This window comes from Musca domestica, unplaced genomic scaffold, assembly GCF_030504385.1.
Source record: "Musca domestica strain aabys unplaced genomic scaffold, Musca_domestica.polishedcontigs.V.1.1 14, whole genome shotgun sequence".
NCBI lineage: Eukaryota > Metazoa > Arthropoda > Insecta > Diptera > Muscidae > Musca > Musca domestica.
In genome coordinates this window covers 12,988,674-13,131,703 of record NW_026712192.1, presented here as the reverse complement: position 1 = coordinate 13,131,703, position 143,030 = coordinate 12,988,674, and the positions used below count along the sequence as shown (strand labels likewise).

The 143,030-nt window shown below is 35.4% G+C and overlaps 9 protein-coding genes across 13 annotated transcripts; 4 read left to right on the top strand and 5 right to left on the bottom strand.

Moving 5' to 3' along the window:
* Positions 1–46,245: 46,245 nt before the first annotated feature.
* On the top strand, positions 46,246–49,540 carry LOC101896358 (rab-like protein 3). Of its 3 annotated transcripts, none has more exons than XM_020037939.2 (3): positions 46,246–46,437; positions 46,564–47,055; positions 49,201–49,540. In XM_020037939.2, the coding sequence occupies exons 1-3, from the start codon at positions 46,389–46,391 to the stop codon at positions 49,497–49,499; spliced, it is 840 nt and encodes a 279-aa protein (XP_019893498.1). In that variant the 5' UTR covers positions 46,246–46,388; the 3' UTR covers positions 49,500–49,540. The 3 variants fall into 3 exon arrangements, with proteins under 3 accessions (XP_019893498.1, XP_011293869.1, XP_005186818.1); XM_011295567.3 differs by having other exon boundaries at positions 46,258–46,437; positions 46,564–47,049; XM_005186761.4 differs by having other exon boundaries at positions 46,295–46,437; positions 46,564–47,043.
* On the bottom strand, positions 49,520–50,264 carry LOC131801111 (adenosine 5'-monophosphoramidase HINT1-like). The gene is made up of 2 exons (XM_059119214.1): positions 50,106–50,264; positions 49,520–50,031 (listed from the first exon to the last, which is right to left on the bottom strand). Exons 1-2 carry the CDS (start codon positions 50,156–50,158, stop codon positions 49,623–49,625), a joined length of 462 nt encoding a protein of 153 aa, XP_058975197.1. The 5' UTR covers positions 50,159–50,264; the 3' UTR covers positions 49,520–49,622.
* Positions 50,265–56,313: 6,049 nt separating this feature from the next.
* Positions 56,314–59,440, top strand: LOC131801107 (rab-like protein 3). 2 transcript variants are annotated; one of them, XM_059119211.1, is made up of 3 exons: positions 56,314–56,453; positions 56,580–57,059; positions 59,101–59,440. In XM_059119211.1, the coding sequence occupies exons 1-3, from the start codon at positions 56,405–56,407 to the stop codon at positions 59,397–59,399; spliced, it is 828 nt and encodes a 275-aa protein (XP_058975194.1). In that variant the 5' UTR covers positions 56,314–56,404; the 3' UTR covers positions 59,400–59,440. The 2 variants fall into 2 exon arrangements, with proteins under 2 accessions (XP_058975194.1, XP_058975193.1); XM_059119210.1 differs by having other exon boundaries at positions 56,580–57,065.
* LOC131801108 (adenosine 5'-monophosphoramidase HINT1-like) lies at positions 59,420–60,125 on the bottom strand. The gene is made up of 2 exons (XM_059119212.1): positions 59,995–60,125; positions 59,420–59,931 (listed from the first exon to the last, which is right to left on the bottom strand). The coding sequence occupies exons 1-2, from the start codon at positions 60,045–60,047 to the stop codon at positions 59,523–59,525; spliced, it is 462 nt and encodes a 153-aa protein (XP_058975195.1). The 5' UTR covers positions 60,048–60,125; the 3' UTR covers positions 59,420–59,522.
* A 5,612-nt stretch (positions 60,126–65,737) lies between these two features.
* On the top strand, positions 65,738–68,869 carry LOC131801106 (rab-like protein 3). 2 transcript variants are annotated; one of them, XM_059119209.1, is made up of 3 exons: positions 65,738–65,881; positions 66,008–66,487; positions 68,530–68,869. In XM_059119209.1, the coding sequence occupies exons 1-3, from the start codon at positions 65,833–65,835 to the stop codon at positions 68,826–68,828; spliced, it is 828 nt and encodes a 275-aa protein (XP_058975192.1). In that variant the 5' UTR covers positions 65,738–65,832; the 3' UTR covers positions 68,829–68,869. The 2 variants fall into 2 exon arrangements, with proteins under 2 accessions (XP_058975192.1, XP_058975191.1); XM_059119208.1 differs by having other exon boundaries at positions 66,008–66,493.
* Positions 68,849–69,550, bottom strand: LOC131801109 (adenosine 5'-monophosphoramidase HINT1-like). The gene is made up of 2 exons (XM_059119213.1): positions 69,435–69,550; positions 68,849–69,360 (listed from the first exon to the last, which is right to left on the bottom strand). Exons 1-2 carry the CDS (start codon positions 69,485–69,487, stop codon positions 68,952–68,954), a joined length of 462 nt encoding a protein of 153 aa, XP_058975196.1. The 5' UTR covers positions 69,488–69,550; the 3' UTR covers positions 68,849–68,951.
* A 2,089-nt stretch (positions 69,551–71,639) lies between these two features.
* On the top strand, positions 71,640–74,219 carry LOC101889489 (BTB/POZ domain protein). Its single transcript, XM_005186566.4, has 3 exons — positions 71,640–72,279; positions 72,335–73,409; positions 73,473–74,219. The coding sequence occupies exons 1-3, from the start codon at positions 71,821–71,823 to the stop codon at positions 73,865–73,867; spliced, it is 1,929 nt and encodes a 642-aa protein (XP_005186623.1). The 5' UTR covers positions 71,640–71,820; the 3' UTR covers positions 73,868–74,219.
* A 2,789-nt stretch (positions 74,220–77,008) lies between these two features.
* Positions 77,009–101,677, bottom strand: LOC101889312 (protein obstructor-E). Its single transcript, XM_005186565.4, has 4 exons — positions 101,215–101,677; positions 80,118–80,333; positions 79,867–80,061; positions 77,009–77,296 (listed from the first exon to the last, which is right to left on the bottom strand). The coding sequence occupies exons 1-4, from the start codon at positions 101,261–101,263 to the stop codon at positions 77,073–77,075; spliced, it is 684 nt and encodes a 227-aa protein (XP_005186622.1). The 5' UTR covers positions 101,264–101,677; the 3' UTR covers positions 77,009–77,072.
* A 9,677-nt stretch (positions 101,678–111,354) lies between these two features.
* On the bottom strand, positions 111,355–119,533 carry LOC101889135 (protein obstructor-E). Its single transcript, XM_005186564.4, has 4 exons — positions 119,339–119,533; positions 112,404–112,598; positions 112,130–112,333; positions 111,355–112,065 (listed from the first exon to the last, which is right to left on the bottom strand). Exons 1-4 carry the CDS (start codon positions 119,391–119,393, stop codon positions 111,809–111,811), a joined length of 711 nt encoding a protein of 236 aa, XP_005186621.1. The 5' UTR covers positions 119,394–119,533; the 3' UTR covers positions 111,355–111,808.
* Positions 119,534–143,030: the final 23,497 nt, after the last annotated feature.

The window sequence follows — 143,030 nt, the reverse complement described above, 5'->3', positions numbered from 1 at the left end:
CTAATAGCCTCATTCGTCTTCTTCAAATATTGAAATGATATAAAATGAATTCTAGTCAATAACTTCTCCATGTAACTCAGCTTTGCCGCAGAGAGCGAAAAAATCTAATCAAAATGGCACAAAATTAATTTTCATACTTAACGGTACTTATTGTTATAATAACATTTTCGTCTTGTTGTTACTGCAGTTATTTTGATGTTGTTGTTGTTGTATATTGAACTCATAATTCCATTCATGCCGGGCTGATATCAGACAACAATCTCTAGCCTTCAAAGTTACAAATTATTTTCATTGTGGTTTTTAGTATCTGCCATTGTTGTTGTTGCTGTTGTCTTCTTCTCTTCTTATTATTAACTATTTTGTTTAACCAAACAACAACATGATGAAAGAACAATTTCGCACAGTCAAATGTAAACCAAGCAGCCAACAACAACAACAAAAAATACCTAACCACGAATCTCAAAATATTGCTTTGCAATGGTAGATACTGGCGAATAATGGTGGAATGATTTTTTAATGCCATTCATTGCCGAAAACAAAACTTGGCTTGCAATGCAATTTTAGTTTTGAATTTCTACTGTAGCGTTGCCATATTGCTCTTCGAAAACACAAAAAAATTAGATTTCAATGAAACAGTCATAGGAAGTATGTAGATCGCGTAAGGTCTGTTATATGGAGACCTGCACTGAATATTTTTTGGATCGGGGAGGAAGTCTACCCTCAAAGAACTAGAAATATGGAGCTATACCATTTTAAATAGGAAATCTTCAAAATATAAAAAACTGGAAAACACAGTTATATGGAGGATATACAAAACAAGTTAAAAAACTTTAAATACCCTCCACCATTTTCAAAAAATAAAATCCTTAAAAAATTCTGTTAAAATTTAAAAAAATCGAATATAGCCGTTATATTGGGGTCTATACGACGTGGACCTACATAGGCATTGTTTGTCATAAGCCATTACCATATTCAAATTCATCAAAATATCGTATATAGGGAGGTACCGTTATATCGGAGCTGTGCGAAGACCTGGACCAGCATAGACAATTTTCTGTCACAGGCTGAAGCATGCATTACGATCTTCAAATACAACATCTCAAACAATTTCGGTTGGTATTGTACCTAAACTCGTCAAAATACCGAATATAAGGAGGTACTGATGTATGGGGCCTATACGAAGACCTTGACTTGCACAGACAATTCCGGTGAATAATGACGCTAAAATTAACAAAATACCGAATATTGGGAGCTACAGTTATATGGGAGCTATACGAAGAGGTGGACCTGCACAGACAATTTTCTTTCATAGGCTGTAGTATCCATTGCGAACTTCAAATACCAAATTTAAAACAATTCCGGTGAATAATGTCGCTAAACTCGTCAAAATACCGAATATCGGGAGGTACCGTTATATCGGGGCTGTATGAAAACGTGGACCTACATGGTCCATTTACGAAATTAACCTGCCTACTGGAAAAATAACAAGTAAAAAAGCAGTAAGTTCGGCCGGGCCGAACTTTGAATACCCTCCACCATTTGGAACGAGTTAGAAAATTTTCAAAAAAATAAAATCCAATAAAAAATCTTTTAAAATTTTTAAAATATCTAATATAGGAATGTGCCGATATATGGGGGGATATACGATATTGTGGACCTATAAAGACAAATCTATGTCTGCGTGTAAAGTACTCACAAGGAACTCCGTGTGTGGATTTTCAGACAATACGATTGGAAAATGTGGCTAAAATCATCAAAATACCGAATATCGCGGGGTACCGTTATATGGGAGCTATACGTTATCGTTAACCTATATAGAGAATTCCCTGTCGGGGGGTAAAGTGCTCACAAAGAACCCCTTGTGTACAAAGAACCCCTTGTGATCATTCCGTTGAAAAGTATGCCTTAAAACATCAAAATACCGAATATCGGGGGTACCGTTATATGAGGGCTATACAATATCGTGGATCTATATAGATAATTCTCTGCCGAGGTATAAAGTACCCTCGAGGAACTCCTTGTGTGGATTTTCAGACAATTCCGATGAAAAATGTGGGTCAAATCATAAAATACCGAATATCGGAAGGTACCGTTATATGGGGGATATACGATATCGTGGACCTGTATAGACAATTCTCTCTCAGGGGGTGAAGTACTCACAAGGAACTACTTGTGTTGATTTTAAGACAATTCCATTGAAAAGCGTGGCTAACATCATCAAAATACCGAATATCAGGGGTTACAGTTATATGGGGGATATACGATATCGTGGACCTATATAGACAATTCTTTTTGAGGAGGTAAAATGCCCACAAGGGACTCCTTTTGTGGAATTTCAGATAATTCCATTGAAAAATGTGGCTAAAATCATCAAAATACCAAATATCGGGGGTACCGTTATATGGGGGCTATACGATATTGAGGACCTATATAGATAATTCTCTGCCGAGGTATAAAGTACCCACAAGGAACTCCTTGTGTGGATTTTCAGACAATTCCGTCGGAAAATGTGGGTAAAATCATCAAAATACCGAATATAGGGGGTACCGTTATATGGGGGCTATACGACATCGTGGACCGATATAGCCCATCTTCGAACTTGACCTGCCTGCAGACAAAAGAGAGATCTGTGCAAAATTTTAGCTTCCTATCTTAATTCGTTTAGACTGTAGCGTGATTACAACAGACAGACAGACGAACATCTCTAAATCGACTTAGAATTTTACGCTGATCAAGAATATATGTACTTTGTTGGGTCTGACAGGAATATTTCGAAGAGTTACAAACGGAATGACAAAGTTAATATACCCTCCATAGTATGGTGGAGGGTATAAAAGCATATAGATACACTTTTTTGTATAGCCTCCACATAACTGTGTTTTCTAGTTTTTGATATTTTGAAGGTTTCCGACCTAAACCGGTGTAGCTCAACTACAAGGAATTAAACAGGCTAAAGCGATTTGGTTTGGCCTGTACCAAAAGTGGACCTACATTGAATTTTTTGAGGAGTAAATTTAGCCACAGACTTTAAAAAATGTCCAAAAAGAGCTGATTTGGTTTAAAATTGGAACAGATATCTCCAATATACCAAAAATCAGCAGTAATGTCACGTGGGGGCTACCCCAAGAAGTATATGGAAATATTCCAATACCAAACATCCTTGCAATAATATCCGAAGTCATATCTATAATAAGTATAAAAGAGAAGTGAAATCACTGACTGACAACGTCCAGACTAAATATCTGAAGCTACAACCTTAAAATTTTTAAAGGGTCAATCTTGGTTCAAAGTCGTGTGATAAGGATGGGTTTTTAAAAAATTCGTACTACAAGGCTTCGAAAACTACCAAAAGGGTATGGAAAGTACTAAAAGGTTACGAAAACTACCAAAACTGAATACTTTGTATTTAACAAACGAAATGAGCTAGAATTTTAAAATGAGAGCCACTGATGGAGTGCATGATAGATTTACCAAAGGATTTTTTTGAAATTTGAACTTTAAGGTTACGAAAATTTCTGAAATGGTACTAAACTTCTAAATTGGTACCATTTGGTATTATGTGAACGGATAGAGCTAGAAACTTATAAATTGGGAATGAGAATCAAGGATGGAAAATGAGTTTGATATATGAAGGTGGTGTTTGAAAATGTGTGCTAAGTGTGCGAACCGTACTAAATGGTACTAAATTTTAAACAGTTTGGTTTAGGATGAACGGATGCAGCTGGAAATTTGAAATTTTGTATTCGGATTCTTGTTGGTGGTAGATTAGAATAAATACTTGGCTTTGAAAAAATGTACTACAAGTGCATAAAAAGTACTTAATAGTACTATATTTAGTACAATTTGGTATCGGGTGAAGAAAGAGTGTTTGAAATCTAAAATTTGATGTTTTGATGTAGCCTAGACATATAAAGGCGGTTGTTAGGCAAAGCGCTCTACGTATGTACGAAAAGTACTGAATGGTACTATGTGTGGTATGGGGTGAACGGATAGAGATAAAATCCTGAAATTTGATATTTAGACTACTGATGGTAACTGTGTTTGAGATTTGGCAGCTGTTTGGAACAATGTACTATAATTGTACGAAAACTACTCAATAGTACTGAATTTCGCATTGGACGAAGGGATAGAGCTGGAATCCTCAAATTTCATATTGAAATGAAATGTGTACTTTGATTTACGAAAAGTATAAAATAGTGCGAAATTTGGTATTGGGTGAAGGAATGGAGCTGAGATCCTGAAATTTGATATTTAAGTAACTGTTCGTATCTGTGTTTGAGATTTGGAAATGGTCGTTACGAAAAGTACTAAATGATGCTAAATTTGATACAATTTGGTATTTGGGGAAAGATACTGCTTAACATCTAAAATCAGTATTAAAGTCGCTGTTCATGTGCCGCCTGGATATATTGAGGTGGTTTCGGAAATGTGTATTGTAGTTGTACGAAAAGTACTAAATAGTACTTAACCAAGGGTGAAGAGCTAGAGATAAAATTCTCTAAATTGATATTTAGTTTACTGATGGTATGTGATATGGTGATTTGGAGATGCGTTCTATGTTTGTACAAAAAGTACTAAAATTTGGTACTGGGTGAAGGGATAAAGCTGGAATCTTGAAATTTGTTGGTAACTGGGATTGAGATATGGACATGGTTACGAAAATGTGTACTATAATTGTATGAAAAGTACTGATTGGTTCTATATTTGATACTGGATAAAGGGATAGAGCTGGTATCCCGAAATTTGTTCTAAGCTCTCTTTTGGTATTTACAATTGAGATTTGGCGGTAGTACGAAAAGTATTAAACAGTACAAAAAATTGGTATCGGGTGAAGGGATAGAGCTGGAATCCAAAATTTGATATCGAGCTCTTTGTGGGAATCTGGAATAGACATATGGAGGTGGTTTTGGAAATATACACTTCAATTGTTCTTAAAGTAGTGCTAAATTTGGTATTGGGCTAAGGTATTGGGCTGGAGTACTCAAATTTGATATTAAGGTCTCTGTTGGTATATAGAATTGAAATATGGAGGTGTTTTTGGAAATATATGCTAAAATTAAACGAAAAGTACTAAATAGTACTAAATTTAGTATTGGATGAAGGGAAAGGATACAATGCTGAAATTTAATATTTAGATTTCATATGTGCTTTAGATATGGCGGTGGCTTGGGTATGCGCAGTAGTATCCATTACGAACTTCAAATACCAAATTTGAAACAATTCCTGTCAATAATGTAGCTAAAATCATCAAAATACCGAATATCGGGAGGTAAAGTTATATGGGGGTTATACGAAGGCGTGGACCGGCACTGACAATTTTCTCTCATAGGCTGTAGTATCCATTACGAACTTCAAATACCAAATTTGAAACAATTCCAGTAATAATGTCGCTAAAATCCTCAAAATACCGAAAATAGTTAGGTACAACTATAGGGGCTATACCAAAACGTGGACCTACGTGACCCATTTTCAATGCCAAAAGTCCTGCAGACATAATATATATTTGAGTACAAATTTACCAACCTACATCATTCCGTTCGGAAGCTAGAGTGATTTCCACAGACGGATAGACGGACGGACAGAATAGAATTTTATGCTGATCAAGAATATATATATATGTTGAGGGGTCTAAAATGTATATTTCGAGGTGCTAAAACGGAATGACAAACTTAATATACCCTTAATACTATGGCGAAGGTATAAAAATGTGGAAGAGGAGGAAGCGTAGCCCTTCTCTTTAGATTACTTTGCGATGTAAAATTTCAAAAAATCTAGCTCTACTTACATGAACTGCCGGATTTTCTCTGTAATTATTGAAAAAATCGAATTTTGTCGCATAGTGCAATGCGGGTTCCACATATCGTGATTTTAACAGACACAACTCTTTACGCCTATCATGAATATTTGTACACTATGAAGTCTCCGACGAATAATTCGTACAAATCTCTTTTACTCACATCTGGCATCATCTTCAGAAATAGGAGATGAGATCTTCTGAGGGTAACAAAAATTACGATTTCTTTTGGCATTTTCCCCTACCCTGCTGCTGTTGATCCTCAGCAATCAAAGTAACTTTTGTTATTGCCATTTAGTTGGTCTTTCGCTTATCTCGTTTTTGTTTCTTTTTTTTTCATTTTTTTACATTTGTTGCCGCTTTATTTTGTTTCACTATTTTGCGTTCATGACCCGACACAAGAGCTCAATAGTATTGCCATAAATTATGCTAAAGTTATGAGGGAGAATCTCCCGGTAACAAACCCACCAAGTACAGAGACGTTAAGATACCACCAACTAAAAATCTTAGAAAAACCCAAAAGACAATAAAAATAAAACTTGGAAAACGTGTATCAAAAGGAGGATACCAATGCCACAAAAAAAGAAAACAACAAAAGAAACAAATCCAATGAACATACCGGCCGGTCGGTCGATTGTCCATCCGCCCAGATGCCAAAACAACTGCCAACGAACCAACCAAAACTGCATTGGCCCAACAATAAATAAGTTTTATTTCTTTAATTTGCTAAAATCATGAAAATCCAATGAAAATCGTGATCGTTGATAATATGGAATTGTTTATGAGTTGTGGCCAACATTTCAAATGCCTCGTTGCAGTTGCTCTTTGCCGATTTTCAATTTCAGAGTTCTTCTTTCGTTGTTGTTGTTGTTGTTGTTGCTTGAGATACGGTTTTTGCAATTTCTAACAGGAAATTAGTAAATGGGGGAATTACATTTTATTTAATTAAGTAGCATTTCAATTTGAAAGGGTCTGAACATCTCCGATTGGCGGGTCAAAGGAATTCGCAATAAGCAATTTGGAATCATGAAAATTCCTAAAATGAAGTTTCATTACAAGGAATATCCCAAATCGTAATTTTTCAAACTTAATTATAATAAAATCTATAGAAGAAGTAACCCCTTAAAACCCCCTTCGATGTGAAGATATTTCTCCCATGTTACGTTATATTTCGATTTCTGGAATTTTTTCAGAGAAATCCACAATTTTTAACTGAATCAGCTGTAATTTGACGTTTTGGTTTTTTATACCCTCAACCATACTGTGGAGGGCATATTAAGCTTACCATTCCATTTATAACTCCTAGTCATATTAATTTTAAATACTAATTTGCTGTTAAATGACAGTTTGTGTTCCCAGTATGCAGGAAATATTCGTGCAGAGAACTGCTCACATGGGTCCAAGTTTTGGTATAATCCCCATATAACTGGACCTCCAGATATTCGGTTTTTTATGATTCAAATTTGGTATTTCTGTCCTTACTATGACAGAAATTTTATACAATTCCACATTTAGTTGGAATTTCCTCTCGTCAGTTATCTGAAAGGGTGAATTTTCAGGAGCAAAGTTAAAAACAATAAAATTAAACTAAATACATAAAATCTATATTTCAATTCATAGTAAGGCCCATATATTTTAACTAAGCAGCACCAGCCACTGCGTCAACAAAAAGTCCACTTTAAAACCAGTAAAGAAAGTCTTAAGGTCGGGCGGGGCCGAATTTATGATACCCTACACCACTTTGCTAATTTAGAAGAGCTCCACATAACAATTAAAAGCTTGTATGGGAGAACTAATCATACTTATAATTTAAAGTTCAAAGGACTAAATTTGCCGAAGCATTTGTATCTTTTAAATTCGGACTTCTATTACCCATTTGGTGCACAATTAATTTGAAATCGGATAAAGATATATATGGGAGCTATATCCAAATCTGAACCTATCTCGATAAAATGTGGCTAATATATTTCTGAGCTGTATCTGATATATTTTGCTGAATATCGTTGTTACGGAGTGCATATTACGGTTGTGGGTAGCAAATATAACAAATCGGACGAAAAATATATATGGAAGCTCTAGCTATATCTGAAGCCATCTTCACCAAATTTGACATACTAGCTTCTAGACTCAATTCGGTCGTAAGTGCCAAATTCCATCCCATTTGGACAAATATTAGACGTTTGGTGCACAATAAAAAGCAAATCGGACGAAGATATATATGGGAGCTATATCTAAATTTTGACCGATTATCTCCAATTTCAATAGGGTTCGTCCTTGGGCCAAACAAATGATCTGTGCAAAATTTCATCTGGATCGGGCAATAAATGCGACCTGTACTTTGTTTACAAAAATACATGGACAGACGGACGGACGAACATGCATAAATCGACTCAGAATGTGATTCTATGCAGATCATCAAAAGGAACTATGGGTCTATCTCGTTTCCTTCTGCCTGTTACAAACTAATACACAAAGGCATAATAACCTGACCACCTTGTGGTTTAGGGTATAATAAAACGAAGTTAAAAAGAAGTAAGTTCGGCCGGGCCTAGATTTGAATAACCTCCACCATTTGGAACGTAATTGAAAATTTTCAAAAAATAAAATCCTTAAAAAAATGCTGTTAAATTTTTAACAATACCAAATATAGCCGTTATATTGGGTCTATACGACGTGGACCTACATAGGCTTTGTTTGTCATAAGCCATTACCATATTCAAATTCGAAACTTTAAATAAACGGTGAATAATGAAGCTAAAATCATCAAAATATCGTATATAGGGAGGTACCGTTATATCGGAGCTGTGCGAAGACCTGAACCAGCATAGAAAATTTTCTGTCACAGGCTGTAGCATCCATTACGAACTTCAAATACGACTTCTCAAACAATTTCAGTGGGTTTTGTACCTAAACTCGTCAAAATACCGAATATAGGGAGGTACTTATATATGGGCCCATACGAAGACCTGGACCTGCAAAGACAATTTTCTGTCATAGACTGTAGTATCCATTACGAATCTCAAATACCAAAATTGAAACAAAAATCGATTAATAATGTAGCTAAAATTATAAATATCGGGGGGTACGTTATATGGGGGCTATACGAAGACGTGGACCTGCACAGACAATTTTCTATATTTCGAACTTCAAATACCAAATTTGAGACAATTCCGGTGAATAAAGTCGCTAAAATCATCAAAATACCGAATATAGGGAGGTACCGTTATATGGGGGCTATATGAAAACGTGGACCTACATGGCCCATTTACGAACTGAACCTGCCTACTGGAAAAATAAACATGTGTGCAAAATTTTAGCCATCTATCTCAATTCATTCGAAAGATAGCGTGATTACAACAGACAGACAGAGAGACAGACAGACGGACATCGCTAAATCGACTTAGAATTTTACGCTGATCAAGAATATATATACTTTGTTGGGTCTGACATGAGTATTTCGAGGAGTTACAAATGGAATGACAAAGTTAATATACCATACCATAGTATGGTGGAGGGTATAAAAAGAAACATATAGAATTCCAAAAAATGCATGATATCTTTATTTGATCAGCTACTTCGTCACCGAAAAGTCCACCTTAAAATTTAGATTCGTTCCAACAGTGCGTGTTAGGTCTTCTTATACCCTCAGCCATATGGCTAGAGAGGTTATATTTAATTTAATACGGCCAAAAGGTGTTTCATCTAAATAACGGTTTTAGACTCAAGGTCTCTCTGGGCCAAATCCGTTTCAGGACATTTGAAGTCGATCTAGGGGTGTCTGTCTGTATGACTGGCTGGTGCGCACGATAATTCTCGAAGGGAGTATCCGATTTGATCCAAACCGTAACATCCGTAACATTATTGACAAACTTCTATCGATCTTGGAGATGAACAACATCGGTCCACTCCTTCCGGTACCTCCCCCCAAAAGGTCAACATTTTCATAGAAAATAATTTACAGTAGTGAAAAAGATAGGATAATTTGATTGTGTTCAAGCTTCGTAAATCCTGATATCTGTATCAGTTCTAGGTCAGGTGGAAAAATGGACAATATCGGCCAACTCCAGCAAATATCTCCCCCACAAAGGGTCAAAATTTCGAATATTCATAACTCTTATAAAACATGAAATAAGGGCCCGATTGTCTTCAAATTTCAAACATCTCAATATTTTTACTAACACAAGAGCTACTGTGAAGATGGAATATATCATTCCCCTCATTCTGGTACCTCCCTCACAATTTTTACCAAAACGCTTATAAATATAAAGCAAGCATCCGATTTCCTACAAATTTCACAAATTCACATATTTCTATTAACACATAATCTGGGGTGAAGGTAGGATATATCGCCCCAATCCTTCCGGTATCAGCCTACAAAAGGTTAAAATTTTCATTAATTGTTATTAATATACCCTCCATCATAGGGTATATTAAGTTTGTCATTCCGTTTGTAACATATCGAAATATACATTTTAGACCCCACAAAGTACATATATTCTTGATCAGCATAAAATTCTATGTCGATTTAGCGATGTCCGTCCATCTGTGGAAATCACTCTTCCGGACAAAGTGAAGTAGATTGATAAAATTTTACTCAAATATATATTATGCCTGCAGAACTTTTGGCATTGAAAATGGGTCATGTAGGTCTATGTTTTGGTATTCGGTATTTTGATAATTTTAGCTACATTATTCACTGGAATAGTTTCAAAATTTGTATTTGAAGTTCGCAATGGATACTACAGCCTATGACAAAAAATTGTCTGTGCAGGTCCACGTCTTCGTATAGCCCCCATATAACGGTACCTCCCGATATTCAGAACTTTGTTAATTTTAGTGACATTATTCAACGAAATTGTTTCAAATTTGGTATTTAAAGTTCGTAATGGATGCTATAACCTATGACAGAAAATTGTTTGTGAAGGTCAACGTCTTCGTATATCCCCCATATAACGGCACCTCCCGATATTCGGTACTTTGTTGATTTTAGCGACATTATCCACCGAAAATGTTTCAAATTTGGTATTTGAAGTTCGAAATGGATAATACAGCCAAAGACATAAAATTGTCTGTGCAGATCAACGTCTTCGTATAGTCCCCATATAACGGTACCTCCCTATATTCGATATTCGATATATTCGATACATTATTTACAGATTTTTTTTAAGTTTCGCATTTGAATATTGTAATGGTATTAGGGTCGTATAGACCCTATAATATCGGTTACATTCGACATTTTTAAGATTTTAACAGAATTTTTAACGGATTTAATTTTTCTGAAAATTGCAAAATTCGTTTCAAATGGTAGAGGATATTCAAAGTTCGACCCGGCCGAACTTACAGATTTTTTACTTGTTAGCTCTACTTTCATAATCTCTTGGAGTTTTCCTGTCCGTCCGTCTTTTCGTGTTAATTTGTTATCACTCTACAGGTCGCAATTATGGCCCGATCCTCAATTGAAAATGTAGGTGGGGATAGGGTCAGAAAAGAAACCCATTTTTTTTTTTTTTTGGAGATGATCGCAAAATATTTGGGGTTGAAATAGACCAAAAACAGAAAAATTTCCTGCTCTACAGGTCACAATTATAAACCCATCGGTGCAGAATGTGGCATTTTGTAAGAGTTTAATGCTGAGCAGAAGTCTACCAATTTGGACGGTCATCGGACAATATTTAGCGGGTAAAATGAACCATAATTTTAAGTCAAAAATAGGAAATTTTCCACTAAACCGCGAAGATTTGTAATCGCGGCGAAATCACAAATACCTTAAAAGGTCGCTTCTGACAATTACAGTGATGCTGATATCCAAGTTATCAGATATGTAGCAAAATGTGTAATATATGTATGTGAAAGAAATAGATATTACTTTTTCCGCTTATCAGTAAAGAACCGCTGGACTGATTTTCACAATTCTCAGCAAATCAGAATAGTCTCTCGCCAGAAAGGGATAAAATCTAAGAAAATCGCGAAAAATATACCAATAAAAAATTGGTAAAAAATATACCAACACTATGTGTTGAGGTTACTTTATACAGGTCGCAAATATCGCCCGAGTCGCACGAAATTTAGCATGGGGATAGGCTTAGGGTCAGAATGTTTTTGTTGGAGATTTTTGCACAAATTCACGCAACGTTTTTACTCTTTAAATGTCCCTTTAATATACATATGTGAATTCCTGGTGTTTAGGCAGACGTTTTTAGACTTTTGTCGTCTTCTAGGACCTATAGTAGAATTTCCTGACAGATAATTTTGTGCAATATTTTGACTTGTTACGATCCTGTTTAATGCGAGTTTTTAATAAAATTTAAAAAAGAGCAAAAATATCCCTTTGATGACTCGCTAGAGGGTTAAAATTTTGGAACAAATATTCCATGTTGTTTTGACTTCAATATTTCTGAAGTCACTGACTACCTAAACTCTACGGGTTTCGAGGAAAATTCATTCGAAAATTTAAAAAAAAAAAAATGTGGAAATAGGATGGAACTTGCCCCTTCTCTGTTTATGTTACTTTAAGACACTAACATTTAAAAAACCGATTTACGTGTCTTCTATTTTTAACTCTACTACTTTATTATCTGCTGTTTTTTCCTGTTGTTATTTTTGTGCTGCACTGTGTTATATTGGCGGTCAAAAACCTTAAATCCAGGGAACACGTTTCGTATTTACCTTATCATGGCATCCTATAGAATACGTTATAAATCAATGGTTCATATTTGCTCTTAATACTCCAAAAATTTAGTGAACCATTAAAGAGCGCAAACTAATTATTTCCCTTCCGCAATTCGAATTATTTCAATACAAATTTAAGTCAATAATTTACTGTACAGCCCCTCTTAAATTATTCAATTCAATAAACTTCCGAATTGTATTCTTTCTACCAAAAGAATTTCTATTTTCAATTGTTTGGCATGGCCCCGAATGAAGAGGGAATGTTGTTCGGCCCAAAATAGCATCAGCTCATAGCGGATATTCAAACAGCTAATCCCCGAGCATTTGCATGCGTCGTACCACATTAAGTGGTGGTGCTCCATTGTTGCGCAGCAAGTGTTGTGAGTCCATAACTTACGAAGCACAGCTGTAATGGAATGGAATGGAACGTGTCATCGTCTTTGGTTGATTCGGAACACATTGAACAAACATTGAAAGACATCCACAAAAAGGCACACGAGCGTAGAACATCATTCAGAAGAGATGTATGTATGGATGACATTGTCATTGCGGATATTCATTTTTGGGGCGAGGAACATGTGTCGTTCTTAGCCGTGGCATTCATTTAAATTGTCAATAAAAATCCTATTCGAATTCTATTTGTTTGCTCTTCATATGTGGTTGCATTCCTTTGAATGGTTCATCAATGTCTTTCAAATTCCTCTAGTCAAGTACAAACAAATCCCTACAAAAAAAAATTCCATGGAGCCAAAAACGGTCTTACTCCATGTGAATCACACACGCCCATATATTTTAATGGCGGGGTGGATACACTGAGTATAAGCAACCGCTTTGCTTGATGCATGTAAACTCTGTGTGGGCTGTTGCATGTTTTACTTATTATTCGGCTTCGCCATATGGACGAGGGAATATGTGCGAGGATTATTATTTTTGAGTGTGGATGTGCAATATTGGGATTGTCATTCATGTTTGTATTTAAGGAAATTTTTTGGTTTCGCAAGGGGACTTTAAGACTTGCCTTATTTTACGTCCATCAGGCACGAGTTATGTAAACACAAAATGAGTGTTCCTCGAACATAGAAGGGAAGGGACCTTTTTCAATTTCCCTTAAATTAAGAAAGGGGATTCTGCTGGTCTAGAGGAATTTCTGCGAATGTTCTGCAGATAAACTTCTATACATCTTTTTAGAAGACCTTCTATAGTCCTTTGTCAGAAAACCTTCTTTTTAAGAAAGCGCTTAGAAAGTCTACAGTCTAGGTCATATATAGAAATATAAGCCAGGTCCTCTACAGAGATAAGATCTTCAACATAACGAGTATATTATCATTTTGATACCCTCCACCATAGTAGTATAGCAATGTCCGTTCGTCTGTGGAAATCACTCTAGCTTCCGAACGAAATAAAGTAAGTTGACAAAAATTTACTCAAGTGTGTATTATGTCTGCAGGATTTTTATACCCTCCACCATACATAGTATGGAGGGTGTATTAAGTTCATCATTCCGTTTGTAACTCATCGAAATAATCATTTTAGACCCAACAAAGTATATATATTCTTGATCAGCGTAAAATTCTAAGACGATTTAGCCCTGTCCGTCCGTCTGTCCATCTGTTGTAATCACGCTACAGTCAAAACGATTTAAGATAGAAAGCTAAAATTTTGCACAGATCCCTCTTTTGTCTGCAGGCAGGTCAAGTTCGAAGATGGGCTATATCGGTTCACGATATCAAATAGCCCCCATATAACGGAACCCCCCGATATCCGGTATTTTGATGATTTTAGCCACATTTTAAAATGGAATAGTCTGAAAAACCACACGAGGAGTTCTTTATGAACACTTTACTCCCTGAAAGAGAATTGTCTACATAGGTCCACGATATCGAATAGCCCCCATATAACGGAACCCCCCGATTTTCGGTATTTTGATGATTTTAGCCACATTTTTAATGGAATAGTCTGAAAATCCACCCGAGGAGTTCTCTGTGAGCACTTTATATAGATTATAGGTCCACAATATCGTAACTCCCGATATGCGGTATTTTGATAAACTTAGCGACATTATTCACCGGAATTGTTTCAAATTTGGTATTTGCAGTTCGTGATGGGCACTACAGCCTACGGCAGAAAATTGTCTGTGCAGGTCCATGTCTTCGTATAGCCCCATTATAACGGTACCTCTCTATATTCGGTATTTTGATGGTTTTAGCGGCATTATTTACCGGAATTGTTTCAAATTACGCATTTGAAGTTCGTAATGGATACTACAGCCTACTATAACCTATATTTATTCATTTATTTATTATTATTATATCTAATAAAAATACTCAAAGAAGAAGTATCGTCGGCATCGGAGTGTCCTTGGACAACATTCGTTAACATGTCAGAATTTTGGGAAACATGAGTGCCGCCGTCAATTAGATCTGGGATGTTGACATAGCGTTTAATACCCGTAACTGCCTTAAGCCTACCGTACATACGTTAGTTCACCTGGATTTCGCTGAGGTATCGTACCCATTGACTCGTATTCCGCAATCGCACTTTCGATTCTATCTGCGTTGCGAATTTCCGCTCTGAAAGTGGAATACCATTCAGGGTTTCCTGTACGATGTAATGTTCTCCGTATAACTTTCTTTCGCCATATTAGGTTTAATATTTCTGGCGAAAGTCTACGGGGACCTCTATTCTCAGAATAAATTCTTGGAATTGCAGACTTCATGGCGTTACGGAAAACCTCGCCCGTAGCATCGATGCAGGCATCGATTTCCAAATGAGTAACTTTCCGATCTATAGGAAGTTTGCAGATGGGAAGCACATGTCCCTTTGACGGGAGCATATATTTATGTCAAACCAAGAAGTAAACGAGATGTATTTCCAATTAAGATGTTCACCTGGATTTCGCTAAAGTATCGTACCCATTGAACTGACCCGTATTCCGCAATCACACTTTGGATTTTATCGGCGTTGTGAATTTTAGCTCTGAGAGTGGAATACCTTTCAGGGTTTCCTATACGATGTAATCTTCTCCGTGGGACTTTCTTTTACTAGATTATGTATTATACTTCTGGCGAAAGTCTACGGGGAGCTCTATTTTCAGAATAAATTCTCGGAATGGCAGACTCCAGGACGTTTCGGGAAACCTTGCTCGTGGCATCAATTTCTGAATGAGAAATTTTCCAATCTAAAGAAACTCGGCAGTTGAGAAGCTCTTTGAAGCACATGTATATTTTGTCGTGAGTATATATTTATGCCAAGCCACAAAGTGAACGAGAATTATTTCCAATAAAGTTGTGTTGTCCGTAGTTTGTAGATTAGTACATAAGTTAACAAAATTTGTAAAAGTAAAAGTTTCTTAGTGTATGGTTACCGCGAATTCAAGAGGATGAATTACAAGTCTTTTCATATCGATTGTAGTCATTAAGAGAGCTCTTTTATGGAAGTGATAATCTAAAGTAAAACAAGTAAAAAAACATTAAGTTCGGCCGGGCCAAACTTTTAATATCCTCCACCTTTGGGTAAAGTAAACATTAGAAGAAATGTGGCATTGTGTGACCATTAAAATTCCGAATATATCGCAGGTACCGTTATATTGGGGCTATACCAAATCGTGGACCTACACATAAAATGTTTCGCCAAAGGAGTTAGAACCCATTATGACCTACAAATACCAATATACCAGACAAATCCGTGAAAAAATGTGGCAAAAATCATCAAATTACCGAATATCGGGAGGTACCGTTATATGGGGGGTATACCAAATCGTGGACCTATAATTACAATGACTCGCCACACGAACTATGACCCATTATGATCTACAACTACCAATTTTCAGAGAAATTCTTGAAAAAATGTGTCAAAAGACATCAAAATACCGAATGTTGGGAGGTTCCGTTATATGGGCATACGTTATATGGCATAAATCATCAAAATACCGTTATATGTGGACTGTATCAGAACGTGGACCGATGTATCTCATTTTCAATACCAACCATCCTAGACACAATACAAATTGCTCTGCTAAATTTTGGCGCTTTACGTCAAATAATGTGGGCTGCATCGTGATTTCAACAGACAGACGGACAGACAGACAGACGGACATCGTTAAATCGACTTAGAATTTTATGCTGATTATGAATATATATACTTTATGGGGTTTACGACGAATATTTAAGGATGTTACAAACGGAATGACAAAGTTAATATTCCCTCCTTTCCAAGGTGGAGGGTATAATGACACAGGACAAATGGATCAAGGTTAGCTAGGTGTATGCAAGCATCACTTTACATGACTATTTCATTATCTGTTTCATTGCCTTCACTTTCCTTTCCAGGAGCTTCAGTTCCAAATTTGGTGGTAATGTGGGGTAGCCTTAAGGCAGATGTACCTAGGCCAGGAATATGTTACAGATCCTCGATTGAAATTGTTCATTTCCATTACCACTTTTGCTGGATGTAGAAATTAAAAGGATTCATTTCGCAAAACTGTCCTTCTTACTGCTAGCGATTAAAAATCCCAGAGTACTGCACCCAAATTCATATACGACATCCCTTCGGTAGTGTCTGATTTTTGGCTTCAACATGCCAAAGCTTATCCATTCAGATCATATGTATGGAGCAAGACACACATCTTTCTACCTACTCGATCACCACATGTACGTATGTTTGTTTGCGTGGAAATAAAAGACAAGTAGCTCTACTTGGAAAATTAGAACGACATGCAATATTTTTCGCAAAACGTATTGTATGATGTCTCCGAATGTCATGTTAAGGGAAAGGCAATAATTTCTGAATATAATTGGCACTGTCACATTATGCGATTCGTGTAAGTAACACCGGCGGGACAGGAATTGAAAACATGTAGGTTCGTTTAAAAGGGGCGACGTACATATTTCCTGTTATTTGTTTTTATTGTTGTGTAATGTAATTGGGAGGTGTGTCTGTCACTTTAGCAGACGCGTATTATTTCATGTCAATCGAATGAAATATGCAAATTAATGTTTTTTTTTCATATGATAACCAACATTTGTGTTGCTGTGATCGGTTCTTTTTATTTTATTTTCGTGGTTTAGTTCCGGCTGGAGAGGAAAAACATTTAGCTACAAGCTTTCTCCTTTATCCTGTTTCTGATACTTCACATTTGATCCGTGTTCATTGTCTAATTTATCAAACATCTACCTACATTAGATTAGACAACAAATTATCATTGCGGACTAGTTTAAATATCTGGCCTTTATATTGCATAGGAACTTTGAATTTGTTAGACATATTGACTATGTAATTAGGAAAGTCAAGGATATTTATTGGGCCAACCAGCGTGCTATTTTGATACTTATTTGTCAGACTACTTATCTACAAATAGATAGTAAGACCACTAATTACATATGCCTTTCTTGTTTGGTCTGAAATACCTTCACAACCAAGGGAGATGCTCCGCATTTGGGAAAGCATTCTTAGCTCCTGTTTGGGCTTAAGACGACCCCAGGGCGAATATGGTACCTGGCGTTTGCCTGCCATTATGATAGTGTTAAAATCCACCGACTTCAGAGGACTGGATAAATTTCTTATGGTTAAACAGATTTGCTTCTGTCGATAATAGGTTAGTAAGAGAAAGCCTTCTGCACGAGACAAATATGCAAAGGCTAAATCGGGCAATTATAATACACCGAATAGTTTGTTACATTCGAAGACGTGGACCTACATACAAAAATTTTTGTCATAGGCTGTAGTACCCATTACGAACTTCAAATATGAAATTCGAAATAATTCCGGTAAATAATGTCGCTAAAATCATGAAAATACCGAATGTCGGGATGTACCGTTACATGGGGGCTAAACGAAGACGTTGGCCTGCATACTAAAATTTTTTGCCATAGGCTGTAGTACCCATTACTATCTTCAAGTACCAAATTTGAAACAATTCTGGTGAATAATGTCCTAAAATCATCAAAATACCGAATATCGGGAGGTACTGTTATATGGACCGGCACAGACAATTTTCTGTCTTAGGCTGTAGTATCCCTTTGGAACAAAAAAATTCCAAATTTGAAACAACTCCGGTGAATTATGTCGGTAAAATCATCAAAATACCGAATTTTGAGAGGTACCGTTGTGTGGGGGCTATACTAATACGTGAACCTACATGACCCATTTACGAACTTAACCTGCCTACTGCTAAAATAAACATGTGTGCAAAATGTTAGCCTTCTATCTCAATTCGTTCGAAAGATAGCGTGATTACAACATACAGAGAGACGGACAGGGCTAAATCGTCTTAGAATTTTACGCTGATCAAGAATAGATATACTTTGTTGGGTCTGACATGAGTATTTTGAGGAGTTACAAACGGAATGACAAAATTAATATAACCTCCATAGTATGGTGGATGGTATAAAAAAATGAAAACAAAACATACAGTTATGACACAGGAATCTGATGTAAAATTTTTTGGACTATTAACACCCGAGAACAAAAACTGGAAACCAATGCCGAAGATTACTTTTTCGTTACCACTAGATATGTCAAATGCTGGCCAATAAAAATACTCTAACAATTTCTGCCTAAAGTAGCTTCCTTACACGAATTTTGAACATTTCACTTTTTGTTCCGACAAAAAAATACAACTTGGATCTAGTCCTAACTTTGAGGCAACCCTACTCTCACGAACTGGCCATTATTAATCCTCACATTTACATACGGGTGAGATAAGGAACACTGCAACAAAGTCAAACGCCATAATTTTTACATTTTTTTAAATTTTATTGAATGAAAGCAAAAAATGGCGGAAATAGCATCAGATTTTATAATAAGTTCAGATTTGTTCGAATTGGTCACCTTTGGTACGAATTATGGTCTTCAAACGGCCAATGAAATCGTCACACGCTGCCCGAATGTTGCTCTGCGGTATCTTGGCTCATTCCAGGCGAAGCGCTTGCTTGAGGTGATCGACACTTTGGTATTTTGTAATGCCAACTTGGCTTTCCAAAATACTCCAGACACAATAGTCCAACGGATTGGTATTCGGAGATTTTGGTGGCCATCAGGCGCTGGAAGTGAAGCAAGGAACCTCATTTTGTAACCATTCTTGGGTGGCGCGTGCTGAGTGCGATGGCGCTAGTCCTGTTGTAATGTCCAAGGTCTGCGGCCAAAATGTTTGCGTGCCCAAGGCTTTAAATACACCCTCCAGAATATTTTCCCGATAATATTCGGCATTTATTCTGATGCCACGGTCGATTAATACGAGCGAAAAGCGACCATCGGCTGTTATGGCGGCCCACATCATCACCAAGGCCGGCGCTTGATTTTTGGTGGCTAGCCGAAGGTGCACATTTTCATCTGACCTCTTTAGCAAGTAAACTCGATCTTTGTGTTTGTTTGCAAACGGTTGGACATCGAATGTTTTTTTTTTATCAGAGAAAACAAAATTCGGCAGTTCACCACTTTCGGCCAAGCGAAGCAACTCTTTAGCTCTTTTGGAATTTCTATGACTTTACTCCGAGCTCATTTTTCAATATTTGCCGAATGGAATATTGCAATATATTCAGGTCGTGAGCCATTTTTCGGCCACTGCGACGCGGGTTTCGATCAAGTCGCTTCTTTACTTTTCGAACCATTTCTGCTAATGTTGCTGCTTTCTTCCGTCCACTTCCGTCCACCCGCGTCGCACTGGCCGAAAATAGGCTCGTGAGCTGAACATATCGCAATATTCCATTCGGCAAATATTGAAGAATGAGCTCGTGGTAAAGCCAAATGCAAGAACTTACACCGCAACAGAAAGAAAATAGACTTAAAAAGCTAAAGAGCTACTTCCCTTGGCCGAAAGTGGTGATCTGCCGAATTTGGTTTTCTCCGATGAGAACACATTCGTTTTCCAGCAGTTTGTAAACAAACAAAATGATCGTGTTTACTTCCAAAGAGGTCAGCTGAAAATATGCACCTTCGGTTGGCCACCACAACTAAGTACCGGCGATGGTGATGGTGTGGGCCGCCATAAAAGCCAATGGTCACTCCCCGCTCGTATTAATCGACCATGACATCAGAATAAATTCCGAATATTATTGCGCACGCAAACATTTTGGCCGCAGACCATGGACATTCCAACAGGACTCAGCACCATAGCACTCAGCACGCGAGTTAAAAAGCACCTCCACCATTTGAACGAATTTGGAAATTTTCAAAAAAATAAAATCCGTTAAAAATTCTGTTTAAATCTTAAAAATACCGAATATAGCCCTTATATTAGGGTGTCTATACGACGTGGACCTACATAGGCATTTTTGTCATAATCCATTACCATACTCAATTTTCTGTTACAGCCTGTAGCATCCATTACGAACTTCAAATATGACATCTCTAATAATTTCGGTGAGTATTGCGCCTAAAATCGTCAAAATACCGAATATTCGATATATGGGAGGTTCTGATATATGGGGCCTATACGAAGACCTGGACCTGTACAGACAACTTTCTGTCATAGGCTGTAGTATTCATTACGAACTTATACAAATAACCAATGTGAAACAATTCTGGTGAATATTGTTGCTGAAATCATCAAAATACCGAATATCGGGAGATACCGTTATAAGGGGGCTATACGAAGACGTGAACCTGCACAGACAATTTTCTGTCTTAGGCTGTTGTATCCCTTTCGAACTTCACATACCACATTTCAAACAATTCCGGTGAATAATGTCGCTAAAATCATGAAAAGACGAACTTACTTAACCTGAGTTCCGTTTGTAACTCATCGAAATGATCATTTTAGACCCAACAAAGTATATATTTTCTTGATCAACGTAAAATTCTAAGACGATTTAGCCCTGTGCGTGCATCCGTATGTTGTAATCACGCTATAGTCAAAACGAATTAAGATAGGAAGCTAAAATTTTGCACAGATCAGTCTTTTGTCTGCAGGCAGGTCAAGTTCGAAGATGGGCTATATTGGTCTTCGATATCGTTTAGCCTCCAAATAACGGTTCCCCCCGATATTCGGTATTTTGATGATTTTAGCCACAATATAGGTCCCCCGATATATCGGCACCTTCCAATATTAGGTATTTTAAAGATTTTAACAGCATTTTTAATGGATTTTATTTTTTTGAAAATTTTCCAAATGGTGGAGGGTATTCAAAGTTCGGCCCTGCCGAACTTACAGTTTTTTTACTTGTTATTCCTAAGCAAAGAAGGTATAACTCGCGCCACCCAAGAATGGTTACAAAATAAGGTTCCTCGCTTCATTTCCAGCGTGCAATGCCCACCAAAATCTCCGGATTCCAATCTGGATTGTGTCTGGAGTATTTTGGAAAGCGAGGTTGGCACTAAAAATCACCAAGGGGTTGTTCATCTCAAGCAAGTTCTTCGCCTGGAATGAGCCAAAATACCGCAGCGCAAAAAGTAAATTTTTTCAAATTATATTGAAATAGCGAAGCGCACCGGTTTCAGCTAGTAGGGTACAAATAACTTGACAACTTAGGTCGCCAGGTAAAAATTGTTCTCACTTTAATCTCTCATCATCGGACGGAAAAAGTAGACAATCTAGCCAGAACTGTATTATATTCCAATGAAGTGCGTCCCATAGAACGCAGTCCCAGCTTGAGACATCTTCATTTCCTCAAAATATTCGAACTAAAAAACATATTGTGTCTTAAAATAATTTATTATTAGCATAAATTCCAAATTTCCGCATTTAATTGTTACTCATGTTTTTACAAGAGCAAGTAATTATCTACCAGGCCCACCCATCATTTGTCTTTTGTCAGTTGTTTTTTCTTTTCGTTTTTTGATGGATGAAACTTGTTGATATTCCTCGTTGTTTGGCATATCTCTTAGCGCCGAACAAGTGCGACAAGTGACGCGTGTCAATTTCAATACATGCTGTCAACAGAACAAATACAAAATACGAAAGTGAAACGCACAGCCTGGCTAAAGCGACGCATACTATTTCTCTTCGCCATGTGATTACGCTTAACAGGAATTGACATTTTGGTTTATTGTTGGTGTTGTTCGCGAACGCATACTTCCAATCAGACATGCGGCAATTGAACCGTACATATTAGGCCCTTGCTTAACATCATCCAGTGATTGAGTGTGATCTAGGAGGACACGTTGACATTGCATCATTTCGACACGTTGTCTCTTGAGACACGGCGAATGTGTGAGTGTGTGTGTGAGAAGAAGGGAAAGGAGAGAGGATGCTGCATGCACATCGGGATTGACAAATGTTAACAGCACTCCATGTTTTGTTTATGTTCAATTTTAATTTACTTCAAGGAACACCATTAGCTAGCAATGAACTGAACCGGCGACCATTCATCGCAACAACAAACAGCATTCCAATGAAGTGGAATTTAAATATAGCGAGGTATTGCTGGTATGTGGTCCTTTGTGCTGTTGTAAGGTTAATGACGATTTGTAATTTACGACATCTTTCAGCGGTTTGATGATATGAATTGATGTTTTCCGGCTGGCGGCTTGCAGTGTGTCAGTCAGTGCAACATAACAGAGATGGTTATGCTTACTTTTGTCCATGTTGCTGTTGAATGGTGTTTGATATAGCTGGGGCTCTGAGGTCCGGTTTCTTCGAGTTTTTTTTTACTGTTTCTCCAGAAACTTTTCCGAGTAATCTGCACTTGTTTCACAGTGAAATCGAAAAAAATCGGCGTCAGCAGAGAGTTAGCTCTTCTTTGACGAGGTTTTTAACATTCTTCCGAAGAATCTCAGAGTACTCTGTATATGCCTTTTTGAGAAAACTAGTACCACTTTTGTTACTGTAATTTTTCTTGTGATCAGTTTTTCTTCAACTTTTAAACGGGCGGATGTGCATTATATAAACTCCATAAAAGCGTGTATCTTTATGATTAAAACCATTTGACACTGGAACATATCTCGGGAACTATGGGAAATACCATAGAACCCCAGATCAAACATTTTTTCGATTCGGCCAAAGATCGTCTTAATAAACGGAAAGAAACTAATTAAAAATTAAACTAAATAAAAATGAAATAATAATTAATAAATACAAGTAAAAAAGGTGTAAGTTCGGTCGGACCGAACATTGAATACCCAATACCATTTTGAATGAATATGGCAATTTTCAAAAAATCTTAAAAATACCGAATTATGGTCTATACGACGACGTATACCTGCATAAGCCATTACAATATTCAAATGCGAAAATTGAAAAAAAATCGGTGAATAATGTAGATAAAATCATCAAATTACCGAATATTGGGAGGTACCATTATATGGGGGCTATACCAAAACATGGACCAGCACACATTTTCTGTCTTAGGCTGAAGTATCCATTACGAACTTGAAATACGAAATTTAAAACAATTTCGGTTAATAATGTCGCTAAAATCATCAAAATACCGAATATTGGGAGGTACCATTAGATGGGGGCTATACGAAAAAGTGGACGTGCGCAGACAATTTTCTGTCTTAGGCTGTAGTATCCATTGCGAACTTCAAATACCAAATTTGAAACAATTCCGGTGAATAATAACGCTTAAATTACCAAAATACCGAAAATAGGGAGGTACCATCATATGGGGACTTTACCAAGGCGTGGACCTACATGACGCATTTTCAATACCAAAAGTCCTGCAGACATAATACACGTTTGAGTAAAATTTTATCAACCAACTTCATTTCGTTCGAAAGCTGATTTCCACAGACGGACGGATATCACTAAATCGACATAGAATTTTATGCTGATGCAAGAATATATATACTTTGTGGGGTCTAAAATCTATATTTCGAGGTGTTGCAAACAGAATGACAAACTTAATATACCCTCCATACTATGGTGGAGGGTATAAAAATAAATTGAAATTATATCAATCTTTAGAATTTACTTAAAAGCGGCCAAATTTGTTCGATACTCGGACAAATCCTTCGAAAATATTAGACATGTATAAAAATATTTTCGAAATTCAAAACAAAAAATTTCGAATTTCAAAACAAAACAAGTTAAAAAGCTCTAAGTTCGGCCGGGCCGAACTTTTAATACCCTCCACCATTTGCAACGAATTTGGAAATTTTTAAAAAATAAAATTCTTAAAAAATTCTGTTAAAATTTTAAAAATACCGAATATAGCCGTCATATTGGGGTCTATACGACGTGGACATACATATATTCAAATTGGAAACTTGAAATAAACGGTGAATAATGTAGCTAAAATCATCAAAATATCGTATATAAGGAGGTGCCGTTAAATTGGAGCTGTGCAAAGACCTCGACCAGCATAGACAGTTTTCTGTCACAGGCTGTAGCATCCTTTACGAACTTCAAATACCACATTTCAAACAATTTCGGTGGGTATTGTACCTAAAATCGTCAAAATACCGAATATGGGGAGGTACTGATATATGGGGCCTATACGAAGACCTGGACCCGCACAGACAATTTTCTGTCACAGACTGTAGTATCTATTACGAACTTCAAATACCAATTTTCAAACAATTCCGGTGAATAATGTCGCTAAAATCATCAAAATATCGAATATAGGGAGGTACCGTTATATGGGGGCTATATGAAAACGTGGACCTACATGGCCCATTTACGAACATAACCTGCCTACTGGAAAAATAAACATGTGTGCAAAATTTTAGCCGTCTATCTCAATTCATTCGAAAAACAGCGTGATTACAACAGACAGACAGACGGACAGACGGACATCGCTAAATCGACTTAGAATTTTACGCTGATCAAGAATATATATACTTTGTTGGGTCTGACATGAGTATTTCGAGGAGTTACAAACGGAATGACAAAGTTAATATACCCACCATAGTATGGTGGAGGGTATATAAATCATCGAAAATGTTTCCGAATTTCGGATACAACATCTGATTTTTTTTTAGAATTTCGAGCCAAACATCCTACGATTTTCGTATCAAATATCCGATTGTCGAATAAATTAAACGATGTTTTCCTGATTTTCGGATAAAACTATAGAAAAAATTCAGATTTTTTTCTGCTTATTTCGGATCATGCTTTGTATCAAACATACAAATATGAATTTTCCTTTTTATACCCTACACCACAAGGTGGTCAGGGTATAATGTCTTTGTGCATTTGTTTGTAACAGGCAATAGGAAACGAGATAGACCCATAGTTCCTTTTGATCATCTGCATAGAATCACATTTTGAGTCGATTTATGAATGTCCGTCCGTCCGTCTGTCCATATATTTTTGTAAACAAAGTACAGTTCGCATTTATTGCCCCATACAGATGAAATTTTGCACAGATCATTTTTTTGGCCCAAGGACGAACCCTATTAAAATTTAGTTATAGCATCCATATATATCTTCGTCCGATTTGCCTTTTATTGTGCACCAAACGTGTAATATCAGTACCCGAATAGTATGGAATTTTGCACATACAACCAAATTAGGCCTGAAAATAAGTACACCAAATTTGATCGAAATCGGTGCAGGTATAGCTATAGCTTCCATATATTTTATTCATCCGATTTGTTATTTTTGTCCTCCGCAGCCGTAATACGCACTCTGTAACAACAACATTTTGGGAAATATAGCAAATACAGCTCAGAAATACATTTGCTAAATTTTATCGAGGTCGGTTCATATTTGCATATAGCTCCCATATATAACTTCGTCCGATTTGCCTTTTATTGTGCACACAACGTCTAATATTTGTCCAAATTGGGATGGAATTTGGTACTTACGAACCGAAGATCGGTTCAGATATAGCTATAGCTCCCATATATATGGTTCATCCGATTTGTTATATTTGTTACCCAGAACCGTAATATGCACTGCGTAACAACACTATTCAGGGAAATATATCAAATACAGCTCAGAAATATCTTTGTCAAATTTTATCGAGATCGGTTCAGATTTATATCCAAATCTTTTAAATTTAGATATAGCTCCCTTATATATCTTTATCCGACTTCAAATTAATTGTGCACCAAATGGGCAATACAAGTCCGAATTTAATATATTTAGTCCTTTGAACATTAAATTATAATTATAATCATAGCGTCTATGATTGAATTCTCGCATAAAAACTTTTAATTGTTATTTGGAGCTCTACTAAATTAGCAAAGTGGTGTAGGGTATCATAAAGTCGGTCCCGCCCGACTTTCAGACTTTCACGAATTCGTCTCGAAACTCTAAAGGACTTTTCGATTTTTTCCAAAAAAAAAAAAAATTCGGAATCAAGAGCACTTTCACACAATTTTGTTCCGAGTTTGTTTCGAATTCGACATTCTGAGTTCTTTTCCGAATTCGGAAAAAATGTTTATGTGTATTTTTGTTGATGGCTATATGGGATATGTTAAATAAGAACGTATATTTCCAAAAGTGTGTACAACAGAATGAATTCATTTATTTTCAATATTCATTGACGTTAAGTAAGAAATGGCAAAGGTAACTTTGATTATAAAATTACATTAAATGTTTTAAGACTAAAGTAGTAATTGTTGTGAGTATATGTAATGCTTATGCATTACATATACTCTTACAAATATTAATATATACATACAACATCTCCCTTTTACACATGAACAATTATTATATAACATAATATATTATATTTAATGTTAATGATAAAATTTAGTATTCTTCATTAAACCTTTTTGGCTTCTTAACCTCCCTACCTCTTTTCGTTACATATGTTTCCTCATTTTCTTTGCTATTATTATTTTCCAATAAAAGTTCATCCCTACTGATATCATCATGAACAAGATTTGTATCTACTTCGTTAGTTACTGATCTATCGTTGCATACATTTATTTGCTCTTTCGATTCCTCCAAAGCTCTCTTACTGATGTGCTCCCGACTTCTCCTATACATAGAACCATTCTCATCTAAAACTACAAAAGACCTTGGTTCTTTGCACGTTTCTATAATTTGCCCAGGTTGCCAATAGCTGGATGGGGTTTTCTTAAACATGACCTTATCGCCTTCACTAACTGGCTCTAAAAACTTTGACTTTTTATTATAGTATTCTGAAGTTTTCTTTAAGTTTGTCTCTATTTTTGTCCTATATTCATTTTTGTCAACTACTTTTGGCTCGTGATGAATTAACATTGATGGAATTTTAGTGCGTAAGGACCTAGACATAAGCAATTCAGAAGGACTAGGCATATTACCTTTTGGCGTTGTTCTGTAGTGCAATAAAGCAACATAAGGATCAGAATTACTCTCGGACGATTTTAATAACATTTTCTTGACTGTCTGCACAGACCGTTCTGCTAAACCATTAGATCTTGGTAAAAATGGACTTGATGTGACATGTTCAATTTCCCACTCGCGACAAAAAACTTTAAATTCCTTTGAACTAAAAGGCGGACCATTGTCTGACACAAAGATGTTAGGAATTCCATGTCGTGCAAATAAGGATTTTAACTTAGTAATCACGTTCTTACTATTATAGCCATTATAAAGATATTCGACTTCTATATACTTTGAATAATAATCGACAACAAGTATATACATTCTGTTTTTGTATTCAAAAAGATCGCACCCCACTTTATACCATGGGATATCTACAATTTCGTGTGGCAAAATCTCTGGTCTAGTATTCGATTTTTTGTATTTCAAACATACCTCACAATTAGATACAAGATTTTCAATTTCACTATTCATGTTTGGCCAATATACGGTCTGACGCGCTAGACTTTGACACCTTGATACCCCCATATGTCCTTCATGAACCCCCTGCAACACCTTTCGTCGCATATTCTTTGGTATCACAACCTGATTGTCTTTTAATAAAATATCGTTCAGAATTGTTAGTTCATCCCTTATCTTAAAATACGGCATAACATCTTGGTCCAAATTTTTTCTACTATTAGGCCATCCTTCCTTAACATATTTGAATACTTTGGAAAATGTTTCGTCCTTTTTACTTTCTTCCTTCACTGCTTCCATATCTGCGAATGAGCTCTCTAGAGAAGAATATATAAAATTGCAGTGAAGTGATATTTCCCCATCAATTTCTGCCATTGCCACATCTGTTAGAGGAGCCCTTGATAGTGTATCCGCTATTTGCAATTCCCTTCCTGGTTTATACCTAACTACGAGATTATAACATTGTAAACGAAGCATAAAACGTTGAAGTCTTGGCGGAATTTTAAATAGTGGTTTATCAAATAATGTCACTAATGGCTTATGATCTGTTTCTACCATTACCTTATTCCCATAAATGTACTGATGAAACTTTGTACAGCCAAATAAAATAGCGAACAACTCTTTTTCAATTTGTGCATAATTTTGTTGGCACTCAGTTAAAGATGCTGATGCATATGCAATCGGTCTTCCTTCCTGCATAATTGTGGCGCCTAATGCCGATTTCGAAGCATCCACCGATAGCACTAAATCTTTATTGGGATTGAAATAAGTAAGGACCGGCGCTTTCGTAATCTCGTTTTTTAAATCGTTAAACTCTTTTTCATGATGATCTAACCAATGCCATAAGACGTCATTTCGTAAAAGTTCCCTAAGATGCTTGTTCTTCAACGAAAGATTTTCTATAAAGGAACCTAAGTAATTAACCATACCCAAAAATCTCTGCGAATCTTTAACATTTTCTGGCCTTGGCATACTAACTATTGCTCTAATCTTTTCGTCATCGGCTCGGACACCTGAATTATCAAAACTATGACCCAAAAACTTTATTTTATGTTGCAAAAACTTGCATTTTGACTCATTAAATCTTAGTCCCACTTTTCTAGCTCTTTCTAACACCATCTCTAAAGTTCTAAAATGTTCTTCTACATTTGATGAATATATTAAAAAATCGTCAATATATATTACCAACCCAGGAATGTCACCAAATAGTCTCACCATTTCGGCATGAAATATTTCGGGGGCCGCATTAATCCCGAAAGGCAATCTTAGGAAACGATAACGTCCAAAAGGTGTATTAAATGCACAAAGCTTAGAAGATTTGTCGTCTAATGGCACCATCCAGAAACCACTTTTGGCATCTAGTGCTGTAAAAAATTTTGCTCCACTAAGTTTTGCTTTACATTCCTCTATATTGGGAAATGGATGATGTGGTCTCAATATTGCTTTATTTAAATGTCTTGGGTCCAAACAAAGTCTTATAGAGCCATTTGGTTTGCTTACTAGAACTATTGAACTCACCCATTCCGTTGGCTCACTCACTGGGGCTATTACCCGCATTTTAACCATACGATCTAATTCCTTGTAAACTTTTATACATTTTGAATGGAATTCTACGAGGTGGTTCAACCACCGGCTCAATACCATCCCTTAGTTTTAGAATGCATTCCTTTTGCAACAGACCAAGGCCTTGAAAAACATCTGAATATTTTTCAACTAATTTATTTGTGATAGAAATATTATTAACTTGTCTAATCAAGTCCATATCTGTAGCGGTCTCTAAACCAATAATACACTTGCAGGATATATTGACTACATAAAATTTAGAATAAAATACCTGTTCTTTATAATAAAACTTAACATCAACTACTCCAAGGATTGGTATTCTTTCTCCACTAAACGTACATATTCTAGTAGCACTTTTCTTCAGGTTATCTTTGATTTTCAGCATTCCAGCCATGTCTGCCGACATTATATTCGCCTGTGCACCTGTATCTATTTGACATTGTATCTTTTTATTACCTCAACGTTCCATTCAGCCGATGGTTTGCCTCTTTGGTTTAAAACTCCAACAAAAAAATCAAAATCTCGTTGATTATCTTCACCTTCGTCATCTTCTCCGTCATCTGCCTGCATGTGCTTGACAAATTTTTTCCTGTTCATGCACATTCGCGCGAAATGATTCAATTTGTTGCATTTGTAACATTTTGCCCCTTCAGCTGGGCACTTGTATTTATGATTCTGGCCGCATTTTTGACAATATCCGTTTTCACTTTTGACATTTTTCGGTTTGTAGCTGTAAATTCCTCCTGAATTCGTCTTTCTCATGACATTAACAGCACCTTCCATTAATCCATCTTCTTGCAGTGTCGTTACATTTGCTTTGGCCAACACCATATTGTTGGCTATTTCAATCGATTTTTCTAGACTAATTTTGTTCTCTGTCAGAAGCCGTTCTTTAATATTGTAGAACTTATGCGATAATCCACATATAAAGATGTCGCGAACCAAATCATTTTTTAAATTTCCAAATTCGCAGTTCAAACTCATGTTTTTCAGGATTGTTGCATATTCATCAATTGTTTGACTATCTTGTTGTTTACATGTGAAGAATCTGTGCCTCTCCATTACAATATTTGCCTTTGGAGTAAAATATGACCCCAACATTTGCACTAGATCCTCATACTTTACGGTATCAATATCCACGTCAAAAGAAGAATGATGTAACAGCAATGCCACTTTTCGTTTATCAGTCTCCGATTCAAGATTTGATGCTCTTAGAAATATTTTAAATTTTGTGAGCCATGTCTTCCACTCCTTTGCAAGATTTGAAGCTTTAAAATCCATCGTTAATAAAGCGGCAGCAAACGTTTGGTTCTTTGAATTCTTTTCCTCCATTCTTTTTTTATTTAAAAGATATATTTTTCAGAATTTACGTACACCTGACACCATGTTAAATAAGAACGTATATTTCCAATAAGTGTGTACAACAGAATGAATTCATTTATTTTCAATATTCATTGACGTTAAGTAAGAAATGGCAAAGGTAACTTTGATTATAAAATTACATTAAAAGTTTTAAGACTAAAGTAGTAATTGTTGTGAGTATATGTAATGCTTATGCATTACATATACTCTTACAAATATTAATATATACATACAACAGGATATTTGTCATTGGATAAGGTGAATAATATGTGGCCTATCGCATCTAAAGGCACACTGAGGACGTAAGTCGAATGTTCCCCCATAGCACGTAGTCTTTTCCTTGAAAGAGCCGAACATTGTGTAGAGTATAACCCCACATAATATTTTAAGGGGTCATGTTGTAACTTACCCACCAAAGTGCATCTGATTCGAAAATTGGACCATTCGAAAAAAACTAGAACGCATTTTTTGCACATTTCCCACCTACGCTCATTTTGAAATTGTGCCACATACAGTGCTGCAGTGGTCATGAGCTGCTATAAAAACACAACAATGTGATCTATGATGACAGTTGAATGAATCTCATGTTCTGAATTCACTGAAATTTCCATGACAGGTGCAGAACCATTTTAAACTGACATAATGTTTTGAATGTTTCAAGGGATCTTCTGATTCGGCCAATGAGTGATGATGTAAAAAAAAAAACAAATTTATACCAAATGTGATTTAAATATAAACATACATATATATGTGTCACCTTCCAATCAAATTGATTTTGTAATCAATTATGAATGCTTAAAATAAGCAAAATAATTGCAAGAGTATTTTTAACATTTTGATAATTGGGTGTGTGTCTAATTGACAGCTACAAGAAGAGAGCTGTTGCTGTAAAAATACTTCTTAAGATAGTGATTTCTTTCATTATACAATGTGTACAATTTAGATACAATTCAGAAGTAGAAGAGCTCATAATTTTCGATAATTTAACAAGTAAAAAAGCTGTAAGTTCGGCCGGGCCGAACTTTTAATACCCTCCACCACTTGGTACAAATTTGGCAATTTCCAAAAAATAAAATCCGTTAAAAATTCTGTTAATATCTTAAGAATTCCGAATGCTTATACGACGACGTGGGCCTGCATAGGCAACTTTTGTCATAAGTTATTACAATATTTAAATGCGAAACTTGAAGAAAAATCTGTTTATAATGTAGCTAAAATCATCAACATACCGAATATCGGGGTGTACGATATATGGGGGCTATACGAAGACGTGGACCTACATGGCCCATTTTCTGTTTTATGCTGCAGTATCTATTACGAACTTCAAATACCAAATTTGGAACGATTCCGTTAAATAATGTCGCTAAAATCATCAAAATACCAAATATCAGGGGGTACCATTATATAGGGGCTATACGAAGACGTGGACCTACATAGATTATTTTCTGTCTTTGGCTGTAGTATCCATTACGAACTTCAAATGCCAACTTTGAAACGATTCTGGTAAACAATGTCGCTAAAATCATCAAAATACCGAATATCGGGAGGTACCGTTATATTTGGGCTATATGATTTCTTGGACTTACATGGCCCATTTACGAACTTAACCTGCCTACTGGCAAAATATACATGTGTATACTTTGTTGGGTCTGACATGAGTATTTCAAGGAGTTACAAACGGAATGACAAAATTAATATACCCTCCATGGTATGGTGGAGGGTATAAAAATAAGTACATCGAGCTATGTATGAAAACAAGTTAAGATGTATCAGACGATTTTGCCGAAAACTTCAAACTCTTGACCCTTTATGGATAAGGTTCCCAAGCAGTGGGCCAATAGTAACCAATTCGTATTTGACCTAAGACTGATAGAAATGTTACAATGTGCCAAATTTGGACTATATCGACTACTTCCTATACTTTATGTAAGATATGTTTAATTTTTTGGGAAATGTGGAAATATGCGTGAGGTAACAGATATAGTGGACCGAAGTATTCCATTTTCAAACTTCATCTAGGACAGATAAAAATATTGGTATTGACAAAATTACAAGAAAATGTAACATTTATATCTAATTTTATGCGAAATCATAAATTCCGATAAATAACGTATTCATATCAGATTTCTGGAGAAGAGAAATATGACAGTTATAAGTATCGGAAATTGTGACTATTTGTGGGTGAGGTACCACAAGGAGTTGTTTGATTTATATTGTCCGCACAAGAGATCTTGAGTTAGCAAAAATATTTTGATATGTGAAATTTAAAGAGAGTTGTATGCTTATTTCACTTTCTTTGATCGTTTTGTTTTTTCAAAATCCTTAACCCTATATGGGGGAGGTACCGGAAGAAATGGTGCGATCTCTACCATATTTATAACAGATTTTATGTTGATGGAAATATTTAGATATACCAAATTTGAATGGTATCGTACGTTATTTTCGCGTTTTATGAGCTTCATGGATACTCGAAATTTTGACCCTTTGTGGAGAGGCACCACAGGGAGTGGACCGACACATTCCATCTTCACACCAGACCTTATGTTAATAAAAATATTGTGATCTGTGTAATTTGAAGAGAACCGGATGCTTCTTTCGGATTTTATGATATGGTTATGGTTATTCAAAATGTTTACGCTTTGTGGGGGAGATACCAGAAGCAATGCCATCTTCAAACCAGACTCTTGCATCACATTTTATAAGAGTTATAATTATGCAAAATTTTTGACCCTTTTTTGGGGGAGAAACTTGAGCTAGAACCCTACCTACAAAATACCAATTTTTGTACAAATTCGTGAAAAAATGTGGCGAAAATCATCAAAATACCGAATACCGGAAGGTACCGTTAAATGGCGGTTATACTAAAACGTGGACGGATATATCTCATTTTCAATACCAACCATCCTATGCACAATGTAAATTGTTCTCCCAAATTTTGAAGCTCCATGCCAAATAATGTGGGCTGTATCGCGATTTCAACAGAGAGACGGACAGACAGACGGACATCGTTAAATCGACTTAGAATTTTATGCTGACGATGTCGACGTGCATTCGATATCGACGTGAATTTCAAAGGTTCCAGATTGAGAATTGTTCAAAAAGTGCAGTGCAACTCCCCATGCCAGCCATAGTGAGGTACAATGAATGTATCGAACCCAACTATAAATTGTTTCAACGACCTTGCATCGGCATCGGGATTAAATATTTAGAAGAGACAGATCGTCTTGTCGAGGGAGGAAGGCGGCAGTTACAACTCCAGTTTTAAGAACTACTTTAAAAAAATCATGTGGAATATGATGGAAAAGGGGTACCAGGTTACAAGGCAAAGTCCAACATTCCTGGTAAGCCTATGTCGACTTATTTCGATACCACACGGTTCTATTGGAAAACAAAAAAAAAAACGTGGCTTAAAGTCCCAAATAATAGTCACCGACACGTTTGTTAAAACGAAAATAAGAAGGAAACAGTCGGCTTATATATACAGAGGTGAGATGAAAAACCAGTAAGGAAAGCTCAAAAGTCGGGCGGGGCCGACTATATGATACCCTACACCACAATGCATATTTAGTAGAGTTCTCGTAAAAAGGTTTATACAGGGCATTTCAGTGCTCTATGAGATATTTGGTTCAAAATCAAAATCTATCTAATTCTATCGTGCATTTTACGAACTATAGCTATCTTATGTACGAAAATTCAGGTGATTTGGGCTGACATTGACCATTTAGTGCACATTTAACCCGAAATCGGATGAAGATATATATGGGAGCTATATCCAAATCTGAACCGATTTCGATAAAATTAAAAACAGCTATTCCTGTACCAAATATCACGGTTGTGGAGTGAATATTACGAATGTAAGGGACTAAAACACTAAATCGGATGAAACATATATATGGTTGCTATATCTATATCTGAACCGATTTTCACTAAATTTGATATACTTGCTTCTAGGCTGAATTTGGTCCGATGTACTAAAATTCAGTCCATTTGGACTTTTATCGGTCATTTGGTCCACAATTAACCCGTAATCGGATGAAGATATATATGGGAGCTATATCCAAATCTGAACCGATTTTGATAAAATTTAAAACAGCTATTTCTGTGCTCCATCTAATACCTGGTACCAAATATCACGGTTGTGGAGTGCATAGTAGGAATGTGAGGGACTTAAAGATCAAATCGGATGAAAGATATATATGGGAGCTATAGCTATATCTGAACTGATTTTCTCCAAATTTGATATACTTGCTTCTAGGCCGAACTCGGTTGGGTGTGCCAAAATGCAGGTAATTTGGACTGATATTGGCCATTTGGTGCTCAATTAACGCGAAATCGGATAAAGATATATATGGGAGCTATATCCAAATCTGAACCGATTTCGATAAAATTTAAAACAGCTATTTCTGTGCTCCATCTAATACCTGGTACCAAATATCACGGTTGTGGAGTGCATAGTAGGAATGTGAGGGACTTAAAGATCAAATCGGATGAAAGATATATATGGGAGCTATAGCTATATCTGAACCGATTTTCTCCAAATTTGATATACTTGCTTCTAGGCCGAACTCGGTTGGGTGTGCCAAAATTCAGGTAATTTGGACTGATAGTGGACATTTGGTGCACATTTAACCCGAAATCGGAAGAAGATATATATGGGAGCTATATCCAAATCTGAACCGATTTCGATAAAATTTAAAACAGCTATTTCTGTGCTCCATCTAATACCTGGTACCAAATATCACGGTTGTGGAGTGCATAGTAGGAATGTGAGGGACTTAAAGATCAAATCGGATGAAAGATATATATGGGAGCTATAGCTATATCTGAACCGATTTTCTCCAAATTTGATATACTTGCTTCTAGGCCGAACTTGGTTGGGTGTGCCAAAATTCAGGTAATTTGGACTGATAGTGGACATTTGGTGCACATTTAACCCGAAATCGGATGAAGATATATATGGGAGCTATATCTAAATTTGATCCGATTCTCACCAATTTCAATAGGGTTCGTCCTTGGGCCAAAAAAATATTGTTTGGAAAATTTCATCTCAATCGGATAATAAATGCGACCTGCATTTTGTTCACAAGAATACATGGACAGACGGACGGACGGACGGACAGACGGACTGACATGCGTAAATCGACTCAGAAAATGATTCTATGAAGGTTCTCAAAAGTAACTATGGGTCTATCTCGTTTCCTTCTCCATGTTACAAACAAATGCACAAAGACATAATACCCTTACCACTATGTGGTGTAGGGTATAAAAACAGCAACAAAGTCAAACGCCATAATTTTACATTTTTTTTAAATTTTATTAAATGAAACCAAAAAATATCGGAAATAAGATTACAATTTAGAATAAGTTTAGATTTGTTCGAATTGGTCACCTTTGGCACGAATTATGGCCTTCAAACGGCCAATGAAACCGTCACACGCTACCCGAATGTTGCTCTGCGGTATTTTGACCCATTCCCGGCGAAGCGCTTGCTTAAGGTGATCGACACTTTGGTATTTTTTAGTGCCAACCTTGCTTTCCAAAATACTTCAGACACAATAGTCCAACGGATTGGTATCCGGAGACTTTGGTGGCAATTGTGCGCTGGAAATGAAGAGAAGAACATCATTTAGTAAACATTCTTGTATGGCGCGTGCTGAGTGCGAGTCCTCTTGGAATGTCCAAGGTCTGCGGCCAAATTGTTTGCGTGCCCAAGGCTTTAATACACCCTCCAGAATATTTTCTCGATAATATTCGGCATTTATTCTGATATCACGGTCGATTAATAAGATCGGAGAGCGACCGTCGGCTGTTATGGCGGCCCACACCATCACCATGGCCGGCGCTTGAGTTCAGGTGGCCAACCGAAGGTGCACATTTTCAGCTGACCTCTTTGGCAAGTAAACATGATTATTTTGTTTGTTTACAAACTGCTGGACAACGAATGTTTTCTCAACGGAGAAACCTAAATTCGGCAGTTCACCACTTTCGGCCAACTCTTTAGCTCTATTCTCTTTCCGTTGCGGTGTAAGTTCTGGCACTTTTTGGAATTTCAATGGCTAATTTTTCAATATTTGCCGAATAGAATAATGCGATATGTTCAGTTCACGAATAACTTTTTTTCTGGAAAATTCTCTCTAAAATGCTTTAGTACGCTTGTAAACAATATAATGAGCTGCCATTGGAATACTTTTAGCAACTGTTGCAACTGTTGGTTGCAGTTTTTTATCTCACCCTGTATATGTTCACAAATATTATTGCTGTGTTTGGTTTGCCTTAAAGAAGACGAGGCACATTCATTACAAATCGTCAAACTTCGTTTGTAACGTGCATGAAGCGATATTCGAGCAACCCTCACAGCTGAAATAGGGGCGAGAACGATTTCTTTGTGAGTTCCGGAATACCTTTATTTCCTTTACTATCATTAACTTCAATTGTTCCAGAACTCCATTCCATTTTTTTGCACAAAAAAAACATATTTGTTTTGTCTTTATTATTGCGAACAAATGAATAGTCAGACCAATAAAGCGTCGAGGGTACAATAGAACACGAATGCAGCAGGGATATCACATTACCGTGTTTCCGATTTCGAACAAAACGATTGGTCTTCCTACAACCCTTCCGTCCGTTGAAGCTCATAGGTAATTACCGTGAAATCGATATCGCTGTTTTTTTTTTATTTCGAAATAAAAAACAACTAACTCATGAACAATTGCGATTTGTGTAAAAATCCATTTGAAAAAAAAGGGGACAAAACTTATCAACAGGGGGTTAGGCCAGCTAATTCCGGGTTAATTACGTAAACATTTATTCCTGCGTTTTTGTTTTAATTCCTCCTTCAAACCTTCAATGCATTGTTCATGTCTCTTTGTTTTTTTTTTTCTTTTCGCTGGTTATATTCCTTGGTAGGTTTCATGGAAATATGATAAGTTATTTGTCAATCGGTTTGACATGACACAGCAAATCCTTAAAAATGAAGATTCGGTATCCTTTGTAGGATTATTTCTGCCTTTGTTTTACATTTAATTGGGGGAATATGGTTTTGATCAAAGAAATAGTAATGAAATCAAGTTAATATGTTGTATGAAGTAATCAGAATCACGTTGGTTGCGTCGTTAATTTTTATATAAATGTTGCATGTTCGATCAATTCATTTATGGTCAAATTAGCTAAACCCAATGCGCTTCGCTAGTCCTTTTGATTTTATATGCATTCAAAATTTTATATATGAATATTTTTTGGTAAAAAATTAAACAATGCCTTGTGGGTCAATGCCTCTTAATAAAATCATATCCCAATCTGAACCGATTTATTTTTACCCCAAATTCCGTCATATATATATATATGTATATATATATATATATATATATATATATATATATATATATATATATATATATATATATATATATATATATATATATATATATATATATATATATATATATATATATATATATATATATATATATATATATATATATATATATATATATATATATATATATATATATATATATACATATATATATATGGGAGCTATGCCTAAACCTCTACCGATTTCTATATAATTTGGCAATTGTTTTTTGGTACCAAATTTTATTATAATCGGACAAACATATCGAGTTGGGTGCATCAAATATATACAATCCGGGGGAAAATATGGATGGGAGCTATACCCAAATCTGAAACGATTTGAGTATAATTTGACAAATTTGTTATACCCTCAGGCATATGGCAAAAAAGGGTATATATCATTTGATACGGTCAAAACGTGCCTAGTCGAAATAACGGGTTTAGACTCTAGGTCTCTTTGGACAAAATCCGTTTCCGGACATTTGGAGTCAATCTAGCGATGTCCGTCTGTCTGTCTGGATGGCTGGAGCGCACTATAACTCTCGAAGGGAGTATCCGATTTGATCCAAAATTGATACATCGTAATATTGAGTTCGGAGATGGGAAATATCGGTCCACTCCTTCTGGCACCTCCCCCACAAAAGATCGAAATTTTCAAAAAATATATTTTCTGCACAGAAAGAGAACCGATTATCCTATTTTGCTCCAACTTTGCAAACCCTAATATTTGCATCAGTTCTAGGTCATGGACAATATCGGTCTACTCCATCAGGTGCCTACCCCACAAAGGGTCAAAATTTTGAATAATTACAACTCTTATAAAATGTTGTGTAAAGGTCCGATTGTCTTCAAATTTCACACATCCCAATGTTTTTATTAACCCAAGGTCTGGTATTAAGATGAAATACATCGGGTTCTTTTTATATTTCACACATCCCATTATTTCTACTAACACAAGATCTCTTGTGAAGATGGGATATATTGGTCCTCTTCTCGTGGTACAAACCCACAAAGGTTCAAAATATTGAATATTCATGAAGCTCATAAAAAGCGAAATTAAAATCCGATTACATTCCAGACTTGGTACATCTCAATATTTCCATCAACACAAATCTGTTATAAAGATGGTAGTGATCGAACCATTTCTTTTGCTACCTGCCCACATAGGGTTTAAGATTTTGAAAAACAAAATGCTCAAAGAATGCGAAATAAGCATCCAACTCTCCTCAAAGTTCACACCAACAAAAGACAGCGCTTCTTTGCAACTTGCTATATCTAAATATTTCTCTCAACCAGAAGCCTGAGATGAATATGGAATTTATGATTTCCCATACATTGGTTATAAATGTTCGATTTTCTTGTAATATTGCCCATACCGGTATTTTTATACCCTACACTATATGGTAAGCGTATTATTATGTCTTTGTGCATTTGTTTGTAACAGGCAAAAGGAAACGAGATAGACCCATAGTTCCTTTGGATGATCAGCATAGAATCACATTTTGAGTCGATTCATGCATGTCCGTCCGTCCGTTTTGTAAACAAAATGCAGGTCGCATTTATTATTCGATTGAGATGAAATTTTCTAAATAACATTTGCTTGGAACAAGGACGAACCCTATTAAAATTGGTAAAAATCGTTCTACATTTAGATATAGCTCCCATATATATATCTTCATCCGATCTTAGGTTTCTTGTGCTGCATCCGACCGAATTCAGCCTAATAACATGTGCTTTAAATTTGGTGAAAATCGGTTCAGATATAGCTATAGCTCCAATACATATGTTTCATCCGATTTTATTTGCCCTCCACAAAGCTGATATTTAGCACCAAATCTGAACCGATATCAATATAATTTGTCAATTTTATTTTCGTTTCAAATTCCGTTACGCGGAGGCTGTATGCACATATCTATTGATCGATTAGAGGATCAATAGATATGTGCATATAAAATCTATATATATATATATATATATATATATATATATATATATATATATATATATATATATATATATACCTCCGATTCTGATACTATATCTCCGGTTCTAAGCGGAATTTCAAAAATGTATATATATCCTATGTTACTTTCAGGCGAAATTGTAGTATACTTGGTGTAGGGCAAACTGCAACACAATCTAGAATCTGCCCGATATTGGTCTTGATATCTTACCATTAATTTTCAAGGGTTTCGAAACAATGCGTCTGTTATATTTTTGAAAAGGGCTTCATAAAAATAGCGGAATACACGTACTATGATTCATCATCCCGCATACAATTGTGTATGCACATTTTCATGGCTCAAAATTGATTTATCCTACTACTGTGGGATCTCCGACCCCGAACGCATTGTATCTTAAAATCATTTCTTTGTATGTGTGTGTTTCGAATCAAATCACTCTATTATGAATGTAACAAGAATACTTCCTAATAAACTGGAGTAATTGTGGAGAGATTGAAATGAATGAGCTCCAGTGTCAAATGTGCTAATCTTCAACCGCACACACTGCCATCCGTGGATATTTAAATAAGATTTATGGTTTTTAAATTAATTCACCGCAGCACACAGCAATTGCTCTTGAATTGTCCGATGCATGGCATGAGATGGAATGGGAGTAAATTGTAAATGTTTCATAATGGAGTCATTCCCTTTTGGAATGTTTTAACAATGCTGAATGAGAGAATGAATGATGAAATACCTACCGGATGCTGTAAAGAATCGGAGCTTCTGACTACACTGATTGGTGTAAATGCATTGTTTGAATGATGCCAATGGTTGGGATACAAGTTGCAATAATCTCCGATTACTTGTTTATCACATCGGATAATGTTATGATATGTTCATCGGAGTCCAAAGATCATCATAATAAGAATTAAAACATTCGAAGTCGAAGTTGTTGTGCAAGTCATGCAATCATATGTTTCCAATTTTTTTAAAAATGTTCATTTGACAACATCTCATCGGCCGGGCCGAACTTTGAATACCCTCCAACATTTGGTACAAATTTAAAAATCTTCAAAAAAATAAAATCCGTTAGAAAATTCTGTTAAAATCTTAAAAATACCGAATGTAGCCGTATATTAGGGTCTATACGACGATGTGGACCTGCATAGGCAACTTTCTGTCATAGGCTGTAGTTTTCATTACGAACTTCAAATACAAAATTTGAAATAGTTTCCGTAAATAATGTCGCTAAAATTATCAAAATACCGAATATCGGGAGGTACCGTTATATGGGGGCTATACGAAGACGTGGACCTACATGGCTCATTTTCAGTTTTAGAATGTAGTACCTATTACGAACTTTAAATACCAAATTTGAAACAATTCTGGTAAATAATGTCGCTAAAATCATCAAAATACCGAATATCGGGAGGTACCGTTATATGGGGGCTAAACGAAGATGTGGACCTACATAGCCCATTTTCAATACCAAAAGTCCTGCAGACATGATACACATTTGAGTAAATTTTTATCAATCTACTTCAATTCGTTCGGAAGCTAGAGTGATTTCCAAGACGGACAGACGGACGGACATTGATAAATCTACATAGAATTTTATGCTGATCAAGTATATATATACTTCGTGGAGTCTAAAATGTATATTTCGAGGTGGCCGATAAATGGCTAGTGGGCTGAACATATCGCAATATTCCATTCGGCAAATATTGAAAAATGAGCTCGGGGTAAGGCCATTGAAATTCCAAAAAGTTCAAGACCTTACACCGCAACAGAAAGATAATAGACTCAAAAGAGCTAAAGAGTTGCTTCGCTTGGCCGAAAGTGGTGCACTGCCGATTTTGGTTTTCTCCGATGAGAAAACATTCGTTGTCCAGCAGTTTGTAAACAAACAAAATTATAGTGTTTACTTGCCAAAGAGGTCAGCTGAAAATGTGCACCTTCGGTTGGCCACCAGAACTCAAGCACCGGCCATAGTGATGGTGTGGACCGCCATAACAGCCGATGGTCGCTTTCCGCTCGTATTAATCGCCCGTGGCATCAGAAGAAATGCTGAATATTATCGCGAAAACATTCTGGAGGGTGTATTAATGCCTTTGGCTCGCAAACATGTTGGCCGCAGACCTTGGATATTTCAACAGGACTCAGCACCTTTGCACTTAGTACGCGCCACCCAAGAATGGTTATAAAATTAGGTTTCTCGTTTCATTTCCAGCGCACAATGGCCATCAAAATCTCCGGATACCAATCCGTTGGACTACTGTATCTGGAGTATTTTGGAAAGCAAGGTTGGCACTAAAAAATACCAAAGTGTTGATCACCTCAAGCAAGCGCTTCGCCAGGAATGGACCAAAATACCGCAGAGCAACATTGGGGCAGCGTGTGACGCTTTCATTGGCCGTTTGAAGGCCATAATTCCTGCCAAAGGTGACCGATTCGAACAAATCTAAACTTATTCTAAAATTTGATGCTATTTCCGATATTAGTTTTTTCATTCAATAAAATTAAAAAAATATATAAAAAGTATGGCGTTTGACTTTGTTGCAGATTTTTTATCTCACCCTGTACTTGTTTTGAATGGCGTATTACAAGGCCATATTTATGCAAATCATACTGAAAATATTTATTTTTCAAATTTCTTAAATCCTTGTTGTTGTACGTTTCCAGATGGCTGGATTTAGTGAATCCAGAGGAACTAGAAGTCAAATAAATCATCATTGAGGAGATTATGTAAACCTCCAAAACCACTGATGTAAACATACTATTTGTGTTGATCCAGTTAATTCAAATCATAACCGATTTTAAGAATACGTACCATCATGGTAGTCGCATCGACACAGCTGCTAGGACAATGAACTGTCAAACCGATTTTGGAATTGAAAATTTTGAATGAAAAATTATTAAAATTTGTAAAAACCTCTGATTTGCGTCCTATAAAAAATTAAAAAAATCCACTTATTTTTCATAAAACATTTTAGAAATTTTGACATATCAATGTTCCCAAGCGTTGATGCATCTACCTATATTCTTCTACCATGCGTTCCATAAACCGCAATTGCGAAAATCCAAATTCATATGCATTGGTATTTTCAGTAATTTTCCTGCATAATAAAATACTCTCCATAAAAGTATAAATCAAATCTACGGTCTGAAGCTATTCAACAAGATCTGGAGCCAAAAATACTAATTGACGCCTTCGGCAGAATTGATTAAATTCGCCGTTTAACCATAGATTTGTAAGAGCCAACATGTTTATTGTTCTTCAATTCTTGCAAGTGAAGTGATAGGAGTTTCCGCTCACGGGTTAGTGATGGTGTGAAATGACACCGATTGCGCCCACATTGTCACTATCGTTAAGGTGTTGAGGCTCAGTGATAGGTTGTCATCTTCTTAAGCTGTCATTTCCTGCACTGGCAATAATTCATAAATGCATTTGCATTTGGATAAATATATGTATTTGCATACATACATATATATGTGCGTACGTATGTATGTATTAATGTTGTGTATGTTTGATTTACATTGGCAGCCATTTAATGGTGTTATGGAACTGATAGCTTTCACGCCTGTTTTGATATTTAGAAATGAATGCAGTCAACCAGCCAGCCAACCAACCAAGTGCATTTGCACAAGTTATGGTGATGAGTTTGAAAGCGAACTCCAAAACGTGGTACATTATGGATTATGTATGTTTGGAGGTGCGATTTAAAGGATTTCGAATGCATTCAATTGAACGAGTTATGTGGGTTGTAAACGACATGGCGAGGTGTGACATTTATGTCGATATTTATGACAATTTATCACACCTAATTTACACTTCAGTGGTTTTTTATTTATATATTAATATTTTATTATATCTCTGTCAAGTTAGAGCAAAATAGAAGCAGCTAAGCTGGGAGAATTATTTTCTACCTTTTTGGTGAGTAAAACTATTAATATTCGACTTTGACCGGCAAATTAATATTAAAAGTTTTGCAAAGTATATGAAAAGACATAACTTTTGCCAAGTTTTTAGTTCAAAGAAGTAAACGAATTTACAAGAATCTGCTAGATTTGCAATTTTTTCGATATCATAAAGGAACAAGTAAAAAAACTGCAAGTTCGGCCGGAACGTACTTTGAATACCCTCCACCGTTTGGTACAAATTTGGCAAATTTCAAAAAAAAAGTAAAATCCGTTAAAAGTTCTATTAAAATCTTAAAAATACCGAATATAGCCGTATATTAGGGTCTATACGACGACGTGGACCCGCATAGGCAACTTTTGTCATAAGCTATTACAATATTCAAATGCGAAACTTGAAAAAAATCTGTTTATAATGTAGCTAAAATCATCAAAATACCAAACATAGGGAGGTACCATGGAGGTTATAACACGTGGACCTGCACAGACAATTTTCTGGCATAGGCTGTAGTATCCATTTCGAACATCAAATGCAAAATTTGAAACAATTCCGGTAAATAATGTCGCTAATATCATCAAAATACCGAATATCGGGCCGTCCCATTTTATGGGGGCTATACGAAGACGTGAACCTGCACAGACAATTTTGTGTCATAGGCTGTAGTATCTATTACGAATTTCAAGCACCAAATTTGAAACGATTGCGGTACATAATGTCGCTAAAATCATCAAAATGACGAATATCAGGAGGCACCGTTATATCCGGGCTATACGAAAATATTTACCTATATGGTCCATTTTCTGTCTTATGCCGTAGTATTCATTACGAACTTCAAATACCAATTTTGAAACATTTCCGGTAAATAATGTCGCTAAAATCATCAAAATACCGCATACCGCGAGGTACCGTTATATGGGGGCTATATGAATACGTGGACTTACATGGCCCATTTTCAATACCAAAAAGTCCTGCAGACATAACACACGTTTGAGTTAATTTTTATCAACTTACTTAATTTCGTTCGGAAGCTAGAGTGATTTACACAGGCGGACGGACGGACATAGCATGCTGATCATGAAAACATATACTTTGTTGGGTTTAAAATGTATATTTCGAGGTGTTATAAACGGAAATATACCAAACTTAATATACCCTCCGTACTATGGTGGAAGGTATAAGAAAATAGTAATAGTTCCGAAAAACCATGATACACACATTTAAGGGTGGAAATACATAAAGCGCTTATCGGGCTGGCTTCTTTGGAAATGAACAAAGGAACCTAGGGCTAAAAGCGAACTAAGTTAAGCAGAAACTCCTTTGAAGAAAATCATGCAAAATTATCCATTTGAAAACATCTCAATGTCGAAATGATTTTGGCAAGCATAAATTCAAATCCAAAATAAAAATGCAGATTTTGAATTTAAAAATATGAGGACATGTTTTCTTTGGAAAACAAAAACATTTTTTTCTGAAATGGATATTTTTTGTTGTTTTCAAATCCGAAGAATACCCTAAATGATGGTCCCAAGGCTTACAATTTTTAAGAGAGGCATAGTATAATTTTCCAAAGGGAGTTGCGTCCAATCTTTTCGCCAGAATCTGTGTATGCAGACGTACTGGGATGGGATTTGCATTTTGTAAGGTTTATGAATATACAAAATTGTCACCCGTTATGGTGGACGTACCAGAAGGAGTAATCGGTTCTGTTTCGAGACCCCACGTCACAGAGGGTATATGTTTCTACCTGTATGTTGCTTTAATCAGGATAAAAATGGGCGATCCTCGGAGGTAAAGTCATGTAATCATATGTTTACATTTTTTTTAAATTTATACATTTGACAAAATTTCGCTGATTTCATTGTCTACATATACATCTGCAAGAACTACTGACTTATTGGCAATGTCATATTGTTTATATGTGAATTATAAAAACTTCTACACATGGAAAATATGACACTACATATGTAAAAAACATTCCATCTGATATATACTTTACTTCCCTTCTTTAAAAAGTAACGATTTATTGGTGTGTTTAGTTCTCACGTAACGTACGTCCACCACTACCGCATACATTTGTAAATATTGTGTTATCACACATTAGTAAATTGCTAGAACAAGAAGAAGCATTGTTTACTAGTTGTTGCTACGTTTCTTTATTTACTAATTGTTTAATTTTTAATAAATATGAGCAACACAATAGATAAAGTGCGTATTTTATTGGTAGGAGATTCAGGTATGTCCAATATTTTTTCCGTCCGATGGATATACTTTATACAAAGATAGAAAAACACCTTCTTGCATCCAAAATTCTTTATACAACAAATTATAAATTGCCATATTAACAAATATTTTCTTTTAGGTGTTGGAAAGACATGTCTCACCCATTTAATAGCCCATGGCGAAAGTCTTCACAGACCCGGCTGGACAGTGGGCTGTAACATCGAAGTCAAACTGCACGAATACAAAGAGGGTACGCCACAACAGAAGCCATACTTCATTGAACTATTCGATGTGGGTGGTTCATTGAGTCACAAAAATTCACGCAGTGTTTTCTATGCACCCACCGATGGTATAATACTGGTACATGATTTAACTAATCGTAAGAGTCATAATAATTTACGAGATTGGCTATTCGAGATACTCAGTAAAGAGGGAAAAGATACATATAAACCGGGAAGTAATGTTGGCGCTCACAAGACGGCAAATGACGAACAAAACGCCTTCGATCCAGAGGAATTTGTTGGAGCCGCACAAATACCCATACTTGTAATGGGTACAAAATTGGATTTGGTGGATGAGAGGAGACAACCAAAAACCGTGCAGAAAGCAGGCGGAATAGGTAAAAGTAAATGCAAGTTATAATTATATCCTATACTTTGCCGTAGAATCTTTTAAGGGCTTTTTATACCCTACACCACAAGGTGGTGTATTGCCCGATTGAGATGAAATTTTCCCAACAACATATGTTTGGCCCAAGGACGAACCCTATTGAAATTGGAGATAATCGGTAAAAATTTAGATATAGCTCCCATATATATCTTCATCCGATTTGCCTTTTATTGTGCACCAAACGTGTAATATCAGCCCGAATTGTATGAAATTTTGCACGTACGATCAGATTGGACCTGAAAATATGTGTGCTAAATTTGATCGAAATCGGTTCAGATATATCTCTATCTCCCATATATATTGTTCATCCGATTTGTTATTTTTGTCCACCGCCGACGTAATATGCACTCTGCAACAACAATATTTGGGGAAATATATCAAATACAGCTCAGAAATACATTTGCTAAATTTTATCGAGATCGGTTCAGATTTTGATATAGCTCCCATGTATAACTTCGTCCGATTTGCCTTTTATTGTTCACCAAACGTCTAATATTTGTCCAAATGGGTATTTACACCTGGTGACAATATCTTGACTCTGTCTTGTCCTATCTTTACACTTCTATGTCTTTGGCTGTTACTCTATGTATTGTAGACACAAACCATTTGCTCAAAATGCATTTTGTCTAGTCTTTACCATTTTAGGTCTTTGTAACAGCTCATGGCAGAGACATGTTAATATAAAAACCACTATTACAGAAACGGATATAAAATAAAAATTTGAAAAATCCAAAATTTTGGTTTCAAAATTCTATTCCATGGACCTTTCCGAAAATTTGCACATTGCTTTGGCGGTTTAAATCAGTTAACATTTGTAATTATGTTGCTATGATATCGTAACAACAGAGGTATTTTCACAGGGTTACCATATCTTGACTCTGTCTTGTCCTATCTTTACACTTCAATGTCTTTGATCGCTGTGCCGATACCAGTTTCAGTCATAATTATTTTCACTGAAGAATTGAAAACAATTGTCTACCGAAAACAATTGTCTCCGCAGCGAATGGGTAAAAAACGACTCGAAGTTTACATTATAGCTAATGATTACTCTGTTCCAGTACCTGCAAGAATCTAGTTTTGCAATTTTCTTCGATATCATAAGGGGAAAATCGGCAATTGTAGTTAGAGCTTTTACATTCTTGCAGTTCTGGAACAGACCAGATATGAATATTATATTACTAACTGTGAAGAGTAGAAGTTTAGAACATATGTCAAACAAAATGTTGTGTAAATTTACACAACATGCTGTACTTTCATAAGTTCAGATAAATCCCTGTCGTTCATTTTTTTTACATTTTCACCCAATTTGTACAGCATAAGCGATATCCCCTTACTCTAATTCGGATTGTTATAGACTAACTTAAGGATAGTGCGTCCATATGAAATTGGCGAAATTCTAACGAGGATCAAGACAAATCGAAACTCTTGGTAGGCCAAGTGTATTTCCAAGGCCCAACATAAGCTAGACTTTATCTCAACTATGTGTATATCTGAATCGATTTAGACTAAGCTAGTAGGGGTATTCCTAGGCTCCATGCAATGTGTAGTACCAAATATAAATATAGTGAGAAAATTGCAGTTGTATTGACTGATCCAAACTAATAAGTCTTGTACGGTTCGAGATCTTTTATATCTATGTCTAGTCTATGGTAGTCTATACGTCCTATTTGTCCGAATATTGTATATTCGATGCACAATAATAATTTTGTTACCAATTTGAATACGGTTCGTCCTTGGGCCTAAGTAATGAATAAATTCGAATTTATGTTTAAATTAGGCAATGGAATCCGTCATGTAGTATGCTAACAAATGTATATATCAACTAACATAGGATAGCTGGAAAGGAAAATGGTCCTATCATTTGGATTATACAAACAAGTTCATACAGAGCAGGGACCTACACAGAAATACATTTCATGCACTTTTTGGGGAGAGGTGTTTGTATTGCTTTGTCGCAAATTGTGTTATCAAAAATGCTAGACTATCGCATTTTAGAGATAAATTCAACCACTCTAAGCACATCTATTGTCAATATCTGATAATGACTTGGCATATTTACTACAATTTTTCATTAAGTTTTTATAACATTTAATTTTTCCATTCACAGCTGAACAATGCGGCGCTGAAGAAATATGGCTAAATTGTCGTGATCCAAGAAGTATAGCGGCTGGAACAACAGATGCTGTGAAATTGTCAAGATTCTTCGATCGTGTAATTGAAAAGAAACAACAGACACGTGATACAGGCTTTTATGGTAGCGGTATAACAGATAGACGTCGCTACAATACCACCTCGACAATGCCCTACAATATGACCAATATTACCACGGCAGCAAATTCTATGAAACCCAACTCCCCCACACAGACGCAAACGAGAAATGTTTTAATAGAACCAAATGTTTTATAATAATCAATAAACAAATCATATTTTATAGTTTAAAAAAGGAATTATATTCCACATCTTTATTTTATTTCAACATTTTGCAAATGCTTTGAAAACCGTGTCGTACAAAGCCTGGCACACCAACTCTTAGCCTGGTGGCCATTGCATTTGACGACCACCCAAGAAGTGTAAATGCAAATGGTAAACCGATTGAGCACCGTCTTTGCCATTGATGATGACAACACGATAACCATTTTCCAAACCCAAGTCCTTGGCGACCTTGCTGCCAACCAACATCAAATGTCCCAATAGACTCTCATCTTCTTCGCTGGCCTTTGACAACATAACAATAGGTTTACGTGGAATTACCAAAAAATGCGTTGGTGCCTGAGCATTGATATCGTGGAAGGCCACACATTTATCGTCTTCGTAAATAAACTTGCATGGTATTTCTTTGCGAAGAATCTTTCCAAAGATGGTGTCCTCTGCCGGCGCAGCCGACTGAGCTTTTTCTACTTCAGAAGACATAACCCTAAAGTTCGTAGGTGTCTTCAGGCTGCAAAAAGTTGAAATAAAATTGAATGTTTCGATAACGTTTCGAATGACCTATAAAGTATGTTTTATCCTTACCAAGTATTCCTTAAAATTAACCGGCTGCGAGATAGCAAAGTCAATAAAGTCATCTGTCAAAATGTTCTCGATTTGCAAATTTGTCAATAATAGTAGTAGCTTTTACATGGTTGGCGTAGAGAGTAGTGAGCGAATATGGTGCCAAAAAGGAATCCAAGAAACTGAAGAGTGAATTGGTGTGAAGGAAACAGTAAATAAAAAGAAATAAAAATAACGGTAAAATGTAGAATTTTTGAAATGGAGAGTAATGTCATGGTAGAAGAATATAGGTAGACGCATCGACACAGCTGCTGGGACAATGAACTGTCAAACCAATTTTGAAATTGAAAGTGTTGAATGAAAAATCATTTAAATTTGTAAAAATTGTTAAAAAAAAACTCGAATTATAATAACCTCCGATTGACGTGGTATAAGAAAACATATAAAAATCTACTTATATTTAAAAAAATAATTTTAAATTGTTGACATATCAATATTCCCAAGCGTTGATGCATCTAACTATATTCATCTACCATGGGTAAAATGTAGAATTGTTTAAATGGAGAGCAGTTTCAAATGTTTTAGCATGTTTCCATTCCAAAAACCGAACAACATTGTTCTCTCTCAGAATTACGTACAAGAACTAACCCGTTCACAAATCACAAATATAAAAATAATTTCTTCCTTTCAAACGTGTCTTTCTTAAAAAATATACAGTAGCTCTAAACGAAACTCGTACAGCTAAAGAAAATAAATTTATTGTTCTTATAACTTAAAAAAATCAAAATTTCCAAGAAAAAATGTTTTGTTTTGCATTTTATTAGTACACTATTTAAGTATTTAAAAAAAAACTTAATATTTTAATTCATTTAAAGTATTTCATATTTCAATGCGAAAGCCAAACTCGTACACTTCGTATAATTTTAAATATTTCTAGACATTAATATTTTGTATGCATTCCTTTATTTTTTTACTATTTTTAGCCTATTTGGCATACTTTTAACAATTTTTTTTTTTTGCAAAAGCTACTTTTTGCCATTCTTCCAAAAAAGCTTTCTTCAAATCTTCTTTTCAAGATATGGTATGCTGGCGGATTTTTCTATCGAGATAGCTCGATAAATTCTCTATAGAGTTTATGTCTGGACTCTGGGCTAGTTATCCATTACGTGGGCACAATAAAATACCCGATTTTCGGTATTTTGATGATTTTAGCGACATCATTTACCGGAATTGTTTTAAATTTCGCTTTGAAGTTCGAAATGGATATTACAGCCTGTGACAGAAAATTGTCCGTGCAGGTCCACGTCTTCGTATAGCCCCCATATAACGATACCCCAGATATACGGTGTTTGGATGATTTTAGGGACATTATTTACCGGAATTATTTCCAATTTTGTATTTGAGGTTCGTAATGGATATTACAGCCTATGCCAGAAAATTGTCTGTGCAGGCTTATGACAAAAGTTGCGTATGCAGGTCCACGTCGTCGTATATACCCTAATATACGGCTAAATTCGGTATTTTTAAGATTTTAACAGAATTTTTAATGGATTTTAACTTTTTGAAAATTGCCAAATTTGTACCAAATGGTGGAGGGTATCAAAGTACGTCCCGGACGAACTTACACTTTTTTAATATTTACGTCTGTAAATTACACAACACGAGGAAATTTGTGATAAATTAGCTTTTAGGGATTTCCCCAAATACATTTTCCAACAATCACGTTAAGTTGGACGCAGTTCGAAAAAGGGTTGCCGTATAAATGTAAGCTGTACGAGTTTAGCTTTTGCATAGACATTTGGTGAGTTTTAGAATAAATGCCATTATTTTGTTAAATAAATAAAAACAGTAAACTTGTGAACTACGGCTAGTTCTACACACTAATAAAAAATATAGGTTTCTTCTGGTAGTAAATTTGATAACAATCATAAATTGCATTAAAGAAAATTGTTTGCTAAGTGTACGAATTCCGCGTGGAGCTACTGTATAAAATTATGCGCATATGCGACCCTATGGACAAGATTCGTAACATGGATAAGAGTGAGAACAAAATTTTCTTTCGTCTGAATACATACACGTCATGTCATGTGTACATGTTGAACATTATACATTTTTTTCAAAAATTCTATTAATTTTCTCTATTTTGCATTTTCACATGTCATAATTAATTTTTAAGCTGCTCTCATTTATTAGGAATGGGATAGTGGCGTAATTTTTTTTCAGTGCTCTCTTTCAATTTCTGTTTATATTGCACAAATTGTTTTTTAGTCAAATACCGTTTTTATAGTTATAGCCATGGTAAAATTATTACAAGGTATTAGCTGAACTTTAATCAGACATGTCGACCTTTGGTTTGCTGGGTTACTTGTGTTTGTGTCCAGAGTACACAGCATGGTAGAAAAATACAGGTAGATGCATCAACGCTTGGGAACATTGATATTTCAAAAATTTTTAAATGTTTATTCAAATATAAGTAGATTTTTATATGTTTTCTTATACGACGTCGTTCGGAGGTTATTATAATTCGGTATTTTGAGCAATTTTTACAAATTTAAATAATTTTTCATTCAACATTTTCAATTCCAAAATTGATTTGACAGTTCATTGTCCCAACAGCTGTGTCGACGCGTCTACCTGTATTCTTCTACCATGGTACACAGAAAGCACAGTGCCTTGACGCCGATTGGTTGACACCATATAAGACGCCGTCTAAAAAAGCATTCTGCTCCGTTGTCTGCGTACAACGCAATACAGAAAAACGCGAAAGAAATAAATAAACAATTAGAACAATTGCAAATTTTGCAAATTTTATTTTTGTGCTTTTTGTGCAGGATATATGCAAAATTCCGAGACGACGATAAACATTCTGATTACATTACAACCAAGTGGCAAGAAACTTAATCACAATGGGTCAGGACTGGCAGCATGACTTCATTAAAATAAAAAATGGCAACGGGCAAATGGGCCGACTGTCGATTTTTGGTGGGAACACCCCCAAACCAAAAGATCATTGCTGGACATAAGCTAATTCTGGCAATGGCTTCGCCGGTATTTGAGACAATGTTCTATGGGCACTTGGTGGATAAAGATGACCCCATTGTAATACCTGATGTGCAGCCGGATGCATTTGAAGCAATGCTGGAGTACATGCATTTGCACAAGTTATGGTGATGAGTTTGAAAGCGAACTCCAAAACGTGGTACATTATGGATTATGTATGTTTGGAGGTGCGATTTAAAGGATTTCGAATGCATTCAATTGAACGAGTTATGTGGGTTGTAAACGACATGGCGAGGTGTGACATTTATGTCGATATTTATGACAATTTATCACACCTAATTTACACTTTAACGGATTTGTTATTTATATATTAATATTTCTTTATACATCTGTTAAGTTAGAGCGAAATAGAAGCAGCTAAGCTTGGAGAGTTATTTTCTATCTTTATGGTGAGTAAAACTATTAATATTCGACTTTGACCGGCAAGTTAATAATTAAAAATTTTGCAAAGTATATGAAAAGACATAAATTTTGCCAAGTAAAGGAAAGCCGGGATGATGTCATGTCCTGTCGGCTGTGAATAGTGTTTACAAGAATCTGCTAGATTTGCAATTTTTTCGATATCATAAAGGAACAAGTAAAGAAACTGCAAGTTCGGCCGGAACGTACTTTGAATACACTCCACCGTTTGGTACAAATTTGGCAATTTTCAAAAAAAAAAAAATAAAATCCGTTAAAAGTTCTATTAATATCTTAAAAATACCGAATATAGCCGTATATTAGGGTCTATACGACGACGTGGACCCGCATAGGCAACTTTTGTCATAAGCTATTACAATATTCAAATGCGAAACTTGAAAAAAATCTGTTTATAATGTAGCTAAAATCAACAAAATACCAAACATAGGGAGGTACCATGGAGGTTATAACACGTGGACCTGCACAGACAGTTTTCTGTCATAGGCTGTAGTATCCATTTCGAACATCAAATTCGAAATTTGAAACAATTCCGGTAAATAATGTCGCTAATATCATCAAAATACCGAATATCGGGCTGTCCCATTTTATGGGGGCTATACGAAGACGTGAACCTGCACAGACAATTTTGTGTCATAGGCTGTAGTATCTATTACGAATTTCAAGTACCAAATTTGAAACGATTGCGGTACATAATGTCGCTAAAATCATCAAAATGACGAATATCAGGAGGTACCGTTATATCCGGGCTATACGAAAATATTTACCTATATGGTCCATTTTCTGTCTTACGCCGTAGTATTCATTACGAACTTCAAATACCAATTTTGAAACAATTTCGGTAAATAATGTCGCTAAAATCATCAAAATACCGCATATCGCGAGGTACCGTTATATGGGGGCTATATGAATACGTGGACTTACATGGCCCATTTTCAATACCAAAAAGTCCTGCAGACATAACACACGTTTGAGTTAATTTTTATCAACTTACTTAATTTCGTTCGGAAGCTAGAGTGATTTACACAGACGGACGGACATAGCAAAACCGACATAGAATTTTATTCTGATCAAGAATATATATATATATACTTTGTGATGTCTAAAATGTATATTTCGAGGTGTTACAAACGGAAATATACCAAACTTAATATACCCTCCATACTATGGTGGAAGGTATAAGAAAATTGTAACAGTTCCGAAAAATCATGATACACACATTTAAGGGTGGAAATACATAAAGCGCTTATCTGGCTGGCTTCTTCGGAAATTGACAAAGGAACCTAGGGCTAAAATCGAACTAAGTAAACCTGAAACTCCTTTGTTCCTATACGAAGTTGCCTGCCGATGACTTAAGGTAGAAATACATAAAGCGCTTATTTGGCTGGCTTAAGTCATCGGCTGGCTTCTTCGGAAATGAACAAAAGAGCCTAGGGCCAAAATCGAACTAGGTCAACCTAAAACTGCTTTGTTCATCTACGAAGAAGCCAGCCGGTGACTTAAGCCAACGAAATGTGCTCTTTATGTATTTCCAGTCTTAAGGGCTAAGTACATAAGAAGCTTGAAGTCATGGCTAGGCATATTAATGTCAAATTATAATGGAAAACGACGGCTGGATTTTAGTGCGGCTCTGTAATCCCTTTGTGAAATGTCACAAAATATGCCTAGCCATGACTTCAAGCTTCTTATGTACTTAGCTATTTAAGCCAGCCAAATAAGCGCTTTATGTATTCCCACCTTAAGTTTTTTAATTCTTATAAAATATGCATGGTAGAATTAAGAAGGTAAAATCATGCAATCATATGTTTACAATTAATTATCCATTTGACAACATCTCATTGTCGAAATGATTTTGGCAAGCATAAATTCAAATCCAAAATAAAAATGCAAATTTTGAATTTAAAAATAGAGAACATGTTTTCTTTTCAAAACCAAAACATTTTTTTCCGAAATGGTATTTTTTGTTGTTTTCAAATCCGAAGAAGACCCTAAATGATGGTCCCAAGGCAGTGACTCTTACAATTTTTAGGAGAGGCATAGTATTATTTTCCAGATTCGTCAGAATCTGTGTATGCAGACGTACTGGGATGGGATTTGCATTTTGTAAGGTTTATGAATATACAAAATTTTCACCCGTTATGGTGGACGTACCAGTAGGAGTAATCGGTTCTTCATACCAGATCTCGTGTTCGTAGAAATATTGGGATGTGCGAAATTTGAAAACAACTCCCCCTCCAAATTGTATATAATATATAATAATTCAAAATGTTGAGGCTCTGTGAGGCAGGAACTAAAAGGACCAATGTATCCTGTATTGATACAAATGTTCGAATGTTGTTTAGAAATAATGAAGAAAAAAGTGCAATTTGGGAATCTTTCGGAGGGTACATGTTTCTACCTGTATGTTGCTTTAATCAGGATAAAAATGGACGATCTTCGGAAGTAAAGTCATGTAAACATATGTTTACAATTTTTTTTAAATTTATACATTTGACAAAATTTCGCTGATTTCATTGTCTACATATACGTCTGCAAGAACTACTGACTTATTATTGACAATGTCATATTGTTTATATGTGAATTATAAAAACTTCTACACATGGAAAATATGACACTACATATGTAAAAAAACATTCCATCTGATATATACTTTACTTCCCTTCTTTAAAAAGTAACGATTTATTGGTGTGTTTAGTTCTCACGTAACGTACGTCCACCACTACCGCTTACATTTGTAAATATTGTGTTATCACACATTAGTAAATTGCTAGAACAAGAAGAAGCATTGTTCACTAGTTGTTGCTACGTTTCTTTATTTACTAATTGTTTAATTTTTAATAAAAATGAGCAACACAATAGATAAAGTGCGTATTTTATTGGTAGGAGATTCAGGTATGTCCAATATTTTTTCCGTCCGATGGATATACTTTATACAAAGATAGAAAAACACCTTCTTGCATCCAAAATTCTTTATACAATAAATTATAAATTGCCATATTAACAAATATTTTCTTTTAGGTGTTGGAAAGACATGTCTCACCCATTTAATAGCCCATGGCGAAAGTCTTCACAGACCCGGCTGGACAGTGGGCTGTAACATCGAAGTCAAACTGCACGAATACAAAGAGGGTACGCCACAACAGAAGCCATACTTCATTGAACTATTCGATGTGGGTGGTTCATTGAGTCATAAAAATTCACGCAGTGTTTTCTATGCACCCACCGATGGTATAATACTGGTACATGATTTAACTAATCGTAAGAGTCATAATAATTTACGAGATTGGCTATTCGAGATACTCAGTAAAGAGGGAAAAGATACATATAAACCGGGAAGTAATGTTGGCGCTCACAAGACGGCAAATGACGAACAAAACGCCTTCGATCCAGAGGAATTTGTTGGAGCCGCACAAATACCCATACTTGTAATGGGTACAAAATTGGATTTGGTGGATGAGAGGAGACAACCAAAAACCGTGCAGAAAGCAGGCGGAATAGGTAAAAGTAAATGCAAGTTATAATTAGACCCCATACTTTGTCGTATAATCTTTTAAGGACATTATCAAATTATTGTTTGAGACACTGGACTCGAACGAAAAAGTATATCTTTTATCGACTACAAAACCCATTTCATTAGGACATAGGTTTATTAACCCAATCGCTTTAACGCTAGCATATGGTGCCACTTTCAGTCATATGTATTTTCATTGAAGAACTTATCAGGCAAGTGGCCGCGAAATATTTCCAGTGGCCAACGAACGAGTTAAAGGCGAAAGAAAGTTGACATATTGTATCTAATGATATTAACATTATATTTGCTCTGTTTTATACCATGTTTCCATTGGAAACCTAACAACGTTGTTCGCTCTCAGAATTAGGTACACGAATTAACCCGTTCATACGGCACGATTCGTTATTCATAGTAAAATAATTCCTTTCTCCAAAAATTTTGTTTGTTGATTTTAATGGGAATTTATACGAAAATACATAAAATTCTCACTAATATGAATAAAAGAAATTATTGTTTTCCTCGCAAAGATTTTTTATATCATTAATTTTACAATTTTCATTCATGTTTTCAACTTTTTGTGTAAATGTTGACATTTTGAACACATTTTTGTGTTTTTCCATTTTTAAATTCTGCTGGAGAGACACTTGTCAAACATTTTTTCTGCCGATAGAAACATTTTGAAAATATTGCCTCTTTTGTTTGCAGTTTTCTGTGGAAATTTCAACTCGTGGACAAAATGCGCACCTCGAATGAGAGAGAAAACAAAATTTACTTTCGTTTGAATGTACATACGCCATTCAACATTGTAGTTTTCATTCATAATTTTCAGTCTTCCCAAAAATTTTTAAAATTTCATTAAATTTTTCTATTTTTAATTTTTAAATGTCATAATTTATTTTTCCGATAAATACTCTCATTTTTTAGGGATGGGACATATTTTTTCGTTGTTCTGAGAGAGATTTGATTTGAACAACGTACAAATATGAGTGTTCGCTCAGGAAATTTTGTGTGAAGAATTAGGTAGTTTTTTCATAGTTAAGGGTCGAACAACGAATAGAGAGCGAATCAAGTGCAGTGGAAACGCCACATTAGTTTACTAGTTTTGCAATTTTCTTCGATATTATAAAGGGAAAATCGGTTATCGTAGTAAAAACTTTCACCTTCATGTAGTTCTGGAACAGACCAATTATGCGATTTATTGAAATGCCTGTCCAGGCAGGACGTTTAGTGCATTCTTCAAACAAAATCTTTTACGTTTCATTAATACATTGCTGCAATTTCGTTGAGATTTAAGATTTTTTATAACAAATAAGTTCAGATGAAGTTTTCTTTCCAGTTCATTCTGTTATAGATATGTATAGATCTGGATCGATTTCGACTAGGGTAGTATGTGTATACCTAAGCTGCATGTAATATATTGTACCAAATATAAATATAGTGATAAAATTGCAGTTTTGAGACATCTTAAGTATTGTATTGGCTGATCCAAACCAATGACTCTTGTAACCTTCAAGATCTTTTAAATTGGACAGGTGTGTTTTTAAGAGGTGCATATTGTGAATATTGTATATTCGATGCACAATAAAATGTTTATTGCCAATTTGAATACGGTTCGTCCTTGGGCCTAAGAAATGAATAAATTCGAATTTTTGTCTAAAATAGGCTATAAAATCCGTCATGTAGTATGCTAACAAATGCATATGGACAGACAGAGGGATTGGCACGCATATATCAACTAAGATAGGATCGCCGGAAGGAACAATGGTCCTATTATTTGCATTTTACAAACAAGTTCACACAGACCAGAGACCTACACAGAAATACATGTCATGTCTTTTTTTTTGTGGGTGGGGAGAGGTGTTTGTATTGCTTTGTCGCAAATGGTGTTAACAAAGATGCTAGACTATCGCATTTTAGAGATAACTTCAACCACTCTAAACATATCTATTGTCAATATCTGATAATGACTTGGCATATTTTTATACAATTTCCACTGAGTTATTATAATATCCATGTTTCCATTCACAGCTGAGCAATGCGGCGCTGAAGAAATATGGCTAAATTGTCGTGATCCAAGAAGTATAGCGGCTGGAACAACAGATGCTGTGAAATTGTCAAGATTCTTCGATCGTGTAATTGAAAAGAAACAACAGACACGTGATACAGGCTTTTATGGTAGCGGTATAACAGATAGACGTCGCTACAATACCACCTCGACAATGCCCTACAATATGACCAATATTACCACGGCAGCAAATTCTATGAAACCCAACTCCCCCACACAAACGCAAACGCGAAATGTTTTAATAGAACCAAATGTTTTATAATAATCAATAAACAAATCATATTTTATAGTTTAAAAAAGGAATTATATTCCACATCTTTATTTTATTTCAACATTTTGCAAATGCTTTGAAAACCGTGTCGTACAAAGCCTGGCACACCAACTCTTAGCCTGGTGGCCATTGCATTTGACGACCACCCAAGAAATGTAAATGCAAATGGTAAACCGATTGAGCACCGTCTTTGCCATTGTTGATGACAACACGATAACCATTTTCCAAACCCAAGTCCTTGGCGACCTTGCTGCCAACCAACATCAAATGTCCCAATAGACTCTCATCTTCTTCGCTGGCCTTTGACAACATAACAATAGGTTTACGTGGAATTACCAAAAAATGCGTTGGTGCCTGAGCATTGATATCGTGGAAGGCCACACATTTATCGTCTTCGTAAATAAACTTGCATGGTATTTCTTTGCGAAGAATCTTTCCAAAGATGGTGTCCTCTGCCGGCGCAGCCGACTGAGCTTTTTCTACTTCAGAAGACATAACCCTAAAGTTCGTAGGTGTCTTCAGGCTGCAAAAAGTTGAATGTTTCGATAACGTTTCGAATGACCTATAAAGTATGTTTTATCCTTACCAAGTATTCCTTAAAATTAACCGGCTGCGAAATAGCAAAGTCAATAAAGTCATCTGTCAAAATGTTCTCGATTTGCAAATTTGTCAATAATAGTAGTAGCTTTTACATGGTTGGCGTAGAGAGTAGTGAGCGAATATGGTGCCAAAAAGGAATCCAAGAAACTGAAGAGTGAATTGGTGTGAAGAAAACAGTAAATAAAAAGAAATAAAAATAACGGTAAAATGTAGATTTTTTGAAATGGAGAGTAATGTCATGGTAGAAGAATATAGGTAGACGCATCGACACAGCTGCTGGGACAATGAACTGTCAAACCAATTTTGAAATTGAAAGTGTTGAATGAAAAATCATTTAAATTTGTAAAAATTGTTAAAAAAAAACTCGAATTATAATAACCTCCGATTGACGTGGTATAAGAAAACATATAAAAATCTACTTATATTTAAAGAAATAATTTTAAATTGTTGACATATCAATATTCCCAAGCGTTGATGCATCTAACTATATTCTTCTACCATGGGTAAAATGTAGAATTGTTTAAATGGAGAGCAGTTTCAAATGTTTTAGCATGTTTCCATTGCAAAAACCGAACAACATTGTTCTCTCTCAGAATTACGTACAAGAACTAACCCGTTCACAAATCACAAATATAAAAATAATTTCTTCCTTTCAAACGTGTCTTTCTTAAAAAATATACAGTAGCTCTAAACGAAACTCGTACAGCTAAAGAAAATAAATTTATTGTTCTTATAACTTACAAAAATCAAAATTTCCAAGAAAAAATGTTTTGTTTTGCATTTTATTAGTACACTATTTAAGTATTTAAAAAAAACTTAATATTTTAATTCATTTAAAGTATTTCATATTTCAATGCGAAAGCCAAACTCGTACACTTCGTATAATTTTAAATATTTCTAGACATTAATATTTTGTATGCATTCCTTTATTTTTTTACTATTTTTAGCCTATTTGGCATACTTTTAACATTTTTTTTTTTTGCAAAAGCTACTTTTTGCCATTCTTCCAAAAAAGCTTTCTTCAAATCTTCTTTTCAAGATATGGTATGCTGGCGGATTTTTCTATCGAGATAGCTCGATAAATTCTCTATAGAGTTTATGTCTGGACTCTGGGCTAGTTATCCATTACGTGGGCACAATAAAATACCCGATTTTCGGTATTTTGATGATTTTAGCGACATCATTTACCGGAATTGTTTTAAATTTCGCATTTGAAGTTCGTAATGGATATTACAGCCTGTGACAGAAAATTGTCCGTGCAGGTCCACGTCTTCGTATAGCCCCCATATAACGATACCCCAGATATACGGTGTTTGGATGATTTTAGGGACATTATTTACCGGAATTATTTCAAATTTTGTATTTGAAGTTCGTAATGGATATTACAGCCTATGCCAGAAAATTGTCTGTGCAGGCGTATGACAAAAGTTGCGTATGCAGGTCCACGTCGTCGTATATACCCTAATATACGGCTAAATTCGGTATTTTTAAGATTTTAACAGAATTTTTAATGGATTTTAACTTTTTGAAAATTGCCAAATTTGTACCAAATGGTGGAGGGTATCAAAGTACGTCCCGGACGAACTTACACTTTTTTAATATTTACGTCTGTAAATTACACAACACGAGGAAATTTGTGATAAATTAGCTTTTAGGGATTTCCCCAAATACATTTTCCAACAATCACGTTAAGTTGGACGCAGTTCGAAAAAGGGTTGCCGTATAAATGTAAGCTGTACGAGTTTAGCTTTTGCATAGACATTTGGTGAGTTTTAGAATAAATGCCATTATTTTGTTAAATAAATAAAAACAGTAAACTTTTGAACTACGGCTAGTTCTACACACTAATAAAAAATATAGGTTTCTTCTGGTAGTAAATTTGATAACAATCATAAATTGCATTAAAGAAAATTGTTTGCTAAGTGTACGAATTCCGCGTGGAGCTACTGTATAAAATTATGCGCATATGCGACCCTATGGACAAGATTCGTAACATGGATAAGAGTGAGAACAAAATTTTCTTTCGTCTGAATACATACACGTCATGTCATGTGTACATGTTGAACATTATACATTTTTTTCAAAAATTCTATTAATTTTCTCTATTTTGCATTTTCACATGTCATAATTAATTTTTAAGCTGCTCTCATTTATTAGGAATGGGATAGTGGCGTAATTTTTTTTCAGTGCTCTCTTTCAATTTCTGTTTATATTGCACAAATTGTTTTTTAGTCAAATACCGTTTTTATAGTTATAGCCATGGTAAAATTATTACAAGGTATTAGCTGAACTTTAATCAGACATGTCGACCTTTGGTTTGCTGGGTTACTTGTGTTTGTGTCCAGAGTACACAGAAAGCACAGTACCTTGACGCCGATTGGTTGACACCATATAAGACGCCGTCTAAAAAAGCATTCTGTCTTGTCTGCGTACAACGCAATACAGAAAAACGCGAAAGAAATAAATAAACAATTAGAACGCAAATTTTATAAATTTTATTTTTGTGCATTTTGTGCAGGATATATGCAAAATTCCGAGACGACGATAAACATTCTGATTACATTACAACCAAGTGGCAAGAAACTTAATCACAATGGGTCAGGACTGGCAGCATGACTTCATTAAAATAAAAAATCGCGGAATGCACTTATTGGCAACGGGCAAATGGGCCGACTGTCGATTTTTGGTGGGAACACCCCCAAACCAAAAGATCATTGCTGGACATAAGCTAATTCTGGCAATGGCTTCGCCGGTATTTGAGACAATGTTCTATGGGCACTTGGTGGATAAAGATGACCCCATTGTAATACCTGATGTGCAGCCGGATGCATTTGAAGCAATGCTGGAGTACATGCATTTGCACAAGTTATGGTGATGAGTTTGAAAGCGAACTCCAAAACGTGGTACATTATGGATTATGTATGTTTGGAGGTGCGATTTAAAGGATTTCGAATGCATTCAATTGAACGAGTTATGTGGGTTGTAAACGACATGGCGAGGTGTGACATTTATGTCGATATTTATGACAATTTATCACACCTAATTTACACTTTAACGGATTTGTTATTTATATATTAATATTTCTTTATACATCTGTTAAGTTAGAGCGAAATAGAAGCAGCTAAGCTTGGAGAGTTATTTTCTATCTTTATGGTGAGTAAAACTATTAATATTCGACTTTGACCGGCAAGTTAATAATTAAAAGTTTTGCAAAGTATATGAAAAGACATAAATTTTGCCAAGTAAAGGAAAGCCGGGATGATGTCATGTCCTGTCGGCTGTGAATAGTGTTTACAAAAATCTGCTAGATTTGCAATTTTTTCGATATCATAAAGGAACATGTAAAAAAACTGCAAGTTCGGCCGGAACGTACTTTGAATACCCTCCACCGTTTGGTACAAATTTGGCAATTTTCAAAAAAAAAAAAATAAAATCCGTTAAAAGTTCTATTAAAATCTTAAAAATACCGAATATAAATTCGAAATTTGAAACAATTCCGGTAAATAATGTCGCTAATATCATCAAAATACCGAATATCGGGCTGTCCCATTTTATGGGGGCTATACGAAGACGTGAACCTGCACAGACAATTTTGTGTCATAGGCTGTAGTATCTATTACGAATTTCAAGTACCAAATTTGAAACGATTGCGGTACATAATGTCGCTAAAATCATCAAAATGACGAATATCAGGAGGTACCGTTATATCCGGGCTATACGAAAATATTTACCTATATGGTCCATTTTCTGTCTTACGCCGTAGTATTCATTACGAACTTCAAATACCAATTTTGAAACAATTTCGGTAAATAATGTCGCTAAAATCATCAAAATACCGCATATCGCGAGGTACCGTTTTATGGGGGCTATATGAATACGTGGACTTACATGGCCCATTTTCAATACCAAAAAGTCCTGCAGACATAACACACGTTTGAGTTAATTTTTATCAACTTACTTAATTTCGTTCGGAAGCTAGAGTGATTTACACAGACGGACGGACATAGCAAAACCGACATAGAATTTTATTCTGATCAAGAATATATATATATATATACTTTGTGGTGTCTAAAATGTATATTTCGAGGTGTTACAAACGGAAATATACCAAACTTAATATACCCTCCATACTATGGTGGAAGGTATAAGAAAATTGTAACAGTTCCGAAAAATCATGATACACACATTTAAGGGTGGAAATACATAAAGCGCTTATCTGGCTGGCTTCTTCGGAAATTGACAAAGGAACCTAGGGCTAAAATCGAACTAAGTAAACCTGAAACTCCTTTGTTCCTATACGAAGTTGCCTGCCGATGACTTAAGGTAGAAATACATAAAGCGCTTATTTGGCTGGCTTAAGTCATCGGCTGGCTTCTTCGGAAATGAACAAAGGAGCCTAGGGCCAAAATCGAACTAGGTCAACCTAAAACTGCTTTGTTCATCTACGAAGAAGCCAGCCGGTGACTTAAGCCAACGAAATATGCTCTTTATGTATTTCCAGTCTTAAGGGCTAAGTACATAAGAAGCTTGAAGTCATGGCTAGGCATATTAATGTCAAATTATAATGGAAAACGACGGCTGGATTTTAGTGCGGCTCTGTAATCCCTTTGTGAAATGTCACAAAATATGCCTAGCCATGACTTCAAGCTTCTTATGTACTTAGCTCTTTAAGCCAGCCAAATAAGCGCTTTATGTATTCCCACCTTAAGTTTTTTAATTCTTATAAAATATGCATGGTAGAATTAAGAAGGTAAAATCATGCAATCATATGTTTACAATTAATTATCCATTTGACAACATCTCATTGTCGAAATGATTTTGGCAAGCATAAATTCAAATCCAAAATAAAAATGCAAATTTTGAATTTAAAAATAGAGAACATGTTTTCTTTTCAAAACCAAAACATTTTTTTCCGAAATGGTATTTTTTGTTGTTTTCAAATCCGAAGAAGACCCTAAATGATGGTCCCAAGGCAGTGACTCTTACAATTTTTAGGAGAGGCACAGTATAATTTTCCAGATTCGTCAGAATCTGTGTATGCAGACGTACTGGGATGGGATTTGCATTTTGTAAGGTTTATGAATATACAAAATTTTCACCCGTTATGGTGGACGTACCAGTAGGAGTAATCGGTTCTTCATACCAGATCTCGTGTTCGTATAAATATTGGGATGTGCGAAATTTGAAAACAACTCCCCCTCCAAATTGTATATAATATATAATAATTCAAAATGTTGAGGCTCTGTGAGGCAGGAACTAAAAGGACCAATGTATCCTGTATTGATACAAATGTTCGAATGTTGTTTAGAAATAATGAAGAAAAAAGTGCAATTTGGGAATCTTTCGGGACCCCACGCCACAGAGGGTACATGTTTCTACCTGTATGTTGCTTTAATCAGGATGAAAATGGACGATCTTCGGAAGTAAAGTCATGTAAACATATGTTTACAATTTTTTTTAAATTTATACATTTGACAAAATTTCGCTGATTTCATTGTCTACATATACGTCTGCAAGAACTACTGACTTATTATTGACAATGTCATATTGTTTATATGTGAATTATAAAAACTTCTACACATGGAAAATATGACACTACATATGTAAAAAAACATTCCATCTGATATATACTTTACTTCCCTTCTTTAAAAAGTAACAATTTATTGGTGTGTTTAGTTCTCACGTAACGTACGTCCACCACTACCGCTTACATTTGTAAATTTTGTGTTATCACACATTAGTAAATTGCTAGAACAAGAAGAAGCATTGTTTACTAGTTGTTGCTACGTTTCTTTATTTACTAATTGTTTAATTTTTAATAAATATGAGCAACACAATAGATAAAGTGCGTATTTTATTGGTAGGAGATTCAGGTATGTCCAATATTTTTTCCGTCCGATGGATATACTTTATACAAAGATAGAAAAACACCTTCTTGCATCCAAAATTCTTTATACAATAAATTATAAATTGCCATATTAACAAATATTTTCTTTTAGGTGTTGGAAAGACATGTCTCACCCATTTAATAGCCCATGGCGAAAGTCTTCACAGACCCGGCTGGACAGTGGGCTGTAACATCGAAGTCAAACTGCACGAATACAAAGAGGGTACGCCACAACAGAAGCCATACTTCATTGAACTATTCGATGTGGGTGGTTCATTGAGTCATAAAAATTCACGCAGTGTTTTCTATGCACCCACCGATGGTATAATACTGGTACATGATTTAACTAATCGTAAGAGTCATAATAATTTACGAGATTGGCTATTCGAGATACTCAGTAAAGAGGGAAAAGATACATATAAACCGGGAAGTAATGTTGGCGCTCACAAGACGGCAAATGACGAACAAAACGCCTTCGATCCAGAGGAATTTGTTGGAGCCGCACAAATACCCATACTTGTAATGGGTACAAAATTGGATTTGGTGGATGAGAGGAGACAACCAAAAACCGTGCAGAAAGCAGGCGGAATAGGTAAAAGTAAATGCAAGTTATAATTAGACCCCATACTTTGTCGTATAATCTTTTAAGGACATTATCAAATTATTGTTTGAGACACTGGACTCGAACGAAAAAGTATATCTTTTATCGACTACAAAACCCATTTCATTAGGACATAGGTTTATTAACCCAATCGCTTTAACGCTAGCATATGGTGCCACTTTCAGTCATATGTATTTTCATTGAAGAACTTATCAGGCAAGTGGCCGCGAAATATTTCCAGTGGCCAACGAACGAGTTAAAGGCGAAAGAAAGTTGACATATTGTATCTAATGATATTAACATTATATTTGCTCTGTTTTATACCATGTTTCCATTGGAAACCTAACAACGTTGTTCGCTCTCAGAATTAGGTACACGAATTAACCCGTTCATACGGCACGATTCGTTATTCATAGTAAAATAATTCCTTTCTCCAAAAATTTTGTTTGTTGATTTTAATGGGAATTTATACGAAAATACATAAAATTCTCACTAATATGAATAAAAGAAATTATTGTTTTCCTCGCAAAGATTTTTTATATCATTAATTTTACAATTTTCATTCATGTTTTCAACTTTTTGTGTAAATGTTGACATTTTGAACACATTTTTGTGTTTTTCCATTTTTAAATTCTGCTGGAGAGACACTTGTCAAACATTTTTTCTGCCGATAGAAACATTTTGAAAATATTGCCTCTTTTGTTTGCAGTTTTCTGTGGAAATTTCAACTCGTGGACAAAATGCGCACCTCGAATGAGAGAGAAAACAAAATTTACTTTCGTTTGAATGTACATACGCCATTCAACATTGTAGTTTTCATTCATAATTTTCAGTCTTCCCAAAAATTTTTAAAATTTCATTAAATTTTTCTATTTTTAATTTTTAAATGTCATAATTTATTTTTCCGATAAATACTCTCATTTTTTAGGGATGGGACATATTTTTTCGTTGTTCTGAGAGAGATTTGATTTGAACAACGTACAAATATGAGTGTTCGCTCAGGAAATTTTGTGTGAAGAATTAGGTAGTTTTTTCATAGTTAAGGGTCGAACAACGAATAGAGAGCGAATCAAGTGCAGTGGAAACGCCACATTAGTTTACTAGTTTTGCAATTTTCTTCGATATTATAAAGGGAAAATCGGTTATCGTAGTAAAAACTTTCACCTTCATGTAGTTCTGGAACAGACCAATTATGCGATTTATTGAAATGCCTGTCCAGGCAGGACGTTTAGTGCATTCTTCAAACAAAATCTTTTACGTTTCATTAATACATTGCTGCAATTTCGTTGAGATTTAAGATTTTTTATAACAAATAAGTTCAGATGAAGTTTTCTTTCCAGTTCATTCTGTTATAGATATGTATAGATCTGGATCGATTTCGACTAGGGTAGTATGTGTATACCTAAGCTGCATGTAATATATTGTACCAAATATAAATATAGTGATAAAATTGCAGTTTTGAGACATCTTAAGTATTGTATTGGCTGATCCAAACCAATGACTCTTGTAACCTTCAAGATCTTTTAAATTGGACAGGTGTGTTTTTAAGAGGTGCATATTGTGAATATTGTATATTCGATGCACAATAAAATGTTTATTGCCAATTTGAATACGGTTCGTCCTTGGGCCTAAGAAATGAATAAATTCGAATTTTTGTCTAAAATAGGCTATAAAATCCGTCATGTAGTATGCTAACAAATGCATATGGACAGACAGAGGGATTGGCACGCATATATCAACTAAGATAGGATCGCCGGAAGGAACAATGGTCCTATTATTTGCATTTTACAAACAAGTTCACACAGACCAGAGACCTACACAGAAATACATGTCATGTCTTTTTTTTTTGTGGGTGGGGAGAGGTGTTTGTATTGCTTTGTCGCAAATGGTGTTAACAAAGATGCTAGACTATCGCATTTTAGAGATAACTTCAACCACTCTAAACATATCTATTGTCAATATCTGATAATGACTTGGCATATTTTTATACAATTTCCACTGAGTTATTATAATATCCATGTTTCCATTCACAGCTGAGCAATGCGGCGCTGAAGAAATATGGCTAAATTGTCGTGATCCAAGAAGTATAGCGGCTGGAACAACAGATGCTGTGAAATTGTCAAGATTCTTCGATCGTGTAATTGAAAAGAAACAACAGACACGTGATACAGGCTTTTATGGTAGCGGTATAACAGATAGACGTCGCTACAATACCACCTCGACAATGCCCTACAATATGACCAATATTACCACGGCAGCAAATTCTATGAAACCCAACTCCCCCACACAAACGCAAACGCGAAATGTTTTAATAGAACCAAATGTTTTATAATAATCAATAAACAAATCATATTTTATAGTTTAAAAAAGGAATTATATTCCACATCTTTATTTTATTTCAACATTTTGCAAATGCTTTGAAAACCGTGTCGTACAAAGCCTGGCACACCAACTCTTAGCCTGGTGGCCATTGCATTTGACGACCACCCAAGAAATGTAAATGCAAATGGTAAACCGATTGAGCACCGTCTTTGCCATTGTTGATGACAACACGATAACCATTTTCCAAACCCAAGTCCTTGGCGACCTTGCTGCCAACCAACATCAAATGTCCCAATAGACTCTCATCTTCTTCGCTGGCCTTTGACAACATAACAATAGGTTTACGTGGAATTACCAAAAAATGCGTTGGTGCCTGAGCATTGATATCGTGGAAGGCCACACATTTATCGTCTTCGTAAATAAACTTGCATGGTATTTCTTTGCGAAGAATCTTTCCAAAGATGGTGTCCTCTGCCGGCGCAGCCGACTGAGCTTTTTCTACTTCAGAAGACATAACCCAAAAGTTCGTAGGTGTCTTCAGGCTGCAAAAAGTTGAAATAAAATTGAATGTTTCGATAACGTTTCGAATGACCTATAAAGTATGTTTTATCCTTACCAAGTATTCCTTAAAATTAACCGGCTGCGAGATAGCAAAGTCAATAAAGTCATCTGTCAAAATGTTCTCGATTTGCAAATTTGTCAATAATAGTAGTAGCTTTTACATGGTGAGCGAATATGGTGCCTAAAAGGAATCCAAGAAACTGAAGAGTGAATTGGTGTGAAGGAAACAGTAAATAAAAAGAAATAAAAATAACGGTAAAATGTAGAATTTTTGAAATGGAGAGTAATGTCATGGTAGAAGAATATAGGTAGACGCATCGACACAGCTGCTGGGACAATGAACTGTCAAACCAATTTTGAAATTGAAAGTGTTGAATGAAAAATCATTTAAATTTGTAAAAATTGTTAAAAAAAACTCGAATTATAATAACCTCCGATTGACGTGGTATAAGAAAACATATAAAAATCTACTTATATTTAAAACAATAATTTTAAATTGTTGACATATCAATATTCCCAAGCGTTGATGCATCTAACTGTATTCTTCTACCATGGGTAAAATGTAGAATTGTTTAAATGGAGAGCAGTTTCAAATGTTTTAGCATGTTTCCATTGCAAAAACCGAACAACATTGTTCTCTCTCAGAATTACGTACAAGAACTAACCCGTTCACAAATCACAAATATAAAAATAATTTCTTCCTTTCAAACGTGTCTTTCTTAAAAAATATACAGTAGCTCTAAACGAAACTCGTACAGCTAAAGAAAATAAATTTATTGTTCTTATAACTTACAAAAATCAAAATTTCCAAGAAAAAATGTTTTGTTTTGCATTTTATTAGTACACTATTTAAGTATTTAAAAAAACTTAATATTTTAATTCATTTAAAGTATTTCATATTTCAATGCTATCGAGATAGCTCGATAAATTCTCTATAGAGTTTATGTCTGGACTCTGGGCTAGTTATCCATTACGTGGGCACAATAAAATACCCGATTTTCGGTATTTTGATGATTTTAGCGACATCATTTACCGGAATTGTTTTAAATTTCGCATTTGAAGTTCGTAATGGATATTACAGCCTGTGACAGAAAATTGTCCGTGCAGGTCCACGTCTTCGTATAGCCCCCATATAACGATACCCCAGATATACGGTGTTTGGATGATTTTAGGGACATTATTTACCGAAATTATTTCAAATTTTGTATTTGAAGTTCGTAATGGATATTACAGCCTATGCCAGAAAATTGTCTGTGCAGGCGTATGACAAAAGTTGCGTATGCAGGTCCACGTCGTCGTATATACCCTAATATACGGCTAAATTCGGTATTTTTAAGATTTTAACAGAATTTTTAATGGATTTTAACTTTTTGAAAATTGCCAAATTTGTACCAAATGGTGGAGGGTATCAAAGTACGTCCCGGACGAACTTACACTTTTTTAATATTTACGTCTGTAAATTACACAACACGAGGAAATTTGTGATAAATTAGCTTTTAGGGATTTCCCCAAATACATTTTCCAACAATCACGTTAAGTTGGACGCAGTTCGAAAAAGGGTTGCCGTATAAATGTAAGCTGTACGAGTTTAGCTTTTGCATAGACATTTGGTGAGTTTTAGAATAAATGCCATTATTTTGTTAAATAAATAAAAACAGTAAACTTTTGAACTACGGCTAGTTCTACACACTAATAAAAAATATAGGTTTCTTCTGGTAGTAAATTTGATAACAATCATAAATTGCATTAAAGAAAATTGTTTGCTAAGTGTACGAATTCCGCGTGGAGCTACTGTATAAAATTATGCGCATATGCGACCCTATGGACAAGATTCGTAACATGGATAAGAGTGAGAACAAAATTTTCTTTCGTCTGAATACATACACGTCATGTCATGTGTACATGTTGAACATTATACATTTTTTTCAAAAATTCTATTAATTTTCTCTATTTTGCATTTTCACATGTCATAATTAATTTTTAAGCTGCTCTCATTTATTAGGAATGGGATAGTGGCGTAATTTTTTTTCAGTGCTCTCTTTCAATTTCTGTTTATATTGCACAAATTGTTTTTTAGTCAAATACCGTTTTTATAGTTATAGCCATGGTAAAATTATTACAAGGTATTAGCTGAACTTTAATCAGACATGTCGACCTTTGGTTTGCTGGGTTACTTGTGTTTGTGTCCAGAGTACACAGAAAGCACAGTACCTTGACGCCGATTGGTTGACACCATATAAGACGCCGTCTAAAAAAGCATTCTGCTCCGTTGTCTGCGTACAACGCAATACAGAAAAACGCGAAAGAAATAAATAAACAATTAGAACGCAAATTTTATAAATTTTATTTTTGTGCATTTTGTGCAGGATATATGCAAAATTCCGAGACGACGATAAACATTCTGATTACATTACAACCAAGTGGCAAGAAACTTAATCACAATGGGTCAGGACTGGCAGCATGACTTCATTAAAATAAAAAATCGCGGAATGCACTTATTGGCAACGGGCAAATGGGCCGACTGTCGATTTTTGGTGGGAACACCCCCAAACCAAAAGATCATTGCTGGACATAAGCTAATTCTGGCAATGGCTTCGCCGGTATTTGAGACAATGTTCTATGGGCACTTGGTGGATAAAGATGACCCCATTGTAATACCTGATGTGCAGCCGGATGCATTTGAAGCAATGCTGGAGTACATCTATTCCGATAATATCAGCATATCGTCCTTCGACAAAGCATGTGAATTGTGTTATGTGGCAAAGAAGTATATGCTGCCACATGTGGTTGAGCATTGCACCCGTTACTTGTGGTCCGATTTGAGTCCTAAAAATGCCTGTAGAGCATATGAATTTGCCAAACTTTTCGATGAGCCACGACTTATGCAGAGCAGTATGGAGGTGAGTTTCAGGGCGAAGGCATTATAACTAAATGATAATTTGTTTGCTGTTTTAGCTAATTGCCGGGCATACCCGAGAAGTTTTGGAAGATCCAAGTTTTTTGGACATTGAAGTTTCCACATTGATGGCAATTCTGGACCAGGATAAATTAAACATTGATTCTGAAATGGATCTCTTCAATGCTTTGCTGCGTTTTGCCAATGAGAGAAGCTTGATAAGGGATGACAATGTCCAGAATCTTCATGAGCAGAACAATCAAAATAATTCGGTAAATGGTGGTATAGGATTGATACCGGTAGAGGAGATTAAGATGGAGCCTGATGTCAATGCCATGATGCAAGGTCATGAAGAGGAGTTCAGTGAGGAGAATAACGAAGTCAATTACAATCATCACCATGAATCTCCATCGCCGGATGTAGTTGTTGTGGAAAATGAACTACCCCATCCCGTCGCTCCGCCGGCTAATGATCAACCGTCGACATCAGCTTCTGCCGCCAATGCTGCTGCAGCTGTTGCTGCCGTTGACAATCTAAACTATTTTATGGATGAACAGCGTCTCATGGTAGATGAGGCCACTCTAAGGCAGGCTGTTAAGAAAATACGTTTTCTCACCATGACTCCACAGCAATTTGCCGATGGCCCGGCTCGTTCAAAGCTTCTACAGCAACATGAAGCCTTAGCCATACTTATTGAGATCTCTAGCCCATCCATCAATGATTGTCCCATGCCAGAGGGCTTTTGCAGATCTCGTTGCAGTCGCAACTACTATGAACAACGTAGCAATCAACGTGATTTGTCTTCATATCGTCATTCTATGCCACCACCTGGCAGTGGCAACATTTGTAGTTTCGCACCTATGGATTCTTCGATGGATCACATCCCCGCCCAAGTTTTGGCCTCGACACGTGCTAATCCATGCAACAATCTTCCGGCTTCTAATCCCAATCCATTGATGCCAAGAGTCAGTGCGGGAATTCCAATTATACCAGTAAGTGACAATGAAGTGGCCACTAACGACACCCGGCGTTCATACTGTGTCTGCACTGGAAGTCCTCAGTTTCATTATCGCAATACCAGTGTCAGTGATTGTGGACTGACTTTTCAAGTGGACACCAATATTTGGATAACTGGTAAAAATATTGTTTTTATTTTATTTGGCAGCAAAACATCTTAATTTTAAATATTTTTTGCAGGCGTCCAAGTACCAACTCAAGTTCTATGCGGCGAACTTATGAATTCGGCTGGATTTTCAGAACGTTACAGTGAAATTCTCTATGCCCACATTCAGGATATGCAAGGATCTCGTCTTAGCTATACACATTGTACATCTCGTGTACGTTACGATTCTCTGTTGGACATCTCATTTGATCGCCCAGTTTATATCTATCGTAATCAAATTTACAAAGTATTTGTGGTCTTCAACAAAATTGGCTGGTACCCGATGTATAATTCGGTACTCGATGTCGAATGCAATCGTGTCAAATTTTCCTTCAATGTTGGCGATCCCAGTGAATCGGTACGCTGTGGTCTTATACGAGCAATTGTATTCTCAACTCCCCAAGAGCATACACGACACATTATTGACTAAAATTGCCAAATGACGATTGAAAGGCCATATGACTTCCGCGCATGGATTGAAATTTGAAGACTACTTTTTAACTGCAATGCAATTAGCACACAATTTGTTAAAAACAAGAAGTATTTTTTATAAATTACGACAATTCAATGTATCTCCAATTTATTTTCTTGTCCCACATACACACACACATTAAGTATTTTTTATATTGTGTTATTATGTTTCTATGTCTTTTGTTTTATTGAACAAATACCCAAGAATTTTGTTTTCTCCAAATCGCGTTTTATTTTTATTATTAAATCTACTTTACATTTATTTCTACTACGATAAACGAAATATACATATATTTTATTCAAAATTACAATACTTTCCTTTTTTATTTTTTATGGTGACAAAAAAGTCCATGTTAGAATAATGCAGGCCTACTATTTGGATTGGCCGTTTCAAATATTTGGACTTGGGTGTATGGATCCTATAACAATTTGTTGTCTTTATCTGTAGCATAATCTACACTGAAGACTTCTCAGTGGATTGGGTTTCTCTCTTTAATCCGGTAACCAATTCATTTTATCCAAAATTACAATACTTTCCTTTTTTATTTTTTATGGTGACAAAAAGTCCATATTAGAATAATGCAGGCCTACTATTTGGATTGACTTTCAATTATTTGGACTCGGGTGTATGGACCCTATAACAATTTGTTGTCTTTACCTGTAGTATAATCTACACTGAAGACTGTTCTCAATGGATTGGGTTTCTCTCTTTAATCCGGTAACCAATTCATGAAAGGGGATAGTGGTTTAAGGTTGAAAAACGTACAAAAAGAGTACGAATAGTACTTAAATGTACTAAAAATGTAATACTTTTTATTGGGCAAACAGAATAAGCTAGAAATTTGGAATGAGAGTCACTGATGGAGTGCAGGATAGATGTACCAAAAAGCTTGAACTTTAGTATAAAAATCCAGGCTGGAATGTGAGTTTGATAGATGAATTAGGTTTGGGAAATGTGTACTAGATGTGCGAGCTGTACTAAATTTGGAACGGCTTGAATTAGGGTAAACGGATTAATGTCGAATTTTAAAAATTTAGTATTGGGGTCCATTTTTGGGGTAGGTTGGTGATAAAGAAGCGGTTTTGGCAATGTGTACTACAAATGCCCGAAAAGTACTGAATCGTGCTATATTTGGTTCAATATGGTATTGAGTGAACAGATAGTACTTGAAATCTGAAATTGATATTGGGGTCATTGTTCATGTTTAGTCTGAACATATGGAGGTGGTTTCGGAAACGAGTGCTATAATTGTACGAAAAGTACTGAATGGTACTATAGTTGGTATTTGGAGAAGGAATAGGATAAAATTCTGAAATGTGATATTTTGATTACTGAAGGTATATATTTTAGAGATCTTTACAAAATTGTACAAAAAGTACAAATGGTACTAAATTTGGTATTGGGTGAAGGGATAAGGCTGGAATCTTCAAATATATTGAGGTCTCTGTTGGTATCTATAATCAAAATATTGAGGTGTTTTTGGAGTTATCTACGATAATTTTTCGAACACTTCTAAGAGACACTAAATTGGGTTCTGTTGAAGTGATAGAGCAGAAATCCCGAAATTTGATATTGAGGATTAGTATCTGGTACTGAGATATGAAAGTATTTTTGAAAATGTGTACGAAAGGTACTAAATTTTGTATTGGGCGAAGGATTAGAGCCGAAATCCTGAAATTTTATATTGAGGACTAGTATCTAGTACTGAGATATGGACGTATTTTTGTTGACGTTCAATAAAACAAGTAAGAAAGCAATAAGTTCGGTCAGACCGAACTTTGAATATCTTTCACTAATTGGAACGAATTTGAAAATTTTCAAAAAAAATAAAATCCATTAAAAATTCTGTTAAAATCTTAAAAATACCGAATATAGCAATTATATTGGGGTCTATAGGAGGACGTGGACCTGCATAGGCAACTGTTGTCATAGGCCATTGCAATATTCAAATAACAAACTTGTATCCAGTTAATAATCTCCCGAAAATGATTAAAATACCGAATAATGGGATGTACCCTTATAGGGAGGCTACCTGCATAGACAATTTTATGTCACAGAGTGTAGCTCCCATTACGAAATCTAAATACGAAATTTTTAACAACACCGGTAAATAATATCCCCTAATTCAGCAAAATACCGAATATCGGATGGTACCGTTGTCTGGGGCTATACGATATCGATATCTATATATACAATTCTCTTCTAGGGGTAAAGTACTCACACGGAACTCCTTTTGCGGGTTTCAAGGCAGCAACATTTGGATGAAATTATCAAAATACCGAGTATCGGGGGTACCCGTATATGGGGGCTATACGATATAGTAGAGTTATATGGGCAATTTCAGACAATTTCATTGAAAAATATGGCTAAAACATAAAAATACAGAATATCGGGGGGACCGATATAGTCCATCTTCGACCTGCAGAAAAAAGACAAATCTGTGCAAAATTTTAGCTTCATATCTTTATTCGTTTTGACTCTAGGGTGATTAACACAGACGGTCGGACCAACAAGGCAAAATTGTACTAGAATTTTACACTGATCAAGAATATATATACTTTGTTGGGTCTAAAATTTTTATTTCGATGAGTTACAAACGGAATGAAGAACTTAATATACCCTCCATACTATGTGTAGTGATTGTACCCATGGTCTACCTTGTCTTCATTTTACCATGAATAGATCTATTTGGGTAATATTCCTTAAATTTGCGATTTGAAATAATTAGGTCTTTTCTTCTCAGAGCTTGTAAAAAATTAAATTAAATTAAATTTAAGTTTTAAATTAACTTACACGTCATTTTTTCTAAGCTTTCATAAATCACAAAAAGTCATTTACCAATTTTAAATAAATAAAAATATAATATTTTTATTGTTTTTTACTTTTTTTACAACAGGATTTTATACATTTACATACAAAATATACACTGACGGGAGGTTTGAAACCAATAGGAATTTACATAAAATTTATCTAAAGAAACTTTCGCTGTGTTCGTTTTATTTATTACGTGAAGAGTAGGTGATAAATTATTTACATTCAAAGAGATATAAAAAAAGTGAAAAGTGAACAATCAATCAATCCAGGGCTAAATATTTTATAAAAAAAACAATTGATTTACATATTTTGAGTTATTGCTTTGAAGTTTTCATGGAGAAGTTCTTATTTATTTGCCATAACCGCCACATTTCGAATGGGCTTCTTCGGGATCTTCACAGGTTAGGGTGGTTTCATCGAAGACCTTATCCTCACCACAGGTAATCAAACGGGGATGACCTTCAACGCAAGTGATTAGACGATGACAGTCTCCGGGTACAGCGAAACGTGGGAAAGGCCAGAAACGGGCAGCTGGACCATCAACTTTGGTGGGACATTTGAAACCGACAACAGCTAAAAAATATATAGAATAGATTAAATAATTATTTTTTTAAACAGATTATAGAAAAAAAATCCCTCAAAACTGAAAGGTGGTAACAGGATGTTTCAGAATAATGGCGCAAAAAATGTGTTCCAATTTGATTTGAGAAGGAGATGAAGGCAAATTGCAGTTCTTTGTTGAGAAAGTTACATCTTTCACTAGTTTGTAAGAAACAGCTCGTAATAGAAATATTTCGAAAGAAGCGTAGAATCAAATTTCTGAATAAAATATTCAGTATTTCCAACAAGGTTAAATAACTCTAGCTTAGAAACTGTAGAGAAATTAAAAAAAAAATTCAAACAAAACTCAGAGATGTTTGTCAACCTCCTGGACAATGCAGCTCAAAACGGATTTTTATCCTAAGACGACTACTGGTTATCAAAACGCGTAATAACATAAGTTGTAACATATGAATCTGAAATGTGGGATAAAAATTTTAATATTGGGTGCTACGCTTTTGAAATTTGAATAAAAGGTAAAGTAATCATCACAGCTGTAAAGTTGAGAACACTTTTTATACCCTCGGCTATATGACTAGAGAGGGTATATATCATTTGATACTGCCAAAATCTGCCTAGTCGAAATAATGCTTTTAGACCCTAAGTCTCTTTGGACCAAATACGTTTAAGGACATTTGGATTCGATTTAGCGATGTCCGTCCGTTTGTCTGTATCCGATTTGGTAAAAACTTGGTACATAGTAATATTTTTGGTAAACTTAGATCGAGTTCGGATATGGGCAACATCGGTCCAATCCTTCTGATATCTCCCCCTCTGGACATTGATCCGGAGGAGATGTGGTTTCAACAGGATGGCGCTGCGTGCCATACGGCGAACGCAACCATCGACTTATTGAAATCAAAATTTGGCGATAAGTTGATTTCGAGAAGTGGATCTGTCAATTGGTTTATGCTGATAAACCAGCAACAATTGACGCCTTGGAGTTCGTGTAATTCGTGACATACGGCCAGCAGTGCCCGAAAAAGTGGCCAAAAATTTGACGTCCAGAATGCACTTCGTCAAGAACAGCCGCGGTGCCCATATGCCCGAAATAATTTTCAAATGTTAATGTTACGTATTGATCTTTCGAATAAAAATATTGATTACAATTAAATTTTTTGTGTTATTTTTTACAATTGCAAGTTCTATCTGGCTTAAAAAACACCCTGTAGTATCTCTCCCACAAAGGGTCGAGATTTGAAATAACAAAAACCCTCCCAAAATGGGAAATATACTGCAGATTCTTGTAGAATTTTAAACATACCAATACTTTTACAATTGCAAAATCTAGGTCCTTCCGGTACCTCCCCCACAAAGGGTCAATTTTTTTAATAACCAAAACGCTCATAAAAATGCGAAAAAAGCATCAGATTATATCAGAGCTTCGCACTTTCTCTCAAAACAAGGTCTGATATGAAGATGGGATATATCGGACTATTCCTTTGAATATCTTCCCCACAAAGGGACAAAATTTGAAATATTTAAAACGCTCATAAAATGCGAAAAATACATCAGATTCTTTTTAAAAATTCGCGCATCAGAAATGCGAGAAAAGCATCCGATTATATTAGAACTTCGCATATCCCAATATTTCTCTCAAAACAAGGTCTGATGTGAAGATGGGATATATCGGAGCACTCCTTTGAATACCTTCCCCACAGAGTTACAAAATTTGGAATATCTAAAACGCTCATAAAATGCGAAAAAAGCATCAGATTCTTTTTGAAATTTGCACTTCCCAATATTCTAGCCATTACAAGATAGGGGGTGAAAATGGGATATACCGGCTCACAACTTCTGTTACCTCCTCCACAAAGGGTCAAAACTTTGAATAACCAAAACGCTCATAAAATGCGAAATAAGCATCCGATTATTTTAAAACTTCGCGCGTCCCTATATTTTTCTCAAAACAAGGTCTGATGTGAAGATGGGATATATCGGACCACTCCTTTAAATATCTTCCCCACAAAGGGACAAAATTTAGAATATTTGGAATATCCTTCTGGTATCTCCTCCAAAAAAGTCAACATTTTTGAATAAGATGGGATATAGCGGCCCACTCCTTCTAATACCTACCCACAGCGGGACAACGTTAGTCTTCAAATTTCGCACATCCCAATACTTCTACAAACACAAGATCAGGTATGAGGAACGAATAGCACGAATTTCCTTCTGATACCTCGCCCACAACGGATCAATATTTAAAAAACAAACATGAGGCAACTTGAAACAGCCCAATACTACACAAGATATACTATGGAGATATAATATATCGTTCCTCTCTTTCTGACACCTGCTCCACAAAGGGTCAAAATTTTAAATAGTTAGGGCCTTCACCCTTATACAAGCGAAATAAATCAGCGATTATTTTCAAAAATCGTGTATATGGGGGCAAAGGCTGAGGGTATCAAGCTTAAGTCTTGGCTGGCTTCTTCGTAAAAAGACATAGTTTCAGGTTGACTTAATTCGAAATACATTTCTTTCGACTCCAAAGAAAGGAATGCTGTCACTGAATCGTTGCATGAATTACCCCATTTACTCACCTTCAGGATTGCAACTATCCAAAAGTTGATCGGGCCAATTGCAGCCATGAATACGCTCATCATAGGCCAGACCGGCATCGCACTCCTGTTCGATAGGTTCTCCGAAGGCGCACTTGATGTATGTTGTTGAACATTCCTTAGAGACGGGATAGATGCCAAATTGATATTCACAGCCGGGTGTAGAAATAGGTGTAGCTAGGAAAAAATATTTCGTGAATTTGATTAAATTGAAAAATGTTATTGGCACTTACGATCCCATTGTCTGCCTTTGCAATCGACAGCCCAGTTATAATTGCAGTGGTTGTGCACAGCACCCTTGCCATCGAACAACAAACCGTTTTCACAGGTCTCCAAAGTCAAAGTGCCATTGGTGCACAAAAAGAATTGATCGCAATTTTCAGTGTGGGCATAGGCTTGAACGCCATGTTTCTCGGGACATTCAATGGTGTCCAATGGAACGGAGTGAACTGAAATGGGAGAAAAATATATTTAATTAAATTAAATATTTAATTAATAATTAATTTAATTTAATATTACATAAACAAGTAAAAAATAGTAATAGTAGTTCGGCCCGGCCGAATTTTTCATACACTCCAGCATTCCGAAGAAACTTGAAAAATTTCAAAAAAATAAATAAATAAATAAAAAATAAGTAAAAAAACTGTAAGTTCGGCCGGGTCGAACTTTAAATACTCTCCACCTTTTGGAACGAATTTGGCAATTAGAAACACCGTTAAAAATTCTGTTAAAATCTTCAAAATACCAAATGTAGCCGTTATATTAGGGTCTAAACGACGACGTGGACCTGCATAAGCAACTTTTGTCATAAGCCATTACAATATTCAAATGCGAAACTTAAAAAAATCGGTGAGTAATGTAGCTAAAATCACCAAAATGTGGAACTGCACAGAGAAATTTCTGCCTAAGGCTGCAGTATCCATTACGAAGTACGAACAACTACTAAATTTGAAACAATTCCGATGAATAATGTCACTAAAATCATCAAAATACCAAATATAGGGAGGTACCGTTATATGGGTGCTATACGAAGACGTGGACCTGCACAGACAATTTTTTGTATCCATTACGAACTTTAAATACCAAATTTAGTACGGGAAGTACGGTTATATGGGACATTGTGTGCGATTTAGCCCTGTCCGTCCGTCTTTTATAATCATGCTACAGTCAAAAAGAATTAAGATAGGAAGCTCAAATTTTGCACAGATCTGTCTTTTGTCTGCAAGCAGGTCAAGTTCGAAGATAGGCCAAGCCCCCATATACCGGTACCCCCGATATTCGGTACTTTGATGATTTTAGGCACATTTTTCAATGGGATTGTGTGAAAATCCACACAAGGCGTTTCTTGTGAGTACTTTATCCCCTAGAAGACAATTGTCTATATAGGTCCACGATATATAGGTATAGCCCCCTTATAGTGGTACCCCCCGATTTTCGGTATTTTAATGATTTCGGCCAATATTTTTAATGAAATTGTCTTATAATCCGCACAAGGAGTTCCTTTTGAGTACTTTACCCTCTGGAAGAGAAGTATCTACATAGGTTCACGTTTTAGTATGGCACCCACATAACGATACCATCAGATATTCGGTATTTTCCGTGACAGAAATTGTTCCAAATTTGGTATCTAAAGTTCGTAATGGGTACAACATATGCCGAAAAATTTTATATGCAGATTCACGTCTTCGTACAGCCACCATATAACGATACATCCCGATATTCCCTATTTTGATTATTTTAGCAACATTATTAACCGAATTTGTTGTTCAAATTTCGCATTTAAAGTTCGTAATGGGAACTACAACATATGAAAGAAAATTGTCTATGCAGGTCCACGTCTTTGTATTGTCCATATATAACGATACCTCCCTTTGTTCGGTATTTTGATGATACTAGCGACATTATTCACCGGAATTGTTTCATATTTCGTATTTGAAATTCGGATTCGTTACTACAGCCTCTGACAGACATATTACTTGTTTCATTTAAGAGGCATTTTTGACGGAATTTTTTTTGTTAAATTTCAAAATTTTCCCAAATGATGGAGGGTATAAAAAGTTCGGCCCTGCCGAACTTTGCTGCTTTGTAATTATAATGTATTTTATGATAAAATTAGGCTTAACTCTAGTTTAGTAAAAACTCCTATTTTTTTTATAAAGTCCAGGTCGCATTTATTGCCCGATCGAAATGATATTTTGCAGAAATAATTTATTTGACCCAAGGACGAACCCTATTGAAATTGGAGATAATCGGTCAAAATTTAGATATGGCTCCATATATATCTTCAACCGATTTCGGGTTAATTGTGCACCAACTGGCCAATATAAGTTTAAATTATCTGAATTTTGGCACATCCGACCGAATTCAGTATAGAAGCAAGTATATCAAATATGGTTAAAATCTGTTCAGATTTAGCAATAGCACCCATATATATGTTTCATCCGATTTACTGTTAGAGTCCCTCACATGCGTAAATGCATTCGAAAACAATGATAGGTGCCAGACATCAGCTCAGAAATAAGTGCATATAATTTTGTCAAGATCGGGTAAGATTCGGATATAGCTCCTATATATATCTTTATCCAATTTCAAGTTAATCGTGCGCCAAATGGATTGAATCATGGCAATTCCGAGTGGAAATTCATCCTCACAAGAAGTGCTTTAAATTTTGGTGAAAATCGGTTCAGATATAGCAATGGCTCCCAAACGCCGTAATTTCTACATTTTTTTTTAAATTTTATTGAATGAAAGCAAAAATGTCGGAAATAGCATCAAATTTTAGAAAAAGTTCAAATTTGGACCTCGAGGAACCTCATTTTGTAACCATTCTTCGGTGGCGCGTGCTGAGTGCGTCCGTGCTGAGTCCTGTTGGAATGTCCAAGGCCTGGGACGAAAATATTTGCACGCCCAAGGCTTTAATACACCCTCCAGAATATTTTTCGTGATAAAAACGAGCGGAGCCAACCATCGGCTGTTATGGCGGCCCACACCATCACCATGGCCGGCGATTGAGTTCTGGTGGCCAACTGAAAGTGCACATTTTCAGCTGACCTCTTTGGCAAGCAAACACGATCATTTTGTTTGTTTACAAACTGTTGGACAACGAATGTTTTCTCATCGGAGAAAACCAAATTTGGCAGTTCACCACTTTCGGCCAGCGAAGCAACTCTTTATCTCTTTTGAGTCTATTTTTTTCCTGTTGCGGTGTAAGTTCTTGAACTTTCTGGATTGTCAATGCCTATAATGTCTATATGGGGTTGGTGGATCCGGTCTTGAACCCGGACTTTCGAGACAAAAATCTGGATCCGTCGCCCAAAAAAATATAGTTTCCCTGAATCGGTAAAAATACCTACCGTTGGAAAAAAATGAAGGGTTTTTACTAAACTAAAGTTACGCCTAATTATACCCTCCACCTTGGAAAGGAAAGTATATTAACTTTGTCATTCCGTTTGTAACATCCTTAAATATTCGTCGTAGACCTCATAAAGTATATATATTCATAATCAGCATATCGTCGATTTAACGATGTTCGTCTGTCTGTCCGTCTGTTGAAATCACGATACAGCCCACATTATTTGACGTAGAGCGCCAAAATTTAGCAGAGCAATTTGTATTCTGTCTAGGATGGTTGGTATTGAAAATGAGATATATCGGTCCACCTTTTGGTACATCCCGATATTCGGTATTTTGATGATTTATGTCACATTTTTTCACGGATTTGTCTAAAAATTGGTATTTGTAGGTCATAACGGGTCCCAGTTCGTGTGGCGATTTGGTATAGTCCCCATGTAAAGGTACCTCCCGATATTCGGTATTTTGAATATTTTTGCCACATTTTCTAACAGATTTGTCTAAAATTTGGTATTTGTTGGTCATAATGGTTTCCAGCTCCGATGGCGAAACATTGTATGTATGGGTCCACGATTTGGTATAGCCCCCATACAACGGTACCTCCCGATATTCGGCATTTTAATGGTTTTTGCCACATTTCTTCGCGAATTTGTCTAGAAATTGATATTTTTTGGTCTTAATTGGTTCTAGCTCGTTTGGCGAAACACTGTATGTATAGGTCCAAGTTTTTATATAGCCCCATATAGCCGTATTTCCCAATATTCGGTATTTTGATGATTTTTGGCGCATTTTCCAATGAATATGTCTAAAAATTGGTATATGTGGGTCATAATGGGCTCTAATGTTTCCTCTACCCTAAGGTGGAGGGCATTAAAAGTTTGGCCCGGCCGTACTTAATGTTTTTTTACTTGTTTTATTATAAAATAATTAAATTAATATATATTAAAAAATAATTAAATTAATATATTAATAAATAATGCTGGGGATATAATAATTTTTTTTTTCCAAGTAATTCCCAAAGGCTTATGTTTAATAACTTATATCTGTCACCCTTCCACGTTATATACACAAAAGTAAAAGATGTCTTTTTATGGATATGTCTGTCACTTAAAATTCGCAAACTCGACTTTAACTTGTTGCATCATGTCGCTAAAATTAATACTTCCCAAAACTTAGCCCACCGATGTAAAACCAGTGATGCTTTAGGAAAATGTCCCGAAACAAACAGGAAGATGAATCTGCCTGCCAACAAAAAAAAAAAAAAAAAAAAAAAAAAACAAAAATACATCCAAATCAAACAACCACCATTTATCGGAAGTACTTCCAAGCCAGTATTAGCAGATGTGTGTGAGAAAATAGTCACAACAAAATTTCGAAAAACCCAAACAAAAACACAGCATTTTGTTTTTATTGTATTTGCATTCGGCAAAAAAAAAATAAAACAGTTTCACAAGTTTGCATCGGTCTAGCAAAAGATTGCAATTTCCTTAATAAATCTAAAGGTGAAGACATCGGAAAATGATGTGGTTGAGGCTGATCGCGGGGTGTTTTTGCTTAATATTTGTTTTTTCGAAAGACAGCATCGTTCGCCAAACAAGTATTTGTGTGTTGTTGTGCACAGGAAAGCTCATCTTCAATCCTAGCCTGTATTTATTTACAGTTATTTAAGATTCTGCCAACGTTAAATGTCTCGCTACCGGCGGCGACAGAGACAACAAGGTAATCCGCATTGGTTGGTTAAACAAAAAAAAAAAAAAAAAACGGGTTTCGCTAGTGACGTAACTTATTGCCGCATGAATGATGGCACATGGCTCAAATGCTGGACCAGGTTTTTCTGTGTGGTGCATCGTGTAGTCCCACAACGTCAACTGACTTTGTGTGTCGCCACCATGAATGGAATTCCATAAAAATGTTTTTTGCATTTTCAAGATTTTTACTCCCACAATGGTGTTATAAATTGAAACAGCTTCGAAACGGGTATGTACTTTTTAGCAGACTTTAATGGAGTAACCTATTTTATTTGCGCTAAATTGTTTGCCGTTGAATAAAATAACCAAAAACCATAACCATTTTTGGGAAATATTAATCGTGTCAGGTTATCCTAAAATTTACAATAACATACAAATTCTCCAAAAGAGAGTGGTTCGAGAGAGAAGCTTTGATAGTTCTTTTAGTGAGAGATTGCAAAATCGTGCTGGATAAATTTCTTCAACTCTTCTTCTACTTCTGGTGTTTATACCCTACAACACTATCTGTTGGGGGTATTATAAGTTTGATTGGGCCAAAAATTATGTAACACCTCGAAATATTGGTTTCCCACATAGGAAAGTATATATGGATCTTCCTAGCTCGCCGAGCTGAGTCGATCTAGCTATGTATGTCCGTCCGTCCGTCTGTCCGTCTGTCCATGTTAATTTGTAATCACTCTACAGGTCGCAATTATGACCCGATCTTCACGAAATTTAGAATGGAGGTGGGAATAGGGTCAGAATAGAACCCTATTTCTTTTAGAGATGATCGCCGAATGTTTAGGGGTTGAAATGGACCAAATACTGAAAAAATGTCGGATTTTGCAGTAGCTATACAGGTCGCAAATATAGATCAATCGACGCGGAATTTCGCATGTAGCTAGAGTTTAGGGCGGGGAAGAAGCCTACCAATTTGGGTGGTCATCGGATAATATTTAGCGGGTAAAATAGACCTTATCTTTTGTGTTGAAAAAATTCAAAATTTTTCATTAAACCGCGAATATTTTAAATCCCGGCGAAATCACAAAGCCATGACAAGGTTACTTCTGATGTTTACATTGATGTTAACATCCAACAAAACGGATATATAGCTAAATATGTGCGATATATATGTCTATCAAAGAAGATATGCTTGAAAGATCTCTTATATGTAAAGAACGGCTGAACCGATTTCCATAGTTCTCATTAATTCAGAATGGTCTCTTGAAGGAAAGAAACTACGTCCAAAAAATCGCATAAAAATATCTCTCTAAAGATGAAAATATTGATTTTGTAACATTTTCTCATATTTTTTTTTTCAATTTTGTCACATTTTTGGCATATTTTCATTTTGAATTAAACATTTGGTAATATTTCTACAGCTAACAAAACTAAGTAGTTAGGTTATCAGAGATCAGATCGCATTTAACGAAATTTGGCATAGGGATCAGATGAGGGTCAGAATAGAAGCCTACTCTTTTAGGAGATGATCGCCATATATTTAGGGGTTGAAATGGACCAAAAAACTGCAAAATTGTCAGCAGGTCGTAATTATTGCCCGATCCTCACCCACATTTGAATGGGGGTTAGCGGGCATTGCAAAAGCCAAGCAGTTTTGGATGGCCATCCAAAAATATTCAATGTGTGAAATAGTTTGCCAACTTTTGTATTCGAAAATTAGAGAACGAAACCTGATGGTTTTCTTTTATTATTTCTCACAATATCTTATGGAATTCTTTCGAGTATCTCGCCTATATAAACTGTATTGTTTATTATAGTGTTGTAGGGTATTCAACGGTCGGTCCCGCTCGACTGTAGCCTTTGCTTACTTGTTTATATTTAGGCAAGGAAAGGTGCTAGAATTGGGAATATTGGTATGGGGATAAATGTGACTGTGTGGGGTTTAGATAAATAACTGTGGGTTAGACACGCAACAGTTTTTCGAAATATGGGCTATAAAGTCTATGCAAAGTTCTTAATTCGGTAGGGAGTATAAGAACAGAGCTGGGAATATAAATGTTGATATTTGGATCACTCTGAGTGTGTAGCTTTTATAGCAAGAGGTCGATTAGTGAATGCGTACTATTATAACGTGTAAAGTACTAAATGGTCTTAAATTTGGTGCATAGAGCGGAGAAAGAGAATTGTGTTTTTTGGTATTAAGATCGCTGATATATGACATATTATCATATTTTACAAAAAAAAGGAAAAAAGCTGTAAGTGCCCTCCACCATTTGGAACGAATTTGGCAATTCTCAAAAACAATAAAATCCGTTAAAAATTCTGTTAAAATCTTAAAAATACCGAATGTAGCTGTTATATTAGGGTCTATACGACGACATGGACCTGCAGAGGTAACTTTTATCATAAGCTATTATAATATTCAAATGCGAACATTAAAAACACATAAAAATCTGTAAGTTTGGCCGAGCCGAACTTTTTCTCAATTCTCAAAAACATAAAAAATCCGTTAACAATCCTGTTGAAATCTTAAAAATACCGCATGTAGCTGTTATATTAGGGTATATACGACGACATGGACCTGCATAGGTAACTTTTGTCATGAGCCATTGCAATATCCAAATGTGAAACTTAAAAAAAAAAAAACGGTGAATAATGTAGCTAAAATCATCGAAATACCGAAAATCGGGGGTTACCGTTATATGGGGGCTATATGAAGACGTGGACCTGCTCGGACAATTTTCTGTCATAGGCTGTAGTATTCATTACGAACTTCAAATACCAAATAGTTCCGGTAAATAATGTCGCTAAAATCATCAAAATACCGAATATCGGGGGTACTATTATATGGGGGATATACGAAGACGTAGACCTACATGGCCCATTTTCTGTCTTATGCTGTAGTATCTATTACGAACTTCAAACATCAAATTTGAAACAATTCCGGTAAATAATGTGGCTAAAATCATGAAAATACCGAATATCGGGAGGTACCGTTATATGGGGGCTATACGAAGACGTGAACCTACATGGCCCATTTTCTGTCTTAGGCTGTAGTATCCATTACGATCTTTAAATACCAATTTTGAAATGATTCCGGTAAATAATGTCGCTCAAATCATCAAAATACCGCATATCGGGAGGTACCGTTATATGGGGGCTATTCGAAGAAGTGAACCTACATGGCAAATTTTCAATACCAAAAGTTCTGCAGACATATATACATTTGAGTACAATTTTATCAATCTACTTCATTTCGTTCGGATAGAGTGGCATAGCATTTTATGCTGATCAAGAATATAAATACTTTGTGGGCTCTAAAATATATATTTCGGGAAAAGGAAAATGCAAATGTTCATAAACAAAAATTAGGGATTTATTAAGGAAAGACCTATAAGAAAAAGTCAAAAGCTGGGCGGCGCCGACTATATGATACCCTACACCACTATGCATATTTAGTAGAGCTCCCGTAACAAAATAATTTATTTGAAGTAGATCATACCACCTATCAGCATTGGGCTTTGGAGCAGTTATAGTTTGTTTTCAGAGGAAACTAATATATAGGAGGCATATCCGAATCTGAAGCGATTTTCATTAAATTTGATGGTGACATTTTAACCTTTTATACCAAATAACATTGCTATAGAGTGCATGATATCACTTCGAGAAGGATTATACTAAAAAAAATATATATCGGAGGCGAGTTCCACAAAATGAAAACGTACGTCCCGAAATTCACACCATTTTGGCTGATATTAGCTATTGTTTGCACAATGGACCTGGAATCGGATTAAGGATATATATGGGAGCAATATCCAATTTTAGTCGTTCTCGATAAAATTTGGCAAAAGTATTTCTGAGCTCTATAAGATATCTCGTACCAAATATCATTGTTGTCGAATGCATATTACGAATATGAGGGACTTAAAAACCAAATCGGATGAAACGTATATATTGGAGCTATAACTATATCTGAACCGATTTCCACCAAATTTGGTGTACTTGCTTCTAGACTGAATTCGGTCGGATGTGACTGATAATGGCCATTTGGCGCACAATTCACACCTGATATTGTGTAAGTAGAAATATTGGAATGTGCGATGAAAGAATCAGAGGCCCATTTTGTGCTTTGAATGTACATACAAGGAGTGGTTCGGTTTACCGGTCCTTGATACCAGATCTTGCGATGGTAAATAATTACGGTGTGTTAAATTTGAAGATAATGAGACTGGCGGAGGTACCAAAAGAAGTGAGACGATATATTTCATCTTCATACCAGATCTTGGGTTGGTAAAAATATTGAGATATGCGAGACAATCGGACACTTATTTCCCATCTTATATGAGTTTTTATTATTCCATATTTTGACCTTTTGTCGGGGAGGTACTTAATGGAGTGCGCCCGCACCTGACCAAGCACTGACAAAAATATTGCGATTTGTAAAGTTTGGACAGGATTAAATGGTCCTTTCTTGTCCTATAAAAAAAAAATATTTTCTTTGAAAATGTTGACCTTTTGTGAGGTTGGAGTGGGCCTATGTTGTCAATCTCCGAACTCGATTTAAGTTTGATTATAATATTATGTGCCAAGTTTGGACAGTGCGCACCAGTCAGACAGACATGAAGTCGAGGGGTTTTTACATGATTCTTGCCTTGACAGGTCTAACCATGATGCAGCATTGCACCGGGGTCGCGATACGATACGTCGGCCAGCGCCCCTTTGGAATTACCAAGAGTTCTCTTAAAGAGTGGTATCTTTCCACGGAGTTCTAAGTCTATTCCGCAGGTACCAATTCGAAGACCCGTTATATGGGCTTCTCTTCCCTCTGGTTGAGGACTTCTTACACCTCTGCTGCTCTATGGGTCGCAGCACCCGGTTGAGAATACAACACCACATCGAGCTCTACCCGCGATTTGGGTATAAACCACAACCACCACGTTGCACCCAAAACAGGGGCCTCTCCATAGTCAGGCTAGATCAACAGATCTAGGGATTCCTGACACCCGCGGCACCAGAATAGTCTCCGGTCAGACTTCGTAGTCGATACTACAACCAGTTTTTGTTCCATACAACACGGGACTGGTCACCTGAGTAAGATTAACACACGATCAGATCAATAGGACGAGTGCAGCACAAGTGCTACATTGATGGAGCAGTCTACTAACCACGTTTACATGGACGTAGCTTTCTCACTGCAAGGAGCGAGGCCTATTCACCTCCCGCAAAGATCACAAGGAACACCGGCAGTACTAGAAAAGGACTTCTGGCCAGATCTCGTAGCAGATTTACTCCCAATTTCGGTCCCATGCGACAAGGGACCCCCGTGGCTAATATACGCGCCGAAGCCTGTACAGCCCCACAAAACAACATAAACACAGAACAGCCTACACTAAACTAACGCTCTGCGACGATTGAACACCCTGCATGCGTATTCCCCAAGACTAGCGCATGTAGAGCTAGTGGAGAGTACACGACTAACATACCATTCAGACAGACAGACAGAAGGACACCCCTAGATCGACTCCAAATGTTCTGAAACGAATTTGGAACAAAGAGACAGACAGACAGAAGGACACCCCTAGATCGACTCCAAATGTTCTGAAACGAATTTGGAACAAAGAGACTTAGGGCCTTAAACCGATATTTCGGTTAGTCAAATGGCTGAGGGTATAAAAACACAGCTCGTTGGGCCATGGCTTCGAACATTAATGCTTTTAAGACAGAAACTCACACACTCACCCTGTGTTACTCATTACCCGGTTGGGAGTGAAAAAGGTTATTTATATATTTTTTAAGGAACAATATGTACCATATGTTAAACTCACGAGCCATTTATCGACCACTGCGACGCGGGTTTCGATCAAGTCGCTTCTTTACTTTTCGAACCATTTCTGCTGATGTTGCTGTTTTCTTCCGTCCACTTCCTTGACCTCGGGATACGCTACCAGTATCACGGTAACGAGCGATGGTACGAGACACAATTTAAATGCTGGAGTGCTCTAACGATAGCCACTTGTGGTTTTCCAGCCAAATATAAAGAAATCACGCTATCACGCTTGAATTCTATCACGAATAACTTTTTTTTCTGGATAATTCTCACCCAAATTCTTTTGTATACTTTTAAACAATATAATGAGTTGTCACTGGAATAATGAATTCGGAAGAGTGGCTTAGAAATGACAGCAGTCTGAAGATGGTTTCAGTTTTTTAATCTCACCCTGTATTTATTAAACTAAACCATATATTTTTCCAAAAGGTTTGTTTCCATTACATTTTGATGTGAACTGTCACTTTAGCTAATACACCATTAAAACGCACAAAGTTATGTCAATATTCTAACAAACTACCACAAAAAAACATGTTTTTCTTTTTTTTTCGTTTGCTTGATCGGTACAATGACGTTGACTCTGGTCGCTGGTTTCGCCCAACAGCTGTCAGCGAGCATTGGTTCTTGAGCATGAAAAAGTTAAACCACTTTTTTTTGTCGAACGACACACAAAATCAAAAGCGGTCTGGGTGTCGTTTTGTTTTTCTGATCTCAACGGCCTTTAATTGGTTTTGCAGAATATTAGTCGTCACAATGTGATAGTGTTGTTGGTGCTGCTGGTCGGCGGCTTGTTTTTATTTAATTTTTTTTTCTATCGATTTTAAATCGAGTTTGTTTTTTTTTTCTTCAAATGTTAAAGACTGGTTTTTTGCTTCATTTTCCTTTCATTTTATGGCCAAAATCCAATATTATACAACAATGGTATCTAAGTTGGTCTAAGACTGGTACTGAAAATAATCTAAGCAAGAAGTCGATATGTAGACTGATCGGTAGGCAGGCTTGCACATGGACAGAGGAATGAATGGTTTAATAATAATATTAGAATGTTGAATATCAATCAGCTGAATGTGTAACATGATCAATAAAGCACACCTCCCTCCCCTCCAACTCCTCCTCCACACACTACTGCACAATCGGCTCATACATTTTCTTATGATTGTTATAATTTTGGACTGGAATGTTTTTGACAGGGCCTTAAGTTGTGCCAACATTAAAGCAATCTACTGCTTAAGTTTTGTATCTAATCAGGTTGATTGGCAGCCAAAGCTGGGTTGCAGATAATTTCGACTATTTCACTTTTACTACTACCCCAATGGATTGTTTTGAAATTGTCGATTGTTTTGTGTTGCGGAAAAGTAGAAAAAAAAAAAACAAACAAATACCAAAATTCCATAACTATTTTATGGCATAAATGGTCATAAATGTCGTAAAGTCGGAAATATACATATTAATGTTTTCATGTGCCGAAAGTGAAGGTATTTGGAGGAATACTTCTGCAGCGTTGACTTCTGCCACTTGGCCGTCGTCGGTGGGTCTCTTCGTTGCTGTCACACAACAGTGGTGATCATCAGTGCTTTTTTTTATGGTTCCTTGTCAGCCGGGCAGTTGCTGCATAGAATTTTAATAATTTGTCAATTTCCCACCAGTTATCGATAGTCGATTGTTTTGATTTTTATTCACTTAGGTTATTTTGCAATGTTTTGTTTTTGTTTCTGTTGCGTTTCTAGGTGGAGACGAGGACGATGTCAATAATATCTGCATATTTTACTATTTTAATTTTGGTATTCCCGTTTCTCCACACAACCTGGTTGGGTGCTTGTTTGTCTAGTGTTTTTGTTGTTGTTAGACTAATTTGCTGGCCGTGACCAAAATTGATTCTAATTCATGGGAATTGCAGGGTACCTTTAACGCTTGTGTACGTAAGAGTTATTTTGTAAAATGTGTGTTTGAAACTCTTAAGTACAACTTTTACCAATCAGAATAAATGATATTTTGTATTCAATGCAGAGAATATAGAATAATATTAAGAATCCCCGTTATTATTTTCAAGAAGACATTTGGAAACAAACCTAATTCCGTAAAGATTGGGGACCGATGTTATAGCTTCGTTTCCGTACATTCTAATTGGTAAAAGTGGCAAAGGAATGAACGCCAAACATTGTTGTTATAGGCTCTCACAGACAAAAAAAAAACAGTTGAAATTTGCAAAGAAGCAACATTGAATAAAAACGCCAAAATTACGCCAAAAAACGGCTAATAAAAATAAAATAACAAATTTGAAAGATTTTTCCGTTTTCAAATTGAATGGAAGAGAATGGAGATTTTTTAAGGGTTATAAGGAAGTTTTTCAATAGAAAAACAAAAAAAAAAAAATAACAAGTAACAAAACATTTTATTTGGAAGGAACTTGAAATATAAAGTTATACATTTAAAAATTCCGAATGTCAGGTGTTATATGGTGCTATACTAAAACGTGGACCTCTACCAATTAAGGTGATGGGCTACACGGCCTGTATAGGCAATTTTCTGTCATAGGAGGTAGTACCCATTGCTAATTCCAAATACCAAATTTAAAACAATTCCGGTCAAAAGTGTTACACTAATCATCAAAATACCGAATAAGTGGAGATACAGTTATATGGGACCTATTCAACAAAGTCAAACGCCATAACTTTTACAATTTATATATTATTATTATTTTTTTTTTTTTGAATGAAAGCAAAAAAAGTCGGAAATAGAATCAAATCTTAGAATATGTTTAGATTTTTTCGAATTGTTCAGCTTTGGCACGAATTATGGCCTTCAAACGGCCAATGAAACCGTCACAAGCTGCCCAAATGTTAATCTACGGTATGTTGGCCCATTCCCAGCGAAGCGCTTGCTTGAGGTGATCGACACTTTTGTATTTTTTAGTGTCAATCTTGCTTTCCAAAATACTCCAGACACAATAGTCCAACGGTTTGGTATCCGGAGATTTTGGTGGCCATTGTGCGCTGTGGCCATTGTGAAGCGAGGAAACTCATTTTGTAACCATTCTTGGGTGGCGCGTGCTGAGTGCGATGGTTGTGAGTCCTGTTGGAATGTCCAAGGTCTGATGCCAAAATGTTTTCGAGTCCAAGGCTTTTATACACACTCCAGAATATTTTCGCTATAATATTCGGTATTTATTCTGATGCCACGGTCGGAGAGCGACCATCGGGGGCCCACACCATCACCATGGCCGGCACTTGAGATCTGCTGGCCATCCGTAGGTGCACATTTTCAGCTGACCTCTTTGGCAAGTAAACATGATAATTTGTTTGTTTACAAACTGTTGGATAACGAATGTTTTCCCATCGGAGAAAACCAAATTCCACAGTTCATCAGTTTCGGCCAAGCGAAGCAACTCCTTAGCTCTTTTGAGTCTATTTTCTTTCAATTGCGGTGTAAGTTCTTGCACTTTTTGGAATTTAAATGGCTTTACCCCGAGCTTTTCAATATTTGCCGAATGGAATATTGCGATATGTTCAGCTCGCGAGCCATTTTTCGGCCACTGCAACGCGGTTTTCGATCAAGTCGAAAAAATGCTTGTAAAAAATATAATGAGCTGTCACTGGAATAATTGTAACAGCTGTCGGACAAGTGGCTTAGAAATATATTACAGTTTTTTCATCTCACGCTGTATAACCAATTATCTGTCAGAAAAGTCGGTGCCTCCAAATATGTTCGATCATTAAAGTATATTTTGGTTTGTGATTATTCAAATTGTTGAAACTCTACCGAGTAGGTTCCGAAGGAATGGGCCTATATTGACCATTTCATATCGGACCTAAAAATATGATAAAATAATGCGACATTGGACTATTTCGACTACTTCCTTCACTTTATATGAGATGTTTGATAATTTTTCGAACATTTTAAAATGTGCGTGAGCTCCAGATATAGTCGACTAAAGTATTCCATTTTCATACTTCATCTAATACAGATAAAAATATTGGTATGGGCAAAATTATAAGAAAATCGAACATTTATATCCATATTCATCACAGGTTTCTGGTTGAGATAAATATTTAGATATAGCAAGATGTAAAGAATCGCTGACTTGTTTCGCAAGTTTTGAAAGACAAAATTATTGAAAATTGTGACCCTTTTTGGGCGAGGTACCAGATGGGGCTTACACCAACAGAACAGAACCAAGTCTGAATGGAATCGGATCTTAATTTTGCGTTTTATGAGCGCCATTGATATTCTTAATTTTGATCGTTTGTGGGGGAGGTACCAGAAGGAATGTTCCGATCTCTACCATCTTTATAACAGATCTTGTGTTAATGAAAATTTTGAGATGTACCAATTCCAAATGGAATCCTATGTTAATTTCGCGTTTTATGAGCGCCATTGATAGCAGGGGAAATGGACCACTGTATATCCAATCTTCACAGCAGATCTTGTGTTAGTAGAAATAATGGTATGTGTAAAATATGAAGAGGACCGGACGCTTATTTTGGATTTTATGATTGTTTTGGTTACTCAAAATGTTGCTCGATAACCGAAAATATCAATTTTGACAACAGACTTAAGGTGAGAATACATAAACGCCTTTTTGACGTCTTGGCTAGCCTCTTCGGAAATGAACCAAGGAGCGTAGGGCCAAAATCGAACTAAGTCAACCTAAAAATCCTTTGTTTCTCTACATAGAAGGCATCCGATGACTTGAGCCAGTCAAAAAAGCATTTTATGTATTCCCACCTTTACTGAGAGTTTGTAAAATTTTGTAAGTATTATCCAATGCCATCAGTTGATTGCAAATAGCCTGTTTTGTGGTCGATTATGTTTAATTTTTTTTGGACAATCATTTAGTTGACGTTCGGGCCGACCGATGCCACTCCCACAAATAAAATATCATCAAATAAAATCGACAAATTGAACTATGAACTAGGTCAGTCAATTCGGTTCATTCTACTTTATTGAACTATGTTCAGTGTTCGAACGATTACGAATTGGTTCAGATCAAGTTACAGCTCTTATATATAGGTTTCATCCGATTCGAAAAGTCCAAACACTTTATATGCACTCAATTTCACAACTTATACTAGCCCTTTGCTATATAACTCACTGAACAAATCAGGCGCGCTGAAAGATTGGGCTAGATAGTGAACTATGAACTAGTTTCACTAAATAGTTCAGTCAAGATGAGAATACATAGAACACTTTCTTAACTAGATTAAGTCATCGGCTGGCTTATTCGTAAAAGAACAAAGTAGTTTTACTTCGATCTAGTTCAATATTGGCCCATAATCTGTACTCCTTCATCCTATGACTACTTGTGTTCGGTTATCGAACAACATTTTGTAATTCTTGTTACAATGTAAATTATTTAAATGCTTTACAATTGCACTAAACCCACACAACAAAAGATTATCGTCAACATTATAATTCTTACTAATAGATAAGCGACTCAAACAATAAATTGTTAACATAAATATCAAAGTTCAATTAGACAATCTTAATTAAGAATGATCAAATCGTATTAAAATCTTTAATTTAATCCGGTGTGAATTTTAATAAATATTTTGCTTAAACATTTTGACGACATAGAAGGTGATTCAGAGTATTTATTAGAAATACTTTTTCAATGTTAAGCTATCTTTAATTTACAAAATATTTAAGATGCTGAACCCAGTAATAAGTTTGCCTTGGTTTCGTTATGTGAAAATATAACATATTTGACTATAGAGAAAATAGAACCCAATACAGAAGGAACAAAACATCAGTTTTCAAATTCAATAGAGCTAACTTGAAACAAATAAACGTTTATATTGGGAATATATGTTTAATAGATCATACCATGGTACAATAAGGATGTAGAACAGCTTCGCAAAATTACAGAAATACAGCACTGAGGCTATGTTTTCTTTCTGTCCGAATTATTTAAAGTTATATGCAACAAGATATGATCCAAGATATGGGTTTAAAGTCTTCGCCTGACATATTTTGTGACATATGAAAAAAGGATGTCAAATCTGCACTCGAATCCTGCCGTCGTTTCCCCTTATAATTTGAATAGCTATAATACCAGGCTGTTTATGTACCCTCACCTTTAGAAACAATTGTAATCATCTGGTAGTTCTACCATTATTTTTATACCCTCCATCATAGTATGGAGGGTATATTAAGTTTGTCATTCCATTTGTAACACCTCGAAATATACATTTTAGATCCCACAATGTATGTATATTTTTGATCAGCATAAAATTCTATGTCCGTCCATCCGTCTGTGGAAATCACTCTAGTTTTCGAATGAATTGATGTAGATGGATAAAATTTTACTCAAATGTATGTTATATCTACAGGACTTTTGGTACTGAAAATGGGCCATGTAGGTCCAAGTTTTGGTATAGCCCCCATATAACGGTACCTCCCGATATTCGGTATTTTGATGATTTTAGCGATATTATTCACCGGAATTGTCTCAAATTTGGTATTTGAAGTTTGGATACTACTGCCTAAGAGAGAAAATTGTCTGTGCCGTTCCACGTCTTCGTATAGCCCCCATATGATGGTAGATCCCGATATTCGGAATTTTTTAAAATTTGGTATTTGAAGTTCGCAATGGATACTATAGCTTAAGACAGAAAATTGTCTATGCCGGTCCACGTCTTCGTATAGCCCCCATATAATGGTAGCTCCCGATATTCGTTATTTTGATGATTTTAGCGACATTATTCACCGGAATTGTTTCAAATTTGATATTTGAACTTCGTAATAGATACTGCAGCCTAAGATAGAAAAAACGGTACGTCTCGATATTCGGTATTTTGATTTTATTAGCGTCATTATTCACCGGAATTGTTTCAAATTACGTATTTAGAGTTCGTGATGGGAACTACAGTCTGTGACAGAAAATTGTCTATGCAGGACCAGGTCTTCGTATAGGCCCCATGTATCAGTACCTCCCTATATTCGATATATTGACGAGTTTAGGTACAATACCAACCGAAATTGTTTGAGATGTCGTATTTGAAGTTCGTAATAGATGCTACAGCCTATGACAGAAAATTGTCTATGCTGGTCCAGGTCTTCGCACAGCTCCGATATAACGGTACCTCCCTATGTACGATATTTTGATGATTTTAGCTACATTATTCACCGTTTATTTCAAGTTTCGAAATATTCGAAATTAAATATGGTAATGGCTGTGACAAACAATGCCTATGTAGGTGCACGTCGAACAGACTCTAATATAACGGCTATATTCGGTATTTTTAAGATGTTAGCAAAATTTTTGGCGAATGTTATCTTTTTCAAAAATTTCCAAATTCATTCTAAATGGTGGAGGGTATTCAAAGTTCGGCCCGGCCGAACTTACTGCTTTTTTACTTGTTTCTATTCTTATAGTACGTACTTCAAACCCAGCTCCAAACAAAAACCTTTCCACTCTACCCAATTCAATTTTTTTTTCAACTTTTCTGTTCAAAACTATTTCAACGTCTCTATATACCAAATTTAGTACGCATATCCAAAACAATCTATATCTCTCCATCCTAGACTCCAAAAGTGATAAATAAGTACAGTGATCCAAATTTAGTACTTTTCATAGAATTATAGTGCGCATTTGCAAATTCACCACCAGATACCAACCCCAAATACCAACAATGACCTTAATATCAAATTTTAGGATTTCAGCTCTGTAATTTCCCCCCATAACCAGATTTTGTACCATAAAGTAAAATTATAGTACGCATATCCAATACCAACCCTTTCTCTCAACAACAGACACCAACAGTGACATTCTAAAAAATTTGACCCAATTTAGTACTATTTAGTACCATTCGTACAATTATTGTACCCATTTCCAAAAACACCTCCATATTTCAATCCTAGATACTAATAGAGATCTCAATATCAAATTCAAGGATTCCAGCCCTATCCCTTCAACGAATGCCAAATTTAGTACCATAGAGTACTTTTCGTGCAAATATAGGACGCATTTTAAAACTATCCCAGGTCTCAAGCACAGACACCATCTGTAATCTAAAAATCAAATTCCAGAATTTTATCTCTATCCCTTCACCCAATACCAAGTATAGGAGGGTACAAAGAGTTCGGCCCGGCCAAATTTAGAGTTGTTTTATTTATTTATTTTTTATACCCTACACCACATAGTGGTAAGGGTATTATGTCTTTGTGCATTTGTTTGTAACATGGAGAAGGAAACGAGATAGACCCATAGTTACTTTTGAGAACCTTCATAGAATCACTTTCTGAGTCGATTTATGCACGTCAGTCCGTCTGTCCGTCCGTCTGTCCATGTATTCTTGTGAACAAAATGCAGGTCGCATTTATTATCCGATTGAGATGAAATTTCCAAACAATATTTTTTTGGCCCAAGGACGAACCCTATTGAAATTGGTGAGAATCGGATCAAATTTAGATATAGCTCCCATATCTTCATCCGATTTCGGGTTAAATGTGCACCAAATGTCCACTATCAGTCCAAATTACCTGAATTTTGGCACACCCAACCGAGTTCGGCCTAGAAGCAAGTATATCAAATTTGGAGAAAATCGGTTCAGATATAGCTATAGCTCCCATATATATCTTTCATCCGATTTGATCTTTAAGTCCCTCACATTCCTACTATGCACTCCACAACCGTGATATTTGGTACCAGCTATTAGATGGAGCACAGAAATAGCTGTTTTAAATTTTATCGAAATCGGTTCAGATTTGGATATAGCTCCAATATATATCTTCATCCGATTTCGGGTTAATTGACCACCAAATGGCCAATATCAGCCCAAATGGCCCGAATTTTGGCACATGTGACTGAGATTAGCCTTAAAGCAAATACAACAAATTTGGAGAAAATCGGTTTAGAAAGAGCTATAGCTCCCATATATATGTTTTATCCGATTTGGTGTTTATAAGTCCAAATGGACTGAATTTTAGTACATCGGACCAAATTCAGCCTAGAAGCAAGTATATCAAATTTAGTGAAAATCGGTTCAGATATAGATATAGCAACCATATATATGTTTCATCCGATTTAGTGTTTTATTCCCTTACATTCGTAATATTCACTCCACAACCGTTATATTTGGTACCAGGTATTAGATGGAGCACAAGAATAGCTGTTTTAAATTTTATCGAAATCGGTTCAGATTTGGATATAGCTCCCATATATATCTTCATCCGATTTCGGGTTAAATGTGCACTAAATGGTCAATATCAGCCCAAATCATTTTCGTACATAAGACCGAATTCAGTCTAGAAGCTAATACGTCAAATTTGGAGAAACCCGGTTCAGAGATAGCTATAGTTCGTAAAATGCACGATATAATTAGACAGATTTTGATTTTGTACCAAATATCTCATAGAGCTCTGAAATGCCCTGTATAAACCTTTTTACGAGAGCTCTACTTAATATGCATAGTGGTGTAGGGTATCATATAGTCGGCCCCGCCCGACTTTTGAGCTTTCCTTACTGTTTTTTTTTTTTTGAATTCGAAAGTACACTGACACCAAAAATTCTTACTGTTGAGACATATTGCATGCCGAAGCTTGAACTCATTTTGCCCATTTTTCTCAAGAATACTTAGAAGAATCTGCACAAGCTTTCATCCACCCTTCTTGAATGTTTTGCCAACATTTTGGTGCAAATGCGATAAAAATATTAATATAATTTTTAGGCACCAGAAAAACATCAATCTCTTTCACCCTCCAATTGCAAAATATGTTGCAAATCCGATTTGCAATTTGTAGACTTTCGGATATATTTATCCTCCACCAAGCCAGAAGTATACTTCAGACACCCAATTTCTTACAAAATTCAGAAATAACAAAGAAAAATTAATTACAAATCATGTTGGGGGAATGTATTCAAATAGATATGCAATTATTTCGCAAGCGATACGAACACTCCCCTTTTAAAGCGCACAAGCAGAACACAATCTAATTTTGTAATTCCAGCGAACAGCAAATAAGAAACCAACAAAAACAGATATGTAAATGGTTCAAACACTTCACCTGTTTTTGTGTGCTTGTGTTCCACTGTAAGGCCGTGCAATGGGAGTTCGAACTGAACCGAATGGACTAGGTAATAACAATAATTGAAAGTAGGTAACTCAACACAATTGAAATTGATTTAATAATTGACGGTGGTCTGAATTGTTGGTCAGCAACAAAGAAAACAAAAAAACCAACATTCAGTCATGAGCAGCCCAATCAAGGCAGGCCACCACCATTGCTTTTTTGTCTTGGGGCTACCACTCAACCCCAGTTATTGGCTAAAATTAAGTCATAACTATGATATTTGCAATTGCAGCTGCTGCTGAGGTGGCGGCGGCCGCCGTATTTGAAAGTAAGCCACGAAGTGCCAAATTGTCTCGGGGCAATTGGCCATAACACTGTTGACTCCGTTTTCGTTTAGCTTTTAACAACATTTTACCTTTCCGAATTGCATTGATTGGCGATATATCAACTTACCATATGTGACCAGTAGGGTCAATCCCAGGATAGCTCCAAATAGTTTCATTTTCAAGTCTGCGTTTTTTCTGGGAACTGCTTTTGATTTAGAGTTAAATAATCCGCGTTTAGGTGGTCCGAATGTCTTTTCAGGTTAATTAAAAATTCAACACAACTATTTGCATACGTTTTACCAACTACGAAGGACCGTACGTACGGTTGGTTCGGTTCGTTTGCTTTGTTTTTGCAAAAATGTGTTGCTGGTGTTTCGGTTTTTTTGGGGGGTTTCACTTCCGTGCGAATAAGACAGCGGCGACGTTTTAACGGTTTCACGTTCCAAACTTAACTAAACCAAATTGGTGAACTAAAGTTTGCAAAGCTTGTGCGGACAGAGCTATGTATGTCTGTCTGTCTCTTTGCCAGCCTGTCCGCCACAATCGTTCCGTCCATAAATCTCACGATACAAGCACTTGTGTTGTTGCTGTTGTTTTTTTCGTTTACTCAAAAAGACAAAAACAATCAGCAATACCAGTAGATTTTATTTAAATTTTTAGTTTTAAACTTTGCACAAGCCTGAGTTTGTTAGGAAAATACAATTTTTTCTGGTATGAAGTCCACAAAAAGCCCAGCGAATTAAAGCTTTTTTTACCAACCACCAGGTTTGATTGAAAGTAAAAACTTTTTGGTTTGAAAGCCAACCGTTAAGGTTGCATTGCCAATGAAAGGGAAAACACACACATGTATGTGTGTTTGTCTGTTGTTTTTTAAAGCTTTGTTTCATTCATACGCTGCGCATGTGTAAATTAACTAAGGTAAGTGACAGATTGTGGTGGCCCATACCCAGCTAGCATTTGGAAGATTGTTTTTGAAAAAATCACTTTGGTGAGTCTTCTTCGAGTCCTTTTGGTGACCAAAAAATGATTAACTGACTTGTATGATCAAATAGCGACTCGAAAATGACTCTCTCTAATGAGTGAAAAGAGATCAATTTAATATACAACAACAAAATATAGGGGAATCGCAAATAAATCATTGATATGTGCAAAATTTGACTATTTTTTCGTTATTTATTATCGTATTGCGATCATTTAGAGATTGAAAAATGATTTGTCTTAAAAAGATCTTGCAGCTGTTTGAAAAGTGATCAAAATTATGTATTTTTTGATCATATTTTGCACAGATAAGTGCATAAATGCTGCTTGTTTTGTTATGCAAGGGTTATTTTGTTTCTGGACTGACTATCAAAAAGTTGAATTATTGTTCATTTATAAAAAGTGCGTGGAGGCGTCAACAGCAAAAGTGTATAATATTGAAAAGTGAAAAAATATGAAAAAGTGTACGTTTACCTCTTTGTTTATTTATTCATTTTTATGAAGAAAATGTCAGCAAGTTAAATTACAAACATGGAAAAGGCTAAATTAAAAACGATGACAAAAAAGACAGAAAATTTAATTTTGCAAAAAGAAGTAAAACTGAATATGAGAAAAATGAAGAAAATGTCCAGAAACGGTGCAGCAAAATGAGACAGAACTTGATTTGTAAGTATAGGCATTTGATTGATTAATTCACTACGTTATAAACTATTAATACTTATAAAATTTTTGATAATCTATTTACAGAAAGAGTTTATTGCAAAAACTGAAAGGTTTTTTCAGATAAATAAGCCTGCCAACACAGCTGGAAGGGGACAGGGCAAATCTGAGTGAAGAAAAGTGTTATTTGGTTACAGTAATCAAAGGTAAGTTTGTCTTTTTAACACGCATATAAAGAATTAGTAAAATGGACAAACTTGTACATATTTTATTTCAGATATTTCTCATCTCAAATACTAAAGCAACGACAAGGATATGAACACAATCCTACAAAAACATTTTGTTCACGCTAGAGACCGCGTTACAAAAAGAAAACGGCCCGATTGCAGCTCCTGATTTTTTATTTTTAAATTTTTTTCATGTTCTTATTTAATTTTTTACTATATTTTTTTACAATCGTATTTATTGAAATTACAGTACAAATTATAATCTTGAAAGCTGAATTATTTTTATTTTAAATACATTTTTATATAAACATATATAATCAAATTCTCTTTTTTACGGTATATCCGAATATTTAGAAATCACGTACGTGATTCGTAGAATCGTAAACACTCATATAAGACTCATAAATGACTCGAATTTAAGACAAAGGGGACTCATAAAAGACTCCTAAATGAATATACATATGAGTGATATATGACACTTAAAAGACTAATAAATTACTCACTTAAGACTCATAAATGATCAAAAAAATGACTTAAAAAAGACTCGAAAAAGATTCACAAATTAAGCGTTTTAGCGCAATAAATGATTAGAAAACGACTCGAAAAAGACTCGTAGAACGATCAGACAATGGTCGAAAAAGACACTTAACTAATCTAGAGGAAGACTCATATATGATTTATTTAGAAGAGTCGCGGGAGGTCACGTTTTTCTCCCGACAACTGAGTCTTTTATGATCAGAAAATGCGCTCATATTCCAGCTTTTTAATCGCGCAAGCGGATCAAAAAAGACTCGAATGTGATTAAAAATTTCAAAAAATGCTGACTGGGATAATATTGCCTTGGAGGTTGTGGTACTCACATACATATGTTTTTGTTGGTAAAGGTTATGGTTGGATGGATGCATGTTATGGTATGGATTGATGGGGGGCCTGATGTTTTGATCCGTTGCTGTCGTTTGTTTGTTTGTTTTGCTTTGTTTATGTTATGACCACAAAACACCTATTGCAAAATATCAGAGCTAATCGCAGGTAGTGTTGCCACATAATTTATTTATAATTATTTAAAATTGGCTTATTAAAATAAGGTAAATGAAGGCAAACGAAAACTATTAAATTTAATACCATTAACATTAACTGTATTATACTGTGGGGCATGTGTGGGCTGGAGTCGTGTTCAGAGAAAATTTGAAATAATTTTTTATACTCTTCACCATACATAGTATGGAGGGTATATTAAGTTCGTCATTCCGTTTATAACTCATCGAAATAATCATTTTAGACCCAACAAAGTATATATATTCTTCATCAGCGTAAAATTATAAGACGATTTAGCCATGTCCGTCCGTCTGTCCTTTTGTCCGTCTATTGTAATCACGCTACAGTCAAAACGAATTAAGATATGAAGCTACAATTTTGCACAGATGGGCTATATCAGTCCACGATATCGTATAACGGTACCCCATATAACGGTACCCCCGATAATCGGCATTTTTATTATTTTAGTCACATTTTCTAATGGAATTGTTTGAAATTCCACACAAGAAGTCCCTTCTATGTACTTTACCCCCTGAAAGAGAATTGTCTATATAGGTCCACGATATCATATAGCCCCCATATAACGGTACTCGCCGATATTCGGTATTTTGATGATTTTAGATACATTTTTCAACGGAATTGTCTGAAATTCTACACAAGGAGTTCTTTTTGAGCACTCTACCCCGTCCACGATATCGTATAGCCCCCATATAACGGTACCCCGCGATATTCGGTATTTTGATAATTTTAGCCACATTTTTCAACGGAATTGCCTGAAATTCCACACAAGGAGTTCCTTTTGAGTACTTTATCCCCTGGAAGATAATTATATAGGTGCAGGATATGGTATAGCCCCCATATAACGGTACCCCCAGGTATTCGGTATTTTGATGCTTTTAGCCACATTTTTCAACGAAATTGTCTGAAATTCCACACAAGGAGTCCCTTCTGAGTGCTTTACCCCCAGATATATCGGCACCTTCCGATGTTAGGTATTTTAAAGATTTTAACTGAATTTTAAATGGATTTTATTTATTTATTTATTTTTTTTTTTTGAAAATTTTCTAATTCGTTTCAAATGGTGGAGGGTATTCAAAGTTCGGCCCGGCCGAACTTACTGTTTTTTTACTTGTTTTTAGAAAATTTTTTATTTGACATTTTTCCTTTATAAAATGTTCCGACCTACAAATACCATATTTTAGAAAAATCCGTGAAAAATGTGGCGAAAACCATCAAAATACCAAATATCGGGAGGTACCGTTGTATGGCGGCTATATCAAAACGTGGACCGACACATCTCACAATACAAATTGTTGTGCCAAATATTGAAATTCTGTGTCGAAAAATGTAGGTGGAGGGTATAAAAAAATCGTCGATTTTTTTCTTTTGATAGTCAAAACATATACAGGGTGAGATGAAAAAAACTATAACCATCTTCAGACTGCTGTCATTTCAGCTCATTATATTGTTTACAAGCGTACAAAAGTATTTTGGTGAGAATTTTCCGGAAAAAAGTTATTCGTGATGGAATTCAAGCGTGATAGTGTGATTTCTTTATATTTGGCTGGAAAACCACAAGTGGCTATCGTTAGAGCACTCCAGCATTTAAATGTGAATAAATCTTTTGTGTCTCATACCATCGCTCGTTACCGTGATACTGGTAGCGCAGCCCGACGTCAAGGAAGTGGACGGAAGAAAACAGCAACATCAACGGAAATGGTTCGAAAAGTAAAGAAGCGACTTGATCGAAACGTCGCAGTGGCCGAAAAATGGCTCATGAGCTGAACACATCGCAATATCCCATTCGGCAAATATTGAAAAATGAGCTCGGGGTAAAGACATTGACATTCCAAAAAGTGCAAGAACTTACTTAGAAATATTGAGATGTGCCAAGTTTGAATGAAATCGGTTCTAACCTCGCGTTCTATAATCTTCATGTTTATTCACAATTTTGACCCTTTGTGGGGGAGGTACCAGAAGGAGTAAACCGTTATATTACATCATCACACTTGAGCCCTTGCCCTTGAGTTAAAAAATAGAGATGTGTGTAATTTGAAGACAATCGCTCTCTTTTATTTCACATATTATAAGAGTTATAATTATTCAAAATTTTGACCCTTTGTGGGGGATGTACTTGATGGAGTGGACCGATATTGCCCATTCTCGCATCTAGCCTAGTACTGACGCAATTACTAGGATTTGCAAACATGGAGGAGAGTCAGATTATCCTTTCCCTTTCTGCGCAGTAAAATATTTTTTTTTGATTACTTCGGCCTTTTTTGGGAAGGTACGAGAAGGAGTGGACCGATGTGGCCCATCTCCGAACTCGATTTAAGTTTGATAATAATATTACGATGTACCAAGTTTGAATCAGATGAGATACTCCCTTCGAGTGTTATTGTGCGCAGACGGACGAACATCGCTAGATCGACTTTAAATGTCCTGAAACTGATTTGGTCCAAAGAGGCCTAGTGTCTAAAACCGTTATTTCGATGAGGCACGTTTTGGCCGTATCGAATGATATATACCCTCTCTAGCCATATGATTGAGGGTATAAAAGTTGTGCGTTTTGAGTACTAAAAGACCTAACGCGAACTGTTGGAACGAATTCAATTTTTTAAAGCGGACTTACTTAAAATGATAATTTGAAGTAAACTTCAAAAATTCCATCATTAAGTCTCACATTACTTATGAAGATAATAGGTTGCTTTTCTTCCATGATAGATAGGCATGAAAATAACAAAATATTTTATGGGAAATATAAAATAAAATGTCCTTGTGTAAGGAAGAACTACAAAATAAAAATTTGGCAAGATAAAGAAATCAATTTAAACAAGTAAAAAAGCTGTAAGTTCGGCCAGGCCGAACCTTGAATACTCTCCACCACGAATTTGGCAACATTCAAAAAATAAAAACCGTTAAAAATACGACGACGTGGACCTGCATGGGCAACTTTTGTCATAAGCCAAATGCGAAACTTGAAAAAAATCGGTGAATAATGTAGCTAAAATCGTAAAAATACCGGATATTAGGAGGACCCATGATATGGGTGCCATACCAAAACGTCTTCTGCCATAGGCTGTAGTATCCATGACGAACATCCGATACCAAATTTGAAAGATTTCCGAATATCGGGAGGTACCGTTATATGAGGGCTATACGAAAACGTGGACTTGCACAGACAATTTTCTGTCATAGAATTTAGTTTCATTACGAACTTCAAATACTAAATTTGAAACAATTCCGGCGAATAATGTCCGTAAAATCATCAAAAAACACCAAGTATCAGTAGGTGCCGTTATATGGGGGCTATACGAAGACGTGGACCTGCACTGACAATTTTCTGTCCTAGGCTGTAGTATCCATGACGAACTTCAAATACCAAATTTGAAACAATTCCGGTGAATAATGTCGCTAAAATCATCAAAATACCGAATATCGGGAGGTACCGTTATATGAGGGCTATACGAAGGGTCTACGACGAATATTTATGGATGTTACAAACGGAATGACAAAGTTAATATACCCTCCTTTTTAAGGTGGAGGGTATAAACAGGTCGTATGATGCCATAAGATTTCCTTTGACCATGAACATCTGGCAACTCTGTCCAAATTAAGTATTGTTTCCACCCATATTTAAACCATGTAATGAAAACTAAGTAAATGACCAACATTTATAGTTTAACACAGATCAAGACTTCGCTCTCAAATCGATGCTAGTTTGTTGCGGTTCGTTATTGTTCGCTGTGTCATTATGTCTGTGCTAATGTTATTGTTGTTGCTATTATGCTTTGTCTGCTGTTTATTTGGTGTTCAATGAATGAATGGTTGGCTCTTTGATTAACGATTGACATGTAACATTATCTACCATCGTGTGTGTATGTCTGCAATCATTTGGGTTACATAATTTTAGTTAATAATTTGAGTTGCCTTTAAGTTAGAGTTTTTGGAGTTGTTGCTGTTGTTTCTGTTACCGTTACCCGTGCAGTGTAATATAGACACATACACATATGTATGGGGCACAAATGTAGAAAATGCGTGACCTCGAAAGTGCAGTAACTTGCTTTATTAAGTGTTTTTCTAAGAAACGGTGTCGATCATTGCACTAAATTAGTTTTAAGCTTTAGAAAAACGTGGACCTCTATGTACAATGTTCTGCCACCGGAGGCAGAACCCATTACGAACTAAAAATACCAATTTTTGGGCAAATCTGTGGAACCTATGTGTACAATTTTCTGTCACCGGAGCTGGAGCCCATTACGAACTACATATACCAAATATACCAAACCCGTGAAATAATATGGCGAATATCATCAAAATACCGAATATCGGGAGGTAGCGTTATATGTGGGCTATACGAAAACGTGGACCTATATTTTCAATGTTCCGCCACCGGAATTGGAAACCATTACGAACTACAAATACCAATTTTTATACAAATTCGTGAAAAAAATGTTTCGAAAATCATCCAAAATGCGAATATAGTGAGTTACCGTTATATGGGGGCTGTATGAAAACGAAAACCTATATGTACAGTGTTCCGCCATCGGAGATGCAGGCGAAAATCATCAAAATACTGATTAGGGGGTACCGTTATATGGTGGCTATACCAAAACAGACCAAATGGACCGATATATTTCAATCCATATTAGACACAATACACAATGAAGCTATACGTCAAATAATGTTGACTGTATAGTGATTTCAACAGACAAACAGACGGACATCGTTATACCGACTTAGAATTTTATGTTGATCATGAATATATATATACTTTATGGGGTCTACGACGAATATTTAGGGATGTTACAAATGGAGTGAGACCTTTTCAAGGTGGAGGGTATAATGGCGGATAGCAATCGTCTACCAGTAAAATAACAAAACAAGACGCGATATTGTCGATCTTTATACTTGTCCTATCTAGAGTAAAATGATGCATTTCTCATATTACGTGTGATCAATATTTTTGGGTTTACTAATTTGGATTATATTTTTTTATGAAAGGCGAAAAAATTACAAAATCTTTGGTCGAACAAATGTATATTTCTTGCCAGGCGTGCGCCCATATTTAAGGAAGAACTACAAAATATAAATTTCAAAACTTATGATCGTACAATTGCATTTTCTATCCTCCGCTATCATATCGAAGTAATCATTTTAGACTAAAAGTATATTTAAAATATTCGGCCCTTCATGTAAATAAATCAGAAGGACTACAGGAATAAGCTACAAATGAAGGAAACATCCATAATCTTTAACAATGAAAACTAATTGCGTATACGTCAAATCTCAAATCTATTTCATTTGACGTATACGCAGTGGAAATCCACTAGATTTCCACTAGATAATATAGCACGTTTAAAGTTTATCAGATTTAGTTAACCTTGTGGATTTATATTACCAATTTTATTGCGTATACTTCAAACAATCATTTAGAGTAAAAGCTAATATGGTGATAATTGGTGGTAAGAAATAAGTACACACTCACTTTGGTGGGCCTCTTCTAAGATAATAATGATAATATGCGTTAATCCGGATAAATATATATATATATATATATATATATATATATATATATATATATATATATATATATATATATATATATATATATATATATATATATATATATATAGCACCAACATTGTTGTACCAGGACGAAGATATATATGGAAGCTATATCCATTTTTTTTAGATTAATTTAATTTTGCTATAGATCCTCGCATTCTTGTGGTTTGTGGCTTTAATTTCATATCAAACACCAATGTAAGAAGATTTGTATGTAAGCTTACTTTTAGACAGTTCCTAAAGTAACATTTACATTACTGTACGATTACAAGAATTGAGTCACCCTCTGAGATCACAAAGCTAAAAAAACGTTTAAGCCTAAAAGTCGGCAACAATTATTTTTACAAATGAATATTACTACCGCCAAACCACCCTGTATCTTCATGTCTCAAAATGGTTAGTGAACGCATATGTAACACAGTGTCTGTTCCAGAACTACAAGAATATGAGAGTTTTACAACGATAACCGATTTTTCTCTTATGATATCGAAAAAAATTGCAAATCTAGTAGATTCTTATATATTCTGGAACATAGTACATATTGAAAATAAGGTAGAAACATGACCGAGTGAGCAATATTCAATGTCTCCTTATAAGCTCGTCTTATACACACCGGTATGTTAAGAAGATGATTCGAATGTTATTGGAATTCGGTAATAATTAATTAACGATATTGAAGTGCTACACTTGCAAATCGTACAGTAATTAGCGTCTCGAAAATGTTGGGATTTCCATTCAGTAAGATAAGGTCACACCTAACCTTAAAAAATTTTGCTCAGCTTACATCGTAATCGGTCCTGGCTATAACGAAACAAGGTCCTCCATACATATTTAAGATACAATTCGAGTGTATGGATATGTCCTGATTCGAGGACTGTTTCGATCGGGCATAGTTTGGCGCCGAATCCGGTAATTTAAAGACTCATTAGAATGAAACGTTGAAACTTATCTACCTCATCAAAGTAAAGGGGACCTGAATTACTCTACAATCTGCTTGATACACGTTTCATTTCTGAGGCAATCCAATCTCTGGCTTTTGCTTAAAAATTCTTCCATGCAATACACTCTTTGCTTGGCTATTTCGAATTTGAATGTTCTTCAGAAAGATATTTGCGGAATAACAATAAATGATTTTAATCTCCTCCCCACAGTATATCCATTTTTCTTTAAAGGAACCAATATTTTTAACTTTTCATAATTAGTATTAGATTACTTTTCTACAGTATTTTTCCAAATTCTTTATCACTATTTGAAGTATCTGAATATCCTCCGCGAGAATAACGACATCGTCCACGTTCAACAATAATAATGTAATATTCAGATGCTCTATAATGACTCCTCCAATAACCAATCGTGGCGGACATTACTGTATAGTGCGAAGAGTACAGGTGACAGCAAGCAAACCTATTTCACATCAAATAATCTGATCTGTCCTCTCCAGTTAATACCGCTGCTTTGGTTCTTTGATATATGCTCTCTACCATTTTAACAAGCTTGTATGACATTCCCATTTCATGTAGTTTAGAAATTAATAAACCTCGGAAAATATAAAGTTGACTCTTGAGACTGGGTTGAATATTTCCTCCTGATATTTCAGTAGCATTTGCCGTTTTTCTACCCGCCATACTATTCATAAAAGATATTCCCCTGTAATATAATAGTATCGACTCTATTTCTGAATAAGATCACATGTACTTTATGACATTTCAGACGAATATTTCGAAGTTTTGCTAACAAAATAATACCTTAATATGCCCCATTCTATGGTGTGGTACACAAAAAAAGAAAACAGTTCCATATATATTTTTAAATAGTTTAATAATATTTTTTGTTTATTATTTTGTCTTAAATATATACAACAAAAAGTTTTGATAAGATACACATTCTATACACAAAAATAGATTAAGAAACAAAATTGTTTTTTAAAAAGAGTATTGAAAAATATTTTTGTTTAAGTACAGCACAAGTTGATCAGTCAAAGTTTTAGTTCTTGAGAGTTAAACTTTTTCTTCTACTCTTTTTTATGTTCAACGAATTACTAAATGAATTGTGTGTGCGTGGCGTATATGTACGATATCGTGTGACATCAATAAGGTGGACTATGTATCGTTTTGGGATATTTCATTACAAACTATATAGGAATAACCTAAATGACTACTAAATCTGTGATAAAACGGGCATTTTGTTTTAACACAAAAATAGTCAAACAAACTGATGTTACAGCTCTGCTATAAGAGAGGGAGAACAATCTTCTTATTCTTTCTTTTCATCGGAATCCTTGAACCAATCTTCGCAACCGGGTACATTTTCGGGAGCATCGCACATTTCGGATTCATCGTTGTAAACTTCACCGGCTTGGCAGGCCAAATCGCGGGGATCTTCACCGTTCAAGCAGACATAGAATTTCTGGCAATCGGTGGGATGGGGATATCTGGGGTGGGAAATAACTTGACCGCGGGCATCAGTCTTTGGCTTGTCCTTGGGGCATTGGAAGCCGGTGGCGGACATTTCTGTTGAAGAGAGGATAATGTAATTAGTTTCCGAGGGATAAGCACTTTCATTTTTCTAACTTACTTGGCTTTTCAACACAGTTTTCACGCTTGGCAGTTTCGGGCCAGACACAGGTACCGCTGTATTCATCGAAATGCAAGCCTACGGTACATTTGGTTTCCAAAGCATCACCATCGATACAGTTGAAGAAGATATTGCAGACAGTTTCATCGGGATGGGCAAAGAAACCATTCTTGCGGGGACAGAATTTGGAGGAAATTGGTTCTTCTGTAAAGTCCCAAGAGAGAATTAAGGTTAAAAGAGGGCTCAATATATAACAATTCTCGAAAATACTTACGCAATTCAACACGATCACCACAATCAACATTGAATGGCATATCACATTTGTTGATTTGACGGTTCAATGGATCGAAGACCAAACCATCGGGACACAACTTTTCCTTGGCAACGCCATCATCACATTCATAGTATTTATCACATTGCTTGTCATCGGGGAACTGGCCATTGGGTTTGGGGCATTCGAAAGCGGCATCTGAAAGAAAAGTAAGAGAGAAATTTTATTAACACGATTTCGTTTAACACGGTAACGGCGCCCAATGTGTTTATTCTCTTATGGTCTTAAGGCTTTCCATAAAAATGGAGCTAAATTAAAAATAACCCACTTTTTATGCCATGTGCTAGTATTAATTCTTCCAAATAAACAACTAAATTTCACTTTCTAGCATTTCAATTTCTATTCCGATCAGTAAGGTAGCTGTAGTACATTAACCTCAATTGTAAATACAAAAAATTTTAAATTCAAATCAAGAAAACAAAGTAAAATCAAGGAAATTTTTCCACAACCAATAACCAAATATGTATGGAAGTCGGTCTAATAGAAACGGCAACTACAACAACAACAATTTAATAACAGCACATGTGCACAGGTATTCGTTACCGGGTTTGATGACTAAACCATTCAGTTATTCCGCCTATGCAGGCAGCGCTGGCTTATTGTGTGTCGACTATAATGGAATTCAATTGAAATGGGTATCCGTCTGCCGTCTGCTGTTGCCACAGCAATTAAATGCATTAATCAAATAATTTCTATGCTTTTGAACTTTAAAGAAAAACAATTTCGAAAAATTATCAAAGGTGGGCCATTTTAGCTTTGCTTTGCATGTGCATTCAGATTTAGATAGACAAATACAAATTGCATAATTAGCCTGCTGATGCGATGCTAGCAGCAAATTTGCAGTTTACAGCGATGCATTTGAAGCAGCGACAAAACCAGAAAATAGAAAAAAAACACTCAAATTGTTTTTGTCTGAATGTTTATCTTGAGTGAGTAATTGCAAGTGGTGGTACTCAGTAAAAAAAGGAGTGCAACAAAGAACAGCGGACTAATAAAAAAAGAGGATTTTAACATTTTTTTTAATGAAATAAGTAATTTTTATAAGTCATAAAGACCTTACAGTACGTTTACATATAAAAGGGTTAACCTACTGGATTTGGATTAAAATTGTCATATCCATTACTTATACTTCAAATAAATCCTCTTAAAGTAGGTTAACCCTACAAAATGTTCTAACGTAAACATGGCATTGTAGTCTAATAAAACATAGCCTTAAATCATAATTAAAAACATTCAAGTGTCGAAAAATTCTAGAAAATATTTTTTTCAATTCAAATTGAAAAAATTAAGTTTTTAGAGAAACCTAAAAAATACTTTTAATGAAAAAAAAACTGTAATATACACATTGAACCTTTTCAATTTTAGTAAAATATTTTAAGTTTTTCTTTGTTAAATACGCAACTAAAACAAATTTACAAGTCTTTTCTGGACGAAACTTTACAGATCAATTCAGCTGGTTAGGAAATCGATATTAAAAATCGATGAAATTTGAATGAATTGTAAAAAATTATCTATGGCATTAAAGTATATATTTGGCCCTCTAGGACTACTAAGTCGCTAGTATTAATGTCTCTATTGACTCACTAGTTCCAATGTCTCAATAAGCCCCCGTAAGAACTGCTGACTTACTACTGTCAATGTCACTAGTGAATTCTGAATGACAAACTCATACAGAGTGTCAATAGCTTGTCTAAACTTGGTCAGTAGAACTAGTGACAAAGTCAATAGCAGCCATTATTGATTGAATGTTGTCAATTCCTGCAGGGGAGTTTGACAGATTAAACACCAGAAACCTAGTACACGTTTACATTGAGCAATTTACTTTGATAATTGTTCTATCACAATACAATCATGTTAACACAGCGTATTTTTCGGTGTTGCCCATGGTAGAAGAATATAGGTAGACACATCGACACAGCTGCTGGGACAGTGAACTGTCAAACCAATATTGGAATGGAAAATGTTGAATGAAAAATTATTTAAATTTGTAAAAATTGTTGAAAGACGCGAATTATAATAGCCTCCGAATGACGTCGAATAAAAAAACATATAAAAATCCACTTATATTTGAAAAAATATTTAAAATTTTTTGACATATCAATGTTCCCAAGCGTTTATGCATCTACCTGTATTTTTCTACCATGGGTGTTGTCCATCTTTTCAAGCAATTAAGACAGACATTCATCGTCAACACTATCTTACAATATAAAAGGTTACCAAATAATCTAGATAGTTAGAAATTTTGAGAAAAAAATCTATCTTCTACCTTTATACTATTCTAAATTAAAATATTTAAAAAATGCATTTCCCAATTTCCATTTTAACAAATATCTGATGGCACAACCTAAACACGATTTCTTTGTTTTGGTTTTCTCAAAAAAAAAAATGTTTTACACAAAACAAAAATAGTAGTTGTGTTCCAGAACCTGCAAATTAGTACTAATTAGCACTAATTCTGCAACAACGCGTTCCCGTACTCCAAAAACTAGCAAAACTTGCAGCTCTCTCGAGAAAAAAATGGCGCTGAATGGTGCACATTTCTGCTTGTTTTAGCTACATGAATTTGGCCGAGCAGAAATGTGCATATTGTAAATTTGACATTTAATTGGCAGGGCTAACAAGGTTGAAAAATGTATTGATACATTTCAGTAAAGAAAATGATCAACTTGAAAACTAAAGGAAAAACTAATATTTGTCGTGCAAAAAACAAAAAGAGAAAATATGGAGCAAGTGATGTATTCACTTTTGGATGATTCCAGCTGTGAAGAGGACTGGCTGAATGAGGAATCAGATTATTAATTATTATTATAAATTATTAATTTTAACTTATCGTCTTCAATATTCATTTTTTAAATGTTGGCGCTCTTTTCAGTAAGGTTTCCCCAGTCCGATTTAGGCTGTTTACTTTTGGAATTTTGAATTTTGACATTTTATCGCATTTCTGCTAATTTTCCGTTCCCTTATTTTTTGAGCAAACCTAAATGAGAATGACATTTCGAACTGTTCTCTCTTCTGCTAGTTTTACTACTAAAAAAGTACTGGAACACAACTAGTATCAGTTCAATTGTTGCTGCAGGCCTTTTGCTATGTCTACATGAAACAGAATGCATGCGAAATGTCTGCGTCAACGGCATCCACCGCAAAAACCAGTTTAAATGTTAATTTAACATTAACAGTAAATATTTGAACTGTGGCATTTCTGGATCTCCAGAAATGTGAATGCATAAAACCAGTCAATAGGATGACAACTCATAATACTTTTACTTTCAAATGGTTAACTGGCCGGCGGCATGACAACACTTGGTAATGTTTGACATTTGCTGGGTGTGGTGGTAAGGTAATTGCACGCAATTTGAAAACTATTTCACACAACTTAACCCTTAGGCCAATTCAATTGCAGGCAGATTTTTATAGATATATATAGATATAGATTGTCCAATGTTGCTTTAAGCATATGTATAGACAAATAGGCGACTGCTGGCATGCTTGAGGGTTAAACATCAATAAATAAATTATGACTGGAAAATTTCTTACATTATCTGCATTAATTTGCCCGGCTTTATCATTTTTTTTTGTTATTTTTAATTGGGGAATTTTGTCTATGACTTGAAGTTCAGGTTATGAAATTGAAAAGTTTGTGTGTGTGTGCGCGCGTTTTTCTGTTTGGTCTGGGTGAATGGCTGGCAAAAAATAGTTTGCTTGGTTGATTTTGGGGCCAATGCCAAAATGTTTAACATATTTATTTGTTTTAATTTATTAATAAATGTTAAAATATACAAAAAAAGAAGACGCTATGAATTCAAGTTTAACTTTGAGAAAAATTGTATGCAAATACACTTTGTGATGCTGCCAAACGACATTAGCCGGTTTTGTTTTGATTAAATCGCTCAGAGTTAAGAATCTTGAAACTTTCAGTTTCAGAAATAGAATTTTAGCAAATTGTCGTCATATGGCTTAATACTAGTCGGTTTTTTGACCACAATAAAAAATTTATGCATGTTTTAGCTTTCGATTTCATTAATTAGTATCGGAATATTTTTATAAGAGTTGATTTTATGCAAAAATGTTGTGGCTTTTATATGTTTGCCATATATTTTTGCCTAAAAAATCCACACATGTTCTTAAACGATAATCTGGCACCATAAACATGCGTTCTAGGAATATGCGTCATTTAGCTGACGTAGGTCTACTAAAATGTAAATTTAATAAGGCAGTTTATTAAAATATTTTTGTGTAAACATAAAAAAGAGTTCGTTTAGCAAAAACTATGTAAAAATTTGGATTTCAGATAGAATCTTGAGTTGGTAAGTTATTATTGGGGATGTATATTGTGATACTTGAACGACATTTTAGTAGTGAAATACTTGAGTAAAATATATATGTCCTTTTTCGATCACAGCGAGCCCTATTTCCATCGGAAATAATTTAACAAAAAGTATTTTTTTGTTGGGTAATAATATATAAAATTAAATTTGCAGTAAAAATTCATCCATACAGTATTATAATTTTTCTATAAAAGTCAATGTAAACAAAGGAAATAAAAAAACATATGCAAGTGTGTGACAACAAGAATTATGAATCATATGTAAAATGGGAATTTTGATATGGATAATAAAGGTGACAGCACATATGTCACAGGATCGTGTGGGTCACAGTAAAAACTACCATTGGGATTGAAAACCCCTCATATTGTCAAAGTGTTTTGTTTACATATTTATCCATTTAATTCACAATGGCCTACATTTTGACAATATGGGAGAAGTCAGCTGGTCTTATCGGATGAACTAATAGGTAGGTAATGGTATCTTATTTGATGTTGCATTTGATTAATCAATTAATACAATGTTTATAATAGACCTTTTTCATGGGTTTTCTCTATTGTGATGATTTATTTGATGTATAAGCAATGGAACTAGCAATTAAAATTCACTGACCGTACTAAATTCAGCCAACTTTAAAGTCAACATACTAGTCAACCAGAAGCTTATTGGGCGTCTAGATACAAAATTTTATCCGGATTAACCCACATTATCAGGATTTATTGCTTAATCTGGATCTATTCAAGCAGAACTGGATTTATTTTAAATCTGGAGCGAAATTCTCATACTAATTATATGCAACTGTGTTTTTTACTTAAAAAAGCATCACGTGATGGGCACTGCCAAAAATATCAACTGTTTTCGCAAAGCGTTTGTTTACAACGAATAACAGAACAAAATGAAATACAAATTAAAGAAAAATGTAGAAAGTAATTTACTATTATTTTAAATAAAACAATTTATCTATTTTTCTATTTTTAAAGAAAAAGTAGCAAATTGAAGATAAACGTGGGTCAACACAAGAGAAGAAATATTGCTGTCACTGTGGGACGAAAGTGTTGAAAAAATAACACTACGTTTACATATAAATGGGCTCCATTTTTATACACTCCACCATTCTATGGAGGATATATTAACTTTGTCATTCCGTTTGTAACTCCTCAAAATATTTATAATAGACCCTACAAAGTATATATATTCTGGATCAGTGTAAAATTCTGAGACGATCTAGCGTTGTCCGTCTGTCTGTTGTAATGACGCTATCTTTCGAACGAATTGAGATAGAAGGCTAACATTTTGCATACATGTTCGTAAAGGGACCATGTCGGTTCACGTTTTCGTATAGCCCCCATATAACGGTACCTCCCGATATTTGGTATTTTCATGAATATAGCGACAGTATTTACCGGATTATGATTTGTGCGACATTATCCATCGGAATCGTAACAAATTTGGTATCTGAAGTTTGTAATGGGTTCTGCAGTCTATGACAAAAAATGTCGTAAGCAGGTCCACGTCTTCGTATAGTCTACATATAACAGTTTTCATTTAAGTGGTAATTTCCTAAAGTTTTTTGAATGTTTTCAAGGTCCTCTTCTTTTTTACTTGTTTTATTTTCTTTTGTGTGTATTCGTAACCAAAGATCTTCTGACAACTTATAACATTTTGGAGTGTATCTAAACAAACTAGATTAACCCAATGGATCTAATAAACCCTGTGGATTAATCTGCAATAGTATAAACGCGCTATTGCTCTAAATTTGTATAGAAAGAGTTTTAAAGAGAAAAATGTTTTGAAACATGGTAAAAATTCGGTCGTTTCTATTTGACTGTCTTTCAACATTCAATCCGTGGTAGAATTAAGAAGGTAAAGTCATACAATCATATGATTACAATTTTTTTCAAAATTATTCCTTTGACAACATCTCATTGTCCAAATTTATATTTGCAAATCCATTGTACACACACAAATCAGAGATGGGAACCTGTTTTTATGTGCATATATTTTTGAATAAAATCAGAAAAAAAATCCAAAAAATATCATAACTACTATGGAATTGATTCAGAGTTGGTGTTTTCTGGGCTCTGGGATCAAAAGGTTACCATTTTTTGGGTAAAAATTTAAAAATTATCCATTGCAAAGAAAGGTATTAAAATGGAACATTTCGAAGGTATATAACTCATTACATTTGTGTGCGATCAAAAATACGACTTAAAAATTATTCCACGGTTATAATACAACTGATCCATGTGAATACCAGTTTGAGCCCATTGCCCAAATCCCTTTTTCCTGTCAGGCTTCCTCACTTTTAATGCACTTTTAAACATTTCATATATTTTCTTCCTCCTCAATTAGACGATTTATTTATTTCACAATTTCTTGTTGGCACTTTCCGCAGACCACATTTTTTCAAACCAAATATAAATTAGCTGAAGCTGCTACACTTGTGGCCCAGCCATAATTTCTGTCAATGTTTTTTCAATAAGTTTTTTTTTCTTTGATTTTTTTTTTAACACATCACAAAACAAACCAAATGTTGTAAAATTTTGTAACACTCACTTGCAGATGCAACGCACAAAGCGGCCACAATGGTACACACAACGAATTGCTTCATTTTGTTTTTGTCTCTATTTTTTTTTTCTGGCGGTGTATGTCCTTAAAAATAATCCACACAACACTGGAGAAACTTGTCGGGCGTATCAGTTTATATAGACGACGTCTGGACTGAACGCTGGTTTGACTGAAACTATCGTTGGAACGCTAGCAACTCTTTCTTTTGAAGAATAACAACGTAGCTGAATTTTTGCGGCGTCGGCTGCTGCTGCTGTTGGCAGTGAGGTGTAAGTTGCCATTACGGTACGCGTGCGCATGCGCATACTAAAGCAAACCGATAACCCCGCAAGGGGGTTTAATTGCCGGGCTATACGGTTGTCTGAGCTGTCTTTCTGCTCGTACGCCATCGCTGTCTGATGATCACCGGTGTTGTGTTATTGCGGTTTATTTTTTGTGTTGTTTTTGTTTTTTATTCTGCTTAGCTTCTGCCTTGCCTTACTAGTTTTATTTTATTTCTGGGTAGGGAGTTTTGGTTTTCAGAAACTTGGGGCCAGGGGTCCAATGCACACGACATCTTTGTACTGAAGTGTTAACATCAACGAGCGTGCTAAACATGCTTTGCTTAAAAAAACAAAATCATTGAGAGGGAGACAAAATTTGAGCAAAAAAAAGTGATCAAATCAAAAGGCTTTAACTGAAAATATGCACATTTTTATAAAGGTTTTTTTATGTAGGCACTTATAAAATATACAAATACCACAATTTTGCCATGTGGGTATACTGCTTTTAGTGATATGTGCAAACATATGTTTTCTGAAGTTTATTTAAGTTCACCGATCATATTTTTGTTGACATTTTCGAATTTTGATTTTTTATATGAAATTTACCTAAAGGAAATTCAAAGTCTTATGAAAATTTGTAGTTACTAAAGATTAAAGAGCTTAAATGTGTATGGAGTATGCCTGTTGTTTTTTCATATCTGCATTTGGTCCTACTTGTATGCATGAAAATTCTTTCTGTTGTCGTTGAAAGAAGGATTTTTAAAGTTTTATCCACTACTTAACTGAAAGTTGAACATCTGGATTTAAAAAAAATATATATTTAAAGATTAAACAAGTAAAAAAGCATTAAGTTCGGCCGGGCTGGACTTTGAATACCCTCCACCATTTGGAACGAATTTGGAAATTAAAAAAAAAATAATAAATTCCGTTAAAAATTCTGTTGAAATCTTTACAAGTTAAAAAGCAGTAAGTTCGGCCGGGCCGAACTTTGAATACCCTCCACCTTTTGGAACTAATTTGAAAATTTTCAAAAAATAAAATCCGTTAAATATTATGTTAAAATCTTAAAAATGCCGAATATAGCCGATATATTAGGGTCTCTACGACGTGAATCTACATAGGCTTTGTTTGTCATAAGTCATTACCATATTCAAATTCGAAACTTGAAATAATGTAGCTAAAATCATCAAAATACCCTACATAGGGAGGTACCGTTACATCAGAGCTATACGAAGACCTGGACTTGCATAGACAATTTTCTGTTACAGCCTGTAGCAACCATTACGAACTTTAAATACGACATCTCAAACAATTTCGGTGAGTATTGTTCATAAAATCGTCAAAATACCGAATATATTTTCTGTCTTAGGCTATAGTATCTATTACGAACTTCCAATACCAAATTTCAAACGATTCCGGTGAATAATGTCGCTAAAATTATCAAAGTACCGAATATCGGGAGGCACTGTTATATGGGGGCTATACGCAAACATGGACCTATACATAAAATGTTCCGTCACCGGAGCTAGAACCCATTATTACCTACATATACTAATTTTAAGAAAAATTCTTGGAAAAATCATGAAAATGCCGAATATGGGGAGGTACCTTTATGTGGGAGCTATACGAAAACGTGGACCTATACATACAATGTTCCGCCACCGGAGTTAAACTCATTATGACCAACAAATATCAATTTTTAGACAAATTCGTGGAAAAATGTACCAAAATCATCAAAATACCTAATATCGTGAGGTACCATTATATGGGGACTATACCAAAACGTGGACTTATACATACAATGTTTCGCCACACGAGCTACAACCCATTATGACCAACAAATACCAATTTTTAGACAAATCCGTGAAAAAAAAAAATGTGGCAAAATTTATCAAAATACCGATTATCGGGAGGTACAGTTACATGTCGGCTATATGAAAACGTGGACCTATACATACAATGTTCCGCCACCGGAGCTAGAACCCGTTAGAAACAATAAATACCAATTTTTATACAAATCCCTGGAAAAATGTGGTAAAAATCAATAAAATACCGAATATCGGGAGGTAACGTTATAAGGGAGCTAGACACAATACAAATGGTTATGGTTATATATTTTGAAGCTCTACGTAAAATAACGTGGGCTGTATCGTAATTTCAACAGACAGGATTTCCGAATTCCAAAAAAAAGGGCTCAAATCGCTTGCGAGGGAAATAGAAATAAGTAAGAAATTTGCCCGACAAGAATTGGCAAACTTTTAGTACAACTTTTGCGTTATCAGTTTTTTTTTTTGCAACAGTAATATTTTTTCATTAATTTTTCAAATTTAAGGTTAAAACGACAGGCCAATACTTGACACGAATTTGACGTAACCGATTTTCCCTTTATGATAACGAAACTCATTGCAAAACTAGTAGATTTTTGCAGGTTCTGGAACATAACATATATTAGTTTTCTCTTCACTAAAAGGGTAAGTGTGTCTAAGTTCGGCATGTCCCAGTAGTCGGCACTTTTTTTAAGCTCAAATAAATGAAATAATGTAAACAGAAATTGTTGTTTTCTTCGATTATAATTTCAGCTATCTTTGTGTACAATTTCGCTAAGAAAAGATAATAATCTATTAAAAATTAAATTTTTGTCTGTGAAGTTCCTCAGCATGAAATGGACAATCTATATTCTTAAGAAAAGTACAATAAAGACAACATATAATATTTTAATAAATGATTTTTTTTATTATTATTAATTAACCTTAAAACAAATCGGTATGCCGACTGTTGGAACACCTCATACCAACAATTGGCAAGTGGTGCCTACTACTGACAAAAAAAAAAAAAACATTATTTGAATAAAACTCCAAATTTATGAAATTTAATTAAGTGTAATTAAAACTTTCTTTATTATTGCAAAAACTATACAAAATCTCGAATCTGAATAAAATAACTTTATAATAATTGAAATGTTCCACTCAAAATGGTGAACGATGGAAAACGCGTAAATCCTAAAAGTTTAGAATAATTTTTGTATTAAAAATATTAAATTTGTCAAATTTGCTAAAAAAAAAATTATATTATTAGAACCTCCAATTGGCGTCGTATAACAAAACTTATAAAAATTTAATTATTTTTGAAGAAACATTTAAAAAAATTGACATATCAATGTTGATATATCTACCATGAGTGTATCTAAACAGAAGGTCAACCCGCTAAATCTATTAAAATGTGCTATAATATTGAATATGCCAATGATTACTTTCAACACCACGATGACGATATACGTTCCACCTTCTTTTATTTTTAATAAGCATCCCCCTTCATCGCTTTGCTGACCCCTTATATTGTCTTAGTACGACGGGCAAAAAAAGATCCTTAATAATTGGTTTTTATCATGGCTGCCGTGGTGCCTTCGGTGCTGTAATTACAGATGAAGAGTTAATTTAGAGAATTTGTGCTTCCAAAAACAATTTTACCCTACAAGTCTGAAGATACACCTGACTCTTGGAAAATATCTCAGCATATGTTCTGACAAATTTAACCGAAAATGTTATCGTAGAAATAGGGAGTTCTATTAAAACCTGTAGCCAGTGGCTAGATACCCTTTAAATACCCGAATCCATGGGTCCATATAAATTGTCTTTGCCCTGGAGCTGGATTCTTGTTCTATGAAATGAATAATATTTCCTTTATAAAATTTTTCATTTGACATTTCTTTCCTTTATAAAAGTTTTCATGTCACATTTTCATAGAACAAGAATTGAGGCCCTGATCTCTCTTATTTGCTGAATGCAGTCGAATCAATTTCAACATGTGTATAAAATTATTAAAAAAAAAAATGAAATTGGAAGTGCAGTTTTCATTTTATTTTGCAATCCAACTGAAAATTTCATTAGAAAATAACAAGACTCTAATACTTTGTAATCAAAACTTTGATGAACTTTACAGCTCTGTGTTCCCAGCATAATAAAATAATGTTAGATTCAATTGAAAGGTGTTTGCAAATTAATATTCCATTGGCATTTTCAAAGAAATATTTAAAATGCATTAAACGTTTTGCTGTGGTGCGATGGGGTAATTAAATACCGAAAAGTGTAACAGCGTTTTTTGTGTCAGCATTTCTTCTTTCTCTGACAGTGTGGTGTTGTAGGGAATTTCTTATTAGATTTTCGTTGAATTGATTTTCTTTCTCTTTTTGTTGGAGTGCTTATGTAAAATGCCAGGGCCCGTTTTATAACCGTTGATGGTATAATAACTATTTGCTGCAATTAACGCTTTATGATGGAGAAAATTAGTTGTTCGGAAACGTTTTTTGTTATATACCATTCTCCAAAGGGCCAGAGTGGACATTTAAGCTTGGGCATTGAAGTGTTAAAATGTTTTATCTGTCCCAAAACCTGCAAGAACCAACAACTTTTGCAACTTTTTTCAATATTATAAATGGAAAATAGGTTATCGTAATAAAAAGTTTTACATTTTTGCAGTTCTGGAACAGACGTTTTTATACTCACAACCATATGGCTACAGAGGGTATATACAATTTAATACGGTCAAAGCGTGCCTAGTCGAAATAACGGTTTTTGTCCCTAGGTCTCTTTGGACCAAATCCGTTTCAGAACATCTAGCGATTTCCGTCCGTCAGTCTGTCTGTCTGGCTGGTGCGCACGATAACTCTCGAAGGGAGTATCCGATTTGGTCCAATCTGGGTATATCGTTATATATTTTTGTCAAACTTAGATCGAGTTCGATAATGGGCAATACTCCTTCTGGTTCCTTCATCACAAAAGGTCGAAATTTCCAAAACATATATTTGTTATACAGAAAGAGAAAGGATAATCCGATGTTGCTCCATCTTTGCCAGGTCAGGTGTGAAAATTGACAATATCGGTCCACTCCATCAAGTACATCCCCTCAAATGGTGAAATTTATGAATAATTACAACTCTCATAAAATGTGATTTAAGAGTCCGATTGACTTCAAATTTCACAAATCCCAATATTCATATTAACCCAAGGTCTGGTACCAAGTCCACTCTTTCTGGTACATCCCCCACAAAGGGTCAAATTAAAAAAATATATATTTTCTGCACAGAAAGAGAGGCAATAATCCGATTTTGCTCCAACTTTGCAAATCCTAATATTTACATCAGTTCTAGGTCAGGTGAAAAAATGGATAATATCGGTCAACTCCATCAAGTGCCCTCCCCACAAAGGGTAAACATTTTGAATAATTATAACCCTTAAAAAATGTGATAAAATCCGATTGTCTTAAAATGTAACACATCTCAATATTTTTTATAAACACAAGATCTGGTATTAGGATGTAATTTATCGGCCCACTCCATCTGGTACCTCTCCCACAAAAGGTCGAAATATGAGCTCAATCATAAAACGCGAAATTAATATGCGATTTCACTTAGACTTGGCACATCTGAATATTTCCATCAACACAAGATATGTTATAAAAACGGTGGAGATCGGACCATTCCTTCTGGTACTTCCCCCACAAAGGGTCAACATTTTAAATACCCATGAGGGTCATAAAACGCGATATAAGCATTAGGTTATCTTTATATTTCACACATTCCATAATTTCTACTAATACAAGATCTGTTGTGAATATGGAATATATCGGTCCACTCTTTTCGGTACCTCCCCCCACAAAGGATCAAAATTTTGAATATCTATGCAGCTCATAAAACGTGAAATTAACATCCGATTTCATTCAGACTTGGTACATCTCAACATTTCCATCTACACAAGATCTATTATAGAGATCAGACCATTTCTTCTGGTGCCTCCCCCACACAGGGTTCAAGATTTCGAAAAGCAAAACGCTCAAAGACAACGAAATAAGCATCCAACTCTCTTCAGATTTTACACATATAGTACAAGTATGTACTTGCGTACCTCTTCTGGTACCTCACTCACAAAGGGTCACAATTTTCAATAAATTTATTTGTCAAAATTTGCGAAACAAGTCAATGATTCTTTACAACTCCCATAAAATTGGATATAAATGTTCGATTTTCTTGTAATTTTGCCGATGCCAATATTTTATCTGTATTAGATGAAGGAAATACCGTTATTTGGTGGCTATACGGAAACGTGGACCTGCATAGTCAATTTTCTGTTATAGTTGCAGTAAACATTAGGAACTTGAAATACGAAACTTGAAAAAATTCCGGTTACGAATGCCGCTAAAATCATCAAAATACCGAATTTAGGGAAGTAACGTTATATGGAGGCAGACAGACGGACATCGCTCAATCGATATACAATTTTATGCTGATCAAGAATATGTAAACCTTGTGGGGTCAAAAATGTATATTTCGTAGTGTTATAAACGCAATAACAAACTTAATATACCCTCCATACTATAGTGGAGGGTACTATGGCTGAGGGTATACATCTGTAGGCAGAACCTGATGACTGATATTTTTTAACTTGTTTTGATAACATTTATCGTCAACAGAATTTTTTTTTTTTTTTTGGGAATATTGAGATTTTCTTATCCACAATTGTAAGGATGTAGCGTATCGAATGATCGGCACAAAATTTGTCTTAAAAGTTTTGAAAATTACAAATAAAACAAACAAAAAACGTGTTCTTTGTTGCAAATTTATAATATATACATATGGTGATATAATTTCTTAATTGGTTAAACGTTCTTGTCTTTGCCAACGACAGCGGCAACAATGAAATTTTGCTGACCGAATTCTAAGAACATTAAATGCAAATGAATTTCGTAAGAGGGTATATTTTTGTATCCCATAATGTGTATTTATAATGGAGACGATTGGTAACAGGCTTCATTAAGAGGTAAACAAGAAACGATAATTAATTGTGGTTTTCATAACGAGAACAAAATATGTACTACTAAATCCCATTAATAAAGATGGTCCAGAGAATATTTCAAAATCTTTGCCTGAAACAATAGTAAATCTGTACCAATGAATCAGAGAAATACCCTCTCTTTGTCTCTGTCTCTCATACAAGAAACAGCTGTTTATCTAAAGGCTCTATCAGACTATATTTTTTTATACCCTCCACCATACATACTACAGAGGTTATATTAAGCTCGCCATTCCGTTTGTAACTCATCGAAATAATAATTTTAGACATAACAAAGTATATATATTCTTGATCAGCGTAAAATTCTATGACGATTTAGCCCTGTCCGTCCGTCTGGTATAATCACGCTAGAGTCAAAACAAATAAAGATAGCAAGCTATAATTCTACATAGATCACTCTTTTGTCTGCAGGCAGGTTAAGTTCAAAGATGGGCTATATCGGTCTCCACATAACAGTACCTCCGATGTTTGGTATTTTGATGATTGTAGCCAAATTTTTCAATGACATTGCCTGACAATCCACAAAAGGAGTTTCCTCTGAGTAGTTTATCCCCTAGAAGAGTATTGTCTACATAGGTTTACGATATCGTATATCCCCCATATTCGGTATATTGATGATTTTAGCTATATTTTTCAATGGAATTGTCTAAAAATCCATACTAAAAGTTCCTTCTAAGCACTGGAAGAGAAATGTCCACATAGGTCCACGATATCGTATAGCCCACATATAATGGTACCTCCCAATATTCGATATTTTTATGATATTAGCGACATTATTCACCGGATTTGTTTACAATTTCGTATTTAGAATTCCTAATGGGTACTACAGCCTATGACAAAAAAATGGCGTATGCAGGCCCACGTCTTCGTATAGCCTCCATATAACGGTACCTCCGAAACTTCGGTATTGTGATGATTTAGCGACATTATTCGCCAGATTTTTTTTTTTAAATTTTGTATTTAGAGTTCGTAGTGGGAACTACAGTCTATGACAGAAAATTGCAGGTCCAGGTCTTTGTATAGGGCTCATACCTCCCTAAATTCTGTATTTTGACGATTTTAGGTACAATATTCGCCGAAATTGTTTGAAATTTCGTATTTGAAGTTCCTAATAGGTATATAGTCCCGATATAACGGTACCTCCCTATATTCGGTATTTTGATGATTTTAGCTACATTATTCACCGGATTTTTTCAAGTTTGGTATTTGAATATTTAATGGCTTATGACAAAATTTGCCTATGCAGGTCCACGTCTTCGTATAAACCCCAATATAACGGCTATATTCGACATTTTTAAGATTTTAAAAGAATTTGTAACAGATTTCATTTTTTGAAAGTATTGAAATTTGTAGAGAATCGCCGATTTTTTTTGCAAGTTATGACAAATAAAATCATTGGCTCACTTGTGAGTGAGGTACCAGGGGACTTTGGCAAATATATAGCATTTTTAGATTAAATGAAACCTTTTGCAATTCAAATGAAACTTTTTGCAGCGGGAATGAAACCTTTTGCAGTGGAAATGAAACCTTTTGCAGTGGAAATGAAACCTTTTGCAGCGGAAATGAAACCTTTTGCAACCGAAATGAAACCAGTTATATGATATATGAATATATATTATTCACGGATAAGTGAACATATTTATACCCTACAACACTATGTGTTGGGGGTATTATAAGTTTGATTGGGCCAAAAATTATGTAACACCTCGAAATATTGATTTCCCATATAGGAAAGTATATATGGATCTTCCTATCTCGCCGAGCTGAGTCGATCTAGCTATGTATGTCCGTCCGTCCGTCTGTCCGTCTGTCCGTCTGTCCATGTTAATTTGTAATCACTCTACAGGTCGCAATTATGGCCCGATCTTCACGAAATTTAGAATGGAGGTGGGTCTGGGGTCAGAATAGAACCCTATTTCTTTTGGAGATGATCGCATAATATTTAGGGGTCGAAATGGACCAAAAACTGAACAATTTCTTGATTTTGCAGTTGCTCTACAGGTCGCAATTATGGAGCAATCGACGCGGAAATTAGCATGTAGCTAGAGTTTAAGGCGGGGAGGAAGCCTACCAATTTGGGTGGTCATCGGATAATATTTAGCGGGTAAAATAGACCATATATTTTGTTTTGAAAAAATTCAAAATTTTTCATTAAACCGCGAATATTTTAAATCCCGGCGAAATCACAAAGCCATGACAAGGTTACTTCTGATCTTTACATTGATATTAACATCCAACAAAACGGATATATAGCAAAATATGTGCGATATATATGTCTATCAAAGAAGATATGCTTGAAAAATCTCTTATATGTCGAGAACGGCTGAACTGATTTCGACAGTTCACATTAATTCAGAATGGCCTCTTGGCAGGAAAGAAACAACGTCTAAAAAAATCGCATAAAAATATCTCTCTAAAGATGAAAATATTGATTTTGTAACATTTTCTCATATTTTTTCAATTTTGTCATATTTTTGGCATATTTTCATTTTGAATTAAATATTTGGTAATATTTCTACAGCTAACAAAACTAAGTAGTTAGGATATCAGGATATCATATACAGATCGCATTCATGGCCCGATCCTTACGAAATTCTGCATGGGGATAAGATGAGGGTCAGAATAGAAGCCTACTCTTTTTGGAGATGATCGCCATATATTTAGGGGTTGAAATGGACCAAAAAAATGCAAAATTGTCAGCAGGTCGTAATTATCGTCCGATCCTCACGCACATTTGAATGGGGGTTACCGGACATTGCAAAAGCCAAGCAGTTTTGGGTGGCCATCCAAAAATATTCAATGTGTGAAATAGTTTGCCAACTTTTGTAGACAAAATACGAAAATGTCCATTCCAGAGACTTTTTGGAGAATTCACAAATACAGGAAAGACGCACTTCTGACTATTTCGTTAACGCTGATTTCGTTGAAGAATATAATCAAATGTCTGTATCTCATATAGATGCGTTTCAGTCAAAAACCAATAATAAATGTTAATATTTTGCCACTTCTGAGAGATTATAGGTCTTTGGGAAATATTGGTTCCAGATCTAGGAAGACCATTTACGTGCAACATCTACAAATAAATTGGAAATGAGCAAATTAGTTTAAGTTGTTATTTTTCGAAAATTGGAGAACGAAACCTGATGGTTTTCTTTGATTATTTGTCACAATATCTTGTGGAATTCTGTTGAGTATTTCGCCTATATAAACCGTATGGTTTATTATAGTGTTGTAGGGTATTCAACGGTCGGCCCCGCTCGACTGTAGCCTTTGCTTACTTGTTTTATAATATTTTTTTTTTATTTTTTTACAACCACTCAACAAATTGGTCCTTCGAGCCGACAGTGGAGCAAACAAAATCTTCGCGTAAATGTTGAAGAATTTGCCTTAACATCGAAGAAATTTATCAGCTAGTGAAAATCATGCTGAGCCAGAGAGAGAGAGAGACTTTAACAGAAAAGACTATGCGTACCTTTGCCGAAGGGACTTCATAATTGCGATATTCAGACAGATGGGTTGATACTATTTTTCCATATTCCCAGGTGAACGAATGTGTAAAATAGTTGCTTACATTGGTCCTTCGAGCCGGATTAATGATCGGCAGTGGGGAAAACAAAATCTTCGCATAAATGTTGAAGAATTTGCCTTAACGTCGAAGAAATTCTGTCAGCTTGACTGAAAATTGTCTTCGAAAGTGGACAATTACTGGGCTAAAACTATAGCTGAAAGCGTTTCCATATAGAGAAAATTTATTAGCCCATGAAGTTGATGTTGATTCAAAAAGAAAATGTAGAAAGATACTGTGGTGACGGTGTATACACTTACCGAGAGGGCTTCATATCCCCAAGAAGACAATCTGTTAAATATCCGCCTCTGACAAAGTTCGAGGAAGGACTCAACCATGTACAGAAGTCGTACAATAGCTGCAAGAAAGTTGAGCACAAGATGACATATAGTGGAAAATTCTTATCTATGACAGCAGCTGAAAAACGATCCATGCTGAAAATTGGAAATCTGCTGCTTCTTTCTAGAACACAAGAAAAATAAAAGACGTCTCAACAACCGACGGCGCCAAATGTTCAATGCAAGGCATCACATGAGGCTTTAGCGAGAGAGTCAAGCGATGTTTTGATTTATGAGCGGATGGCAGTTGAGTATGTTTATGAGAATATAAAGAGTTTAAACATAGACATAGCCGTGTTTAATAAATATGCCCAGTTATTAGAGAAAGCAAAGCGTGAAATGGCGAGCAACGAATGTAAAGCCTGAAAGACGCTGTAGATGCCAATGTTGGCTATAAAGAAAGGCTGCAGTTATTGAACGTCCATGTTCAACGAGAATGCCGTGTTTTACAAAATCAAGTCCGAATTGGTGGCTGCGAAGCCGATAAGTAAAGATGATAGAGTTGTCGTAGAAGGCTAGTTATGGGGCCGTCGTCAACTCTATCATCAACTCTATCATAAATAATTGAGGGGAAGCATCAGAATCAAGCCCGAAAGACTTGAAAGGACTGCTGTCAAACGCTGAAGAATCTAATCGAAAAATTAAACAAAATGTTCAACTCATGCGGCAACAGAAGTTGTAAAAAGTAAGCGATTAAACACGATAAGTTGGCTGTTAAAAAAGACAAAAATACCACAAAGATCTAAGAGTTGGAGTAGAAGACCCAATTACTAAGGTTGAAGTACTTGGGGAAGAAACTGAATCAAGTCCGGAAGCCTGGAAATGACTTCTGTCAACCCATGAAAAATCCTAGAGGAATATAAAGTAAAATGTCTTACTCATGTGGAAAAAAAAAGAAGAAAAAAGTGAATAATAAGCAGCCCCAGCCCCCCAAGAAGAAGCTGCCGAATGGAAGTAGTGCAGCTTTAAAATCCGAGTGGCAGGAAATTATGTGCGATTGCAGCGCTAAAACGATAAACTCTCCGAAAGGAGACGATACATGAAGAGGAATCAGCGTGGTAATTAAAGCCGGCAGACAAAGGAGGCAGGACCTTCAAAAGAAATGGAAATATGGAGGAGCTTCCTGAGTGTTACTATTTAACTTCTTTTCTCTTACATCTATTTAATTTTTATTATATTTTATGTGTATTTTTGTCCCTATGGAGAATGTAAACGGATAAGACTTGAAAGAACTACTGTCAACCCCTGAAAAATCTAAGCGGACGTACCGTTATATGGGGGCTATACGAAGACATGGAACTGCACAGACAATTTTCTGTCATAGGCTGTAGTATGCATTACGAACTTCAAATACCAAATTTGAAACAATTCCGGTGAATAATGTCGCTAAAATCATCAAAATACCGAAAAAGGGAGGTACCATCATATGGGGGCTATACCAAAACGTGGACCTACATCATCCATTTTCAATACCAAAAGTCCTGCAGACATAATACACATTTGAGTAAAATGTTACCAACCTACTTTATTTCGTTCGGAAGCTAGAGTGATTTCCATATATGGACAGACGGATTGACGGACAGACATCGCTAAATCGACATAGAATTTTATGCAGATCAAGAATTTATATACTTTGTGGGGTCTAAAATGTATATTTCGGGATGTTAGAAACGGAATGACAATCTTTATATACCCTCTATAGTTCTTAAGAAATGTACCACATTAAGATTTTCGATTGAGTGAAGTATTGAGATATACTAGTCCCATTTTCACACCAAATGTTGTGTCGGTAGAAATATTGGGATGTACGAAATAAGATTCATTTATTAAAGGTATGATTATTCAATTTTTTTACGCTTTGTAGGGGAGATACTGGAAGAAGTGGGTCAATATTGTCCATTTCCACACCTGACCTAAGACTGATACAAATTTAGGGATTTGCAAAGTCGGAACAAAATCGGATCATCATTTCTCGTTCCAAGAGATAAATTGTTTTCTTTGATAATGTTGATATTTTGTGAAGGAGGTGCCAGAAGTAATGGAGCAATATTGCCCATTTCTGAACTGGGTCTAAGTGTGATAATTATGTAGAAAGCTTGAGATGAAATTCTCGTGCGCCCCAGCCAGACATACAGACGACGGACTAACATCGTTCGGATCTAAACCGATGAGGCACATTTTTGTCGTATCAAATGATATAGAACCTCTATAGCCATATGGTTGAGTGTATAACTTAAGAAATTCCAGACAGACAGGGAGACCGACGGTTGGACGCCGCTTCTTCGACCCCAAATGTCCTTAAACGGATTTTCTCTAAATAGATCTAGTTGGATCCTAACATTGCCGTTATTTCAATGAGGCATATTTTTGTCGTATCAAATGATATATACCCTCTTAACCCATATGATTGAGCTTATAACTAGAGAAATTCCGGAAGCTATCTTCTTCCTGAGAGGATTGCACAGTGTATTATTAATAGAGAGCATACTTGAGACTTTCGCTCTTTATAGCATGTTTCCATTGGAAACCGAACAACGTTGTTCGCTCTCAGAATTAGGTACACGAATTAACCCGTTCATACTGCACGATTCGTAATTCATAGTAAAATAATTCCTTTATTTCAAAATGTTGTTTGTTGATTTTAATGGGAATTTATACTAAAATACATTAAATTCTCACTAATATGGATAGAAGAAATGATTATTTTTCTCCCAAAGATTTATTAAAACATTAATTTTATAATTTTCATTCACGTTTCCAACTTTTTGTGTAAATTTTGACATTTTGAACATATTTTTGTATTTTTCTATTTTTAAATTCTGCTGGAGAGACACTTGTCAAACATTTTTTCTGCCGATACAAACATTTTGAAAATATTGCCTCTTTTGTTTCCTGTTTTCTGTGGTAATTTCAACTCGTGGACAAAATGCGTACCTCGGATGAGAGAGAAAACAAAATTTACTTTCGATTGAATGTACATACGCTATTCTACATTGTAGTTTTCATTCATAAATTTCCGTCTTCCCAAAATTTTTCAAAATTTCATTAAATTTTTCTATTTTCAATTTTTAAATGTCATAATTAATTTTTTCGATAAATGCTCTCATTTGTTAGGGATGGGACATATTTTTTCGTTGTTCTGAGAGTGATTAGATTTGAACAATGTACAAATATGATTGTTCGCTCAGGAAATTTTGTGTGAAGAATTAAGTAGTTTTTTCATAGTTAAGGGTCAAACAACGAATAGAGAGCGAATCAAGTGCAGTGGAAACGCCACATTAGATTATGACATAGATTATGAAAGACATTATACCCTGCCGCTTTCAGATTGTCTGGTAAATGCGAAGTGATTTTAACACCTACAATAATAATGCTAAGTAAATGTGTGCATCAAAATACGTTTTCAATTTGAGGCGTAATACATGTTAATATTATTCCATAAATTTTAACTTTTTTCTATATTCATCGCATGACCCTGACCTTATTTTATCTCAAAACTCTCCGAACTCCAACCCGCCTTTCTCGTTCCAAACAAACCCTTTTATGTTTGCACGTTTATGTTTTCCATAAACCACCACCACCGAGTTGACCCTCAAATTTACCGGCAATGTGAAACCAGTTCATGTAAAATTTCTCGATATTGTTTTTTGGGTCTGAAATGAATCTCATTGTTTCACATTTTCAATTATTTAAATACAAAATATTAACAAAAAATATCCAAACATTATCGAAAAAAAAACAAACAGACAACGTTGTCAGTTCACCAGTTTATCAACCCATTTCCAACATTGCCGGTTTTAATTTTTGAAGGACAACTACTTTAGTTACTGCTGCTGCTGCTATCGCTGACTAGCAGATTACAATTGCAACACAGCTTAGCCATTGCTTCGTTTGCTTCTGCACAAGTTGGTCTGCCGAATGCACATCGAAACATCTTCACCTACAACTGTTGATGATGCTTCAACGTAGTATTGATCGCTGAAGCGTTTAACATTTCCATTTGCTCATTTGTTTAGTTAAACTCCGAAGATTAATATGTATTTATTTTAATAGGTACCACTGACCAAAGTCATTAATATCTTTGTGAAGTATAAAAAAACGATTCCTATTATCATTGTGAAACAGAATAGAAAAATCATTTATAACCAGTAAAGAAAGTCCTAAAGTCGGGCGGGGCCGATTTTATGATACCCTACACCACTTTGCTAATTTAGTTGAGCTCCACTTAATAATTAAAAGTTGTTATGGGAGAATTCAATCATACACGCTATGATTATAATTATAATTTAAAATTCAAAGGACTAAATATGCCGAAGCATTTGTATCTTTTAAATTCAGACTTGTATTGCCCATTTGGTGCGAAATTAATTTGAAATCGGATAAAAATATATATAGGAACTATATCCAAATCTGAACCGATCTCGATAAAATTTGGCAAAGGTATTTCTGAGCTGTATTTGATATATTTCCCTGAATATCGTTGTTACGGAGTGCATATTACGGCTGTGGGTAACAAATACAATAAATCGGAAGAACAATATATATGGGAGCTATAACTATATCTGAACCGATCTTCACCAAATTTGGCATACTACCTTCTAGACTAAATTCGGTCGTAAGTGCCAAATTCCATCATATTTGGTGCACAATAAATGGTAAATCGGACGAAGTTATATATGGAAGCTATATCCAAATCTGAACCGATATCGATAAAATTTAGCAAAGATATTTCTGAGCTGCATTTGATATATTTCCCCAAATATTGTTGTTACAGTGTGCATATTACGGCTGAGGAGGACAAAAATAGCAAATCGGATGAACAATATATATGGGAGCTATAGCTATATCTGAACCGATTTCGATAAAATTTGGCATACTTATTTTCAGGCCTAATTTGGTTGTATGTGCAAAATTCCATAGTATTCGGGCTAATATTACACGTTTGGTGCACAATAAAAGGCAAATCGGACGAAGATATATATGGGAGCTATATCTAAATTTTTACCGATTATCTCCAATTTCAATAGAGTTCGTCCTTGGGCCAAACAAATGTTGTTTGCAAAATTTTATCTCAATCGGATAATAAATGCGACCTGCATTTTGTTCACAAGAATACATGGACAGACGGACTGACATGCATAAATCAACTCAGAAAGTGATTCTATGCAGATCATCAAAAGGAACTATGGGTCTATCTCGTTTCCTTTTGCCTGTTACAAACAAATGCACAAAGACATAATACCCTGACCACCTTGTGGTGTAGGGTATAAAAACATATTCAACCGAATCATGCATAATGATTCCGTATTCCGAATTTTTCTCTCTTCCCTTTTTTGGAAATCATACAAATTTCTACCAAAAATAATTCCGAGAGATTCCTCAAAATTGTTTTTTGCTCCAAAAAAATGCTACCAAAACCAAAAGGAGTTTACAAAGACATTGAAATATTTCTAACAAGAAGCATACGCGTCATAAACAACCAGTAGTTTTATTTGTTTTTATATTATTTTCTATAGTCGGCAATTTTATTAAAACTTCAACCACTTTCGATTTTTTACCAAACGATTTTGGGGGAGTAATATACAAATAGCATAGCAATTTTTAATTTAAAAAAATTAATATCACATTTTCATTTATTTGTTTTATAATTTTCCCATATTTTAGTAATTGATTTAAAAATGCGACCAAGAAACATTGGTGACATTGGTCATTCAAAATCGTATTTTCAATTTCTCCCTTAAAGATGTGTGTACAACTGCCCAGAAATTTCATTTATTTTCGATTAAATATTTTGTAATTTTGCATCAGTCTGGTGAGAAAATGGACAATATCGCTCCACTACATCAAGGTTTCGTGTAAAGATGGAATATATCGGTCCACTTCTTTTAGTACCTTCCCCAAAAAGGGTCAACATCTTGAGTATCCATGAAGCTCTTAAAACGCGAAATTAACATCCGATTTTATTCAGACTTGGCACATCTCAATATTTCCATCAACACCAGATATGTTATAAAGATGATAGAGATCGGAACATTTGTTCTGGTACCTCTCCCTGTGTGGTACAAGATTTTGAATACCATGAAGTTCATAAAACTCGAAATTAACATCCGATTCCATTTAGACTTGGTATCATTTAACTCAATATTTCCATCAATACCAGATCTGTTATAAAGATGATAGAGATCGGACCATTTCTCTTGATACCTCTCCCAAAGGGAAATAACATCCAACTCTCTTCAAATTTCACACATACAAAAATATTTGCTAATACAAGATCTGTTGTGAAGATGATATATATAGTTAAAACTTCATGAGTCCGTCGTCGTAGTATTTATATCCGATTGAGGCCAGTTGGTATTTAAACAATATTGGCCCACTCCTTAGCCGCATTTGCCATTAAGCGTCAACATTTTGAATAATCATAACGCAAGTCAAAATATATTTTATAAACGGAGATAGACTTTAAATCGTTTTTTAAAAAACTTCTTGAAGATTTCGACCTTTGACTTATTGGATGCCGGTGTTTTATAGCTAATCCTTCTATGGCTCTTTAATGGGCTTTGGGAATTTTAAACTACCTGCTGCGTATTTTATATGAAAAGGTTTATTTTTCCAGTACAAAAAAATAAAAACACGATTTGCATTAAAACAAGTAAAAAAGCAGTAAGTTCGGCCGGGCCGAACTTTGAATACCCTCCACCATTTGGAACGAATTAGGACATTTTCAAAAAATAAAAATAAAATCCATTAAAAATTCTGTTAAAATCTCGGAAGGTGACGATATATGGGGTGATAAACGATATTGTGGACCTATATAGACAAATCTATGTCTAGGGATAAAGTACTCACAAATAACTCCTTGTATAGAATTTAAGACAATTCCGTTTAAAAATGTGGCTAAAATCATCAAAACCCCGAATATCAGGGGATACCGTTATATGGAGTTTATACGATGTCTTAGACCTATATAGACAATTCCCTTTCAGGGAGTAAAGTGCTCACAAGGAACCCCTTGTGTAGAATTCTAGACAATTCCGTCGAAAAATGCGACTAAAATCATCGAAATATCGAATATCGGGGGGTACCGTAATATGAGGGATATACGGTATCATGGACCTATATAGACAATTCTCTTTCTGGGGGTAAAGTGCCCACAAAGAACTCCTCGTGTAGATTTTCAGACTATTCTATTAGAAACTGTGGCTAAAATCATCAAAATATAGAATATTGGGGGTGTACCGTTATATGGGGGCTATACGATATCGTGGACCTATATAGATCATTTTCAGCCAAGGGATAAAGTACTCACAAAGAACTCCTCGTGTAGATTTTCAGACTATTCTATTAGAAAATGTGGCTAAAATCATCGAAATACCGAATATCGGGGGGTACCGTTATATGGGGGATATACGATATCGTGGACCTATATAGACAATTCACTTTCAGGGGGTAAAGTGCCCACAAAGAACTCCTTGTGTGGATTTTTATACAATTCAATTAGAAAATGTGGCTAAAATCATCAAAATACCGAATATCGGGGGGTACCGTTATATGGGGACTATACGATACCATGGACCGATATAGCTCATCTTCGAACTTGATCTGCCTGCAGACAAAAGAGAGATCTGGGCAAAAATTTCTATCTTAATGTAGCGTGATTACAACAGACGGACGGACGGACAAACGGACGGACAGGGCTAAATCATCTTAGAATTTTACGCTGATCAAGAATAAATACTTTGTTATGTCTAAAATTATTATTTCGATGTGTTACAAATGGAATGACGAACCTAATACACCCTCTATACTATGTATGGTGGATGGTATAAAAATTAAGTTATACATGTTCTATCAATGTTTCTATGGCGGGAATTCTCCCTGTCATCGTAAATTTGAGTACTGTCACAAAAAAGTCCATAGCAATTATTGTACTGCAACTTTCGGCCATTTATGTAGCATCACATTGATTGACCGACAGTTGCACATTTACATGTACATAGTCATGCAAACACTTTCAATGTACTTTTGTATAAGACAGTGTAAAACAAAAATCCGATTACTTTTTTATATGAAAATGAAAATTAACTGCTAATGTTGACTCTGACTGTTTACTTTTATTTCAAGGTCTTCAACTTTACTCTGGTTTGGCAAGCTGCAGACAGGCCAACCAACGTTTACGCATAACCAGCATAAGCGACTTGGTAAATAAATATGTATTATTATACTCGCATATGTACGCATGCGCCGATACACATTGATCCATATTGTTATCAAGATTGATTATTCATAAAAGAGTTTATGAACTTTTTAAGACATTTTGATAATTAACTCTTTTTTTCGGCCCCGTCCAATTGGTTTTGATGACTGCTGCACAGTGGGGAAATGAAACATGTTATGTTGTTATGTTCCTGCGCGACGTCCAAATGTTACTTTTATTTCCCAATGTGAAGCATTGATAACAACAGATAATTGATTTGAACGTAAACTGTTAAAGATGAATGACACTTGACTTCATACCGTCAATAATAAGCAGGGTATTTTATGCAATAGCATTACATGTCACCATCAACCATTTGAAAAATGAACCGAAAATGTCATTAACTAGAGGGAATCATTCATCTATTGCATACGAATGTAAAAAGCTTATTATGTGGGTATTGAAGTGGATTCAGTGAAGTATTATGTGTTCATAGTGTGCTTTTTTGGGCCAAAATCATTGCTAAGGGTTCGAACGAAAATTGTTTGTGAAATATTTCTCTGATCTACTTATATGAATGATGCTTCATCACTATTGGATGCATTGTTCATACGGTAAACACATGGTACAATAAAAAGGTAAGGTAGAGCTAACAGCTGATTACAATTTTTTTCTAAGTGTGCCCGACTTCTGCCAATTTTGTGTGTGTATTTATTGTTTTGAAAAATAAAAACAGAATAATTTCAAAAACAATGATTGGAGGGCGCGTAAATTCATATAAATATTGAGTAAATTAAAACAACTTTTGCATACAAATTTGACAGGAAGCGGCCATAGCCTCAGAGCTGTATTTCTGTAGTTTTGGGAAGCTGTTCTACCTCCTTATTGTACCATGGGTAAAAATGGACAATTTTCGATATGTACAGGGTGAGATGAAAAAACTGCAACCAACTTCAGACTGCTGCCATTTCTAAGCCACTCGTCCGATAGCTGTTAAAATAATTCCAGTAAGAGCTCATATTGTTTACAGGCGTACAAAATCATTTTTTTCAGACTTCTGCCATTTCTAAGCCACTCGTCCGACAGCTGTTAAAATTATTCCAGTAAGAGCTCATATTGTTTACAGGCGTACAAAAGCATTTTATTGAGAATTTTCAAGGAAAAAAAGTTATTCGTGATGAAATAAAAGCGTGATAGTGTGATTTCTTTATATTTGGCTGGAAAACCACAAGTGGCTATCCTTAGAGCACTCCAGCATTTACCATCGCTGGTTATCTGTGATACTGGTAGCGTAGACCGATGTGAAGGAAGTGGACGGAAGAAGTGGACGGCAACATCAGTAGAAATGGTTCGAAAAGTAAAGTCGCAGCGGCCGAAAAATGGCTCGTGAACTGAACATATCGCAATATATCATTCGGCAAATATTGAAAAATGAGCTCGGGGTAAAGCCATTTAATTTCCAAAAAGTGCAAGAACTTACACCGCAACAGAAAGAAAATAGACTCAAAGAGCTAAAAAGTTGCTTCGCTTGGCCGAAAGTGGTGAACTGCCGAATTTGGTTTTCTTCGATGAGAAAACATTCGTTGTCCAGCAGTTTGTAAACAACCCAAATTATCGTGTTTACTTGCCAAAGAGGTCAGCTGAAAATGTGCAACTTCGGTTGGTCACCACAAATCAAGTGCCGGCCATGGTGATGGTGTGGGCCGCCATAACAGCCGATGGTCGCACTCCGCTCGTATTAATCGACCTTGGCATCAGAATAAATGCCGAATATTATAACGAAAATATTCTGGAGGGTGTATTAAAGCTTTGGGCACGCAAATATTTTGGCCGCAGACCTTGGACATTCCAACAGGACTCACACCATCGCACTTAGCATGCGCCACCCATGAATGGTTACAAAATGAGGTTCTTCGCTTCATTTCCAGCCACAATGGCCACCAAAATCTCCAGATACCAATCCGTTGGACTATTGTGTCTGCAGTATTTTGGACAAGGTTGGCACTAAAAAATACCAAAGTGTCGCTCACCTCAAGCAAGCACTTCGCCGGGAATGGGCAAAAATAGCCCAGAGCAACATTCGGGCAGCGTGTGACGGTTTCACTGGCTGTTTGAAGGCCATAATTCATGCCAAATGTGACTAATTCGAATAAATCTAAACCATTATTCTAAAATGTGATGCTATTTCCGACATTTTTTGCTTTCAGTCAATAAAATTAAAAAAAATGTTGAAAATATAGCGTTTGACTTTGTTGCAGTTTTTTTATCTCACCCTGTATATACGAATTTTACTTATAACAATTTATTAAAAGAGTCTTACAGTACATTTGTAAAGGGTATAAAGGGTTTAACATACTGGATTTGTATTAAAATTATCCATTACTTATACTCCAAATAAATCCTCTTAACGTAGGCTAACCCGACAAAATTCTCTAAGCTATGTTTATGGAATTAGTCCTTAAAAAATATTTAAAATAAATTTGAAAGTTCCTGTCGGTATTTCTTTCTTTCTTTCAGTTATTATCTTATAAAAAAGGGCACCGACGACGTGGACCTGCATAAGCAACTTTTGTCATAAGCCATTACAATATTCAAATGCGAAACTTGAAAAAAATCGGTGAATAATGTTGCTAAAATCATCAAAATACCGAATATAGGGGGTACTATTATATGGGGGTTATACCAAATCGTGGTCCTGCACAGACAAATTTCTGCCATATGCTGTAGTACCTATTAGGAACTTCAAATACGAAATTTCAAACAATTTCGGTGAATATTGCACCTAATATCGTCAAAATACCGAATATAGGGCGGTACTGATATATGGGGCCTAAACGAAGACCTGGACCTGCATAGACAATTTTCTGTCTTGGACTGTAGTTCCCATAACTAGCTCTAAATACGTAATTGAAACAAATCCGGTGAATAATGTCGCCGAAAAAAAAACAATCAAAATACCGAATATTGGGAAGTATCGTTATATAGGGGCTATCGTGGACCTGCATACGCATTTTCTTTTCATAGGGTGTAGTATCCATTACGAACTTTAAATACGAAATTTGAAACCATCCCAGTAAAAATGTCGTTAAAATCATCGAAATTTCGAATATCGGGGGTACCATTTTTTTGGGGGCTATACAATATCCCGAACCTATATAGATAATTCTCTTTCAGGGGGTAAAGTACTAAAAAAGGAATGGATGAAGGATGGATTTTCAGGTAATTCCATTAAAAATTTGACTAAAATTATCAAAATATGAAATATTGGTATCGTTATATGGAGGCTACACGACGACGTGGGCCTGCATACGCAATTATTTGTTATAGGTAGTGGTACCCATTACAAATTCTGAATACGAAATAACTGAAATAACTGCGGTGAATTATGTCACTCAAATTGTCAAAATATCGAATATCGATGGTATCGTTGTATTTGGGCTATACAATTTCGTGGACCTATATAGACATTTCTCTTCCAAGGGGTAATGTGCTTTGAAAGAACTTTTAGTATGGATTTTTATACAAACATTGTTCCGATATAACTGTACCTCCAGATATACGGTATTTTGATGATTTTAACCACGCTTTTCACCGGAATTATTGCAAGTTTGGAACTCGGAGTTCGCAAGGGGACTACCCCTGACAGAAAACAGCTATACAGGTACGCATCAGCCTACTGTACTCTCTATATTCAGTATTTTGATAATTTGAAGTTCGTAATGTGTATCTCCTAGACAAAAAAAAAATTCTATACATGTCCACATCTTCGTATAGCCCGTACCTTCAGATTTACAGTGCTCTGGTGATTTGTGTCAGACTTCTTTAGAATTTTGTTAAATTTGGTATTTGGTTCGTAATGGGTACTACCTTCTATGACAGCAAATTGCTATTACAGGTCCGCATTTTCGTATGACCCCTCATAAAACGGTACCTCCAAATATATGGTATTTTGTTGGGTTATTAAACATATTGTTATGTGCATAATTTGAAGACAATCGGACACTTACATCATATTTTATAAGAGTTATAATTATTCAACATTTTTACCTTTTGTGGGAGAGGTACTTGATGAAATGAAACTAAATTGTGTAATTTGTGCTTATTTCGGATTTTATAATCGCTTTTGGTTATTCAAAACATCGAACCTTTGTGGGGGAGGTACCAGAAGTAATCGTCCGATATGTACCCTCTTCATGTTGATGGAAATATTGAGATGTGCTAAGTGAAAGGAATCGGATGTTAATTTCATGTTTTATGAACTTCATGGATATTCAGAATTTTGACACTTTGTGGGGGTAGTACCCGAAGGAGTGGCCCATATCCGAACTAGACCTAAGTTGTATAATAATATTACGATGTACCAAGTATCGACGGATAAAGTGCCGACTTCTGAAATTCTATACCTTATAGCCCAAGACCTATTTAATAGAGTTACACAGGAGGCGAATTTACGCCTTATGGTGAGAATACAT

Bases quoted from the DNA above. Each gene is read 5' to 3' on its own strand.
- LOC131801106 (XM_059119208.1), top strand. From the start codon at position 65,833: ATGAGCAACACAATAGATAAAGTGCGTATTTTATTGGTAGGAGATTCA. The intron at 65,882-66,007 runs GTATGTCCAATA...ATTTTCTTTTAG, and splicing joins TTTATTGGTAGGAGATTCAG to GTGTTGGAAAGACATGTCTC. The intron at 66,494-68,529 runs GTAAATGCAAGT...TTCCATTCACAG, and splicing joins AGCAGGCGGAATAGGTAAAA to CTGAGCAATGCGGCGCTGAA.
- LOC101889312 (XM_005186565.4), bottom strand. From the start codon at position 101,263: ATGAAACTATTTGGAGCTATCCTGGGATTGACCCTACTGGTCACATAT. The intron at 80,062-80,117 runs GTAAGTGCCAAT...ATTTTTTCCTAG, and splicing joins CAAAGGCAGACAATGGGATC to CTACACCTATTTCTACACCC. The intron at 77,297-79,866 runs GTGAGTAAATGG...TATATTTTTTAG, and splicing joins GGATAGTTGCAATCCTGAAG to CTGTTGTCGGTTTCAAATGT.
- LOC131801107 (XM_059119210.1), top strand. From the start codon at position 56,405: ATGAGCAACACAATAGATAAAGTGCGTATTTTATTGGTAGGAGATTCA. The intron at 56,454-56,579 runs GTATGTCCAATA...ATTTTCTTTTAG, and splicing joins TTTATTGGTAGGAGATTCAG to GTGTTGGAAAGACATGTCTC. The intron at 57,066-59,100 runs GTAAATGCAAGT...TTCCATTCACAG, and splicing joins AGCAGGCGGAATAGGTAAAA to CTGAGCAATGCGGCGCTGAA.
- LOC131801108 (XM_059119212.1), bottom strand. From the start codon at position 60,047: ATGACTTTATTGACTTTGCTATTTCGCAGCCGGTTAATTTTAAGGAAT. The intron at 59,932-59,994 runs GTAAGGATAAAA...AACTTTTTGCAG, and splicing joins TTAATTTTAAGGAATACTTG to CCTGAAGACACCTACGAACT.
- LOC101889489 (XM_005186566.4), top strand. From the start codon at position 71,821: ATGGGTCAGGACTGGCAGCATGACTTCATTAAAATAAAAAATCGCGGA. The intron at 72,280-72,334 runs GTGAGTTTCAGG...TTGCTGTTTTAG, and splicing joins TTATGCAGAGCAGTATGGAG to CTAATTGCCGGGCATACCCG. The intron at 73,410-73,472 runs GTAAAAATATTG...TATTTTTTGCAG, and splicing joins CACCAATATTTGGATAACTG to GCGTCCAAGTACCAACTCAA.
- LOC131801111 (XM_059119214.1), bottom strand. From the start codon at position 50,158: ATGACTTTATTGACTTTGCTATCTCGCAGCCGGTTAATTTTAAGGAAT. The intron at 50,032-50,105 runs GTAAGGATAAAA...AACTTTTTGCAG, and splicing joins TTAATTTTAAGGAATACTTG to CCTGAAGACACCTACGAACT.
- LOC131801109 (XM_059119213.1), bottom strand. From the start codon at position 69,487: ATGACTTTATTGACTTTGCTATCTCGCAGCCGGTTAATTTTAAGGAAT. The intron at 69,361-69,434 runs GTAAGGATAAAA...AACTTTTTGCAG, and splicing joins TTAATTTTAAGGAATACTTG to CCTGAAGACACCTACGAACT.
- LOC101896358 (XM_020037939.2), top strand. From the start codon at position 46,389: ATGAGCAACACAATAGATAAAGTGCGTATTTTATTGGTAGGAGATTCA. The intron at 46,438-46,563 runs GTATGTCCAATA...ATTTTCTTTTAG, and splicing joins TTTATTGGTAGGAGATTCAG to GTGTTGGAAAGACATGTCTC. The intron at 47,056-49,200 runs GCAAGTTATAAT...TTCCATTCACAG, and splicing joins CGGAATAGGTAAAAGTAAAT to CTGAACAATGCGGCGCTGAA.
- LOC101889135 (XM_005186564.4), bottom strand. From the start codon at position 119,393: ATGAAGCAATTCGTTGTGTGTACCATTGTGGCCGCTTTGTGCGTTGCA. The intron at 112,599-119,338 runs GTGAGTGTTACA...CTTTTCTTTCAG, and splicing joins TTTGTGCGTTGCATCTGCAA to ATGCCGCTTTCGAATGCCCC. The intron at 112,334-112,403 runs GTAAGTATTTTC...GGGACTTTACAG, and splicing joins TGGTGATCGTGTTGAATTGC to AAGAACCAATTTCCTCCAAA.